Raw genomic sequence first — 144179 nt, 5'->3', positions numbered from 1 at the left:
TTCTGGATATATGCCCAGGAGAGGTATTGCGGGATCCTCCGGTAGTACTATGTCCAATTTTCTGAGGAACCGCCAGACTGATTTCCAGAGTGGTTGTACAAGCCTGCAATCCCACCAACAATGGAGGAGTGTTCCCCTTTCTCCACATCCTCGCCAGCATCTGCTGTCACCTGAGTTTTTGATCTTAGCCATTCTGACTGGAGTGAAGTGGAATCTCAGTGTTGTTTTGATTTGCATTTCCCTGATGGTTAAGGATGTTGAACATTTTTTCAGGTGCTTCTCAGCCATTTGGTATTCCTCAGGTGAGAATTCTTTGTTTAGTTCTGAGCCCCATTTTTTAATGGGGTTATTTGATTTTCTGGAGTCCACCTTCTTGAGTTCTTTATATATATTGGATATTAGTCCCCTATCCGATTTGGGATAGGTAAAGATCCTTTCCCAATCTGTTGGTGGCCTTTTTGTCTTATTGATGGTGTCTTTTGCTTTGCAGAAGCTTTGCAATTTTATGAGGTCCCATTTATCGATTCTTGATCTTACAGCACCAAAGTGTGGACACTTTACCCTTTCTTAGAAATGGGAACAAAACACGCATAGAAGGAGTTACAGAGACAAAATTTGGAGCTGTGACGAAAGGATGGACCATCTAGTGATTGCCATATGCAGGGATCCATCCCATAATCAGCTTCCAAACGCTGACACCATTGCATACACTAGCAAGATTTTGCTGAAAGGACCCAGATATAGCTCTCTCTTGTAAGACTATGCCGGGGCCTAGCAAACACAGAAGTGGATGATCACAGTCAGCTATTGGATGGGTCAAACGGCCCCTAATTGTGGAGCTAGAGAAATTACCCAAGGAGCTAAAGGGAACTGCAACCCTATAGGTGGAACAACAATATGAACTAACGAGTACCCGGGAGCTCTTGTCTTTAGCTGCATATGTATCAAAAGATGGCCTAGTCGGTCATCACTGCAAAGAGAGGCCCATTGAACTTGCAAACTTTATATGCCCCAGTACAGGGGAACGCCAGGGCCAAAAAGGGGGAGTGGGTGGGAAGGGGATTGGGGGGGTGGGTATGGGGGACCTTTGGGATAGCATTGAAAATGTAAACGAGGAAAATACCTAATTAAAAAAAAAAAGAATGACTCCCATAACCCATAGGCTCTGAGATCTGAATGCTTGGTTACCAGGCAGTAGCACTATGTGAAAGCATTAAGAAGTGTGACCTTGTTGGAGGAAGTATGTCACTGGGGGAGACTTCAAGGCTTCAAAAACTCATGCCAAGTCCAGAGTTTCTCTGTCTTCCAGCTGCCAAAGGAGCTGGATGAAGAAGTCTCAGCTACTTCTCCAGCCACGTCTGCCTGTGTGCAGCCATGTTCTCCACCATGGACCAAACCTCTGAAACTGTAAGTAAGCTCCAGTTAAGTACTTTCTTCTGTAAGTGTTACCCATACAAAGAAACTGGGCAACAAGGAGGTCCTAAGGGGGGGGTGCATGAATCTCACTCAGGAGGGGAAATTAAACAGTCATTGGAGGTGGGTGGAGAGAGGGAACTGGGCAGGAGAGAGGAGGGGAATGGGGTGGCAGGCGATCAGGTGGGGGGCATCAAGAGAGGTCTGGGAGTGAGAATGGAAATCAATTCGGGGGTGTGGTGGGGGAATTTCTGGTGACTAGCTGGAGGCTTAGAATAGGAGAGGATACTGGGAGTCTGTGAGGGTGACCCTAGCTGAGATTCCTAGCAGAGTGGGGATATAGAGACTGAAATGGCCACCTCCTGTAGCCAGGCAGGACTTCCGGAAGAGGGGGAGAGGGATATCAATCCACCCACAAAACCCTCAACTCAAATTTTGTCTTGCCTACAAGATGTACAAGGATAAAGATGGGGCAGAGAATGAGGGAATAGTCAACCAATGACTGTCCCAACTTAAGACCCATTCCATGGGAGAAAGCCAACCCCTGACACTATTAATGATACTTTGCTATGCTTGCAGACAGGAACCTAGCAGAACTGCCTCCTGAGAGGCTTCATCCAATAGCTGATAGAAACATATGTAGAGACCCAAAAAGAAACATCAGACGGAGACCAGGGAATCTTGTGGAAGAGTTGGGGATAGAAGTGAGCAAGCTGGAGGGATCAAGGACACCACAAGAAGACCACAGTGTCAACTAACCTGGGCCTCTGGGTACTCACAGGGCTTAGGCCATCAACCAGGGGGCATGCAGGGGCTGTACCTTGGCCCCCTACACATTTGTAGCAAATGAGCAAGTCTGGTTTCCCTAGTAAGTGAAGCAGAGTTTGTCTTGGTCTTTGTTCCCTACCATTTGATCTCCTGGACTGTCTGGTTGGACCTCAATGGCAGAGGATTTGCCTAGTTCTTCTGGGATTAGATGTCCCAGGGTGGGGTGGTACCCAAGGAGGGCTCCCTTTCTCTAGGGAGAAGGGGAAGGAGTAATGGAAGGAGGGATTTGTAAGGGTAGTTCTGGGAAGAGAGGAGGGCTGTGATCAGGATGTAAAGTAAATAATGATGATAATAATGATGATAATAATAATAATAATAATAATAATAATAATAAAGTGTGGCTGTGATCATGGTGTCTCTTCACAGCAACAGAACACTAAGACAGGCCTTAAGTTCAATTCTCAGAAACACACAAAAGTAATTCTCCTCTTATCTTGGGATCAGAGAAATCGCTCAGAAGCTAAGAGTACTTGCTGTACAAGAACCCGGGTTTGGTTCTGAGCACCCAAATTGGGCAGCTCACAACCATATCTACATTCAGTTTCACGGAGCTGACGCTCTCTTTCTGCCTCTTTGGGTACCTGCATGCATGTGGTTCACATATATACAGTAGGCTCATGTGCACACATATACACATAAATAACCTGTAATTAAACAAGGAGACTGAGAGTTTACACAGAATGAACCTGACTTTGAATTCTTTAAACTGTAGAAACTGTTAGAACACAGAAACTGGTCTTATTGTCAAGTTTTGCCATTATATACTTGGTTTTGTAGTATACAAGTATCATCATATTTATAAATGTTTGAGAAGAAGAGACCCTTACACTCAAGGGCAATGATATACAAAGTGCCGCCTAGTATGTTTTGAGGTCTGTTACTTTATGAGCTGTAGAAACGTCACAGCTGATTGTGAAGCCAAGAACTGGACGAGCAATGCTCTCAATGCTGAAGTCTATACAGCATGCTGGTACTTCCTCCCTCTCCTGTGCCCACTTCTAACAAAGAAGAGAAGCTGGGCAGAGTTACAGAGGTGAGAGGAAATACAGCACACAGTGCCAGTGGAACAGCCTGCTGTGGCTTAAAGCTGATCTTATATAATCAAGTCAGTTAACTACAGGTTTTGAGGACTACATTGTTAAACTTATTTTTCAGTTAGAGGAAAGAAAAAAAATACAACCTTTGATCTCTGCACAAATAATTGCCAAGACGAGACAGGTTTAACATTATGTTTGCTGTGCCTCCAGCATCCATCAAAGCGCCTTACATGTGCTGATTTCCTTCATGGCTGTGGCTGGCATGGGATGCTCTCACTGCTGTCTACATCGCCTGGAGCCTGTGAGGCTTTGCTGCTGAGATGGGTGTTGTTCTGCATGGACCACAAAGGTCCTTGTCGGAGAGAGGGTGGCAGAAGGCCATCTCTGACTGTGTAGATAGATAACCCTTGGGGCTGAGAGGAATCAGGGATTGCATGCTCTCCTGTGGATCTCCACAAGGACAGACAAAACCTCAGCTCCAGACTGTGAGAACCTTCTCTATTTCTAACCACCAGAACTGTTGGGCAACAGGGTTGCTGAAGCCACTGCGTTTGTGGTGACTAGTTATACAGTAACTGTAGCGTAGCATAGTGTTATGTTCATGAACATGTATGTTCATGCTGTGACAACAAGCAGTTCTCAAACCTCAGGTCATCAAAAAATAGCTCATATATTTCTACAGAATTTAGCTGGGACCTGGAAGTGTCAGAGTCTGTGAACTGGAAGCATTCACAGTACCAACCTTGTGGGTTTCATAAAATTACAGATTTGTAGACATCTTGCCAGTATTTTCTTCCTTAAGACTGCCCAGATCACCAGAGACATATGCCTAATCCACAGTTCTGCAGGGATTCACTCCTCTGAGTGAATTCAATACTATATTTCCATATTATCATCATCACCATCACCATCATCACCATCATCACCATCATCATCATCATCACCATCATCATCACCATTGTGGTGGATTGCATATGCTTGGCACAGGGGAAGTGTCACTATTAGGAGGTGTGCCCTTGTGGAGGAAGTATGTCATTGTGAGGGCAAGCTCTGAGGAATCCTAGTGCTCAATCTCTCCCTGCCAGTGTTGAAGAGACAGTCTTCTCCTGGATGCCTTCTGATTAAGATGTAGAACTCTCATCTCCTTCTCCTGAACATGTCTGCCTGTATGCTGTTGTGCTTCCTGTCATGATGATAATGGACCAAACCTCTGAAATTGTAAGCCAGCCCCAAGTAAATGTTTGCCTTAATAAGAGTTGCCTTGTTTATGGTGTCTCTTCACAGCAATGAAATCCCTAACTAAGATGATCACCACCACCACCACCACCACCACCACCACTATCACCACCATCCTGGAACTGGGCAGGCAAGCAGTTAGATGTGAGGGAAACAAGACCACTGCAGATCTTGCATCTTGGTAGCAGTGTCTCCTGATGGCTCCTTTCATGTCTAAGCATCTTTGAAGCTGCAGTTAGGTTGTTCTGCTATACCAGGAACTCAGCTACCAGCTGCCACCCCTGTGCACCAGTGAAGGGGCTACATCTCCAGAAGCCCCCAGCGCTACAGCTTCTTCTCTTTCTGAGTAGCCTACATCAGTTTCTTTTGGAGTGTTTGCTTTGCTTTGCTAATGAAACTGCTCTAACTCTGCCTCTCCGTTGAATTCTTCCTTTGAGAAGGTGTGAGCCATGCGACCTATCCGAGACCCCACAGCCATTCTCCTTCAGTGTGACAGTGGAAAGTACATCACTAGACAGTTACCCATGGCAAACCGCTCATGTGACAGGAATGCCTCCTGCTAGTGTACCGGGAAAGAAATTACTAACAGTTCAGGTTAAAGTTTTTATTAAACTTTCCATTTGGAATTTTTCTTAAGATGGAAATTTTTAAAAACTTTATTATTTATTTATGTGGATGTGCGTACGTATGTGTGTGTGTGTGTGTGTGTGTGTGTGTGTGTGTGTGTGTGTGTGTGAATGTGTGTGTTTACAGAAGCAAGAGAGGTGTAGGCTCTCTGAAGCTGGGTTCCAGGCAGTCATGAGCTGTCTTCTGGGAACTGAACTCAGGTCCTCTGTAAGACCAATATGCGCTTTTAACCACTGAACCCTTTCCTGAGTTCAGAGTGGGAATATTTTAAAGAGAGAGAGAGAAAAAGATTAAGTTGGCTCTTATGGAGACAGAGACTAAATTTTTTGAAACTACCAGATAAGCAGTGTTTAAAGGGAACCCTTTATTAGCAGTTAGAATCACCAATAGACACATACCTTAGCTCTCTGCTTGGTACTCAGCAGACAGTGGGACAATTTATTGAAAATAAAAAGGATGAATAAATACATACTTAGCTTATAGCTACTGTGGTGGTTTGAATAGCTATGGCCTCCACAGACTCACAGGTTTGAATGTTTGACCCATGGGGAGTAGCACTATTAGAAGTGTGGCCTTGTTGGAGGAAGTGTGTCACTGTCAGGATCTTATATACTCAAGCCATGTCAAGTGACAGTCTCCTTCTGCTCCTGTGGATCAAGATGCAGAACTCTCAGCTCGTCCTCCAGTACAACGTTGGCCTGGATGCTGCCTTGATTCCCACCATGATGACAATGGATGAAACCTCTGAACTGTAAGACAACCCTAATTAAACGTTTGCTTTTATTAGAGTTGCCTTGGTAATAGTGTCTCTTCAAAACAATGAAACTCAAACTAAGACAACTATTCATAGGAGTTTTAGGCTCCAGTTATGAACAAATACATCCCTGATGTTTCAGTGTCTGCACTTGATTGTTCTGGTAGCTTTAACTTGTAAGGTGCTTCTTGGTTGGCATGGGAAAGGCACCTCTTTTTGTGGCTACAGCTTCCTGGATCTTTGGCACTTTAGAGTCTTACTTTGGAACTGCAGTTTTGATGTTGTCTCATTGACTTACTATGACTCCAATTTTGGACAAGTTATTCAATCCCAGTATTTTCATCTTAAGATAATGTTGTACCATTTCTTGTCAATCTTATAGGGAGGGCTACAAGTCCTAATGCATACACGTGCTGCCTGGTTCATAAAAACCACACTCAAATAGTACTCATTAAAAACAAAACAAAAACTTAGTATAGTGAGATATAAGGTACAAGATGCAAAACACATGAAACTGAAGAAGAACGAAGACCAAAGTGTGGACACTTTGCTCCTTCTTAGAATTGGAAACAATCACCCATGGAAGGAGTTACAGAGACAAAGTTTGGAGCTGAGACAAAAGGATGGACCATCTAGAGACTGCCATATCCAGGGATCCATCCCATAATTAGCCTCCAAACGATGACACCATTGCATACACTAGCAAGCCTTTGTTGCAAGGACCATGATATAGCTGTCCCTTGTGAGACTAGGCCGGGGCCTAGCAAACACAGAAGTGGATGCTCACAGACAGTTATTGGATGGATCACAGGGCCCCCAATGGAGGAGCTAGAGAAAGTATCCAAGGAGCTAAAGAGATCTGCAACCCTATCGGTGGAACAACATTATGAACTAACCAGTACCCCGGAGCTCTTGACTCTAGCTGCATATGTATCAAAAGATGGCCTAATCGGCCATCACTGGAAAGAGAGGCCCATTGGTCAGGCAAACTTTATATGCCCCAGTGCAGGGGAACGCCAGGGCCAAAAACTGGGAATGGGTGGGTAGGGGAGTGGGGGGGGGAGGGTGTGGGGGACTTTTGGGATAGCATTGGAAATGTAATTGAGGAAAATACGTAATAAAAAAAAATTAAAAACAAAACAAAACAAAACAAAACTTCTCCACCAGAATCTTTCCAGAATTATCTTGCTTCTGATGCTGCCTATAAACCACATTGCCAGAATCAAGGGACATCTCCTTTTCCAGAAAAAAAAAGGGGGGGGGGAATGCTGACTATCCAATGTCCATGTGCCATGTTCTTTTCTGAATCTGTTTAAAAAGCACACATTCTTTTTTTTTTGGACAGGGTTTCTCTGTATCGCCCTGGCTGTCCTGGAACTCACTCTGTAGAACAGGCTGGCCTTGAACTCAGAAATCTGCCTGCCTCTGCCTCCTGAGTGCTAGGATTAAAGGCGTGTGCCACCATGCCCGGCTTTACAATTCATCTCTTTAACAACTGTGCTTCTTCAGAACTTGGGAAAAGGAGGAAAGACTTGTTTTCACATTTAGGTGAGAAGATGGAGAGGAGGGATCAGTGAGCCCAAAGCACAGCAGCCTCATTGGAGTAAGCGGTGAGGACTGAGCAGAAACTCTGTGCCAAGTGCTTTCTGTGTGATCTCAACCGGCTGAGGTAGATATGAAGACATCTTTATGTCACTGGCGAATAGATGAGAACGGGGCCAGAAAGCCTTGTTTAAGGTTGCCCAGATGAGTTCACCCTCCAGCTTCTCATACAGGATGACTTTGGAGTAAATTGGTCCTTGAATAATGACTTATGATTTAGGCAAGGAGCACTTGTCCCTTGCTGGGAGTGAGGAATGACCTCTACTGAGAGAGGTTATTGAGTGTCAAGCAGCACACAGACATAATTTCCACTCTTATCCTGACATACTTCAAAATGGCCTTTCTTCTGACCACAGGATTATCCTGTCCCCTGCTGTGCAAAATAAATACCTTCTGTCAACCGTTAACTTCCTGTTTTGTGACTTTGAAGACACAATGGATAGACTCAAGTGCAGCAGAAACCAGCAGCTTTTTAATAAGTTGTCTTCAACGTCAGTAAATCCATTTTCTTCTCCATTTAAGAAGAGTAAAATTCCAGTAATTACACTTCGCATCCATCCAAGAAAATTAAAGAAGATTACACTGGGGGGGGGGGGGGGGAGGGGGAGGGGTGTGGCACTGTTTAACACATGCAAAACATATGCTCCACCACTGTACCCCACCAACCCCCGAGAAATTAAATTCTAATGTTAGAAAACCACAAAATTCACTCTGGAGCTGAAAATGCTGACCAGCTGGAAAGGAGACATTCAATGTTTGTAGGACTGTGAAAGGCAGCCTGGTTCCTGCTTGAACAAAGGCTAGAAACCCCTGTGACCCTGAAGGGACAGAAGGTGTTTTGCCCCACTCCTGGGCACCCGATCCCGCAGCCCTCCATAGATTTGTGGCCACCAGTCATGTAATGGCAATGTTCCAAGCCCCTCTAAATGTAGAGAATGTGACCACAGGTCATGTAGGCTCAAGACAGAATTCCATTTTAATACGGTACCTAAAGGCCTGAAGGGCTTAGCCAATTAAGCTTTCCTACCCAGACACTCCTCCATGCAAAAGGACTTAACCTTAGGCCTGCCCTGAGAAGTGGGGTACAGTTTTGCTCATCCACTTTCAGCCATGACAATAAACGCCTTAAAACCATGGACTGCCTCTTTTCATCGGGATCCGCCGTGGGGAGCCATGGAGAAGACCTTCTTCGCCTAAAGAGCTGCTGCTTAACCTTCCGTATAAGGTCTCTCTATGTTCCCAGCCATGGCCACCAAACCTAGCCCAAGACCACCGCCTCTGACAAGCCAAGGACTATCCCTGAGGGATCCAGCTGGAGCTCTTCTTTTTTCCGCCTGGGCCTGGGCTAGATCCAGCCTGCGGGCCCCGACTCCATTCTCAGCTCTTCTGCGGCTTCCAGACGGTGCCTGGGTGCCTGAGAGAGCCTGAGAACCAGATGGTCTTCTTGCAGGCTCTGGGAATCCCCAAGCCAGCTCCCACTGTCCCCAGGACCTCAGATTGCACTTCCTCACCGCTGGAGTGGTATCCTGAAGTTTCCCTATAGCCTGACACTGGTCCAGCGACAGTGTGGGGTAAGCGCAGTCAAAGCTCCTGTGTCCTGCCTCCCGGAGCTGCTCAAACCCTGTAGCAGAGCTGATGCGAGACTCCATTAACCCCACAGATGTAGTGTCAGTATGATAGACACCACCATAACCTGGGGTTTTAGAATCTCCTAAAGTTAGGATTCAGCTGCCATTAGGATCGTCGTACACATCAGATAGTCAGTTACTGCATCTTCTATCGCAGTCATCAACCCCTGATCACTTTCTCCTCTTAAAAAATGGCCTCTCAACTATTCTCTTTTTGTGTTAAATGTCAGCACTTCTTTGAGAAGATGGAGGAATAAAACGTTTACTTAGTGGAAACATTAGTTTGTCAAGAAGCACCGAGCATCGGATCGCAGTGAAAGCAGAAGAATTCACTGACTGGCATGCTGTGCCACTTTAATGATGGCAGTTGTGTACTGACACTCACTGTGGTGCCTTCCAGGGCCTTGCTAGACTTACCACGGGTTTCAACAGAGAAGTAGAAGGTATCTCTTGTTGCGCGGCCTCTGCCCTTGTTCAGGATGTAGTAGACCCGCATCTCATCAATGTCAGCTTTAAACAAGAACAGACACTGTAGTAAGTCACATGTGCACAACAGGAAAGGGGTGTTGGCAACTTGTGTTCCATATGGTGTGGGAAGGTAACATAACTTAAATATAGGTGGGTTGTTTTAAATTTTTTATTTATGTTTATTTATTTAACGTGTGTATAGTGTATGTGTATGTGTGTGTGTGTGTGTGTGTGTGTGTGTGTGTGTGTGTGAATGTTATGGTATATAAATAGAGGTCTCAGGCCAACTTGCAGGAGTCTGTTTTCCCTTCCTACCATGTGGGTTCTGAGGACTGAATTCAGGTCTTTAGTCTTGGCTGTAAGCACCATTGCCAAATGAGCCACCTTGCTGGCCAATAGGTCTGTTTTTTTAAAACTAGAAAGGCAAAAATAAAAGAACATTTTAAAGTGCTGTTGTTAACATGTGCTCTGGGATACACTATACATCCAGGGGAACATGCTGGCTACACATGTTTTATAGCATCCGGCCACTCTGAAGAGCCAGGTCAATATGATCTTAAGTCTCTGTATGAGCAGAGAGCTTGCCATAATGACTTGGACCTGTTAACTCTTTGTCAAAATTAGTTTAAATAACAGTTAATGTTATATCTTGAGAACAAAGAAAATGAGAATAAAGCTACTGTTTTTTTTCTCATTGTCTATAACCTTTGCTTTAAACAACATGTTGCTTAGATCTGTGGTTCCTTTTTATATTACTAATCATTAGTATTTTAATGACAGTTTGCTATTAGATTTCACCATTTTTAGAAGCAATCTAAAAACACTGTGGTGATTTGAATAAGAACACCTTTCCCCTCATAGGCTCATATATTTGAATGCTTGGTCTGCAGTTGGTGGAACTGTTTGTGAAAGACTAGGAGGTGTGGCCTCCTTGGAGCAGGTGTGCCTGGAGGGGTGAGCATTGAGATCTCAGAAGCCCATGCCAGGCCCAGCTGGCCCTCTCTTTGCTTTGTGCTTATGGGTCAGATGTAAGCTCTCAGCTATGACTCCAGCATTGTAACTCCCTGCTGGTTGTCATGCTCCCTGCATACAGACTCACCCTCTAAGACTGCAAGCCTCAATAAACTCTTTCTTCTATTTCTAAGTTGCCTTGGTGGTCATGGTGTCTCTTCACTGAAAGAGAAAAGTAGCCAGGACAAACCCTCTCCGTGAATGTTACTCTGTGACGACAGCCAGGTACATGTGTGTTGATGGTGGAACACTCCATGCATCTCTTTACGTCTCACGGGCAAACCTACCTAAAGGAATCGTGAAGAACAGCCCCAGGACCTCTGGTGCCACAGAACCTGGAAAAGCAGGGGCTTCTTTCTAGTTCAGCACTAGTATTAACTCAGAATTTAAAAGGGAAATGAGTCCTTTGTACACTTAGGCTAACTGAGTTCTATGAATTTTAATAAATTGATTATATTTCTTTCCTACATTGAGATAGGAACTTACACTGTAGCCCAGTCTAGCCTGGTATTTATTACCGACTGGCCTCAAACTTGCAAGCCCACTGCTTCAGCCTCAGTGCTGGGATTGCAGGAGTGAGCTTTCAGCTTCAGAAATTACTTTTGAATAGTACACTAAAATATACGATGCCATCATTTATATCTCAAGTCTAGATGAGAATTATCCTAAAAATCTAGATTCTACTAACAAACTATGACAATTGCCATTCCTAACTTCAAAACATGCCATCAAAATAAACATAACCTTATCTTATGATATATCAAAAGCTAAGGCGTAATTACAATGTTCATTGGTTTTCTGTTAAGTGGCTCTTCTAATGAATAGTTGAAAAGGACTAGTTTTTTTTCAATGAGTAATTTTACAGTATACTATGATTTCTTTTCTTTCTTTCTTTTTTAAATCAAAATTAGTGTCAGAACCATTTTACAGAGCTCTGAGAGCCCTAACCTACTGAGGGAGATAGACCACAGAGGCACCAGTAGAAAAAAAACCTGACTGACCTTGAGTGAACATGTGGGTGTTCTCATTTCCAAGGCCAGCATTGACGATGTAGCCATGCTCCGGTCCTCTGGTCACTTTATATGTCAGGAGTCTGTGGGGAACGCCCTGATGTGTTGCTTGTAAATACTCGTTGGTAATGAGGAAACCCAAGTGTCCAGTGTGAAGGAGCTTCAAGGCTGTGGCACCCCTGTTGATGCCCATCTGTGGGAGCCTGTCGTCAAAGGGGCTTATCTGGATCCACACTGTCTGAGGCACGTGTGTCTCCAGGGAAGTGTCTGGGAAGACATAGAAGCCTGTGTGGATTCCATCAGTCACAGTGAAGGAGAAACTGTCTTTGCTAGTCTCACTGCCATCGTGACAATAGAGAATCAGGCTCTTTGTCAGGTCCTTCTTGGTGAAAGTGGTCACAGGACGGCTACCATTATATAGAATCCTGCCATGGATGGGGATCTGTGTGATGGTAAAAAGAATAAAATCAGCTGGAGTGTCCTCATCTTCCACTGTCAGCTGAGAAGGAGTGACCACTATGTTGTCCCCTCTTTGCAGGGCTAGTGCTTGGATAGTCAAGGTAGGTTTCTTGTTGTCCTGCTCTGTGACAAATATTCTAAAGATTCTGGACTCAGAGTGGTGTCCTCCAGTCACTCTAAGCTCAAAGTGGTCCAACTTTATTTTATCATTTGAAATATGAACATAGGATATCTTGTTTCTGGCCAGTTGAAGCTGAGTAAAAGAAGCCATGGGCTCCCCAGGCTGGTCAGAGCTTTCCAAGTGGCCTGTGCTAGGAGCTCGTGTGATACTGTAGAGAAGTTGTTCACCAGGGCTGTGGATGTCACTGGTGTTAAGCAGTTCGGTGGTGAGGGTCATTCTGTTACCTTCTGTCAAGGTGACTCTTTTGCTGACTATCTCAGGGACGGCACTGTTTGAGTTGTCAATGGTGATATAGAAATAGCGATCTCTCAAAGTGTTAACACCATCAGTCACATCAAATTTGAGATCAACAGCCTCTCCCTGGCCTGTGTGGATATAATGGATAAGGCCTCTGTCTATTTCATCCTGGGTGAAATTCATTCCCACAGTGAGGTTGTGCTTTGCATCTCCTCCTGGCTTTCTCAGCCGCTGCAGAAGTCCCTGCTGAGGCTCAGAGTGGAGAACAAAACTGAGACTCTTGTTATCAGAGTCGAGATCTATGGCTTTGAGGATATGATTTGTGATGATCTCAGAGTGTCCAGTTTCTATTTCCAGTCCGTCATTGATGGTCAACTGAGGAACCTCATCATCCACCAAAATTACAGCAATGGGCACCGTTGTGTGAGTGGTGTGCCTGCCATCACTCAGCCAGACCTCAAAGCTGTCCTCCGTGCTCTCTGAGTCATCATGTTCATAGGCGATGGAGGAGGGCTCTTGGATCTCCTGCAAGGTAAAGCTGTGGATGGGCTTGCTGCCTGTGGCCAGCTGCTGTGTGATTTGTCCATGCTGGGGGAAGACCGTGAGTCGGAAGTGAAGCTTATCTGATGGGAAGTCAGCATCTACTCCATTGACCAGTGAGGTGTCTATGACCCGGCTCATCCCCTCTAATACCACAAACTCACGGGTGAAAAGTTGAGGCTGCTCATCATTGGTGGGCAAGATGGTTAGAGGGAGGAGGACCTTTGGGGAGAAGTTGATGCCGTCAGAGCAATAAAAGGTGAATTGATCTGCTCCTGGTTCTATTCCTTTGTGGATACTCTGTACATAATTGATGCACCCCACTCGAACATCCTTGACGAAGAAGGCACTGATGGGGTTGCCAGCCCGTGACACTTCTGAACCAGGAGCTGGTGCCAAGTTTTCCAGGTAGCCAGAGGATGGCTGTACAGTCAGAGTGCAAAGGATTTCATCTTTGGAAGTGTCTACATCTTCAATGTTGACATGTTGTGGGGTCAAGAGGTTCTTCCCACCTTCATATACGATGAAGGGCTTTCTTACCAAGACCTTGGGGGCCATGTTATCCACGGGCAGTACTGTTACTTCCACCAGTACCCTCTCCAGTATGTTGTCTCTCATGGCCCGGTGATAAGCATCTTTGGAGAGGATGAAGCTGAAAGTATCATGCACCCTTTGGAAGCCAATTTCACCACTAGTGTGAACATAGCTGACTGCCCCACCAAGGAGGTCCTCTTGGGTGACTTGCTCTGCAGGCCAACCATTCACTAGAATCATGCCCAGTTTAGGCTTGTCCTCCACAATGAAAGATAGCATCAAATCATTTGTGTTCTTTCTGCCATGAGTAACATCCATAGTGATCTCAGAAGCTGCATTTTCAAGGACAGTTAGAGAAGTAGCCAATACTGGAGTCCCTGTGATAGAAATCCCAGGACTTCTGTCAGCCACAGTGGGCTGCACAGAAACCTGGACAGTGATGGGTATATGGTGCACTCCATCACTTACCTCTAGGTAGATGACGTCACTGTCAGTCTGGTCTCTGCTGTTCTGATAAGAGATGCTCCCATTGATAACATCAGCTAGCATAAATGATTCTCCTGGAACCATATATTTTTTAAAGTACTGCAAGTGTCCATGCTGGGGACCCCAAACTAAAATGAAGAAAATTTGATCATCATTGGTGTCAGGGTCTGAAACATTAAGTTCACCTCTGCCAAGAATAAAGCTATCTCCCTCCAAGACAGCGAAGCCTCTATTGATGACTTTTGGTGGCTGATTGTTCAAAGGCTGCAGGAATACTGTGAATGTACCTGACACACTGTTGCCTGCAGTGTCTTCCACCTTATAGGTGAATTGTACAACTCGAGGTACAATGCCAAGATTCCTCTGTGGGGGTCGATAAGCAATTTTTTGATGATTGACCTGGGTTTGGGTAAAATGAACGATGGGTCTACCTGGTGAATCAGTGAGCACGATCTCTCCAGCCTGGACTTGATGGTTGCTGTCAGCGTCTGTTGGTCGCGTCAGTAGAGTGTACCACAGGTTCTGTTCATCTGAGTTCTGGTCAGTGTACTGGAGGTACTTCTGCTGGAAGGGAGTGAGCTGGTATCCTTGCACTGTCATTTCTAGGGTCGTTTCTGGAGATAGCTGAGGCTGCGACGTATCTGCAGGCTGGATGCTGATGGTGAAGAAGTGCTGGTTGGAGAGGTTTGGTGGGTCCTGGTCATCCTGCACATGGAAGGCCAGATGAGCCACTGGAGATGGGCTATGTGGTCCAGGATGGGAGAAGAACAGTCTCCCTTCCATTATGTCTCTCTGCAGCCACTCAGTCACTACCGTCTCATAAAGGCCCTCCTTTTCCACATAGTGCCAGTCACTGTACAGAAGGGACGAAGGGGGCTCAGCCTGCCTCAGCAGCATGTTGCCTGGGTGCTGGCTTGAGCTGTAGGAACCAGGGGCCAGATCTTCATGTGTTTCTTCCTCTTTTCCTTCCAGGTGTTCGTCTTCCAACACAAAGAGGATAGCTGAGTCCTCAGAATCAATATCGGTGGCACATAAGACAAAGGGGGATATCTGGACCACTTGCCCTTCAGTCACGGAGAGTCCCATGTTGGCGGTGAGCACTGGTGCCGCATCATCCACGGGCACGATAGTGATGGGGAAGAGGAAGTCCACCCGGTGGTGCTCACCCTCCATCTTGAGGATGATGTTGTCACTGTAAGAGTCACTGCCATCATGCTGGTACACCACTCTCCCTGCACTTAGGTCTGCCAGTGTGAAATTCTTGCACCCAGCAGGTGCCCCATGCACTACCAGCTGCCCGTGTTGCAAACCTCTGACTGCAACAATTTTTATTTCTTTGGAATTATCTTTATCACTGACCTGAAAGCTTAGGGCATCAGACAAGGGCCTTGCCTGGCCTTCAAACACCACAAGTCCTCCTCTGTAGCTAGCTATTGGAGCCAGCACATTCATAGACTTTACCACCACCATGAAAGCAAAAGGCTCAGAGGTGTCACCATCTTCATCCACCACCTGCAGTTTGAGCTGAAAGACGTGGTCCCCTTCTGAGCTCCCCGTTGGGGGTCGATAGGCTATTTTCAGCTCTCGAAGCTCTTTCTGGGTAAAGAAAGAGACTGGAAGGCCCAGGGGGTCATCTGTGTTCACCACATAACCCTGTCCACCATGGTGTCCAGGTGGGGCCTCGGGTACATTGAGAATGTTGAAGACTAGGTCGTCAGGGTCTGACTCGCTGTCTTCTGCAGCCAGCACATCAGGTGTCAGGGCTGTCAGTAAGGACTGTTCAACCTCCACTATCATTAGAGCCGCGAGACTAGGTATTGGTGCTGTGCTCCTGGCTCGCTTCTGGATTCTGACTTGAATTTGGAAGTACTCCTGGGCCAGCACCTCCACTGACCTAGTACCTTGTGACTCTGGTCCAAGCAGCTCCACTAGCATGGGCACATAGTCCCTGCTGGGTGAGGATGGTGTGGTGGTATGCTGGTAGCGTACGCCAGCCTGGATAAAAGCCTCACAGTCGGCCAGATGGCCCCTGGAGAGAGGGTTCCCAGCGGTGTCCACCAAGAGTCCATACTTGGGGAGTGGTCCGCCAGGGTGAGGAAGCACGGTGAGCCTGCACCTGCTCCTGGAGGCAAAGTTTAGCACTCTCCTGTCGATGGCATGGCTGCAGCCTAGCACTTTAAACACTTTCAGTGGCCTGTTGCGCGCCACCAACTGAAGCTTGGGGAAGACTACATTCACTTGCAGAGTGAAGGGCAGCACCAGCGTGGAATTCCCTGCGTCATAGCGCACCTGCAGCTGTATCCGGGTTCTTGTGGAGCTGGGCGAGCCGAAGTGAGTGTACTTAACCTGTTGGGCCCCGAAATCACAGGGAAATTGGTGCGGGGAGAGCGCGCCTTGGAGCCGCGGGAAGTCCAGCACTGTCACCTTGCACTGATCCCCGCGCTGCACTCGAATCACTAGATCCCGCAGTGGGTTAAGCCAAACCGAGCGGCCCTGTGGCACTTGGAACCCGGAGTTGGCGATCAGAATGCCAGGGTTCTGGTGACTACCACCATTAAGCGCTCCCCAGGGAGGCAGGTAAAGCTCACAGTGGGACACGTTTTCACTCAAGGGTACCCTTTCCCTCAGTGCACAAGTCAGAAGCAGGCAGGTGAGAGTCACTAGCAGCTGCAGGGACATCCCAGGAAGGCTCAGAGAATCTCCAGCCATAGTCCGATGGAATTCTGGAGTTGATATATCTAGAGGATGCCCACTCCAGTGGAAGCAGAGAGACTCTGCGGGAGGGCGGGGATGCTTGGATCCCGCCAGATCCAGGAGCTGCAGCAACTAACAGCAACGGACAAGCTCTCTCTGTCTTTTGCATTCCAAGTCTCCACCTGAGCTGGTGTCAGTGGCCCCCCAGATGTGCCCCAGCACACCGACACATAGCGAGCATGCAGGCACTCCCCGCCGCTTCCCAGTGTCTTTAGCCCAGTTACCTTGATTTGTCACAGCCTTGAGTTGCCTGCCTCCCACTGTCTTCTTTGGATACCCCTTTCTCTGGGAGCCACAAGAGGATTGTTCCTCGGGGCTGGGAAAGTGAGAGTGACTGCGCCTGGGTGAGTTATGTGCGTGGGAGACACCGCTGGCATGGTCTGTTCACCCAGGAGGAATAGTGTCTCTGATTGAGTGCAGAGCCAGTCTCTCTTACCGCTGACAGGAGTGCTTTTTCTCGCCAAAATTGAGTTTCACGTTGGACATTAAAAAAAGCTGGTGGGAGGGATTTTTGCAAAAAAGAATTTCCTGTCTGTCTGTCTGTCTGTCTGTCTGTCTGTCTGATGAAGCAGCTTATTCCAGGTCTGTCAATTCTGCACGTTCACAGCAACCCTGGTAGTTTCTTTGCAGGGTCTTTTTTTTTTTTTTTTTTTTTTTTTTTTTGCGATGAGGGAACAGGATCTCTCTCTCTCTCTCTCTCTCTCTCTCTCTCTCTCTCTCTCTGTGTGTGTGTGTGTGTGTGTGTGTGTGTGTGTCAGGGACGGGGCAGGGGCAGCTTCAGGGTTTGGAGAGTGGGGAAGCAACAATTTCCAGGCTGGCAAACTTGAAGAGCTTTTAATCTGTTCCCAGTGAATGGGTCTCACACAAAGCAATTGGGTGTGGGGGGTCAGCTTCCTGTGGCTTTCTTAGAATGTAGTTTCCATACCTGATCAACACTAGACATTAGCTGTTTCTTTTCTTTCCTGTTACTTTCTTGGTTGGAAAATATACATTAGCCAGGGGAGAGGAGGTAGGAGCAGCAGTGCCCAAGAAAACCCCACAACTAAATCTCTGTGATAATCCATTGCACGCTCGGAACCAGGCTTTCAAATGATGGCCTTTCCTGTCTGTGAGTGACGTGAGTGCCAGGTCTTGACTTGTCTTAATTTCTTAGGGACTAGAAGAATCTGGTCAGTCACTGTTCAAGATAATCCATGTCACCTGATTCCTTTTTTTCATGTCAGGGACATTTTAGTGACTGAAAATAGATGCATGCAAAACTCTTGGTTAAAAAAAAAAGCTTCAATTGGATAATATAAACCTGGGGGTTATATCCACAAATTAATCTTTCGATCTTTCTGCAGTGTTGCAGATGGTTAATTTACTTTAGCAGCAGCAGCCACTGCTGCTGCCATAGCCAGGACCACACCACTGTTTTTTTTTTAAATTTTTTTTAATTAGGTATTTTTCTCGTTTACATTTTCAATGCTATCCCAAAGGTCCCCCATATCCACCCCACCCCCAATCCCCTACCCACCCACTCCCCCTTTTTGGCCCTGGCGTTCCCCTGTACTGGGCATCTAAAGTTGGCAAGTCCAATGGGTCTCTCTTTGCAGTGATGGCCGACTAGGCCATCTTTTGATGCATATGCAGCTAGAGACAAGAGTTCCGGGGTACTGGTTAGTTCATATTGTTGTTCCACCTATACGGTTGCAGTTCCCTTTAGCTCCTTGGGTAATATCTCTAGCTCTTGCATTGGGGGCCGTGTGATCCATCCAATAGCTGACTGTGATCATCCACTTCTGTGTTTACTAGGCCCCGGCATAGTCTCACAAGAGAGAGCTATATCTGGGTCCTTTCAGCAAAATTTTGCTAGTGTGTGCAATGGTGTCAGCGTTTGGAAGCTGATTATGGGATGGATCCCTGCATATGGCAATCACTAGATGGTGCATCTTTTCGTCACAGCTCCAAATTTTGTCTCTGTAGCTCCTTCCATGGGTGTTTTGTTCCCATTTCTAGGAAGGGGTAAAGTGTCCACACTTTGGTCTTCCTTCTTCTTGAATTTCATGCGTTTAGCAAGTTGTATCTTATATCTTGGGTATCCTAAGTTTCTGGGCTAATATCCACTTATCAGTGAGTACATATTGTGTGAGTTCCTTTGTGATTGGGTTACTTCACTCAGGATGATGCCCTCCAGGTCCATCCATTTGCCTAGGAATTTCATAAATTCATTTTTTTAAATAGCTGAGTAGTATTCCATTGTGTAAATGTACCACATTTTCTGTATCCATTCCTCTGTTGAGGGGCATCTGGGTTCTTTCCAGCTTCTGGCTATTATAAATAAGGCTGCTATGAACATAGTGGAGCATGTGTCCTTCTTACCAGTTGGGACATCTTCTGGATATATGCCCAGGAGAGGTATTGCTGGATCCTCCGGTAGTACTATGTCCAATTTTCTGAGGAACCACCAGACTGATTTCCAGAGTGGTTGTACAAGCTTGCAATCCCACCAACAATGGAGGAGTGTTCCTCTTTCTCCACATCCTCGCCAGTATCTGCTGTCACCTGAGCTTTTGATCTTAGCCATTCTGACTGGAGTGAAGTGGAATCTCGGGGTTGTTTTGATTTGCATTTCCCTGATGATTAAGGATGTTGAACATTTTTTCAGGTGCTTCTCAGCCATTCGGTATTCCTCAGGTGAGAATTCTTTGTTCAGCTCTGAGCCCCATTTTTTAATGGGGTTATTTGATTTTCTGGAGTCCACCTTCTTGAGTTCTTTATATATATTGGATATTAGTCCCCTATCCGATTTGGGATAGGTAAAGATTATTTACCAATCTGTTGGTGGCCTTTTTCTCTTATTGACGGTGTCTTTTGCTTTGTAGAAGCTTTGCAAAACCAAGAATACCTTATGAGCTTGAAAGTGTTAATCTCTCAGAACGGCCACGGGTGGTATTTGTGGTCCATTAGAGCTGAATGCTACTCCACCTCATTAGCACAGATCTGTTCATATAGCAGGATTGTAAGAGAAGTACATTTTAAATAATGTATGTTTAAGCTTAATTAAGCCATGTTAACCCAGCACATCCAGAAAACGTTCTTTTAAACATGCATTTTTAAAAATTTAAGCACAGCTATAACTCCATTATGCAAGAACGAAGCATTATATTCCAAAAAGCTGCTAATTGCCTTACATAAAGAATGAGTGTCATAATCAAACATTTCAAATGGTTCTTGTTTGGAGACAGTGTCTCATGTATAGCTCAGGCTTGTCTTGAACTTGTGATTCTCCAGCCTCAACCTGTGACTGCTGGGCTCTAGGCATGCATCACGTTGTTTGATACAACAGAACTCTGTTTTTTAGGCTATGTATATTAACTCTTACCAACTGAGCATTTAAGATGAGTCTTTTGGTTCCTGTCTAAGCATCCCTTCCTCTCAGGCAGTCTCTCCACACTGCAGAAGTGGAGATGGGGAGGTGAGATGATAAATGAATCTTAGGTTTTGCTCTCTGTCCACCTCTGCTCAGCATTCACCTTTCTTATCATTTTTATATCTGGGCGGCCCCCACAGCTTGCCAGCTTATTTCTCCTACCTCTGACTTGCTCTCTCCTTAGGGCACTTTGGTCAGGCTTTAGACACAGAGAACAAACTCTTGCTCCGGTCATCAGTCGTCTTTATCGTTGATGTGGTCACACTTTTCTACTTCCCCTCTTCCTTTCCAGTCACAAGGCTCTGCGAGTCATGTTGCTAAATTTCATATTCATGCATGTAGCTATCAATTGAAGCCTGTCTTCCTGGGTAGTCTTAAAGCTCTATACCAGCAGGGAGAGTGTGGCAGTCACCACAGATGCCTAAGAACAGAGGAAAGGAAGCAACTGTGAGGTAGTAATGACTGATTATAAAATTTAGGCATTCATCAGAAGGAACCAGTACAGCAGGTATAACTTTTCTCCTTTCCCTGAATGCACCACTCCTTTCCCAGAATGCACCAGCTCATTAGAAACTGCTGTCAACTGTGCTTAGACTTCTCAGACTTGTTTTCTAGCCAAATCTTCGTTTCCAAAGAGTAATTTCTTCTATCCATGTTGCATCTCTGTATTTCATCACCTCACATTTATCCTTTGAACCTGAGCTGCATTCCAAATCTATCATTAAGCAGGAGAGAAACAAAACAAAATGATAAAGCATATGCTCTGATCATATCTTATAAGTCCTACATCATGTGACTCCTGCAGAAACCTTGCAAAGTGGCTACATCTTGTCTCTAATTTATATTCAATAAAGAATACCACTTCATCCAGTGGCCACAAGAGCTAAATGGATTACTCCTCATAAAAGGATTCTTCGAATACTGCCAAGCACACAGTAAGCACTCAATAAATGTAAGATATTACTGTAATTACAGATAGGAAATTGAGATTTATAGGCATTAGACAGAAAAATTCTACCTTGTAAATTAATTCCACTGTCACCAAAAGTGTGTCCCACAGGAAAAGACTCCTTATATACCCTTAACATTCTAACAGGACTTTTTGTCATGTACCATTGCATAAGTAATTGGCTGTGCTCTGACGTACATAGAATGAATGACATTCAATAAGGTAAGGGGAGATATCCTGTCCAAATATCCTGCATGTGTTTGGCACAGAGACAAGCTACTTTTAGAACGGTCACGGTCACACTCAGCTTCAAGGAGAATGACTGAGCACAGGTAAGACAGGTTCTGTCCATCCAGCGAGGAGACTACAACAGTGTCTCCTAATTCTACAGGTGATTCCAGTCAAGACTAATTCTACTGACGCGCATCAAAAGTATTTTCCTCTACCAGCTGAGGAAATGAGAGGGCTTAGACCCAGTATATCTGAGGATAAATGCTTGGACTCTGTTAGCCAACTGATTAACAAAATACTTTGGTTCTGTGTACCTGGAGGGTTTGATCTAATTAGCCTGGAACCAAGGAGCTTTAACACATTGGAGGACCTGTAATAGGGACTGTACAAGTAAAAACAAATAAACCCAGAACAAAATAAAACACTCATGTGACAGCCACTGGCCACAGAGGTCATTTGTCACCTGTCAGAACTACAGCTTCAATGGCACTTAGCTGTGTTACACAGACTGCTATGGCCAGGCTGCCCTCTGTACAAGTCTGAGCAGGGTTCTCTGTGCCTTGAGGGACGGGTCTCTTTGCACAGTGCAGGGTGTTGTTGAGGACAGGCTCTGTCCTGTAGCCCTCTTTCTCTCTATGCTAAGTTTCTCCTTTTCCTCAAGACACCAGTGGGCCAAGGCTCACTTTTTTAACCCCTTCTTTAATGTGACCCTCTCTGCAATGGTGGCTATCTCAAAATAAGGGTCACACTGTGAAGCACTTGGTGTTAGGACTTGTGAATTGGAGAGTTTAACCCATACGACCATGCACTAGTTTCTGCCAAAGACACCCGTCACAATCCACTCACTCCCTTCCATTACCTCCAGAGGTCTTAACAACTACAGAGTTCATTGTAAGTACAAACACACCATCCAAACAGCATTCTAACACTGAGGTGAGACTCAATATATGGTTCATCGTGGGACCAAATTCGTCTGCAGCTGTAAACCTGGGTTTTCTGTTTCTAAAATGTAGTGATGAAAATAAAATAGATCCATCATTTTCATTCCAATAGGGTGAAATAAAATTGAATTTTCTTTCTGTCTGTTTTTTGTCGACTTGACACAAGTTAAAGTCATCTGGAAAGGGGAATCTCAATCGAATAATTGCCTCTATCAGATTTTCTGTAGGCAAGTCTGTGGGGGATTTCTAAATTATTGATTGTAATGTGAGGGCCCTGCCCACTGTCATGCTGTCCCTGGGCAGGTACATGGTCCTTGATTGTGTAAGAAAGCAAACCAAGCAAGCCATGATGAGCAAGCCAGTAAGCAGCATGCCTGATTTCATTTCTGACTCAAGCCCCTGTCTAGTGTTTCTGCTCTATTTGAGTTCCAACCTTGGATTCTCTTGGTGAAAAATTGAAACCAAATAAACCCTCTCCCCTCCAAATTGGTTTGGTCAGTGTGTACCCCAGTGTAGAAGAACCCTAACTAGGACAACCATAGAGAAGAGGAGTGTGTCCCAAAGAAATATGCCAGAAACAGTCCGCTGGACCATGAGCTCGGAATAATCTTCTTTGGCTGGATAATCAACTCGCTATGTTCTTCAAGGTTCTCCCGAGGTGGGGAGGCAGCCCTTGGTGAGCACGTGGTGATATTCTAATGGTTTGTTTATTTCTATTGCCAAAATGATATTTCTTATCGATTCCTATTTGAATGATTAGGTGGGAAATCAACTCTAGAAGGTTCTTCATAGAGAGTAATTTTTCAGTTTGTTATTAGGTTCATTCCAGAAACAGTGGCAAGGAAAATTATCAATGAGTTGGTATGTAGTTTATTCTTATATTTATCATGATTAATTTGCATGGAGCCAAATTATTAAGCAACTTCAGACTGACTTATTGTAGACCCTTAGTCATAGCTACCCATATTTTATTTGATTAGGACTAAAAATGATATGAAATTTTCCTATATAAATGACCCTGGAATGATGGTGGGAAGATTGTCATATATAGTCACATGCGTAAAGAAACTGCTGAGAAGTACTAATTATGTTTGAAATATTTCTAGAGCAGTGTGATGGTGAATTTCATGTGTCACTTGACTGACTGCATCATGGATTCCCAGATTAGATGTTATTTCTTGATGGGATGAGACTAGCATGAGAATGAGTAGACTTGGTAGGGGAACCCCTTCCTCAATGCACCAGGGTGTTACCTCATCTGCTGACTTCCTGAAGAGAATAAAAACATAAAGAGGAAGCCATCGTTTCTCATCGGCTTGCTTGCTTGAGCTGAGGCGCCTATCCTGTGCTGCTCTGGCCATTCCTAATTCATCATTCTTCACACTGAGGCTGAAAAGTCCCAGCTTTCTTGGATCCCCTGCTTGCACACTGCAGACTTCCAGCTCGCACGATGCAGGAGCCTTATGATAAACAATCTGTAGCTGCTGGCACCACTTCTTTGGAGAACGGTGATTACTATAAATGGTGGATTAATTAATTTGTTGTAAGGACCTTTCAAATACATTTAATAAACCTAGATAAAGTTTATTAGGCAGTTTAGTTTAATAAGAAAACTGAGTTAATTATTTGTTAAAATTAATGTATCATTGCCACTTCAAAGGCATTTTTAAGAGGGTGATGAATAGTAGTGTGAAGATTGAATGTGTGGAGTTTGTACTTGGATATTGATGGGCATGCACTTGTTCTCAGTGAGGACGGTCTTTGGGGCTTGTCGAGAGTGGTTTCCTTATAGCAGCAGGCAGGGCTTGCTGGACTCTTGGCACAGGGCACACGCTTAATCTTTTCAAGCTCCCTAACCACAGGTGTGGGAACTTTGAGATCACTTTTCAAACGTGGCTTAGAAAAGAAACTCATTTTCAAGTTGAAACTAAATGGCATTGGGAATTTGGAGAGCTACACGTGTTGTAGGTCTATGTATGAACAATTGGAAGTGTCGTTAAATTCAGTTCTTTATAGGACTAGATAGGTAATGTAAGCCATGGTGGCAGAAGAAAATGAAGGAAAGGTAAGTTTCAGATTTTATTAGGTGAGCATAAAGTGAATGCTTTACACCTAAGGCATGATTTTCGTGCATGAAGGGTTGAATGTTGTTTCACAGAACACCTTTTGTCTTCTAAAAGATTTTTTGGAAGATGATGCATATGTGAGGACTATGTAGCCCACTGGGTTGTATGTCATCATGGGCTGAGCGGGGGAAGCCTTCATACACATTTTATTTCATTATTAATGAAAATCATAAATTATCTTTGGTATAAAGCTATGTATATCCCAAAGTAGGGATGGCAGAGAAGTACTTAGTCCCTGTCACTGAGGAGTTGTGATACTGCAGGGATGTTGTGGTGTGGGATAGGCTCTGTATAATGCGGCTTGATCTTAAATGTTATATGCAGGTTGTCTGTCTAGAACGACACAGTGCTGTAGTGCTCTCTTGTAGGGAATTGTGGGTAAAGATGGTAGGGTATTTTAGGGGAAGCAAAGAGGAAGGAAGGGAAATAGATGCATATTTGGAGAGTCAGAAGCAATGGAAAGGAGGAGAAAGCTCATAGGGAGAGAGAGGCTGAAGGGCCTGGAAAGGAGCATCCAGAGAAAGGCATTCAGCCAGTGATACAGGAGGGCCCTGGACCTGGGTCTTCAGGCCATCTGACGTCGGTTGCTACCTTGCCCATTACTTCCATTTAAAAATTTCCATGTTACCTAGGGCCAAATACGTAGTAGGTGCTTATGAGTGGCTTTACTTATTTGTTTTAAAGTAAATCATTCTAAATGTATCTCCTGTATATACTATACATAATTATGCTGTCACATTGCACATAATTATCTGTTTTATTTGTAGGTCTTATCAGGCTCAGTTTTGGTTTTTGTATATTTTCTGGAGGAATATGGTTTTCAACTTGAGGATTTTTACCTATTTAGAAATTTTTTCTTTCCCCCCTATTTTATTTATTTGGTGTGTGCGTGTGTGTGTGTGTGTACGTGTGTGTATGTGTAGCTGCTTGTATTACAAATGCTAATTGAGTTCCTCCCCCCACCCCACCCCCCCGCAAGAAAAAACCCTATTTGCACAGAGGGTTTGAATTTAACTACTGAGACCTTGCTCCCAGTCAGTTCTGATTGGTAAATAAAGATGCCAACAGTTAATAGTTTGGAGGACAGACAGAGGCAGGATTTAAAAATTTCCCAGGCTTGGGACCAGTAAGAGAGAGGAGGGAGGAGGGAGATGCAGGCGGGGTGGGCAGGGAAAGGGCATTGGGGGATGTGGAGGAGAGAAGAGAAGCCATGGATGAGAAGCATGCAGGACAGAGAGGCACGACCAACATGTGAAGAGCCAGATAGCATGGCCCAGAGGGCTGCCTAGCTGAGTCTAGAGCAGGCAAGGTAGAAGATAGAATTAGTACGTAGTGACTTGGGGTTATGGGCAGGAGATAAATTCTAACAGCATGGAGATTAGGCAGTGGCCCAGCTAGTGTGATGATTAAGGCATGATAAAATATAAAAGCTATGTGTGTGTGTTTTTCATTCGGGAACATAAACCATTGAGGCAGGTAGTGACCCCTGTGCCGGGATTTATTAATATTTAATTCAACATGTATGTGTGTGTGTGGTGTGTATGTGTGTATATATGTGTGTGTATGTGTGTATGTGTGCATGTATATGTGTCTGTATGTGTGTATATATGTGTCTGTATGTGTGTATATATGTGTGTGTAGGTGTGCATGTATATGTATGTGTATATATGTATATGTATGTGTGTGTATGTATGTGTACATGTATGTGTGTGTGTATATGTATAAGAACAAGCACTAAAGTGCTATAGTGCTCTTGTGGTGGTCAGAAGACAACTTGCTGGAGTCAGTTTTCTCCTTCCATCATTGCAGGAGGTGGCACAGGATAAAGAGGAACTGAAGATTGAACTGAGGTCTTTATGCCCTTATGCATATGCCCTTACCCACTGGTCTTCATTATGTAGAACAGTCTAGATGGGTTTTATGTCAGCTGCAAATTGTGAATTTTAGTAACCCAAAATAGCTGCAGTGAGAGTGGTGCGAGCCTCCAGCTGTTGTCATTGCTGGATACTGCCACCAAAGCACTGAGTCCGAGTGACCTAGCCTGTTTATTATTCAGTTAAACTGTCTGTTGAAACAAGTTATGAATCGTCACTTTAGTTCTCTCAGTGCACACACTATTTTCAATTACATTTTCTTGATTAACTGTTATCAAGATGTTTATAGAGCTCTGTCCTATTACTTTTGCACGTGCACTTTAAAGTATCAGTTGTAAATTAAGATCTGTTGGTAATTGCATAGTAATTTGAATTTGTGAGCTAAGTTTGTAAATTGAGAAAGAGTTGGATCTCATTCTCAGGTTTGGAGAGCTTCCTATCACATAAAAAGTCCCAGGGGACCCATAATGCACACTGGTGAGCAGCTGCCGAAATGAGTTTGATGAAATAATCTGGTTTGGGAATACAAACATTTTTGTTGTCTTAGAAGCTTGGCCACCATCCCCTCTGAACTGTGACATAACCAAAGACATGTCAGGACTATTTCACGCCTGCCATGGTTAGGTCCCCTTGGGATGAGAACTTTGTACCATTGCCAGGGTTTCTATCCATGCCTGTGGGCTTTAAGCACGGCCAAGCTATCTTCCCAGCTAGGGGTGCTCTGCAGCCCCACACTACAGCTTCAAGCAAAGCCCAGTCTACCCCCCCCCCCACGTACCCATACTCAGCACTGTCAAGAACAGCAGGTACAGGGACTGCGTTCCATTCTTTGATATTGAGGATGCCAATGTCACAGCCTGTGCGTCCAGCTCAAGTCACTTTTGTACAATTATTGAGAAAGTACCTCTCCTGCTATTTTTGTCTCACTGAAATTTTCTTGAAATGCCAAGGGAAACTGTAAAACCATAGTTCTCATTTACAACTGTATTTCTGCCTGAGTCGGAATTCCTATGTCTGTGACATCAACATAGAATGAAGAGGGAAACTGGATTCTGAGCAGGTGTAACATGCTACAACTTAAATGCTAACTGACTTGGCCTCCTGTAGCTGTCCTGGGTGAGGTTTGCTGTCTCTGCTGATGGCCATGGAAGAGATCTGGCCACGTGAGGGCCTGGATTCTGTGTTAGCCATGATCCTGTGGAAAAGAGTCATACTTGTGCCCAAACTTGAGACTGCAAGCCTCTTGCCTCAGTGTTGAGTGCCGGCATCACCAGCATGTGCCACCTGGCCCCACTGAACACATTTTAAGAGGCCTGGATTTGCCAGAATACTTAGTGAAATAATAATATTTTAATGAAATCTAAAATAAAACAAGTCTCCCCATTGGATTTTAAATGTGTGTTACTACTAGAGATGGAGAATACTGAATATTCATACTATAACAGTGAATCTACATTCTAAGAGATACAATTTGCAAAATTCAACAAAGTTCCTTATTTTACATTTAATCTGCAGAAGAGACTGTGAGGTGATTGCCAAACCCATCCCCCATCCCTGGGCACTTCCACTGACCATTTTGCCCAGCTTTCCTGGGTAGTCAGATGTGACTATGTGACTTGACTCATTGAATGAAATGATTCATGATTTCCGCAGGTGAAAGTCACAGAGACCTCTCACATGTGGTGTCCCACTCTCTCACAGAGATCCTTCACATGTGATGTCCCACACTCTCACAGAGGCCCCTCACATGTGGTGTCCCACACTCTCACAGAGACCCCTCACAGGTGGTGTCCCACCCTCTCACATAGACTTCTCACATATGGTGTCCAATGTTCTTAAAGAGACCTCTCACATGTGGTGTCCAATGTTTCACAGAGACCCCTCACATGTGATGCACCACACTCTCACAGAGACCCCTCACATATGGTGTCCAATTCTTTTTTCCACTTTTATGTGGTTGGAATGGGTAGGATCCCACAAAGCCCTTCGAAACCCGGCATGGAAGAATAGAGCCTGTGTCTGAAAGGGATCCATGTCCCTGGCATTGCATAAAGCAAAGCTCAATAGTGAGAAATGTTCAGACTAGACAGCTTCTGCTCTACTCATCTTGACAGAAGTAACAAAAGCTGAATCTTACCCCAGTCAGGTCGGGTTGTGGACAAGACATCTTGCTTTCTTGTTTTGACATGCCCAGAAGTCAGTCTTTTCCTGAGTGAGTTAGTCTGGTTACCCTTCCTGTCTACTCCCCAACCTTGTGAAGAGGAGGACAGAGTCCAGGGCAAACTGATGTTAGTAAAGGACAATCCAGAAGGTCACACAGCCTCTCGTACTTAAGCTCAGCTGGTGACAAAGTCTTGGGCTAAGGACAAGAGATGGAAATCAACCAAGAGATGAGATGGTGTTGGAACTTTCCAAGCAAAATAAACAGCAGGCCAGAATCACAGCAGGAGTCAGGTACAGAGTGGGCAGAGATGTGAGGGAGGTATGTGGGAAATATCAGATCAAGGGACAACTTTTATAAGACCAAGGATTTCAATTGGCTAGTTCTCCTTTGCACGAAGCTTGCCAATCTCCTGGGCAGGCTGATGGAACACTACATTTTCAGTCATTTCCTACTAGGGCCACTGAAATGCTTCTCCACGTTCTTCTCTCTCAATTTAAGGAGTGTGATCACACACCATCAGCTAGGTTCCTCAGAGCAAGCCTTACGCTCCATAGGAAGGTAACCAGAGCACTAAATATTGTGGCTGTACTCTTATATGCTCCCACTGCATTTATGAATTACCTCTTAGAAAAAGCCTAGCACAGGCTTTTGAAACCTCAGTCACCCTGACTGACATACGTCCTTCAACAAGGCCACATCTCCTAATCCTAGCTAAACAGTCCACCAACATGGGACCAGACGTTCAAATGCATTAACCTATAAGGGCCAGTCTCATTCAAACCACCACAAACCTTCTGATTATTTATGTTTGTATTGAGATAAATGCTATGTCCAGCCTTGATCAGAGAAGACCCTCTACACTGAAAGGTGCTAAATGTAGAGTCACATGACTGCTCAAGGCTCTGAAAATGGTGACAGTTGAGTGTGTAGCCATAAACAAAGCATTTATACTACCTCCTTTAAGACTTGGAACATTGCAAAAGAGGGATTGAACAGAATGAAAGGGCCAACAAGAAGGTAGGAAGAGGGGCTATGAGATGCCACAGTCTGAGCATGATCAGCCATTCCAATCACGAGCAGAATGCAACCATGCTTGCCTATTGAGCCTGCACAAGAATGGGCCTGTTAAGGTAATCATGTATGGGAGATGGCTTCAGAGGCCTGCACACAACTGTTAAACGAGTGGCCACTGAGTCTAGGAATTGGAGAGTCACTGCCATCAGTCCTGAAGCCACTGGTGACCTGACAAGGCTCCACACCATGGACACACAGAAGGCTCTGGTTAAACCCACTGAATCTTCAAACAGAACTTGACAAAACCCCATGAATATGAAAAAAGGGGTTTGTTGAGCAGAGAAGGGGATTGATAGAGATAGGACAGAGACCAGGGAGGGTGCAGCAACAATAACCAGAATGCTGGCTATAAGTATACATGGAGAACTATATCATTGAGTTGGCAAAAATAGTCTATGTTCTTAGCGTGGTACATATTTCCCTTTACTTTTCTATTTTTTTTACTAGATATTTTCTTTATTTACATTTCAAATGCTATCTCGAAAGTTCCCTGTACCTTCCCCCAGCCCAGCTCCCCTACCCACCCACTCCCACTTCTTGGCCATGGTGTTCCCCTGTACTGGGGCATATAAAGTTTGCAAGACCAAGGGGCCTCTCTTTCCACTGATGGCCGAATAGGCCATCTTCTGATACGTATGCAGCTAGAGACATGAGCTCTGGGAGTACTGGTTAGTTCATATTGTTGTTCTACCTATAGGGTTGCAGACCCCTTCAGCTCCTTGGGTACTTTCTCTAGCTCCTCCATTGGGGGCTGTGTATTCCATCCAATAGATGACTGTGAGCATCCACTTCTGTATTTGCCAGGCACTGGCATAGCCTCACATGAGACAGCTATATCAGGGACCTTTCAGCGAAATCTTGCTGGCAAATGCAATAGTGTCTGGGTTTGGTGGTTGATTATGGGATGGATCCCCAGGTGGGGTATTCTCTGGATGGTCCATCCTTTCGTCTTAGCTCCAAACTTTGTAACTCCTTCCATAAGTATTTTGTTCCCTATTCTAAGGAGGAATGAAGTATCCACACGTTGGTCTTCCTTCTTCTTGATTTTCTTATGTTTTGCAAATTACATCTTGAGTATTCTAAGTTTCTGGGCTAATATCCACTTATCAGTGAGTGCATATCAATACTTTTCTATTAAAGTTGGTCAGAACAGCAGTCCTAGGAAGAGTCTATTTGTTTATTAGTTTAATAGCCTTAAAAATGATTTACTTTGGGGAAATATTTTATATCCAGTAATGTAATGTATGGGAGATGGGAAGTGTAATTTGAAAGAAAACTTGGCTACCTTCTAAGATGAATTCGCCTATTTTTTTCAGTAATTCTAATACATACATACAATCATATTTGGGTTGTTTGGAATGTCCTTCAAAGCTCTGTGAGGGTGATTTCACTGAGTCATTCTCAATTTGGGACAGTTTTTCCCTGTAGGAGACATTTCTGGCTGTTTCACTGAAAGGGGTGGGGCCCATGGTCTGCTGGGACTTTGTGGCAGATCAATATTCTGCAATGCACAGCATGACTTCCTGTGGTGAAGAAGACTCTAGGTTCAAATGTCAGCAGTGCTGTGGTGGAGAAATTCTGTGTTAGAAAACAGAGTAGATGAAAAAAAGAATTTTCTATCCACATTTCTGAACATCCTTTGTTCCCTTTCAATTCTGCTGTGATGCCATTACTGAAATTCCCAGGAACAACTCACAAAGCACAAGAACAAAGGGAGGGACGAGGAAAGTTCTTCTCCCCTTCATGCTGAATGGTATTTCAGACAGAAATTTTGCTTGGCCTCTTTTCCTGAAGTATCTCTGTTAACTATGAGGGAACAGAGCTGGCAGGACAGCCAAGGTACCTACTGCCTGCTGGAACTGTAGCTGTTGATCTGTAAGATGTTGTTGCAGTGACACCTGCTCAAGGAATGCTGTAATCTAAAAGCCAGGGACTGGGGAGATGGCGCAGAGGTTAAGAGCATGTACTACCACCCAGGAGCACCCTAGTGCAATCCCTGGGACCCCTGTCAGTTAGCTTCCCACCACCTGATACTCCAGCTTTCAGGAGGCTCCAACACCTTTGATCCTTATGGGCATCCATACTCATGTGCACACAGACATATATACCCATGTGCATAATTGAAAATAATGAACATAATTTTAAAATAAAAATAGGTCTCCTATGGTATTTACTCAGAAGAAGTCAAGATCAACCTTTGGTGGAAAGAATTCCCTCACCCTAAGAATCTAGGAAGCATCTATCTTCTATGTGAAGCCTGAGAGCCAGTGTATGATTTTGCCCCCCTGAAGTCAGTGGTGTTTGTGGGTCACAGGTATACAGTATCTGAGAATAGATGTTAGGGGGAGTGCTTTTAGGTTTTCAGTTGTTATTTATGCTCAGGGGTGGAATAAACATCACAATGACCCTCTCTCTGATGATGGTGCTGGTCAACTCTACCATGTGAGAATGCAAGCTCTGATGTTTGAGAAGGACAGGTTCCCGACTGTTCCTGACTTGCTCTCACCTGTTATTCACGTCTTGTCTTCCCAGAAAGCCATTTACTATCCCAAAACTTTGTCTACCTCCAAAAGTAGTTTCTTTGGGTTTGGAGAGATGTCTCTCAATGGTTAAGAGCACTTCCTACTCTTTCTGAGGACCTGAATTCAGTTCCTAGCCTCACCGTCAGAGATGGCTCACAGCCACTTCATCTCCAGGGGGATCTGATGGCCTTTTCTGGCCTCCATGGACCCTGCGCTCATGCTCACAAACCTGTACATAAACATACACGTATAGACGAGACTAAAAACAAAACAAACAAACAAAACCAATTTCAGGCCTGCCTTATTGCTCTTCTTCTTTGCCCTTAATTTTTATGACAGAACACCATCTAGCTGACAGCATATGTTTATATTGTTTATTTTTATTTTTGGTTATTTTAAAATTTTTACTTTTATTTTTATGTTATGCCAATAAGTGTTTTGCATGCATGTATGTCTGTGCACCCCTGTGTGGCTGGTGCCTGTGGAGGCCAGAAGAGGGTGTTGAGTTGTTCAGAACTAGAGTTGCAGATAGTTATGAGCTTGCATGTGGGTGTTAACAATCAAACCTGGGACCTCTGGAAGAGCATCCACTGCTCTTACCCACTGAGTTATCTTTCAAGCCCCAGGTAATGGAGTTTTATTACAACAATAGAATCTCTACTTAAGTCACCCTGGAGAGATGAATTCGTTTCGACTTTATAACAACTTGAAGGCATTGATTTTTTACCTGTATTCTACTTTTTTTCAGATAAATGTGTCTAAAATAAGAAAAAAGTCTAGGTTTCCCTCAGGTTGAATGAGCATTGAATAGCAGAGTCTGGTTTAGCATGAGCCACCCACCATGGTATCTGCCTTTGCCTGTGTTCCCACTGCTGTTGTTCCTGGGACAGAACTGACTCAGATCAGGTGACAATAAAGATTGGCTGTTTGGATAAAATGGTACCATGCACTCCAGACATTTCTAACCATGCCCAATTCCCCCAAAACGACTCTGAGACAATTATTTATGAGTAAATGCCTAGGTCACAGGCTTAGGGTTGTTCCTCAACTAGCTCATCACTTATATAACCTGTTTATGCTATTCTATCTATGTGTGCTACATGGCTGGTTACTTCTCCTGAGTTTCATACTCTGCCTCCTTGGAGTCACCCTGGAGAATTTTCTCATGCTTGACTAACTCCCAGAATTCCTTTCTCCCTACAAGAGCTCCCTCCTTCAGTTTTCTACCTTTTGTTGATAGGCCGTCAGATTTTTATTGACAGGTGATTCTTCCACACAGTGCACAGGGATTCTCTTTATGGCCTCACGAGCACATGGAAACAAAGGGTGGATATTTTTCTGAGCTATTTGGACCAAGCATTTCACTTCTGAACAATCAATTGTATAGATGACAACCTTTTGGAGAAAGTGAATATAACCTCAGTATGTAAGCCAAGCAACTAATTTTCTGTATAAAAGGAAACATAATTTAATATTTGTGGTTCTGCTCCCCAGAAAAACATCTCAAATCTCCAAGAAATAAGTTCAGGAAGGCTGAATCAAGGAGTGTCAGCTCACACTGTATAACACCAACATTCATTAGTTCAACCAGTATTTATTATAGATCACAGAGTTCAATAGTAATTTTTAGGATATCCAATAATCAAATCCAGTTCTCTATTGGAAACAAAATATGAAAATTAAGTTTTAAGAGAATAAATATAGCATATGCAAATTTTTATGGGGAGGCTTTGTAACCTCTGTAATTAATACATCCTCATAAAGGGGGCAGATCCAACCTGGAGGGATGAGTGCTGTGATTGAGTTGAGCACTGTGCTGAGCCCACATGACGATCTGTAGTTCTGATTGGGTGCAAGAGGAAAAGTCTCTGAATATCTCTGCACATGGTTTAGGGAGGAGAAGATGCTTACTTCAGAAGAAAGAGCAGCCTGTGTAAAGAGACACACCTTTCCTAAGCCAAGCAGGACTATTGGATATTAAAAATACTTTTGGTCATTTGAGACAAAGTTTCACCATGTATCTCAGGACCACTTTGCACTCAAGATCTTCTTGCCTCTGCTGGGTTTGTAGACTTGTGTCACCATGCTCAGCTAAGAATTAAAACTTTAACATTGTTTTCTGTAACTCAAATTGAGCGTGTGTGTGTGTGTGTGTGTGTGTGTGTGTGTGTGTGTGTGTGTGTCTGTCCCCATGCACAGCATGCACAAACTGATATTCTGTCCCTCAGATTCTATCAGATAACTAACTCTACATATATCTGAGATCGATTAATAAAGCCTCAGTTCTACTGGATCCCAAAGACAGCTGTTATCAAAATGACAAGGACAACACATTATTTATCTCTATTTTTCTGGGATGCTGTTCCCCACAAAATATACAAGTTAGTGGCAGTCTACCCTACCAAGTACTGTTGAGGTGTCGGAGATAAATGGAGGTGCCTCTTGCAAGCATCAATATGGTAAGTTTGTGGATGACTACGGATCCGAATTGCCATACAGTAACAACACAGTAAAATATTAACAATGAAATGCAAGTAGAAAATTCAAGCAGATTCACAGAAAGTCTCTGAACCATGAAGAGGAAACATCCATGTTGGGTAGGGCTTCGGGTTTAATGAGAAGCTTCAAGGACCTCTACAGGCACAGTGACATGTAAGTGATGGTCCTTACACTCAGAGAGTGATGTACTAGAGCCATATCAGGAAATCAGGGCTCCTCTCAAATGGAACACTCAAGGAGGGTTTTCTACTTTGGAAGTCATGTTGACATGATGGGCAGTGTAAGAGACACCCTCCTCAGCAATACTCAGCAATAGAATCAACAGTGCCCTGGACTCTGCGCAGAACTAGCCCCTGCTCCACAAAGGGCATACGATGTCAGCTGATATAACTCATCTCCGGTCAGAAGTGAGAGTGCACAAAGGCAAGGATGGGTTACGCTTTTTAAAATAACCTTCAGTGAGTGTTACTGACTCGTTGCCAAGGCTTTGGTGTACTTCAGAGCAATGAGGCAGTGTTTTCTACTTTCTGATAGGCTGTGCTGCCTTTTAAAAGCCATGGATTCATTAAAAATGTGGAGAAATTAAATCATTTATACACCCACTGCTAAGGATCAACAATGGTAACATTTGTTTTAGATTAACGACAGTAACCAGAGTAGAAGGCCCCTTGGTTTAATATCCAGCCTTTCTTCCTGTCAGGAGGGAACATGACCTGCAAGCTGGTTTATATCGCTGCGTGAATTTTGTGCTCTCAGCATTCAGGTGACTCAATTTAGCTTCTTCCCAGTAAGTATTTTTCTTTTTCTTGTTTGTTTTCAGACAGTGTTTTACCGTGTGGCTCTGGCTGGCCTGGAAATCACCTTGTGGACCAGGCTGGAATTGAACTCACAGAGATCTGCCTGCCTTTGCCTCACCTGTGTTGGGGTTTAAGGCAGCGGGCACTATGCCTGGCCATTTTTTTCTCATTTTAAAAAGTAATTTCATATAGTATTATAAATAGATCCTATATGAATTTGATACAAGTTGTAATCTAACATATATTCTATGAAATGTGTGCTTTCTCCAACCTTAGTCAGGCATTCTATTTTCCAAGAGGCAAATATCATTTGTTAGGTAATTTCTGGGGGAAAACTTATGTACTTTAATGTAGTCTGAATTCCGTTTTTCTCAGTATGAACAAAGTGGACTATCCTCACTGGTCGTTTGCTATTCTGTTCTGTTAACTGCCTTTTTAATGTATTTTGACCTGTTGGATTGTTGGCATTTCCCCTTCAGGCTTTAGGAACTCTTAAAACAACTCTATATAGCTTTGTTTTCTCAGCTGTTTTTCTCTGTTTATTATTTTTCCACTGTTTTGTCTTTATTGGCTTTCTTTTAAAGATTAGTTTATGTGTATATATGTATACTCTGTGTGAGTGTATGACAGAGGCCAGAAGGGGACTATGGGTGCCTCCTTCCCTCTCTCCACCGATTTCCTTGAGGAAGGGTCTTTCCAGGAGCCTAGGGCTCACCCTTTCTCAGCGAGTCGGAAGCCAGCAAGCCACAGTGCCTTCTGCTTTGTTCCTCTCAGAGCTGGGTTTACAGACATTTGTGGGGTCATTGGGCTTAATGTGTAGGCACTGGGATTCGAACTGTGCTCCTCAGGACTGCTGATCACTCTTAACCGCTGATGGTAGACGACTACTTCTCTCATGCCTCCCTGTATGCTTGGATATCTGTTCAGGCCTGTGTTTCTTTCTGTTTGTCCTGTGTCTGCATCACCATTTCATGCCATACTGCTGTTCTTTCTGCCACATCTTTATAGAATATGTTAATATCTGTGGGGCAGTGGGCTGCTCACAGACAGCCTGGTCTCCAGTCGAGCATAGGTCTGGGAACTCCAGGGACCTGATGGGTGGTGAGTGCCACCTACATGGGACAGAAGGTGTTCGATCATGTTTCCTGTCAAAGTTACCGCCCCCACAGCCCCCACAGGGGAGGTGTGTGGCTATCAGTAATGTAGGAACAGCACTAAGCCTTCCCACATGCAAATAAGGTTTCCCCCAAACTCTCAATCCAAGTCAATGAGAGGTACCTGCTGTTGAACCCTGGATCAACCCCAACACTATCTATAAATCCTATCCAGGGAATTAAAGGTGTGCGAGAACTACTCTGTCGTCTGAGTCCTTTGTTCCAAGAGCTGTAAAACTTGAGAAGAAATCTCTCCTGAAGCACCACCTGAGGTTCTGCTACACTCTTCACTGGTGAAGAGTGTAGCAGAATGATAGTCAGCTTCTCATTGGCCCAGCCCGACCCAACTAAACACAGAGTGGCTCAGAGTTACAGAGCAACATGGAAGGCACGGCAGAGACTTCATCTCCCTGCCTGCACTCGCTTTCCTTGGCCAGAACGCTAGCACCTGGCCTGGCCAGAGATCTTCGTGGAAAACCTCTGGTACCCAGACCCACAAATATCTACAAGTATGACGACACATTCTAATTTGTTTCTTCTTGTTTATGGTTTACATGGATATCATAATTACTTTGCTCGCGTTCCCAATGAATCTTCTTGCTATTTCCTGTTGATTACGTTCAGTTCCTAAACAGAGTTTAAGGTTACTGTGTAGCCCAGGCTAGACTTGAATTTTCAGTCTTTCTACTTCAGCCTCATGAGTGCTAGGGTTGTAGGCGTATGCTGTGTGATAACTATTACTGAATACACAGTATCTTAATATATTGCATCCTTTAACATTAGTTTTGCATGTTAATTTTTCCTTCAGCAGTATGTTGATTTAATAGTTGAGAATTTTCTTAGGTAAATCATTTAAACTTTTCAGTTGTATAATTGTAATTTCTACAAAGTGATAATTTCTCTCCATCTTTTTTGCTGATCACATTTTACTCATTGCATTAGTTCATCAATAATAGTGATGAGCTCCTTGTCTTGTTCTTAATTTTAATTGGATGGTGTGATGCCTAATACTGGCTGTCAACTTGATAGACAAAGTTGAGGTCTAAAGAGAGGTCTAAAAATTCTTTCGGCAGATTGGCTGGTTTCCATGTCTGTGGGGGCACTTTCTTGCTTCATAACTGATGTAGGAGGGTCCAGACCACTGGGATAGTACTGTCCCTAGGCAAGTGGGTCTGAGCTGTATAAGAAATGTAGAATGTGAGTTTGGGAACAAGTCTTTAAGTGATGATCCACCATGGTTTTGCTTCAAGCTCTTACATCGAGTTTATATGGTGTTTTTGCCTGTAAAGTGTAAGAAATAAATCCTGACCTCCACAAGCTGTGTTTGATCACACTGTTTGCTACTGAGACAGAGAAGTGGCTGAGAAGAGATTCTTTCAGCCATTTTCCTATTGTCAGTAGGCTGACCAATGTTGCAATGCTCATTTCAGCCATTTAAAAACCTATATATTTTGGGTTTTTAGATTTATTTATTACATGTATGTGAGTATACTGTCACTGTCTTCAGACACATCAGAAAAGGGCATCAGATCCCCATTACAGATGGTTGTGAGCCACCATGTGGTTGCAGGACCCCTGGAAGAGCAGTCAACACTCTTAACCGCTGAGCCATCTCTCCAGCCTGATATATTTGCTTTTAAAAAAGGCACTATTATTGAATTTATAAAGTCATTCCCTAGTGTCTGTGGAGCTAATGATGTGATTTTTTTTTCCAAGAAGCTACACTACTATGATAAATTATTCAATTTTCTGGAAAGAATTTTCGGTAAATTCTGGATGAGTTATACTTGGTAATATTTTAAGATTTTTGTCTCAAAAGGTAAGTATGGTATTTATTTTTATTATGTCATCTATTTCTGAGACACCATGCCCTTCAGAAACAGGGCCTAGAGACCTCTAAGCCAGAATTGGCCTGAGATTCTAATCCCTGAGAACTAGTTTTCATGGTACCTGAAGGCACAATGCAAGCTTCCAAAGGAGGGAGGCAACCAACACACTTACCCAGCTATGACCTCCATGGTTTAAATCATGTCAATGATCAGCATGACATGATGACTCTAAGGGTGCAGTTGTGCTTGGCACTGGACATACCTTGGCTGTAACTAACAGATATCTAATTGGACTTAAAAGCCACTCAACAGGAGGGAAACTATGCCTTGTACCTGAAACCTTGATAACCACCCAGTGTTAGTGAAGTCACGGATCTTGGAGAAGACCTTACAACCATCACTTTACTACTGTGCGCTAATTATTCCTAACTACATGCTAAACATTTGTCCTTCTATCCACATGTAAGTGTGGTACTCACCCCTCATTGTGGAACTTTTCTTTGCAACAGACACCACTACAGAAAACCACAACCAATCAAAATGCCACATTGCAGAGCTCAGTCTCAATATACACGCATATATACACACACAGAGAGGCACGGACACATGCGTGCGCACACACAAAACATACCCATTGTGGAAGAGGGGGAAGTGAAATTTTAAGAGCCAGACAATCAGGGAGCTTGCTGTAAGATTGTATCTCTTAGTAATTTCAGAAACTACACCCATAAAGTCGTTAACACGACTGCCCAAATGTGAACTGAAGAAGGATGTCACCAATGGACATGCCAAACTGGACAGGAGAAGCCCAAGGTGGTTCAACCCCACACAAAGAGCTGCAAGCAACTAAGGAAAGCTGGGAATGGGAGCGGTGGTCTTCTTCAGAGTAAAGCATATCAACTGGTTGTCCAGTGCCAAATGGTCATCTCTGAAAACATACATCCAAGTAACAGTCACAGACAGAACAGCATATGCATACATATATACATATATATATATATATATATATATATATATATATATATATATTCAGATTATAATAAATAGATTGTGTGCGTGTGTGTGTGTGTGTGCGCAGTAACAACTAGTGATCAAAGGGTCCATGAACTTGGAGAAGGATGGGGAGTGATATTAATCTCAATAAATTCAAAAAGAAAAAAAGTATTTCAACAGGTGGGTATAGTGTTTATTTTTATGATATGAGTTCTGTTATCCTGGTATTATATAAGAATTATCTAAAAGTTCTTTTCATGATTTATAACCATTGATGAATCTTTTTTTTTTTTTTTTGGTTTTTCGAGACAGGGTTTCTCTGTGTAGCCCTGGCTGTCCTGGCACTCACTTTGTAGACCAGGCTGGCCTCGAACTCAGAAATCCGCCTGCCTCTGCCTCCCAAGTGCTGGGATTAAAGGCGTGTGCCACCATGCACGGCCCATTGATGAATCTTGATATTTTTAAATGTCTGGTAGAATTCCATTGTGAAATTATGATCTTTGTCTGAGGAGAGGTGCTTGCTCCTTAGGCGGTTCTCTCTAGAAAAAAGTGTTACATGCATTTAAAATACATTTGAAATATTTTTAATATTTAAAATATTTAAAAATACAATTAAAACTATTTTTAAAATCTTCCACATTATTCTGGCACATGTGTGTGGAGGTCAGAGGACAACGTTCAGAAGTTTGTTTTCATCTTCCCCCAAATGGGGTCCGGGGATGAACAACAGGCCGTCAGTATTGGCAGCAAGTGTCTTTACTCCTGGGCCATTTCACCAACCTTGGTTTAGTCTATTTTATTTTTAAAAATCAGCTTAGAATTTTTTTTTAAATCCTTCTGGCTTAGTCTTGGTAACTTACACGTTTCCAGAAAGTCAGCTAAAACATGTTGGTTTTCAAATGCACTTTCTAAGAATTAATGACACTCTTCAAAGGTTTTACAAAGTTCCTTATACATGTGTGTTTTTTTTTCTTATGTCTTTGTCCTTTTGGTTTTATGTTTTACACGTCTGCTTTTAACCTGAGGTTTACTTCCTCAGGCTACCCAACAGTTCATTTTATGAGCAACATCAGAAGAAATCCATTCTGGAAAGTATTTATTAAGCCTATTCATTTTTGTTGTTGCCTCGTTTGCACATTTTCTAATTCCCGTCTTCTTCTTAAGTTCATCTTCTTTTTCTAAGCTTTTGAGTTTAAAGTCTAGTTTATTTATTTTTACTACTTCTCTATTAATATGACTGTTTAAGTTTAAGGGCTTCCATTTTCAGTAAGGCTTTACTTGCCAAAAATATAGTAGCTACCACTTGTTATGTGCTTAAATGTCTTAGGAACTGTTCTAGCCTTTTCCACACCAGCAAGAAGTAAGTAGATTTATTTTCACTACCAGTTGTCAACAAAGACATTGAGGCTCTTAGGGAATAGCACAAACATGAGGAAAAGGAACAGGGTAACAGAATTCACATCATAAAAATAAAAGGAATTTTCTCAAGTAGGTTAGCAAGGCTCTCTGGGAACACAGGAAGTGGGAGTGTGCTGAGAGGCAGTCAGCACTTCCTGTCCAAGGCTAAAGCTGCCATTAGTCTCTTGGTGTAGGGAGCCAGGTTTAAGACAGAGATTTGCTATGTAGCCTTGGCTTGCCTTGTAACCTACTATGTAGCTCAGGATGGCTTTGACTTTGATTATCCTCCTGTCTCTGCCTCCCGCAGAGTGCTGAGATCACAGGGGTGTGTCTCAATGCCCAGATTCAAATTTGGTTTACGTACACATATCCACACACACTATCATTTCTCTGCTGGTTTGTAAAGAGAGTTTGCCTTTGGTGAATTACAAGAGTTATTAATATCCAGGAGTAACTCTACAAGGAAAGTTTGGAGACAGAAGGGTATCAACCAAAGATATATGTTCTGCATGCCTCACCTTTGACACACTACAGAAACAGTGCATGGAGGAAAGTCATGCAGCTTTGGGGGTCAGCAGATGCCATACAGAGCTCCACACTGTGCTGTGGGAAACCAGGTTTTCCCTGTATTGTATTATAACAATGCAAGGCTACTGGGCTTCCTACCCCAGATTCTTCGTTTAGCTATGGACAGTGTACAAGAGAGACCATGATGGTGGCTTAAGTACAGGTAATAAAATGACATGTACTTCTGCAGGTTCATTTATGCCTTTTTAAAGTAAGATGTTTCTTAAAACCACCAGAGCAACATCTTCCCAGTCAGGGGTGGCCAGCCTGTTGGCTTTTCTGGACTAAGAATTGTCTTGAGCCCATGGATCAAAAGAGCATACATATTTATTTCAAAAAAAGCATTGTGTTATAACACTGTCAAATTACTACATGCATACTCAATAGCTGTGCAATAACAATGGCGAACATAACCTCATGTTTTAAGGAAGTTTCTGACCTTGTGTTTAGCTGCAATCATAGATATCCTGGGCTTTCTGTGACTAGGAATGTGGGCTGGACACTTGTGGTGGATGATCTGCCCACCCATTGTTCTTGTAGGGCATTTGAGTTCACCAGAGTGCTCACAGATGAATGGATTTCAGGTTAGGGAGACAATTTAGATTATCCTGAGAAGTCATGGGCATGCCATCAGAGAAAACAACAAGGCTCTCAGAAAGGGGGGGGGAGAGAGAGAGAGAGAGAGAGAGAGAGAGAGAGAGAGAGAGAGAGAGAGGAAGAGAGAGGGAGAGAGAGAATGATATGGAAAGAGAAACAGACAGACAGAATTTCCTTTATTGACTTCCAGTGGCTTATCCCCTCTTCCTGTGAGACTCGGTAGCAACCCCTGCCCTCTAACTCTGAGTTCCAGGAGAAATCATGCATGTTTCCTTCATCTTCAATACAGTTCAGTGAGTCATGCCCCTGATAGCTGAACAGATCCTTGGCTAATAATATAAATAATGTTGACATCAAACAACCTTAAAGTAGACACACACAACTTGATGCCAAGGTCATCTGCATCTGTGGCTCGAAATAGCACATTAATATCTGTCCTGTATTCCTAGGGCACACAGTTCATGATCAGAACTAAAAGCAAGGATAATGTATGCTAAATGGAATGGAGAACTTTGCATAATCATAGAATTACTGGGCTAGAAGGAGAAGCTGACGGTAATCAGGCCACCTTTATTCCTTCACCTTCTTCCTGTTTCTTGATGGGGATCATGTGGTCACTGTACCACATGTTTAGAGAAGAAATGTCACTTGATGTTAAATTGTTAAAATTTAATATAGCATTTGGCACCTTTTTGCTTTTCAAAACTCTCTAACAGCAGTTATTATTATTTTTAAGTGTTGAATCTCCACTTAGACCAGAAGTTTCAACTCTCTCCTCCCTGTTTGTTGTCAGTTAGTGTGTGTGTGTGTGTGTGTGTGTGTGTGTGTATGTGTGTGTGTGTGTGTGAGTGTGGTATGTATTGTGTGGCATGTGTGTATGTGTATGTGTGTGTGTGTGTGTGAGTGTGGTATGTATTGTGTGGCATGTGTGTGTGTGTGAGTGTGGTATGTATTGTGTGTATGTGTGTGTGTGTGTGTATGTGTGTGTGTGTGTGTGTGTGTGTGTGAGTGTGGTATGTATTGTGTGGCATGTGTGTATGTGTGTGTGTGTGTGAGTGTGGTATGTATTGTGTGGCATGTGTGTGTGTGTATGTGTGTGTGTGTGTGTGTGTGTGAGTGTGGTATGTATTGTGTGGCACGTGTGTATGTGTGTGCTGTGGTTCATGTACAGAGGCTGTGGGATTGATTCTCTCCTTTTATATTGTGGGTCCTGGGGATTGGATTCAGATCACCAGGACTGGTGGTGATGCCCTTATCTGCTGAGACACACTGCTGACCCATTTAGTTTCTTGAGGAAGCCTGGTTAATGTAGCTCTGGTTGACCTGATGGTACATAGCCCAGGCTGGCCTTGAATTCCCAGCCATTCTCCTGACCCAGTCTACTGAACATTGAGTTTATAGGACGTGTGATTGGTTGTCTTGTGGTGTAATTGTTATGTTCCTTCTCTTGCGCACCTGCGTAGTTTCTTCCTACTCTATTGACCATGCTTGGAGTCCAGGTTCCTCTAAGTTTTAATCTTTTCTTAACTTATTAATATTATTTATTGGTGGGCATATTGTTTGTCTACTATAAAAGTGTACTGGCTCCTTATTTTCTGATATGGCAGGAGGAACCTAACTATGGATCCAGGGATTTGACCCACAAAGGGAGAATTTTAACTACCAGAGGCTACAACTATCAAGATGCATCTGTAGTTTCCTTGATTACCACATATCCTGCTCCTTGCCTACTCATCCCAGAGGACCCTAACCATCATAAAAGTGGTGGATGTACACAAGACTCTCCTTTTCTCTGCCCACGTCTACCTCGCTCCCCACTGAAACATGATAATTACCAAATATTGTGTTTGCTGTAACCCAGTACAGAGAAATCCAGTTTACACAGTAGATCCTGGTCACCTTCAGTAGCTTAATAATAATTTCTATCTAACTTTAGACTTGGGTATATTTTATGAGCAGTGAGAGTAAATGCATTCAAAGACTCTGCTGTTCACGTCATAGTCAGTGATGGCAGATAAAAGGCTCAGAACAGGCAGTATAGGAGGGACGAGAGGAGCATTTTGAAACACTCTTTCGAAAGGGTGGTGGGAGGAACTGAGTTAGAAGAAATAGAGAGTGCTGTCTGGGATCCAGCAGCCACCCATTCCACAGCACGAGAGGTACAGAAATTGAGGTGAGGCAATTGGAACTTCTAAAGCAACGTGACACAGTGTCTTGATATGTTTTAACACACTGGAAGAAATACTCGTTCAAAGTAGATCAGAGCTGAAAACCAGGTCCTCATCATCAGTAATTGAGATGCACAAACCAGGTAGTCTTGAACATTTTTACACTGAGAAGCCATTGAACATTCTTACTCTTTATAGTAGTTCGATATAATATAAAATGTCCAAAAGTCAAAGAGATTTCACTATTTTCAAAGCAGTTTGGGTTTGATAGAAAAAGTAAGAGGGAGGAACAAAGTTCCCAGCTCTCCCCTTGTGTCACCAGAGACATGTCATTCGAAATGATGCACCCGCTTACCCTCCCACATTGCTACACTCGAAAGTCATGGTGTACACCCATGCTTGTCTTTATAGCATCCCAGCAGCACTGGTGTAGGGAGAACAGAAGGCATAGGAGAGAGGAGAACACACACTTCAGGAGCCCCCATCGACTCATGCTCATACGCAGAGCGCTTTCTGTAAATGCTGTCACAAATCCTGTCCAAACAGTATAGCTTTGTCATACTTTTCAAATCCTGACCCCCAAATGAAAAACAAAAACAAAAACAAAAAAAAACCCTCAGTGTAAAAATTGTCTCAAAAATCCAATTTATTTTGTAATGCAGTTTATTTAGTTTGTTGTTCAAGCAACGTAAACTCAAATAAAAAAAATGAAAATTATATTTCATTGAAAGAGCAAGCTTCAATGACAAGGAAATATTGATTTAAATAATGCACTGACCAAAGATGTTCAAGCCCATATTAACACTGTGGTCACAGAAGTGGCGTATGGCGGGGGAGGAGATGTGGAGAGGAGGGAGGGGTTCAGTACAACTAATAGTTTCTTTAGAAAAGACACAAGAACTGGTGAGATGGCTCTGTGGATAAAGGTGCTTGCCTCCAATGCCTGATGACCTGAGTTCAATCTCTGGAGCCTACATAAAAAGAGAAGGAAAAAACCAGGTCTACAAAGCTTTTCTCCAATTTACATATACACGCTCAGGCATGCACGCACGTGCACACACACCACAACAAAATGCCCTAATAAGTCTTCAAAGAATTCGAAGATCCAACAAATAAAAGGAGCCTATTTTAAGATCTAATAGACGACAGAAAAGAAGGTGAGGCCAATCCATTTTAAGGTAAAGATAACAGGATTTTCCTGACACTCCCTAGTCCTCTGTGCACTGCTGTTGCAGGATTTTCTCTGTCCAATCGCATTGGGGCAGTGGGAGGCTTGTGATTGGACAGGGAAAGGGAGACAGTGCTAAGAGTTGCAAAAACAGAGAGCATCTCCGGATAGGAGGAGGGAAGATGGCTGCGGACATGTACCCATGTGGCTTTTTCCAGCCATAAGTAGCTATGATTTCAAAGGTTAGAAATATTGGGATAACGCTTTTATCATTATCAATTGGCTCTGAAATTATTGTATTGGCATTTCGTAAATTGTGAAATTGTGATATGATTGCTACATAAGTCTGATTGGTTAATTAAGCTTACGAGGGTTACAGGGTCTTGTGATATGCAACCCGAGGTTGGTGGTTCCATTTAGTTACTGGAAAGTAGGATTGCTGACTGCATGGGTTTACTACTGAGGATGAAGTAGTGGCGTTAGGGACAAATGAATGAGAGTTGGGAACACAGCATTTGGGCGCAGTGGGGACTAGTTCCAGAGAATTGGTGGAGGTGGCAGGAGTGCAGTAGTGTGGTCTGACCCCACCGAGAGTTGGTGGGTTCATTTTTAAATATTTCCCCGCAACACACAGCAATGGTTTCCTGGCACTCCCTAGAGCGCTGGGCACGGCCATGGCTAGCATTTTCTTTCTTTGCTGCAGAGCAGGGCAAGCATCTGTCCCTAACAGATTTCTCAGAGGTTTAACTCTGTGCTCTGAATAACTAGTTGATATTAAAATTCTAGGTCGGCACCACATGGGAATACAGCATCTGAGGGCAGTTTACAACAGAAAATGAAACTGCTAAATAGCCTTTTCATATGTATTTTACAATAAGAAATTCATAACGTGGTCTGGAAGTCTTGGGTCCAATCTCCAAAAAGAAATGTGTGTGTAATTCCAAGAGTTGGGCAGGCTTTAAAGTTTTAGCTGAAGCGTAAGGGAAGATCTTTTTGCTTTAAATCTAGAAGATTTATTAACGTATGGTTTTGAAATTAAAATAAGCTTTTTAGATCAGCAAAATGGAAGTAGTTGCAATTAAAAGAGTATTTATATCCGTCCTCTTTTTAAAATAGCTCCATAGTGAGCAATCTATTCTAAGATAGCAACTGAATAGGCGCTTAGGCTGAATCAAATGCTATTATTTATCATCTCCCTTGTGTGCTGGGTTGAGGTCTACAATAGGGACATATTACGTTACTAAAACTTTTTTTTCTTGTTAAAGTTTGTAAACAGGAAAAGGAATTGTTTCACTTACAATCACACACAAACACACACACACACACACACACACACACACACACACACACACACACACACACTTTGGATAAGATTTATTATACAAAGAATAACGTTTTAGAATATTAAGATAATTTTGCATTAGTTGACCGATTCTAAGACGCCTAATGTCTGGTACTTTTCTGCAGAAGTCCAAGTAGATAAAAGTCTAAGTAAATAAATAAAGGCTGATAGTACTCTACAGGCTAGAGAGGCCTACTTCCACTCCTTATGCAGCTCCACTGTGCAGTCAGAAACGTTGAGTATTTCTGATTTAAAACCGAAGAGCATCATAGACTGAAGTTTTCAGAAAGGAGCTACAACTGCACTAAACATCCCATAGGGCTGATTGTTTGTGGAATGCTGGCATATTATAGCTTGAGAGCCAAAGTTATCTTGGCCTAGCTTTGAGATTCTAGATGACCATTGGTTGTTTATGCAACAATGCTTTTGCTACTCTTAGTCACATACTTTTCAAATGTACAAATAGACCCAAGACTCCACCCACACCCACAGGCTAAGAATGTCATCAGTCAACACCTGAGACCTATAGCAGAGAGTCCCCTGCTTCTCTATCCTGCCTATTTGATATCTCCACCAAATGTACTTTCTAAAGTGTCTTGATTTATGATTCACTTTGTTGTATTACTATAAAAACTTCATGAAGCTATTGCCGCACTAAACAGTGTTTGGGGGTAATCTAAATTTGTGTTCCCGGGCCTTAACCACTCATATTTGGCTTCAAACTAAACTATGTATTTTCTTTAATGTGTGAACTCTGTTTTTGTCAACATTTGAGAATCTCTTTGTAGGCAATTTCCTTGTAGGAAAGGGAAGGCAAAATATAACTGGATTGAAGGATTATTCCACCAAGCCCAACATAAAAGGTGTTTGTTTTTATTTTAAGTGCTTGAATGTTTGTGTGCACACCACATACATGGTCTTGGGATCCAGAAAAGGACATCAGATCTGAAACTAGAGTTCCATGCAACTGTGAACAGGCTCATGTGAGAGCTGGGAAAAGAGCACAGGTCCACTATGAGAACAGCAAGTGCCCTTAGTTGCTTGGCCACTTCTCCAGCCTTCACTCGTTTTATTGCTAAATAGTGTCTCCCTGTATGACTGTATTGTGTTTAGTTATCATAGGTTGAGTGCCATCTTGACTGAATCTAGGTTTTGGTAAATTCTAATGATAGGGGCAGGGTCTAGACAATAACAAAGGGTGGTACAAAACTCAAGAGCTAGTAATCAATACATGAAAGGAAACAACACAGGCTAGAGAATCCTGATAGAGCATGGGGCCTCTCTGAAAGCCCTGGGTAAAAGCTCACTGAAAAGCAGAAAACCCTTGGAGACTCAGAGACCAACTAACCCCTGACTATCTGTCTTCGTTAGGGTTTCTATTGCTGGGAAGAGACACTATGACCAAGGCAACTCTTATGAAGAAAACCATTTAACTGGAGCTGGCTTACAGTTCAGAGGTTTAGTCCATTATCATCATGGTGGAAAACAGGGTAGCATGAAGGTAGACATGGTCCTGGAGAGGTAGCTCAAAGTTTCTACATCTGAATCAGCAGGGTTCAGGAAGAGACAACCACAAAGACCTGGCCTGAGCTTCTGAAACCTCAAAGCCTGTCCCCAGAGACACCCTTTCTTCAAAACACCACACCTACTCCAACAAGGCCATACCTTCTAATAGTGCCACTCCCTATTAGCCCTATGGGGGCCATTTTTTTCAAGCCACCACACTGTGTTAATTACATTTAAGTTGGCCAAGGCAACTTAGGGAAGAAAGAGTTTGTTGGGTTTATGATTTCAGAGGGTAAGTCTATGACCATCATGGCAGAGAGGATGGCAGTATGCAAATAGGTATAGAATCAGAAGCTGAGAGCTTGCATCTGATCCATAAGTGGTAGGAATCTAGGTGGGAATGGTATGGGGCTTTTAATCATCAAAGCTCACTCACAGTGACAAGGCCACATCTCCTCCAACAAGGCCATGCCTCCTCCAGCAAGGTCACACCTCCTTTAACAAGGCCACACCTCCTTCAACAAGGTCACACCTCCTCTGACATGTCTCATCCCAATCCTTTCCAAATTAACTGGGGAACAATAATTCAAATACATACACCCATGGGAACGATTCTCATTCAAACCACCACAATGCCCATGGCTTCCAGTGACTTTATACAGTTCTAGCTAGAGCAGAAGAGGTTCATGGATGCAGTTGATGCTGACCATCTCCCACTGCACAGAGGGTTAGAAAAACTATGAGCATCATTTTGTGGGTAATACTTGGGGGGAGGTGTCTTCTCAGAGGTGAAGGGGAGGGAGTATAGGGAAAGAACTCTGAGAGGGAGGACCAGGAGGGGGGCAACATTTGGGATGTAAGTAAATAAAATAACCAATTAATAATAATGATAAAGAAAGGTCCAGATGGAATGGAGGATACTGGGAAACCAATCCCTTTAGATCAACTGACCAGAGCTCATATGAATTCACAGACTGAAGCAGCAAGTCCAGGGCCTACAGAGGTCTGCACCAGGTGCTCTATGTATATATTATGGCGTTTAAATTAATATTTTATGGGATTCCCGAGTGTGTGAACAAGTGGGTGTCTGATTCTTGTGACTTCTCTTGTGGTCTTTTCCTAATGTTAATTATTAGTCCCTCTTTGTGCATATTTTCAAAATTTGTATTATTAGACCAAAGAGAATGAAAAAGGTGAAGGCTCCTGAAGGACTTGCTCTTGCCACAGAATTACATCTACAATCCTGATTGCTATTCCACTAAGAGCTTGCTGTTTGTTTCAGCATAATTTCTACATGTATATGTTCTTTTGTGTATATACATGTGTATATGTAAAATATATTAATTTTATGCATTTCAATGTGCATTAAGTTCTTTACTTGGCAGTTATTATTAGCACATATATATCATAAGTTAATTTGAAAATAAGACTGCATATGACACAAGAGATTAGGCAAATATTTGAGATACTTAGCATATCTTTAGTTCCTATAGTTTTGTTTCTGAATAAAAAAATTAAACATGTTTGTTAATTTATGTTTTCATCAAAGACAGTACACAGAAATCTGCTTCTAGAAATCTGATAACTTGTCCTCCCCCTTCCTTCCTTCCTTCCTTCCTTCCTTCCTTCCTTCCTTCCTTCCTTCCTTCCTTCCTCCCTCCCTTCCTTCCTTCCTAAGATTTATTTGTGGGGTATGAAGTTACACACCTTTAATCCTAGCACTGAGGAGGCAGAGACAAGTGGACTTCTAAGAACAAGGCCAGCCTGGTGTACATAGTGAGATTCAGGAAAATGCAGGGCTACATAGAGTAACTTTGCCTTGAAAATCAAAACCAACCAACCAACCAACCAACCAACCAACCAACCAACCAACCAACCAACCAACCAAAACCAGAGAAACAAACAAACACTGGATCCAAACCTAAAACCAACCACAAACATCTATTTATTTTTATTTTATGTGCATGGTTGTGTTGCTTGCATGTCTGTCTATTCACCATAAGTGTGCTGTACAGTGGAAGCCAGAAGAGAGTCTCAGATCCCCTGGAGCTGGAGTTACAAATGGTCGTGATCCACTGTGTGGGTGCTGGAAACCATAGCCCTGACAGAGCAGCCAGTGGTCTTATCTGCTGAGCCATTTCTCTGGCCCTCTGTAGATTTCTTAACCATAGAGTTTCTTTACTCGAGGAAAATTCCTGAGTTCATTGAGTGAAGCAATTCAGGAAGAAGCAGAAACCCCTTAATCCTTTAACCCTCTCCTTTATTTAAAATATTCTGCTATTTAGGCCACCAGACAGACTCATCCTGAGGACACGGTGACTCATTGTTTGCTAAATCCACCAGACACTTGAGTGGTCTGACCTCTCAGCACATTTGCCATCTCCAACATGCCTTTTCCGGAAGCTGTCACCCCTTGTCATTCCTGGCCTGTCCTTGTTTTCCACATCTCTGGAGCCAGATTGTCTTGGCACTGTCATTATGAGTCATGTGACCTTGAGTAACTCATGAAGCTTCCTTGGGATCTGGTCTTCTCATAGTAAAATAGACATAAAATAGAACCTGTATCAAAGAGCAGAGGTGAGGCCACATGTGTGAACCTCAGAGCAGGGGTGAGGCCACATGTGTGAACCTCAGAGCAGGGGTGAGACCACATGTGTGAACCACAGAGCAGGGGTGAGGCCACATGTGTGAACCACAGAGCAGGGGTGAGGCCACATGTGTGAACCTCAGAACAAGGGTAAGACCACACATGTGAACGTTAGAGTAGGCAGGAGGCCACATGTATGAACAATCTGACCTCCTTGTATCACAGGCAGAGGAAACTGGCTTCCTGAAAAAACAAAAACAAAAACAAAAACAAAAACAAAACAAAACAAAAAACCCCTGAAAGCTCTATATGTATCGTCTGCAAATTTTCTTAAGATGACCATTGAACAATTCTGTGAACATGTCAACAATGTTGGACAGAGGAGGTTAGTATAGTTAACCCTTCCAGAACCAAGCACTCAGGGTTACTTATGCTTGCCACTGGAAGAGTTATATGTCTCTACACAAGCCATAACCTGCTGCAAAAAAACATTTTCTGGCCAAAGTAGAGAGCAACACACGCCTCCACCTACCATTTACTCACTACCATGCACTCACAAGTGCATGTTTGTCACGTGCTCGTAGACTTCTTCAATGATCACCTCAGGAAATCGTACTGTGTTCATTATTTACAAGGAAACTTGCTCAGTTACAGTCATTTCCATTTCCAACCCCCTTCTTTCCCAGGTCTGGCTGTCAGTCTCCTTTCTGTCTCTATATGTCTGAATATTTTGGACATCTCATGTAAGCGAATCACATAATATATAGTTTTTGTAAATGCCTTTATTTACTTTGTAAAACATTTCCAATGTCTATCATGTTGTAATATGTATCCTACTCCCTTTTAAAACCAAATCTTATTTTATTAATTATTTTGTTCACACACATGAATGTAGGCACATGGGTGTCATGGAGTGTGTGTGTGAGGCCCAAGGACAACTGTGGTGTCAGCCATTGCCTTTCCACTTTGACATGGTGTCTCTCTGTTGTTCTCTGTCATGCACACCAGGCTGGCTGGTTCAGGAGCTTCTGGGGATCCTTCAGTCTTTGCCCCTGGTGTCCCAATGGTAGCACTGGGGATCACAGGTGCTCCAATGACCGCTTGTGTCTTTTGCATGGGATCCAGGGATTTGAACTCGGGTTTTCATGCAGCACAGCAAGACCTCTTACTCACAGGGCCTTGCCCCAGGCTCCTCATTTAATTTGGAACAGTAGTCCAATGTATTGATTTATCACCATTGTTCATCTATTCACCAGTTAATATACCACAGCCCTGGTTATTCTGGAACTCAGAGCTCTGCCTGCCTCTGCCTCCTGAGTGCTGGGATTAAAGGTGTGCGCAACCACTGCTTGCCTAGGCTGTACTCTTGAGTCTCTCTTGAGTATGTATCTAAGAGGTTCTAGGTCACATGCTAGCCCTATCATTTCCAAACTGATTTCCCAAGAGGATGCGAGATGACAGAAGCATTTCTCTTTCCGTATTCTTACCAATGCCTTCTGTCTGTCTTTTGACGATAGTTATTCTAGCGAGTGTGAAATAGCATTTCTCTACTATTTCGTTGTGCATTTTCCTGATGCTTACTGAGCATCTTTCTATGTCCTTTCTGACAACTTGCACTTCATCTTTGGAGAAATGTCTCTGTGTTTGTCTATTGGGTTATTTATTTATTTTATTGAATTATCATTATAATGGCTTCAATATCAGTTTTATTCTTGAGTCTGGAAACAAATATTAGGAGTCCATATTTTTTGTTTGAGTTTCACGGTTGCTCCAGAGCTCCCACAATCCCATAGGCTCCTAAAAAGTCTGTTTATCATTCTGAATTATCTCATTGAACACCCCCCCCCACACACACACCGCTATCCTCTCTGGAGCCCAAATGTCATCTTTGTATAGAGATTTGCTTTTCTGTTACATTTAACCACACATCATCAATTACTATATCCACCTTTTAAAACAAAATTTCCATCTTGGCTGCCATCCTCTTCAGGACCAACATCACTGACTGCATCGCTGTGGTTTCTCTAACCTGCTCTTCACAGACCTTTAGAACGGATTCCCTCTGCATTTGGAAATGGATGTTCGAGAGTATAAATGTGCTCAGGTGCTTTATGTTTCAGCACTCTCCCTGAGGACAGAGCTCAGAGTCATGGATAATGTGCGGGCGGATTCCTAAGAGTGAGAATGGTCAAGGATGCATTATAGCAAGTCTAGATTGGTCATAGGAAACACCCATGGCAGAGTCTGCAAACATCTCTGTGGGGTGATGGGCACAGCCATACTTTAAGTAGATGGGAAAATCTGGACTCCTTAATACTGTAACCAGCAGAGAAGACAACAGCCAAAAGATCTGATGACTGAAAAGACCTCATTGATGTACAAATACACATTAACACATAGTTTTGAATAAATACAGGAAGAGTCATAAATGTACTGTTATAGCTTCTAAAGCGCCCAGCTCAAACACTGCAGGAGTGCTCTAAGTGGATGAGGAATTTGTCCTTGAATTAAGGATAAAAGGGCAGAGTAAATTATAGAACCAGTTAAAATTATGATTCTAGAGAATCACATAAATTTTAGTTGAAAATAAATGGAAATAAAGTTCACTGTTTTTCCAAAAATATCATTATCCTTATGTATATAGAGCATTGGTAATTTTAAAATCTGATAACCTTAAGGGCTCTCTCTGTCAAAAGCTATGCCTTCAGTTTCAAATTTTCAGAGTGTTCATGAGGCTTCTAAGGTCCATCCATGAATATACACTAAAGGAGCCCAGATCTACAGAGTGCAGAGGAAGTGGGATCAGAAATGTTACAAAACAGTGCCACATGCATTTCATTAATGGGTTAGCCTTACCTACTACTAAAGGATTATTTAAACATTACAAGTGCATCAGCAAAAGTAATTAAGTAAATAATATATTCAGCAATGAAATTATAATTTGCACATACATATCATCTTAGAATTCAAGAGGATGAGACAGGAGGATCACAGATTCAAAACCTTCACATACCAGGGCCATGTTACAGGTTCAAAACCTTCACATAGCATGGCTATGTAACAACCCCGCCCCCCAAGAGCCTATTGAAACTTTTACATGGAGGATTATTTTGAATATCTTTTAATTTACTCTGACAATTTCACATGTAGATACAATATATCATATATCACAATCACATTTACTCCTAATTTCACTTTCCCACTCCCCCAGAACCCCAAAACCTCCTCCCACCTTTAGGTTCTCTCTCTTAATGTTTTTAAAATCCACTTCATCCAACAAAGAGCTGCCTGCTGGAATGTGGAACTCTGACTCCTCCAGTACCATGTCTGCTCGCATGCTGCCATGCTTCCCATATGATGATAATGGACTGAACCTTTAAAACTATAAGCCATCCCCATTTAAATGTTGCTTTTTAGAAGAGTTGCCTTGGTCATGGTGTCTCTTCACAGCAATGAAACCTTAACTCAGACAGTAACCATGGCTGCTATGAGTTTATGAGTTTAACAACAGTGCCACGTCCAGAAGACAGCTTTTCATGCATTCCTCCTGGCCTCTGGCTCTTACATCCTTTCCATCCTTTCTTCCTTGGTGTTCCCTGAGCCTTGGACAGTGTGTTGCAGGGTAGGCAGGCAGGAGACAGGGGTGTGTAGATGTCCCATTTAGGGCTGAACACTCAACAGTTACTTGCTCTCTGTACTTTGACCAGCTATGAGTCTGTTCTTTAACTGATGCTCACTGCAGGAAGCACCTTCTCTGGCCAGGGCTGAGAGCAGCACAGATCGATGGGTATAAACAGAACTATTTAGAAGGCAGTTGCACAGCGTGACTGTTTAGCTCAACAAAACTAGCATGTTCCCTGCTAGGCCTCTGACCCCCAGCTATAGACTTTAACCAACTTCACAGTGCTGCTTATGAATTTCGTCTCATTGGACATTTTTAAAAAAATTGATACAGAGATGCAGCTATCTATGCCTTGAGACTTGATTTCAAATTTTTAGAGTGTTATAGCTTACTTGGTTCGCTTCTTTCTTAAATATTATTTCCAAATTAAAATTGATCATGACTGAAATGGCAAGATATACTCCTATGGGCCCTTTTTTACAGGTTTTCAAAATTGAACAATAAGCTGATTTGCTTTCAGAAGAGAGATATGGCTGATGGTCTGCCCTGGCAGACTCAGTACCATGGATAAAAGATGTGACTGAGAACCAGCAAGACATCATTCATTAGCTTTGCCATGGCAGGTTTAAATTACATCCTCAAGTGCTGCCAACTGCTCTAAGTTTGATGTCATTAAGGAACACACCATTAATTTGTCAAACTGCTTTGTCTGAGGGGCATGAAAAATGATTATATTATTCTCCTGGCTTGAAAGAGAGACAGGAGGAGCCAAGAAGGAACAAAAGTCTTTTTTTGCTCCCATTAATCCAAATGAAGATGAATTCTAAGGAATGGAGACATAAACCTTGAGTCACAGAGACAAAGTTTGTTGAACTGAACTCTGGATATATCTGTGCATATATTAGCTGGCTTTCTGTTACTACACTACCCCAGGGGTCGACTTACAAAGACAACAGTTTCTTTGCCTGATGGTTTCAGAGTTTTCAGGCTCTGATTTTGGCTGCTGGTGGTTGTGATGAAGAAAACCCATTTCATGGTCAAGAAGGTGAAGAATGAGGGGCAGACCAAGGGCCTATTCTAGGGTGTGGTCCCAATGGCCCAAACACTTCCCACAGATTCCATATTATCCTCCACAGATAGCTAAGCCTCACTGCTCTCCTTACATTGGATACCCTAACTTCTTGTTTCCAGATTCCTATGCTGAAATCTAACCTCCTGAGGTGATGGTACTTAGAGGCAGGGCCGTTGGGAAGTGAGTAGATTATGAGGATTTTGTCTTTATGAAGGAGACCGTGGAGATCTCTCCCTTTCCACAGTGTGAGGCAGTAGTAAGAAGGTATCACTTATTAATTAGGAAACAGACTCTCATTAGACTGTAAGGTCTAATGAAGGGATCATGATCTGAGACTTCTCCATCCCCAGACTTCTGAAACTTTCCTTTTCCTCTTTCTCCTCTTCTCTTTTTCTCCATCTTCTTCTTTTTCTACACCTCTCCCTCCTCCCCATTTTCTCCCTCCTACTCTCCTTCTCCTTCTTTACCAAGACTCCAAGCTCCTGTCTTTTTCCTTTCTATCTTTCCAAAGAAAAGCTAAAGTTTGTAAAAGCTAAGTATAAGGGGAACAAAACACCCATGGAAGGAGTTACAGAGACAAAGTTTGGAGCTGAGAAGAAAGGATGGACAATCCAGAGACTGCCATACCGTAGATCCATCCCATAATCAGCTTCCAAATGCTGACACCATTGCATACACCAGCAAGATTTTGCTGAAAAGACTCTGATATAGCTGTCTCTTGTGAGGCTATACCTGGGCCTGGCAAACACAGAAGTGGAAGCTCACAGTCAGCTATTGGATGGAACACAGGGCCCCCAATGGAGGAGCTAGAGAAAGTACTCAAGGAGCTAAAGGGGTCTGCAACCCTATAGGTGGAACAACAATATGAACTAACCAGTACCCCCCGGAGCTCGTGTCTCTAGCTGCATATATATCAGAAGATGGCCTAGACGGCCATCATTGGGAAGAGAGGCCCTTTGGTCTTGCAAACTTTATATGCCTCAGTACAGGGGAACGCCAGGGCCAAGAAGTGGGAGTGGGTGGGTAGGGGAGTGGGGGGAGGATCTGGGGGACTTTTGGGATAGCATTTGGAAATTTAAATGAAGAAAATACCTAATAAAAAAGGGGAAAAAACACCAACACCAGTAAACTTTCCTTCTTGGGAGGTCAGCTCCTTTATGAAGCAAGGGAATAAATCTATTTATTGATGTTTTCCTACAAAACTCTTCTTTTTCTTAAATGAAAAATCAATCCTCTCTGGCATCCAGATTAATTGTACAACTCCATGAAATGGTTTTAAAAATACAATATTTCTTTCCATCTACTCAGATAATTGCCTGTCAGGGTGATAAAGGTTACCACAATGGCAGGTGCTGAGCAAAGGCTGTTCAAGTTGGAACAGGGAGCCCCTGATCATGATAGGCAGTGGAAGTGGGTGGCCTGGGAGGACATTTTGGATGATGTGGTGTGAATATCTGATGGACTGACAAATGTGCAAGTTGACAAGTGTGAAGAGAAGAGCAAAAGGAAGGAAGGAACACACATAGTGACTAGACTTCTTGTGTGCTGCGCGTGAGAGATGCTCAAGTGAGTGAAAATCTAAATGCTGATGGTAACAAGCTGTGAGAAAGAATCAGTTCATTCAGAGGGAGAGGAAACTTGAGCTGGAAACCTCACTGGAAGAGTGGGCATAGGGGAAGGAGACTGGCCATAAAGAGAACGATGGGTTGGTGCTGGAAATAGGAGGAACGGTAGAGGAATAAAGGAGGAGGGCACCAGGATTCATGAGGGCCACAGACTTTAGGCACTGCATCAGGAAGAAGCTAGTAGAATCAAATTTCATTGGAAGGATTTCCCACCAATCATGCCATACTGTGTTTCTGAGGTATACTCTGAAGCTAGTCACCTGTCAGTAGATGAGCCATGTCTTTGTGGAGTTTCTGGATACTGATTGCCAAGTGTCAGTGTGGAGTGATTGCAACTGTGCCTGCTATCTCTCCATCACTAGAAGTTTTCTCAAGGAGGAACTCTCCTAGCCAGATTAGTCCACAGTTCTTTTCCTTGTCCCTCCATGAGGAATGTAATGAGAACAGACTAGTCAGAAGTGCAAACAAACAAACAAACAAACAAGTCTCCATTGGAGACTTGTTAAAAATATGTTGCTAGCTGTGATGGCTTGTATATGGTTGGCCCAGGGAGTGGCACTATTTGGAGGTGAGACCTTACTGGAGTATGTGTGGCTTTGTTGGAGTAGGTGTGTCACTGTGAACATGGGCTTTAAGACCCTACTCCTAGCTGCCTGGAAGTCAGTCTTCCACTAGCAGCCTTCAGATGAAGATGTAGAACTCTCAGCTCTGCTTGCACCATTCCTGCCTGGATACTTCTTGCTCCCACCTTGATGATAATGGACTGAACCTCTGAACCTGTAAGGCAGCCCCAACGAAATGTTGTCCTTTATAAGACTTGCATTGGTCATGGTCTTGTTCACAGCAGTAAAACCCTAACTAAGATATTAGGTATGGAGGCATCCCCTCTACATCTCAGCACTTGAAAGACTGAGATGGGTGAATCACAAGTTGATGTCAACCTGGGCTACATGAGAGCCTGTCTTAGCAATGGAAAACAGAATACACAATACAGTGACTATTTGATCAGACCCCTCTAATGCCTGACCATCTTTTAAAGAGAGCAGCCAAAATGGGCTATGTGGTTACTCTCTACCTTTAACCTTTCCTTCAAATCTTCTCATTTGAACTCATGTTACTCATAATGCCAGACCTCAGGTCCTTTGTACTTTTATGCCCCCTCTTCCCTGGAATGCCCCTTTCCTACCAGAGGCAACCGCCTCTTTCTTAGAAATGTGTTCTCTGCCCAACCTAGCTTTAATTTCAGCCAAGTGCCAAGAGTCCCTGCTCACCTCTCAGCTTTGTTTTTCTCTTGCATGAATGAAGACCTAACACAGCATACGTTGTCTGCTTCAATGGACATACGCTCTGGGAAAACCCTTTCATTTCTACCTGTTTCATTTCTAGGTCCTTGGAATCTGTGACAGTCCTTCAAGCAAAATAGAATAAAAGTAAATGTTTGTAGATAAACAAATTAATATATTGGTTACTGCTCTTCACCTTAAGAAAGGAGGCCTGCTGGTGTTGGGTCTATATATTTGATTTTTCTAAGATCATCTGATGAGCAGGGAGTGGGATAGTGGGACGTGGGGGATGTGGAAGATGGAGGTCTAGGAAGACCCAAGAGTAATTTAGGAGTTAGGAGAGAGGCTGGAGGGCTTAGAAGCCCAGTTCCCACGAAGTCAAGATAAATAGGATTGAATGGCAGGTGCTATGGGCTATGTAATTGAATTTCAAAGCCATCAGCCAAATATGTATACAATCATGCCTTTGTTTCTGAAGATACTGTGGTTTGAAGTCTTGAAGGCCCAGGCCTGATGAAGTATCCCCTGCAATTCGTTATTTTCTTGCAAATTCCAGACTTCTCTTTAAAATGTCACTGGTTTACGTAGGTGATATCTGTTACTACCTGATAAAGCAAGCAAGCAAGCAAGCAAACAAGCAAGCAAGCAAGCAAGCAAGCAAGCAAGCAAGCAAGCAAGCGGACAGGTCACAGGCAGACCTGAGCAAGCCAGATGCTGTAATGCGCTCACCTACACCATGCTTGTGAGAAGTCTGGGGTACATTTCCTTTCCTGGAGCCAAGGCAGGAATTTGGGTGGGCGACAAACTACCTTAGCTATTTTTATTCCTTTTTCTTTCTTCTCTGAAAGCAGACATTGAGAATGAACCTAGACTCAGTCCCCAGTGGTTGAAAAAAAAGAAAAAAAGTGTGCCAAAAAAAGACAAGCTGCCTGTTGAAAGTGAGAATTCTTCAGGCAGGCATTTCAAGGAAGTTTCCTCCCAAAGCTGGGTGTTTGATTTAAAGATGAAAACAAACTCACAGTGGCAGACACGATTTGAGCTGTCTGGGTGTAAATGATGGAAATAACCCACATGCCCTTGTGTTCACTTCCTCCAGGCATCTAAGAAGCAGGGGGTGGTCAGCCCTGGGAGGCTCAGTGCTTGCTCTTTGAAGAGAGGCAGGGACACTTAATGAGGCAATGTGCTACTTTCCCAATCCATGTGTTTTATAGGATGTGCTTAACTCTTTCATTCCCCAGAAGATGAGGAAAATGAGGCGGAATTACTGCTTGAAGCTTGAGGTTTTTTTTTTTTTTACCTCAACAAAAGAATGAAACCCATTTTTTTTTCTAGAGCCACAGAAGCAGAAACTGAGTTTATGCTCTCACCAAAAACTGTAAGGTTCGTTTGTTTCAGAACTCAGTAGAGGATACAGGGAGGGCCATGGGGAGAGGCAAGGAAGAAGAGTGTCCTGCAGTGGAAACAGAGATTCATGAGTTTTGAGAGTGATCACATGACTACTGCAAAGCATTTTATGGAAGGTTAGAAGCATGGTGCAAGACTGCTCTCTGTATTTATGTCAATCTCAAATGGTGATTTAGAACTTCAGATCCTAACCAGAGATGTGCTATTGGCAGTCGTTATGATACATATGGGAAATACTTAGCCTTGGGTGAAAAAGGTTCTGTGCATATGTCTATGTACATATAGAGCCAATAATCCCAACAACTTATGGTATGTGTTCATATTTACTTAAAATTCTGCAAAGAGCCATTCTTTTACATACATGGCTTATTGAGCCTCACAATCTACTTATGAGCAGGGCATTTATTATTTATCTTTTGGAGCAGAAGGAGCCGAGTTCTGATATTAGTGCCCCACATTACTGGAGCCAACTCATTTGACAGAAGTCATCCTCTCATTGTCCTGTCAGTCACATCTTATCACCACCCACCAACCCACCTACCCACCCTTGATCAAGTTCTTCTCATGTTAGGAATCATTTACAATTTTAAGTGCCAGCTATAACTAAAGTTATCTGTAGAACTAATTTAAGGGAAATAACCTTTTCTTTTCCTATTCCAACTTCCAAATAATTGACACAGAGACTTATTAAATTTATTAAATAGTCTGAAGCACTGTGACTGGGCAGATACTCATCTATTCTAACCCCGTATCTTAGCTGTTTTCCAGTCACAGGTCCCATGCAGTCTCATGTAAGTCCTCATGCAAATCCCTCTGCGACCTGCTCATTCTGACTTCTCCTCGACCCCCGCCTCATGGCCTCCTTATTATCTCCTTTTCTTCCACCTTGGGACCCTCATGTGGGCTCAGAAGTCTGGCCTTCTCTGCCCAGTCATAGGCTGATCAGCTATTAACCAATCAGAGAGGATGGAGAACAATTTTACACAACAGTGAGATTGGAGATGCTTGAGAATGCCGATGTTCAAACTGCAACTGGATCTCTGGGCATAGAAATCAGCATCTGAACACACAAACCATTTCCCACCCTCTCCCCTTTTTACTTCAACAAAAGCCTCTTTCTCTTATATTAATAATCTATAAACAATAAGAACAATTGTGAAAAATATCAGATAAGAATTACATTTATAATGTCCAGTCCATTTGCACTGGGCAACTTTGGAGAAAGTACTTTATTATCTATCCTATCTAGGTGAGTTGAGTTCTGTACTAATAATTTTCTATTATAACTTAAATTTATCAACCTAAAACATCTTAGACCTAAAAACATTTTCTTAAATTCTAATCAATTTAAGCTTATATGTGAAACTATAACTATCTAGTCTTTAACCCCATCAGAGACCCGAGAAGGTATAAATATTACTGAGTATTCAGGAAGTTTAGGCAAGCAGCTTCCAAAACTATAGAAATGACAGAGACAGATGGTTTCTTATACAGTCACCTAAAATTTCTCTGTGTCATTAGAACATCATCATTAGCCTTCTGGTTCCAATATCTGACAGACTTTTCTGTAAAGCAGCAATTATGAAGGACTGCTTACCCTGTCTTGGCAAAGCTCAGCAGTCTACTTCCCTGTGTCTCATTTGTACAGTTTGGACAGCATTCAGTCATTAGTTGAGACAAGGGCAGTTTCTTGCCCAATGCCTAGTTTGCCACTTTTGAAGCAATCTCCATATGGAAGTTCTTTGATGCTCATCATCTTCTTTGGAGTAGAATGGGGCTACTGCCAGAAGCAGAACCATCTCATTGTCAAGAAAGCCTTTTATTAATAAAACAGCTTTAAATGCCATATCCTGTAGATATTTGTGGTTTTTGAAGACCATCTATCTATCTATAGTATATTTGAATTGTCTGTTTATAGCTATTTACTATCTGTCCAACCTAGGAAGCATATTTCTGTAATTAATTAAACTAGTACCTAACATGATCATAAGTTTTATTGATTAATTACTAACTTGCATTTCTTATTTATCCTAAACAGTTTGCAATAGTAGCTTTTAAAAGGACTAGAATGTAACATTGCATTTTTAAGAATTACATAGGTACAATGCCTTGAACAAGAATTGAGGTTCTAAGTGGATCTAAAGCTGGATTTTCATGTTTAAAAACTACACAGGCATTTCAAACATGGTACTCTTGGCAGTGGAACATTGACAATCTTTTTCAAACATGGTAAGGAAGCTTTCATTTTGCATTTTAAGAGAGTCAGCCAGGTGTAATTGTTATTGTAACAAAATACAATAAAAACTTAACAAGCTGCTTAGCTATTCTCCGTCTACAGCCAGCTGAGCAGTCATTCAAAAGCAATTCTTCATACAACCAACAAATTTGGCTTCTTCCTTGGGAAAACCCCCACGTTTTCTAAACTTGCCTGCATTTCTGCCATAATATCTTCAAAAGGTTGAAATTATTTTGTTGCCTTGACTGGGTTTTCCTATTTGATGATGGGGTCTTGATTTTTCTACCTTGATATCAATCACTTTGAAACTCTTCCATTTTGGCTTGAAGTTTGTGCATTGTTGGTTGCAGTGTTTCCTCTAGATTTCTTCAAGCTATTCTCTAGTCTCTTCCTCCTTCTCCTTCTTAAGCCCTCCTCCTCCTCTTTCTACACCATCTTCTCCTTCAGCATCACCAAGGTCATGTTTACCTTTATCATCAGCAAGTATAAGTTTTTCCTATGGAAGTTTGCTACCATTTTCAAAACAGGCCTCATATGAGTTTTCTGTTTTCTTCCTCTTCATTCCCCGACCTCGTCTACAGCTCTTAGTGTTTCTCACTATTAATCACAGGTCCTGAGCCACACTTCTACCTTTTGACCAGAGATGATATTACTTAAAAGGGTCTCAGGGAAATTGTTATCTACACAAACATTTTCAAAGTTTCAGTGTTACTTCAGCTGGACCACCTTCCTAAGTCATTACCTGTAGTATTAATTTTAATAAATCCCAGTGTGGGGTTGCTTTCTGCCTCAATGAATTATGTTCCCAAATGAAAGACACACAGAGAGCCTTTACATTTTAATGTGCCTTAAGCAACACAATAGCTGGGCAACTGCCTAGCCTCCATGCTGCTAGAATCTACCTCCCAATGATAATTCCGGGTTATTACTTACTAATTTCTACATTCCATCTTGTTTGCTCTTGACCCAATTGTAGCAGCCTTCTAGGCTGCTGTCTCTCAGTCCCTTTACACGGTGGCTCTGCCTCTCTGTCCTGCACTCTTGTCAGGCATGGTGTCTTCTCCTTCATGCCTTGTGGTACCAAGCCCAGGAAACCTAAAACCCCATTTCTTTCTCTTCTCCCCAGCCATTGGCTGCTGGCATATTTATTTACCAGTCAGAATTAACTGGAGGCAGGTTCCCAGAAGCTACCAGCAGACCCTCTCATGCAAACAGTTTGAGGGGGGCAATTAGCATTAGAATACAAGCAGCTACAGTTGGCTAGGCTCCAACAATGTGCAGTTTGTTCTTGGCACCTGTTCTTAAAGACACCGCTCACTTTGTCATTTACCAGCATCATAGTCAGCTTCAGCTGTTCACCTGACACACAAAGTCACACGGGAAGAGGACACCTCAACTGAAGAATTATCTTGAACAGGTTGGCCTGTGCCATATCTGTGAGGCAGTTTCTTCATTACTCATTAATGGGGAGGGCCCAGCTCTTAGTCTGAAGGAGTTAAGCAAGTGGGCCTAGTCTGTATAAGAAGGGTAGCTGAGCATGCCAGACAGAGAAGCCAGTGAGCAATATTCCTTTGTGCTCTCTGCTTCAGTTCCTGTCTCCAGATTCTGTCTTGGTGATAGACCTGTAGGTCAAGCAAACCCTTTTCTCCCCGCAAGTTGGTTTTTATTGATTTTTTAATTTCAATCACTGGAAAGCAAACTACTATTCTGACCTTAAAGAGATAATGTTTATTCGCCTTGAGTTCTCAACTAAAAATACAGTTCTGTTGCCTCATTCGGCTCATGTAAGTCTGTATTGAACCTTTCAGTCAGTAGCTGTATACAGGTAGGCGAGAAAGCAGATAGAGACATAAAATTCCCACCCTAGTGAGCAGCCACAGGGGATGGAATTGCATCGTAGTGTGTTGTTTTGAGAGTGTCTTATATGGTTTAAATATGTCTCTTTCCAGTTTTATGAACTCATTTCCCATTGCAGTGGCATTAAGAGGAAAAGCCTTTTGGGAAGTGACTAAGTCATGAGCTCCAGTTTTCCCAGGGGATAAGAGCCTTCTCAAAGGCTCAAGAAAACTAGTTGAAACCCTTTTGCCCTTGTCCCTTCTGCGTTGTTGGGATGTAGCAAGAAAAGTGTCACCAGGAACCAAAAGCTGACTTCTTGTTAGTTAACTTCTGCTGGGGCATTATAAAAAGTACATGTGGGCCGGAGAGATGACTCAGCCATTAAAGGCTAGGTTCATAACCAAAATTATAAAAAGTCTTTTCTTTACAAAATGCCCAGTCACGGGTACTCTGTCGTAGCCAGTATCTTCTTATGGCTTTAATTTGCATTTTCTCCTGATTAGTGATATCAAACATAATTTTGTAGTTTATATTCTATATATTAACCTCTTATTTGGCAGAAAATTTAAAGGATATTTTCTCCAATTTTATGTAAAAATTTGTTTTTTAAATATAACAATAAAATATAATATGATAAAACAAATTATCACATCAAAAGATGTGATATCACTGGAAAGGAATATATTTAAACTGTATAAACCACTGTCAAAATAGCATGCTATGGTGCAATTTCACCCTACATTCTGTTCACTAGGATGGGAATTTTAGGTCTCTGTCTGCCCTGCCACCTCCATCAGTGTGGACACAGAGGACCCAGTACAGATGTGTGCAGGCTCTGGGCATACTGCTTCAGCCTCTGTGAGTTCATATGAGCTTTGCTTATGTTGTTTTAAAAGGTCTTGTTTTCTTGATGCCTGTGGTCCCCTCTGGCTCTTGCACACTTTCTACTTCCTCTACTGTTGGGTTCCCTGGGCTCTAAGGGGAAGGATTTGATGGACAGATCCAATTTAGGGCTGAGGGTTTCAAGGTCTCTCACTTTCTGCATATTGTATGGCTGTGGGTCTCTGTATCTGTCCCTATCTGCTGCAGGAGGAAGCTTCTCTGATGATGGTTGAGCAAGGCACTGAGGAGTGTAGTAGAATGCCATTAAGAGTTGTTTTATTACTGTTTTTTCCTTTTCTTTCTTTTTTTAAGACCAGTAGTAGTATTTATTTGGATTTATCCTAGGTTCTTGGGCAGTCTAGTCTCTGGTTCAAGGTCACCTAAGCAGTGCTGACTGAGTATGGGTTCCACCTCATTGAATAAGACTTGAGTCAAATCAGATATTGGTTGGTTACCTCAACAAGCTTTGTGCCACCATTGTCCTAGCATAGTTTGCATGCAGGACACCATTGTAGATCAAAGATTTGTGGCTCTATTGGTGTTTATGTTTCTTTTGGTAGCCTGAAGATTACCTTACTAAACCAGAGATGCTAGAGCATAGAAATGAATGTTCTATGTAGGCTTGACTTCTCCATGTTCAATGAGTTGTATAGGTGTTATCTCTAGCAATGGGACCTTGCTACCAGTTTGTGAGGAGCAAACTATCATCTTGGTAACAGTCTGGGATGCTTGATTAGATGTGACCAAATCACTAGACAAGAGATGTCTAGTTGGGACTCTCTCTCCCCCATCTTCATTTAGATTATCATTTCATATATATATATATATATATATATATATATATATATATATATATATATATATATATATATAAAGTTATATATTTCTGCTACTATGAGTAGAGTACTAATGAGCATGGTGGGGTGTAGCTGAGAGTAGCTACATGAACCAGGTTCCTAAAAGGGAGGCTGGGGATGCATGGGAGAAAATGCAAGAGAAATAATGAGACCAAGACAAAGATACTGATCAAGGCCCAAAGTTTACTTAAGAGTCTGAGCTTATATGGTGGTGGGGAGGGCTTACCCCACCATGCCAGGATCTCATTTCCTCAGGATAGAGTCAAGAGAACAGGTTCAGCCTCTCAGCAGGTAGTGGTGGCTTGGAGGATACTGCAGAGGTAGCAGAACAATAGACCTATCTAGGTCAGAAGACTCCACTCTTTGTGGGCTTGCTCACAGTGGCAAAACAGTCTGAGCCAGCCTGCTCAAGGCTGGGGGAGGCTACAGTGAAGTGACTGTCTTTATGGTAGGATGAAATGTCCTTTTGCTATAGTTCCAAGAGTGATATAGCTGGAACTTGAGGTAGATCAATTCCAGCTTCCTGAGGAACCACCACATTGATTTCCATGGTTTCTGTACAGGTTTGTACAGCAATAGGTGAATGGCCCCCCTTACTCAGCATCCTTGACAGCCTGAGCTGTCACTTGTGTTATTGATCTTAGTCATTCTGACAGGTATAAGATAAAATCTCAAAAGTAGTTTTCATTTGCATTTCCCTGATGGCTAAGGATAGTGAACATTTGACTTTTGTCTTTTGAGAATTCTCTGTTTAAATCCATACCTAAGTTTTCAGTTGGGTTATTTGTTTTCTCGATGTCTATTTTTGAACTCTATATATTTTTAATATTAGCCCTTTATGAAATATATAGTTGGTAAAAGTCTTTTCCCATTCTGTAGGCTGCTACTTTGTGTGATTGTCAGTGTCCTTTATCATATGAAAGCCTCTCAGTTTCATGAGGTCCCATTTTTTTAAATGATGCACTAATTTTTATTAAATTATATACATATACTTGTACATGTACTGTCCATGTCTGTCTTCAGACACACCAGAAAAGGGAATCAAATCCCATTACAGATGATTGTGAGCCACCAGGTGGTTGCTGGCACTTGAACTCAGGACCTGTGGAAGAATAGTCAGTGCCCTTAACCACTGAGCCATCTCTCCAGCTTGACTCGCTATTCTCTTAGACTTAAGGTATAAACTTCTGAAAATGGTGGGTAGAGTCTTTCCCAACTCATACCAACTATAATTCCACTCCTATCTGTCATAGTGATATAAAATCCAACCAAGATAGTCTCTCCTCATTTTCCAGAATGCACTTGTCCTATGGCAAGTGATGTAATTCCGAGGTAACTTGCTCCCTGAAACCTTGGAACTCTCCTGTGTTGAGTACTTTTTGAATCACCAAAGCAATGTGAAGCTTCTATTCATCCCCACCCCGGATTTAGGGATAGCTGAGCTATGGCTGTAGAATTTCTCTCCATATTAAAATGTGGTATTAAGTAGTAGTTGATGATTCATCCTTTTGCATATTCTATATAGTACTTTACAGTCTTGTTAGGCCTTCTTTTTTTTGGATATTTTCTTTATTTACATTTCAAATGTTTTCCCCTTTCCAGGTTTCCCCCTCAGAAATCCCCATCCCATCTTCCCTCCCCTGCCTCTGTGAGGGTGCTGCCCCACCCACCTACCCATTCCCATCTTCCCACATTGGCATTCCCTTACACTGGGGCATCCAATACCTTCAGGCCCAAGGGCCTCTCCTCCCACTGATGTCCAACAAGGTCAACTTCTGCGACACATGTAGTCAGTGCCATGGGTTCCTCCATTTGTATTCTTTGGTTGTTGGTCCAGTCCCCAGGAACTCTGGGAGGTCTGGCTGGTTGACACTGTTGCTCCCTCTATGGGGCTGCAAACCCCTCAGCTCCTTCAGTCCCTTCTCCAACTCCTCCATCATGACCCCCTGTGATCAGATCGATGGTTGGCTGTGAGCATTTGCTTCTGTATTTGTCAGGCTCTTGCAGAGCCTCTCAGGAGACAGCCATGTCAGGCTTCCATCAGCCATCACTTTCCAGCATTCACAATAACGTCTGAGTTTGGTGGCTATATGTTTCTACCAGTCTCTGCTCCATACTTGTCTCCATATTTCCTCCTGTATTTTGTTCACCCTTCTAAGAAGCACTGAACCATCCACATTTTAGTCTTTCTTCTTCCATGGGTCTTGCCTCACCATGTGTCTTGCCCCAGCATGTGAGTCTGTCTTAGCAAAACTCCACGTGAATCTTTATCAGCTGACATTACTCTGCCAATTGGCTTGAATACTTGGAAGTGGAAAGAAGCCACCAGCATACTACCACAACTTTTTGTGTACTTTTCTCTATGGAATTCTAACAAATGGAGCTCAAAAATGCATGTAAGGTGAACCAATACATGCATGCCATTAGCAAAGAATCCTACATCACGTGTCCTTTCACATGCTTGCTTTAGCAAAACACCTTTTCACTTCTAGTTTTCTTAAGTTGAATATTCTCACTCTGCTTTTTAGTTAATTTGAAAACTTAGTTACTTATTTGGATAAACTAATGAATAAATATTACTGGCTTTGTCAAAGAGTAAACTCTTTGTTTCATTAATTAATTCTTCATATTGTTTTTGTTGTTGTTTCTATTTTATTGATTTCTGCCCTGACTTTGACTATTTCTTGCTTTCTACTATTCTTGAGTGTGATTTCTTTTCTTTATTCTAGAGCTTTCAAGTGTGCTGTTTAATTGCTAGTATGAGATCTCTCCAATTATTTTTAATGTAGAACTTCATGCTATGAACTTCTTAACCCTGCTTTCATTGTGTCCTCTAAGTTTGGGAATGCTATGTATTCATTTTCATTGAATTCCAGAAATATCTTTCTTTATTTTGCCTGGATCCATTTTTCATTTAGTAGAGAGTTGTTCAGTTTCCATAAATTTGTAAGCATACTGTCTACTTTGTTTTTGTTGTTATCTAGCTTTAATCTGTGGTGGGTCTACTAGGATTCAGGGAATTAGTTTAATATTCTTGTATGTTGAAACTTGCTTTGTCTTCTAGTATGTGGTCAATTTTGGTGAAAATTTCATGAGGTTCGGAGCAGAAGGTATATTCTTTTGCATTTGGGAGAAATGTTCTATAAATATCTCATAGGTCCATTTGTTTTATAATGCTTGTTAGCTCCAGTATTCTGTTTAGTTTTTGTCTAGATGAGCTGACCATTGGTGGGCATGGGGCATTGAACTTTTCCATTATCAGTGTTTATTTAAGATTTAGTAGTGTTTCTTTTATGAATGTGGGTGCCTTCATTTTTTTTGTGCATAGATGTTACAAATTGCAATGTCCTCTTGGTGGGTTTTTCCTCTGATGAGTAGGTAGTGTCCTTCTCTAACTTTTTTGATTAGTTTTGGTTTAAAGTTTATTTCATTAGGTATTAACATGGCCAAACCTGCTTGCTCCTTAGATATGTTTGCTTAGAATATCTTTTCCAACCTTATCCTGAGTTAATGTCCATCCTTGATGTTGAGGTATGTTTCTTGGACACAACAGAAGGATGGATCCTGTTTTCACATCTATTATGTTATTCTATGCCTATTTATTTGGGAATTGAGATAATTGATATTGAGAGATATCAATGACCAATAATTATTGAGTCCTGTTATTTTGTTGTTGTTGGTAGTGGTGGTGATGGTGATAGTGGTGTGTTTAATTGTGTGTGTTAATGTTGTTGGTTGTAAAATTATTTATTCCTTGTATTTTTCTTCTAACAGTTTTTGTAGGGCTATATTTGTAAATAAGTATTGTTTAAATTTGATTTTATCATGGAGTATCTTATTTTCTCCATCTATGGTGATAGAAAGTTTTGCTGAATACAGGAATCTGGTGTGGCATCTGTGGTCGCTTGACGTTTGCAGCATGTCTGTCCAGGCTCTTCTGACTGTTAGAGTCTCCATTGGGAAGTCAGGTATAGTTAAAATAGGTCTGCCTTTATGTTTCTTGTTCTTTTTACCTTGAAGCTTTTAATATAATTTCTTTTCTTTTGTATATTTAGTATTTTAATTATTATGTTTCAAGGTTACATTTTTCCATCTTTATTTATACTTCTTTCATATATTACATCCCAATTGTAGTTTCCACTCCCTCTGCTCTTAACCACTCTCCTTTCCCCTAGAGCTACTCTTGCCTCCAAAAAGGCAGGTTTCCCAGAGACATCAACCAAACATGGCATAAAAGTTACAAGAAAACCAGGCACATCCTGTCTAGTCCTGCAGAGACTTGATGTGCCAGGGTGGGTTGATAACCAGGGTGGGCCTCTCCCTTCTTAGAGGAGAAGAGGAGGGGGAAAGAGGAGCGGCCATGTGAAGGAGATACTGGGGAGAAAGAAAGCTGTGATTGGGCTGTAACATAAACAAATTAATAAATTAATGAAAAAAGAGCTAGGCATATTTCTTCCTATTAAGTCTTGATGAAACAATCTAGTAGAAAGAAAAGAGTCCTAAATGCAGCAGAAGATTCAGAGATAATCCTACTCCTACTGTTAGGAGTCCCACAAGAACACCGAGCTATACAACTATAACATGGTCGGGGGGGCCTAGTCAGACACATGCAGGCTTCCTGACTGTCAGTTCCATCTCTGTAAGCCCCTGAGTGTTAATTGTTTCTGTGGGCTGTATTCCTGTGATATCCTTTGCTGTGAGGGGACTTTCTTTTCTGGTCCAATCTGCTTGGTATTCTATGTGCTTCGAGCACCTTTATAGTTATCTTTTTCTTTAGGTCAGGAAATTTTCTTTTTGGTTTTGTTGAAACATTTTTTGGGCCTTTGAGTTGGGCTTCTTCTTCCTCGATCCCTATCATTCTCAGGGTGACTCTTTTTGTAGTGTCTCACATTACTTGGGTGCTTTGTGCCAGGACAGTTTTTAGATTTAACATTTTCTTTGATGGATGTATCAGTTTCTTCTATTGTATTGTCAATGCTTAAGATTATCTCTTCTGTTACTTGTATTTTGTTGGTGAAGCTTGTCTCTGTAGTTCTTGTTCAAATCCCTAATTTTTCGTAGTTCCAGAACTCCTTCAGTTTGTGTTTTCTTTATTGCATCTATTTCCACTTTCAGGTTCTGAACAGTTTTACTCTTTCTTTTCCTTCAACTATTTGTGTGTGTGTGTGTGTGGGGGGGTGTTGGGGGGAGCTTTCTTTAAGGCATTTATTAATTTCCTTCAAATGTTTGCTTTTTCCTGGATTTCTTTAAGGGATATCTTTATTAATTTCCTGGATTTCTTCATGCACTTCCTCTTTAAGTGTTTGTTTTTGGACCCCAGGACATGCAACTGAGGTGCATATTTTACATATCAAAGCAGACCTGACCTCCAGTATCCCTCAGTCCCTACCTGGCCCCAGCATTGAACTCTCCAGCCCTGGAGTTGGGCTACCCTTCCCCCAGAGACTCTTCCTTACATAATCCAGACATCTTGGTTTCTTGTTCTCTTGTTCTCTCTTCTCTTTGCAGATGCACTCTTTCTCTCCCCCTACCCCTCCTTTTTTCCTCATGGTGACTACCTGGTCTCAATCCTTTGGACCAGTGGACTCAACCGAGAGCAGCTTCCCAATAAACTTGCCTATAATGTAATCTGACGTGAATTAGCTCATTTTACTGGCAACAAAGAAATTGCCTATTATTAAGAACTTCTATTATCAGATAGTTGGCTTTAAGGTCTTTTTTTCTAGTGCTTCAGATATATTGAAACATTCCGGACCTGCTGCGGTAGGATAGCTGGGCTCTAGTGGAGCCATATTGCTCTGGCTGCTGTCGATTGTGTTTTAATGTTGGCATCCTGGCATTTGGATTTGGGATGATTAAGATCTGGGTGCTTATTTCTGGTTTTGTCTTCGCTAAGTGGGTGATTTGCTCCTTGGTTCTGTTTCTTCTCTGGATGTTCAGAGACTATAATGGCTGAGTGTTGCCCATTGAGCTGCTATAATCACAGGAATTCTTGCAGGTGTTGGAGGCTGGGTAACTAGGATGAGTTGGGGGGAAGGAAGACTGGAGGAGAAGTCTTTGCAATCTCTTGTGGGTGGAGTCAGAGTGAAAAGGGAGACAATAGCAGATTTCCAGGTATAGAGCTGGGGATGAGACTGGGAGTGGTGGTGGTTGGATCTCAGGGCCATGAAAGGCGGCCTGTTTTCTGGCTGAGCCAGGTTTAAAAGCCCAGTGACCCCACAGGAATAATCCTGCAAGGGATGGTAGGCATTTTGCTAGGGTCCTGACATGAGGCCATACATCTCCACTCCATAGGTATGTGGCCATCAATCACATAAGGGCAACACCCCAAGCCCTGTCACAGGTAGAGGACATGTCCACAAATCACATAGCATCAAGACAGATCTCCATTTCAATGAAGCACCTAAAGGCCTGAAGGGTTTAGCCAATTAAGCTGTCCTTCCCAGACACCCCTCCTTGAAAAAGGTATTTAATCTCAGGCCCACCCTGAGAAAGTGGGGTGCTGCTTTTGCTCATCAACTTCCTGCCACGACAATAAATGTCTTAAAACCTTGGACTGTCTCTTCTCATTGGGATCTACTGTGGGGAGCAAAGGAGCAGGTCTTCTTCTAAAAAGCCACATCTTGTCTCCCAAAGAAAGCCTCTCAGCCCTCCCAGATATGGCCTCCACCAAGCCTACTTTTAATGATGGTTCTTAAACGCTTTAATATCCTTTCTAGCCTACCACTCACCAGAGGTAGTAGAAAAGAAAGGAAATGGACCTGTTGAGAAATGGTTCTTTGGAGCCAATCCTATCTGCTTTGTCAAGAAATCAGCAGTTCGCCGGGCAGTGGTGGCGCACGCCTTTAATCCCAGCACTTGGGAGGCAGAGGCAGGCGGATTTCTGAGTTCGAGGCCAGCCTGGTCTACAGAGTGAGTTCCAGGACAGAGAAACTCTGTCTTGAAAAACCAAAAACCAAAAAACAAAAAAAAAAAAGAAATCAGCAGTTCAGTTCACAGGTTAACAGTGGCAGCTCAATCCACTCACAAACACTTCCTGGGTTTGCCAGCAGTCCAGTTTGGTAGAGCCAGGATAGCAAAGATTAATTAGCAGCAGTGGCACTACCTAGCAGAGACAGTCAGGCCTCAGCTGAATAGGTATGAGTCAGCAGGAGAGACCAGGGACAACAGGGATGACTGGAGAAGTTTCTTGCTATGCCTCTTTCAGTGAATTTAAGATCAGCAAAGACCAAGAAGCATTGCAGACCTAGCTCTACAAGCAAGCCCCTCTCACAGTTCGCCAAGTCCTATTTATACCCCCCCAAACATCACGTGTCCTCCACAGATTTTGCCTCACCATGTGTCTTGCCTCAGCATGTGAGTCTGTCTTAGCAAAACTACACATGAGTCTGTCTCAGATCACATCACCCTGCCAATCAGCCCAAGTGCATGGAAGTGGCAAGAAACTGCAGTACACCACCAGAAGGTTTTTGGTTCATTTCTGTGTATGGAGTCCAGACAAATAGAGCTCAGCTATTCATTGTAAGGTGGACCAATACATATGTGTGCTTAGTGAAGAATCCTTCATCATGTGTCCTTTCACATGTTTGCTTTAGCAAAACATCCTTTCACCTGTGTTCACTTCAGGAAAATATTCCTTCACGTGTTTGCCCCAGCAAAACACCATCCAACATAATTGACTTTCCAAAGAGTTTTAAGTTTCCACTTCTAGTCTCAACTAAGGCATGGAGCTCAGTGTGCTACCTTACCAAAAACCTCCCTCACAGCGCTGAATTCGTGGCTTCAAGCTGTACTGGGTACACTTGCAGACGTGAGGGATGAATAGGGGGCCACTGCTATTCTCTGTTAACCTGGGTCACTACTGTGCAGTGGTGTGACTTCTGTATGTATTTATGGAGAATTTGTAGGGTGAATGTCAGTGAGATGTTTGACTATAAAAACAGTCAATCCACATGCATTTTTTTTTTCAGGTCAGTTGCCATTTTAAAATCACATTTATATTTTTAAGAATGAAGAATGTATTTTGGGTATCTAAGACTTCATTTTTTTTAAACAGGATGGCCATTGTGAGAAACAGGTAGAAGTTTGAAAATTCAAGTATACAGAAAATGAATAAATAAATAAATGGAAAGAAAAATTAGTGTTATCTATCTTCCACTACTGTCATGGGCCCTTTCCCCCAACCTCTCTGTCAGGTGTAGCATGGTTACAAAGCATGGATTTGTACTTAAATGTAATTCTGGTAAAAATTTCTCAGAAAGGGATCGAGGGTGTAACTAGAGAGGAAATGGCTCTGATGTCTATTGGGAACAAACTGCTCTGGCCCTGGCCATTCAAGCAGTGAAACCAGGCACATTGGAACCAGGCACATTGGAACAAAGGGTTTTGAATATGGGTGCTGATTGCCGTCATTGTTTTCTGGGAAATTTTAGCCAACTCATGATGATGAGTTACCAGGAAATATTTGAAGCAGGAAATGTTTTTGAGAAACCTTAGGTTTTAGTAGTTAAGAGAGTTGAAGAACCCAAAAGAAGGAACTCTGGGCCTGGGTCACTAAGGACACAGATGTCCATAGAAGTACAGGGAAAAGATGGAGGAAGAAAGAGATGGTTCTATTGGACTAGTGAGCAATGGTGAGAGCCCCCATGAGGGAAGACCTCTAATAATAGGAAGTTTGATTCAGAAATATTGTTGGGGAAAATAGAAAGACATATGTATAATATAAAAGGTAAAACGATGGATATGAATTTGGACCCTGCGAGGGGGCCATTGGATAAGTGAACTGACCATTCTAGAAAGGCTGGAACATGCTGATCTGACCCCCTGGCATTGCCTGCCTAAGGAAATTAGGGTACAAATTTCGAGAGATAGAATTTGGGCTTGTGAAGAAGTCCTGGGGACAGCTGCAAGAGGAATTAATGTGACATGGAGAGTTTGAACCATAGTATAAAATAGATATTTGGATGAGCTAAATAAAGAGATCTTGCAAATTTTAGAAAAATTAAAGATATTCATATTACTCTAAGCTGTTTAGCACCTTCCTGGTCCATGCTAATGCTGTGACTGCACGTGTGACTGCACGTGTATGCCCAGATGGCCTGTGATGGGAGGTTTTTCTGAGAGTTACAAGTTAGTGTATAACCTGCTAAAGCAGACACTGAACTGTGACTTTGTGTGTGCATTGTGCTTTCTGGAGGCACAGTTCCTTGGGGTTTTTCAGGAAAACTAATGGGTTTGAGGGAAATAATGAAAAAGACTTTTGATTATATATGGAGTCCAGACAGAATACTAACAGTAAACTCCCATGTTATACTTATGAATTTACATTTGAAAGACTAACAAATCTGATTGGTGGAAATAAGAAGGTATCTTGGCCTCCAAAAACTCCAGAGTCCTTTGGAGGCCATGGGTCATATATAAATCATACCTGTGGCTAAGTAGCTCAAGGGCCTTAATGAACCTCTCTGAATCTTAGCATCCTTACAGTTCAGAGGACTCCACACTTAAAAGCTGTTTGCTAGGATCAGCTTGCGGGGATGCTTGTGGTGTTCCTGTCACCTGCTGGGACACTAATGAAGGCGAAGGATTATCTCATTAAGTCATGGAATGTGACAAGCACTCAAAGGGTCGGGCACCTCTCAGTCCCTGGAAACTTGTGGTCCTGAGGGAGGCAGATTTCGGGAGGCCAGGGTTGGTCGCATCAGCGTGTTTAAATGGGCGTGGTCTCTTCTAAAATCAATTTCAGGAACTGCTTTACATTTTCAAGACTTTTTTTTTTTTTAAACTAAAAGCTCTAAAAGTCGATTGTCTACCTTCACCAAGTTTTGTTAGGTGAGAGAATGGAAATGAAGTGTATTAGAGATTGGAAAATGGTGCCATCTGTAGTTACTGTTATTAGCACGGAAATGCCCTTGGAACCTCCGAATTGACCCCGGAAAACCTAACTGAACAGCTGGTGTAGCAGTGCCTCCCCACAACCCATACACACATAGAACAGCAAGTCACAACCCCTAAGAGCCCTCTGAGGTCAAGCTGAGGAAGGGAAAGAGAAAGGCTCCTGGTCAGGACGGACTCAGGGAGAACCTCTGAACCTCCCTCACCGCAAGCCTTGCTGTTAAAAGTCTGCTGTTTAGGGGCAGACAGAGACGACTGAAGGGGGACACTCCATGGCTTCTGCCAGCTACATTCCCTCACGTCCACCATCTCGTCCACATGTAATGCTCTGTCTCTCTACCTCAACCCCAACGCACCATGTTTGTCTGACTGCCATTTTTTTTTTCACTGAAAATATCAGTTCAGTTGGAGCAGGGACCCTCCCAACTCCTGTGGGAGTTTATCTTCACTATATCTGTCAGGACCCTATTTAAAAGTTCACATTTGGAGACAATAGGACTATAATTTTAGCGTAAGAATACTGTGTGGGTCTAACCCATCCCAACCTCCCAAATACAATTTGAGACTTTTTTCAGTTTTATTAGAAAGGGAGAATAATAAAGAAATCTTCTAAATGGTCTATATTCCATTCATAACTAGAGTATCCAAGACAGATATGAGGCCATTCCAGATGGCCTTTAAAGGCTACATGCCCAAATCACATAAGCACCACAGTGGCCTCTTATGACAGGACTCTCCTGTCTTATGACAGGAGCCTCGTTTATTACAGACTCCTAGGGTCTGAGTACAGCTGACCAAGCAGGAGCCTAACTCATTCTGTCCCTTTGTCGCTCACTGGAGTTCTCAGAATTTAATATGGTGTAGTCAGCTTTCCTGTGTTGTGACTATCAGGCCATGGCAGATATGTGCTGTGTGGGGGAGGGACCTGGCTTAGTTCTTCAAGTTTTCAGTGGATAAAACCAGACTGCTAATCTTCCCTTACCACTTCACTAATTGACCAAATTCCTGGTTTTGCTACTTTGGTGATGGCTAGTTAGCAACACAGTCATATTTTTGCATACTCAACAGTTTCGCTGTCTTTCTCTGTGTCTCCACAAGTGCAGAAGTGCTTTTAAAACCTTGTTATTAATTGTTAATTCTTTAAAAAAATCTCACCTAATATTTTAAGGCATTTCATGATTGATTATTTTCAGTTATGAAACTCTCATTTGAAACAAGAAGAGAGCAGACAAAGGCAAAAAATAATACAAGTAAAAGGAACATTTTGATCTTACAAACTTTTGAGTCTACAAAGAAGGATGCAAGTTGAATGAGATTCTTTAGTGTGTAAATTTTCCTAGAGAGCAGGGGAGCTGTACAACAGATCACAGCAGGGACCCAGCAGGAGTGCTGGCACCAGCAGCTGGCTCAGGAGTGGCAGTACCTGTGGCTCAGTCTCCTGTGGATGTTTGTGCCCCCCAAACTGTGGGCTCCATCACTATGCTGCCTCTTGCTTTTTTCCTTTGAATCTTTTCAGGAAGAAGAATACAGTCATGAAGAACAAGAAGAAAATTAAACTTGTTAGTCGATGTGTAGGTATGAACCCTATTCAAAATAGTGTAATTTTAACTATTCAATTTAAAATAATCACAAATATCCACTTTCAATAAAGAAAAAAAAATAGATGCCCCCAAAGCATGGTGGGAGCAAGCTGTGAGCCACAGGGAGAATTGCTGTTTAAAATGATTCATTTGTAAGAAGAAAGCTGGGCAGGTCACCAGAAACCTCCCACAGTACAAAATGTGGCTGGGAGATGCATAGCTTAGAGCTGTTTCAGGTCATTGGAATTCAAGAACAAATGAAATAATCAAAGCATCTTTTTTTCCAGAAGTACAGTATCTTCCAGGGGGCCTGGAGAGATGCTCAGACTCATAGCAGCCTCTGAAAAGAAAGTTCTTTTGTGTGGGTGGCCAGGGTGATTGCTTGGCATCATTATATTCTCAAGGTGCTCAGAAGAGTAATTCATTTACAGAAGCTGGTATAATTATTGTTGTATTTCAGTAATCATTACTTTGTGCTAATCACAGACTATTGTAGTTGCCGATACAAGGAATGAGCTACATACTTTCAAAACAGCCATTTTCAGAAAGAAGTGCAAATGAGAATTAGTGATGAGAAATGCATTTTGTTGCTTATTCTTGTTTAATCTGAGCATAAGAAATCTCCCTATCAAACTGCCCTCTAAATATTTATGCTTACACCTATAAATTAGTACTGTACTCAGCTTTGATAAGAGTAGGTTCCTTTTGCTTAGGGAAGTTACTACAGAGACTCATAACTGGTCTAAATGCTAAGAATAAGTGGCTGTTGAATGCTGAATTCTGAATGCAACTTCCATGTCTATTTCATTTCTCCAAGGGCTCAGGGAGCAGTGAAGAAGAGGCTGAAAGGATTTCTGAACTGGAGGAAGGGGAACGAACTACAGAATGTATCTTCCTGCTGTGGTGAGGCTACTTATACTCAGCAGCATGACCACTTCCATTAGATGTGTGCAAGATCAGGCCTGTCAACAATCTGTCATGGGTGGGAGGGGGCTCGCAAGAGCCAACCCCACGTTCAGGAGCTATTTGCAGTTAGTGTTGTGGGGTAGAGAGACATTTTCTTCCATGGTGTAGCTTCTGGTAAGTCACCCATTTTTCTATAAATAACTCAACCCCCATACTCATGTTTGCAGCCCTAATTGAACTAAAAAAGACAACTTCTGCTAACAGTCTAGATTTGCTTCTTTAACATCTGCGGGTACCAGCTTCATTTCCTAGTTCTTTGTAGAATGAGTTCAATGACCAGACCTACCCCTTTTCTAGATTGCTCAGTATGTATGAGATTTTCATTCCAACCGTGCTTCTCCAGAATTACAAGACAGGGTTTTGTGTTGCTCTGTGTACAATCTAGGATTTTCATTTTATCATTTCATCCTAAGATCATTTACAAGGAAAAGATAGAATTCTTCTAACTAATTTCATGCTTTTATCCTTTACTATGCCCCAACTGTGTCATCATGAGAAAGCTCATGTCATGGACCAGTGGCCCATGAACTTTCTTCCCTGGCTACATACCGCTGATGTATGAATGCAGCCATCTTGTAGGGCAAAGGAAATAATATTGTCTGGAGTCACAGGTGTTTAGTGGGCTTTGCACCCCTCTTCCACGCATTCTTTAACCCGCTTTAAGGAATGAGTAGCATGTGCTTTCAGATGAACTGCCATTGAGCACTTGCATTTGGAAGAATTTTATACTCTTATTGTGTAGCAAATAGGTTAGATGTTAGAGTGGGGTTTTCAAATTTGTTTTTGAGCCACAAAAAATTCAAAGCAAGCTGACTCTTGGTGTTTCAGTTAACTGTAAGTAAACTATTTGAAAGATAAAAAAAGGCCTGAATTTTGAGAGATGTGAAATCATCCATGTGAACTCCAATTCCTCCTGCAATTTAGGGACCTTTGTTTGAAATAATGATTCTTTGTAAAGGGCCATTGTGACAAACTGTACAGAAAATGACAGGGTATATACTATTCTGATAGGAAGAAGCATGAAATAATCTCTGCCCTATTTTTTTTTTGTAGATAGTTTGAACAGCTGTGTGTAGCCACTTGCAAGTCAATGTGTGTGTGTGTGTGTGTGTGTGTGTGTGTGTGTGTGTGTGTGTGTGTGTGTGTGTGTTTTGAGGCTGGGTCCTGTTGCTCACAGCTTGATTTTAGGTCAGTGGGTCCACAGAGCAAAGGAACTTCAGTGGGTGACTAAAATTCACAGTACTCTCTGGTTTGATGCATATAAATTCTCTTTGGTATCTGTCCACCATTCTAGAGGTGGTGGCACCTAGCAGAATGGAGCCTAAAATTGAGGCAGACTAAAGTTTCATGCAATAGCCAGCTTGATTCAGAGGATCATACAATATATACTCTGAGGAGTCACATGAGTAAAGTGTCCAGCCACACGGGCATGTCGCGTGTGGCAAAACCATGTTTTTCCATAGAGGCATATAAACAAGTAACTATGTCCAGTGATAATAAGTAATCTGAAATAAACTCCAGACTGTCTGCTACACCTGGGAGGGGCACAAAAACACAATCCAAGAGCAATTCTGTCTTTGGAAAAAACCGAGCTCACACAACTCTTGTCTTGGCTCCTTGGAGTTTTCTCACAAGCATTCAGAAATCCCCTCATACACCTTTATTCTTGGACTGTGTTCCGACATGTATCTAGACAAGAAGGGGGGACAGCTGCCTCAACACGGGGAGCACATCTTTTCCTAAGATTAGCAGCTGCTGTCACTGTTACCACAAGGGTTATGAGGACATTATTCGCAGATCTTCTGACATTTTAAACCAAGCAAAGCATTCCACATGAACTTTATAGTTAGAAAAGCACCATCGATGAACTGACTTTAAACAAGCATTGTGCAGGCTAAATAAGCCAGACCTGATCTGGCTTGAAGTACCTAATAAAAAAGTAAATGACCTTCATCTGCACTATCAAAGACATTCAAGGACTATCAAGCGTTCGTACATTTAGTCTGATTTTAGTCAGTTAATTACCAAAGTATATTTAACTTAATATGAATGTAACTGATTCAATTGTCAATTGCATTAGACTTAGAAGTGCATTCAAGTATGATGTCACACTGAATACCCTTTTGTAGTATGTGTTTTGTAAAAAGTCAAAACTTTAATTTTGAACAAATTCATTGGATCTTAATAATGAAAAAATTACTTTGAGTAAAACTTGCCTTTATGGTAGCTAACATTTCCATTTTAGTAAAGTTCAGGGGGTGTGTGAGAAGGCATGAGTAGTCTTCATAACAGACCAATGTAACTGTTTTATTACAAAATATTACTGCAGTTTTCATGAAATGTTTTTTTTAATATTCTGAGACAGAAATGTAACTAGTTTTATTATAAACATTTTATACTCATTTTGGTCTGATAGTTCCTGTTTCAAGTGAGAAAGAAAAGTGATATTTCTTTGAGTCTTGTCCTTTTCAAAACTCAAGTAAGTCTGTTACCTCTGGCTACAGACATCAAAAAGGAGTTTTCCAAGCCAGTTCAGAAAGTCAGTCTGTCTTTCTGGTCTTCAGTGTTACCAATAATTGTAAACCAGGTGTTGCTATTGGGAAATGAAGGTACTGATTATTAAGAGTTTGACTTGGAGAGCCAACAGCAAGGCTCTGAGCTGTTTGCATGGGAGCAGACTACAGCTCACGTCACTTATCTTTACAAATGATGCTTTGAGCCTTTAACCGTCAGCTCCTAAAACCGTGGTTTTGAAAAGCACATCATTGGAGAGCTATTTTTTTTTTTAAATTAACTTTTCACATCTGAAATTCCAGTTTACTGACTGATTGAATCGCTTTTCCTTACATTGAATTCTTAGGACATCTGAGCTTGCTACTGTTGGTTTGTTAGCTACTAGATATTGATCTCTTTTGATTTGAAAGAACAAAATAATCAGAAATTAAGCCTCTTACTAACAGCATGACAAAGGCAATCTGTCAACACATTATGTTAATTTGCTTCTAAGAGACTCTAACAGTAATAATAAAAGACATAAAATTCCTCATTCCTTGATGTGGGGATATAAACCTCAGGGAGAGAAAATATATGAGGAGGGGAAAATCAGAGACAGAGACAGAAAAAGCTTTTGATTGTTAATCTCCACTGTCAAGTTGATTAAGAACAACCTTGTAGATTGACTAGGCATAACCCTGCCTGTATTTCTGAGAGACTTTCGAGAAATGATTAATTAAAGAAGAAGGACCCACCACAATATGTGTGAGGAAATGACATGGACTTGAGTATTGGACCAAACCAAAACAGAAGAAGGAGAGAGGCAGCTTAGCAGCAATATTTTCTTCTCTTTGCTTCCTGTCTTCCACGAGGAATGTCCTTTGCCACATTTTCCTGACATTATAGTAGCTAATGATCATAAAGCCAAGCCCTAAGTTTTGAGTCCTCTGTAATATGGTCATTAGTTCTTCCAGTGTGTCAGGTATTTTGGTCATAGCAACAATACGAAGAATGTAGAGCCCAGTTGAATCCACCATGCCTTAGTCTTTCATGTCTGTTCTGTCAGAACTTTTCTTTATATTAGAAATTAAAGGACCATATTAGTCTTGTTTCCTGTTGCTGTGGTAAAACACTGACAAAAGCAACTTAGGGTGAAAACATATGCTAGTGCTCAGACTGCTTCCTTCACTCTTACATAGTCTAGGGTCCTCTGCCTAGGAAATAGTGCTGCCTATAGTGGACAGGTTTTCCTATTTTAGTTAGCATAATGAAGATATTTCCCACAGACATACCCTCAGGTCAACATGATCCAGACAGTCCCCCTTTTCCTAAGTGACTCTTGATTGTGTAAAGTTGACAATTAAAACTATCATAGGGACAATACTCTAAATGTTCCTAAAAGTTCTTTCCAGTTCAGAGCATCTACTAGGCACTGAATTAATTCTTCAGATACACCAATAAAACTGCCATGGCCATACCCTTAATTTTGCCTTTATGTTACAATCATGACTGAGCACCCCCCCCCCCCCACCAATGGCTGCAAAGGGTAGGGGCAACAACCAGTTTTCCATTCTGGAGAGCTCTAGCCTCTCCATCCTTCAAGATTCTCACTGTAAACTGAATGTCTGACTTTTTCTAACGGTAAGTTCTTATAGTAGTTTTAATATAATAATTACCTACTGTTTTCAACATTTTACCTAAAGATCAATTCCAAGACTTCATAAATGTACCGTGCCTATATGCAATGGGTTACTACCTTTTTGTTTAACCAGTTTACTTGCCATAACACTCTCTGGTCTGTTTTTCTAGCATGTCTCTTCTATCCTCATCTAAAGTCAATTGTACCTATGTTTGGTTTATGCTTGAACCCCTCCTGTTTCTACTTCCTGAATGCTGGGACATATATGTTTAACCATGCCTGGGTTATGTACTAATTATCTATGACTATAATAATGGTGTGTAACAAACAACTACAATTTATTTGCTTAGAACAACAATAATTTATTTAGCTTTTGACTCTGTGAACACATCAGCTGGATGCTTTGCTCTTGCATGGTCAGATAATGACTGGATGTTGGCCAGTCTAGCAAGATTCATCTGGGATTGTTGGGAATGCCTTCCAATGCTCTGTCTTTAATCATTCTTCAGTAGATCAACTAGGTGTTCCTCAGGACAAAGTTGAATGACGAAAAGGATAGATGTACAAATGCATTTTTCCAATGATATAAAAATATATGTTAGAAAAGTAGGCAACCATTTGGAAGGACACTAGAGTGAGAGGGAAGGGGGAACAAAAGTAGGTACTGCAGGAATAAAAGCAAAGATAAACATGACATTTTTCTACATGTGTGAGATCTAGAATGATGTATATATGACGTGCATATATGTATAAATATGTATATGAAAGTAGAAGAGGAAGGAAGCCAAAAGGAGGGGGAAGAGGAACAAGAGAAGATAATAGTGAGAACATAACCAAAGTGCAGTGATGTGTAGGTGTGACAGTGTCCCAGTAGAACATACTGTTTTATATATTACTGTCCTAGTTAGCCTTAGTTGTCAACTTGACACATCCTATAGTCATCTGAGAGATGAATTGAGGGATTGCCCAGATTAGATTGTCTTTGGTCATGCCCGTAAGGCACTCTGTTGATATTTTAATTCATGGAGGAGGCCCAATCCACTGTGAGCAGTACCAGTCCCTTGGAAGGTGAGCATGGGCTATATAAAAAAGCTAGCTAAGCATGGGCCTCAGAATGAGTGAGCCAGTAAGCAGGGTTCCTTGATGGTTTCTGCTTTAAGCACCTGCTTGAGTTCTTGTCCTGATTTCCTTAAATAATGAATTCTGACTTTAAAGAATAAGCTAAGCAAACCCTTTCTTTCCCTAAGTTGCTTTATTGGTCATGGTGTTTATCATAGCAATGGGAAGCAAATTCAAACATTATCTAAAATACATCAATAAAAAAATAAAAGGAAAAATGGAAAAGAAATTTCACTTTCAAACCTCTTCATGCATTGGTTTATGTCCCATTGCCACAGCAAGAAGTATGTCAAAGCTCAGAATCAGAGAGTGAGGAGGTATACTTCTCATCTATATTGAGAGGCCCTGTATACTAATGTGGCAAAGGGGTAGGTACAGCCAGGGGTGGGAATCTGGGCCTGCAGTATCATCACCCACAACATCATCTCATGAACCCTCCATCCCTGCCTGGATCTGGTGGCACAACCACCGTCTCTGGACTTCAGTCCATTTCCCTGTGGGAAGCATTATTTGTTCCCTTTGCTGAGTAGAAGTCCTGGAGCACAAACCTACTCCTTTCATTCAAAGTCTAGGATGGAAGTTCTAGCAAGTTACTATTTTGTCCTCTAGTGAAAGCTCTGAAATAGGCCCCATGCTCAGTAGTAGATGGCCAACAGAAAACAAACTCAGAATGTGGTGACAGGGCACTTTTCTTTTTAAAATTTTATTTATTAATTTAGTTAATTTATTTTTACAATAACAGCCTTTCTGTATATAGGCTTCCGGCTTTGTGTCTTTATGGAATGAATGTGTGAACAAGTGGGTTTTGTATCTTATCTGTTTCTTGTGCCTTTTAATTGGCTCTTTTTCTTTGGCCTATTTGCTTTGTCCCATTCTGATATGTTTTACCTTATTATATTTTATTATTATCCTCTAGATGCCTATTTGTTTTCTAGTGACAATCAGAGAGGGGGTGGATCCAGGTGGGATGGGAGGTGGGGAGGAACTGGGAGGAAAAAAAGAATGTGATGGGGACGTAGGAAAAATGATGTCCCAGTGACTTCTAACCGATGACAACAACGTAAGAGAGTGTGCTGCTCAGCAGTATTTAGAGTGTGCAGTAACAGGAAAGAATTGCTGTGGTTTGGTGGATGATAGAGTACCACAGCCTCCTTTGGCTTGATCCTGAGGGTTTTAACATGATGTGCTGGTGGGACTTTCAAGAGTCCACGCCCAGCAAGCGCTGGTTCCGATCTATGGGAGTGCTGTACCACAAAGCATTAATGCAGTTCTTCTGATATCCTAATCAGTTCTTGGTCTAATTAGGTTCTAAGATACGGTCCACCAGTTACCCCTCTGTTTTCTTCTCTTACTGTGTGATATTTCCTAGACTCATTTATTTCCACATCGTTTGCTATGATGTGGGCACCAAAGCTGAGCTGATATCGTCTGAGTCCTTGAACCTCTAGCATTGGGGCAGGAGCGGGGATGATCAAGACAAAAGCCCTCTTTTCTTTATATTTAGCCACCTTACATGTTTCATTACACACACACACACACACACACACACACACACACACACACACAGAGTGACTAACACAGTAGTCATACCATGTGAGCCAACAATTTCAGGTCTAGATGTGGATGCAGGGCTGCTGAGGTGATTTAGAGGGTAAAGCTTCTTCCTGCAAAGCCTGATGACCTGACTTTGATGACCCAGCCCCACATTCAGAAGGAGAGAACTGACTCCCCAAGTCTGTCTTTGTCTCCTTTCCTCCACAGGCCCTGTTTCTAGCTATTCAAGTTGCTAAGTTCTCTTGACTCTGTGTCTCAACTGTTAAATACTCAATTAAAATGTTTCAGGGAGAATGAAGTTTCCGGGTTCCCAAGGCCGCAGGATCATTGGCATCAGTTCAGTGGAGGATGTGTCATATGGCTACCTGGAGTCAGAGTCTCTTAGGTACTTCAGACTGTCTAGCATCTTGAGATGCAGCCAAGATTGGCTGCAAATTGTCTCCTACATTACATATTGCCTTTTGGAAATCAGCTGACCACTTTGGAACATAAAGAGTATAGTAAGCACAAAGGCAAAGGTCTCAGGGAAGAGGACTTGAACAGAGCCAAAGATGTGGTGGATTGGTTTCCAATTGCAACAGAGTATAGGTAGAAAGAAGCCACAGAAGGACAAGTATTAATTCGATTGCTAAGTTTAATAAGTTGTTGGTTATAAGTAAATTTATTTTGATTTGATTCAGAAGAGGAAGCACATATCATAAGATGTCTTTAAACAATTCTTCCTACTTGAATGCATTTTAGATAAATTGACGCCGATAAACAGATGGAATAGATACAATGTGGCCTTAATACTAGCCACGGGAAAATTGACTTTAATGTTATGTACAGCCAGAATCACAATATCAGTGCAAACTAGGTTTGAGTTTGGTACCAGCTTTATCTCTTCACATGACTTCGCATAACTCACATATGTGGTGTCTTCTGCAATTTAGTCTTGCCATCAAGGTCTGGAGGGTAGACAGGTGCAATGATGTCCCGACCCACAGGACAGTCAAACAGGGTCTGAGGAACCACCTGTTGAGAGAATGGGGGACAAGAAACACAAAGATTGGACAGCAAGTCTGATTGATCAAGCTGACAAATTTTATTTTTTATACCCTTAGAAGTAGGATATGGGGAGGGAGATGATGCAGAATCGCTTTGTTTCTGGGGGAATATACCTGTTCCCAAAAGCAGGATATTGGCTAGGTAAAAAGTTCAGCAGGAGGAACAGAACAGAGTGGGTTGCTAGGTACCTGTCCACAAGATCTATAGCTATTTGTTCTTAACTGGGGGTAGTATTTTCCTACAGAGGCCTCAACTTTTCCTTCAGAAGTCTCAACTAAGCTAGTACTTTTACACTAAGGCCAAGAATTTGTAAATAAGCACTTATGGCTGACAAGGGAGTTAATATTCAAACAGGGTCGCTCCCAACACAATGACTTTACTGTTAGAGCTCTATGGGACATTGCTGTCAAAAGCTCCAAAAAGTAACCAATTCTTAGCATTTGGCTTTTTATTTTTTAGTCTGTGGTGTCTAATACTGTCCTGATACAGGGTAACTCCATTTTTATCCATCCTCATTCCTCTCTCTCTTTCTCTCTCTCTCATCTATCTCTCTGTAGAGAGAATCTTTTGTGCAATGTTCTGTGTGGAAGCATCACCTGTCAATAAAAAGCCTATAGCTAATGAACTGAAGGAGGATCAGAAGGTGGGACATCTGTCAGCAAGAGATAGGATTCTGAGAAATAGTCAGATGTAGATATTTACGCAGAACACTGATGGAGACAGACGCATGAACCTGAGGTGAGGTAACTAACCATGTGGCAAGTCATTGTAGATTAGTTTAAATAAGATAATTGAGTTATGAGCAGGTGGAAATGAGTCAAAGTTATTGGCCTAGGCATTTATTCATAAATAAGAAATCTCACAGTCATTATTTTGGGGAACAAGGAAGCTGGGTGGAGAAGTTCACAGTTACATCTATCTGTCTAACCAAAGAAATTGTTACAGTAGTAGATTCCCATGACCATCTTGAAAGGTCTTTAGCATTAATCATCCCATATTCCCCCCTCTACCCTTTCCTGGTATCTCCCACTTCATTTAAATCTTCCTGTTCCATTTTTGCCTTTTAGCCCTTTATAACACTGCATTTTTCTGATTTTTTTTAACCAAGATGGAATTAAAAATTTATATGCTTAGGTCTGTAAAATGCCTAAGAGATACAAATTTTAATTGTAAGTTCTGAGTAGCTAATCATGGTGACAATGGTGTTCTTCTCTGTACTGTACATTCCAGTCTATCTGAGAGAGGGACTCTTGCATATTCTCATCACACATATGTTTGTGTACACACACACACACACACACACACACACACACACACACACATGCATACATACATACATTTCCTTGAGGTGATAGTGTGTTAACTAACTTGGTTATGGTTATAATCTCACAATGCCTATGCATATCATAGCTTTAGTTTATATACTTTGAATATATACAGTTTCAGTTTTCAATTATACCTCAATTAAGGAAGAAAAAAGTGGCTGTACTCAAAATGATATATAATCCTGTTAAATTTCCTATTCTAATATTAATATATTAATATATTTATTTCATAAAAATGCCTCTAAGATAAGTTTCAGTAAATTAGAATATTCCGTTTTATTGATGTTACAGAACTTGACAAATTTTTACTTAATTAAAATGCAGTTGTATCATTTTCTTTTCCTTTTCTTCCCTCTACCCCTCTTGAGTACTCTCCCCAAATTCATCTTCTTTAATCATCCTTAACAAACTTTTACTTATTCATTTGAACATGGGTAGACTCTAGTTATGGTTAAATTTCAGAGCATTTTCTTTTTTCTTCTTTTATTGATTTATTCTGTTCTTTGATGATTTTATATGTGTGTATTACATATTCTGATTACTTGCTTTCCCCTCTCCTTCCTCCCAGTTATTGTCCATCTCTTTCCCAGATTCACAACTTTCGGTTATTCTCTGTGACCCATGCAGTTTAACCAGGATTGCAACTATCCATTGGCCTGGTGTGGTCACTAGTGTGTGTGTGTGTGACTGAAGGCAATGACTCCCATGCTCCCTGAATCTATCAGTGGCAAGTAGCCCAGGAGTGAGGGGTGTTGTCCCCTGAGCCCCTCCTCCATCCATGGGGCCATTCTTGTGTACAGACAGCACAGGCACCCTCAACTCTTATGCCTTGGTGACAGTGATGAGTATGTCTTGCCCAGACGGTGGCATTTTGCAACTCCTCTGTCAGGACACAATCTTAATTTTCAGGTCTGAAATAACTGGTTCAGGTAGACCTTGCAGCTCACTGCTCTTCAGGTTTGTACTTGCTTAAGGTGAAGTTGACTATTCTTTTCATGTCACAGGCTTTCACCGAATTCCTTCTTTATTCTTGTGATTGTTCCGTTAATAGTCTCACCCCTTTTATTGAACTCCCACTGCCTTCAAATAACTCGTTGTGGTACCATCTGATGTGAGAAATCTTATGATGGGCAACTGGATGGTGGGAAAGTATCCTGGTTTCTCCTTCTGTAGCTTCTTACCTACATCACAGGGTGGCTGGGCTAGTTTATATCTTTATACTGTCTTTGTGCTGTTCCCAACAATGTCACCAGCTTTTCTTAATCTCAGTGTAGCTTATTTCATTTTGGTTTTAACCCTTATCCTGAGATATTGCTAAATTTTACAATGTAATTCTTGCTTTTAAAGTAGCATTTATGATACCACGGTATTAAATATTGGAAATCTTTCCCTTATTCTTGCTGTGCTGCTCCCCATAACTTGGAGGTGATACCCAGTCATTTGGAAAATGCACATCTGATGGTGTGTGAGAGATGTCCTCCATGGACACAGTGACACCCGTGTCTACCCAACGAAGCAGTGTCTAGCCATGCTGCCACACTGAGGTCCAGTCCTATGCTGTAAAATACGTGCCTCTTAGTTTTTGTGAATCATAAAAGGCTCAGAAAGTTGGACAGATTTCTGAAGCTTAGTTTCATGATTTTAGAGAAAATGACTCCTTAATCTTGGCTTTGTTTTCCGTAGGATGTAGAACACAGTTATCTTCTTTGTAGTGCAGGCTCTGTATCTCATGCCGTTTAAATAGCACTCTATCCAAGAGTTAGTGCATTGTATTTAGAAGACAGAGTAGAATTGAAAACTATCCCCTGTGTAGATGTTGGTGATAGACTACTACAATTAATGTATGTTATTTAAAATTGAGGGTCTGGCTGGGCAATGGTGGCGCATGCCTTTAATCCCAGCACTTGGGAGGCAGAGGCAGGCAGATCTCTGAGTTCAAGGTCAGCCTGGTGTACAGAGCAAGTTCCAGGACAGCCAGAGCTACACAGAGAAACCCTGTCTCAGAATAACATAAAATAGAATAGAATAAAATAAAATAAAATAAAATAAGGGGCCCTAGGATACTAGGATATTACTGTTTCTTTAAGAGCTTGGAAACATGGCTCAGTGGGGGATCTTTGGCATCCTCAAAAAAAGGCCAAGCATGGTAATATACACCTGTAATCCTAGTTTGGGGAGGTGGAGATGGGAAGATTCCAGTGGCTTGATGGGCAGCCAGTGTAGCCAATCAGTGAGGGACAGCTTTGATGAGAGACCTTGTTTCAAAAACAAAACAAAACAAAACTAAAACTAAAACTAAAAACCCAAAACCAAAAATCCCAAGGTGGGTAGAGACAGAGGAACATCAGACATTGACCTCTGACCTCCACATAGGAATACACATGATCACATACATCAACACACACATGCACACTCTTGTGCACTGTAGAGATGTTTTCCTTTAAATATTCATTTCTATGTTCTAGCTTGTATACACAGAAGTTCTAAAGATTTGAAGGGATGTAAAAGATACCGCTGTATAGCCAGTCATTACTCTTCTATGAACTGGGTCTTTCAGCTTCTACTTCAGTCTCTGTTTACTATGGGCAGATAGTGGAACCATTGAAGTCTGACTTTCCATTTAAATCCTTATCAATAAAATATGCAACCAAGCCTACCTGTTAGAAAAGCTTCGTTTTATAATGCAAAGTCTGTAGTGTTACATTGGTAGCTTGAGGCACAAACTGAAGAGATGCTCAAGGAGATAACGCAGGTCAGGTCGTATCCTTGCCACACAAAAGTCTGTGCCCTACCCAGCAGCCTGATGCAATCTCATCACTATGCTTAATTACTTGGCATTTACACAGACCTTTTACTTTGTGTTCCTGTTATTTCAGCAGTGAATAAATGTCACTGGCAGAAGTAAATTACATAAGTCCCCACTCAAACTGTTCACTGAGGTCCTGTTCTCCTTCTGATTAAAAGATGGGCTGACAGCTACTGGGCATTGACTTAGCTGTTTATTTACAATAGGGCATCTATTTGGCATGAGATCTGTGAGTGTTATGAGAAGAATTTAATGATTTATAAATATATGCAAAATAATTATCTTACCCATTGCCTTAGGATTTGAAAGTTTAAAAAAAAACAGTAAGACATGGCAATTCTTTTAAATTTTTTTCTTTCATTCTTCTCTTAGACATTACATCCTCCTCCCTTCATTCTTCCCTCCCTCTTCCTACAGATCTAGTTCTCCTCCATTTCTCTTAAAAAAACCAAAAAGAACAGAGGTCTCCCAGGCATGTCAGCTGACTACAGCATAATAAGCTCCAACAAGATTAGGTACAAACCCTCATATCAAGGCTGGAGGAGGCAACCCACTAATAGGAAAAGGGTCCCATGATCAGGCCAAGTAGTCAGATATACACTCCTCTCCCACTGTTAGGAGTCCCATAAGAAAATCAAACCACATAATCGTAGTGCACAGTAAGGGGTCCGGAGAGTTGGCTCAGTGGTTAAGAGCACTGGCTGCTCTTCTAGAAGATCTGGATTCAATTCCCAGACAATTTACAACTGTAGGTAGTTTCAGTTCCAAGGGATCATCACCATTTCCTGATCTCTGTGAGCACTGCATGGATTCACAGACATACATGCAGGCAAAACACCTACACACTGACAGTTGGAAATAGAGCTACCTGAAGACCCTGCTATACCACTCCTGGGCATATACCCAAAAGACACTCCGCCATGCCACAAGGGTACATGTTCCTTTATGTTCACAGCAGACTTATTTGTGATAGCCAGAAGCTGGAAACAGCCCAGATGTTCCACAATGGAAGAATGGATACAGAAACTGTGTTTCATTTACACAATAGAATACTATTCAGCTATTAAGAATGAGGGCATCATGAGTTTTGCAGGCAAATGGATGGAACTAGAAAATATCATCCTGAGTGAGAAATTGGAGATTCAAAAGGACATGCATGGTATGTACTCACTAATTAGTGGATACTAGCCAAAAAAAAGCACAGAATATCCAGGATACAATCCACAGAATACAAAAAAAAAAAAAAAAAAAAAAAAAAAAAAAAAGTTAACAAGCCCAAGTGAGGAAATTTTAATCCCACTAGGGAGGGAGAAGAAACCAGAAGGCAGAGGGAGGGAAGGAACTGGGTAGGAGAGGAGAGGGGGAGGAGTGGGGAGCTAGGGGAACATGATTAGGTATTGAGGGGGCAGGAGTGAAGCCCCAAGAGCCAGCAGAATAAATGGAAATATATAACCTCAGGAGGTGGGAAGTTGAGGGACCCTCTAGAATGTACCGGAGACCTGGGAGGTGAGAGAATCTCAAGACTCAATGGGAGGGACCTTAGATGAAATGCCCAACAGTGGGGAGAGGGAACTTATAAAATTCACCTCCAGTAGAAAGACAGGGCATCAAGTCGAGGGATGGGGTTACCATCCCACAGTCAAAAACTCTGAATCATAATGGTCCCTGTATGAAAGAACTGCAGGGACAATAATGGAGAAGAGACTGAGGGAAAGGAGGTCTAGTGACTGGTCCAAATTGGGACTCATCATGAGGGGAGACTCCAAAGCCTGACACTATTACTGATGCCATCATGTGCTTACAGATAGGAGCCTAGGATGGCAGCCCTCTGAGAGGCCCAACAAGCAACTGACTGGAACAGAAGCAGATACTTACATCCAACCAACAAACAAAGTTGGGGACCCCTGTGGTTGAATTAGGGAAAGGTTGGGAGGTACTAAGGAGGAGGGTGACCCCATAGGAAGACCAGCAGTCTCAACTAACTGGGACCCCTGAGATCTCTCAGACACTGAGCTATCATCCAGGCATTATACACTAGCTGGTCTGAGGCCCCTGGACACATACACAGCAGAGGACTGCCTGGTCTGGCCTCAATGAGAGGAGATGCACCTAACCCTTGAGAGATTTAAGGCCCCAGGGAGTGGGGAGGGTGTAGGGATATGCGGACATCCTCTTGGAGATGAGGGAGGGAGAGATGGGATGAGGAACTCTCAGGGGGCTGAACAGGACAGTGATAACGACTGGACTGTAAAAAGAAAGATTAATAATAATAAAAAAAAGGAAAATTATTTAGTTGCAAGAAATTGATGAAACTGGAGATTGGCATTAAATGAAAAAAATATATTTGGAAAGACAAATAATCACACTCATTTACACACAGACTCTTGGTTAAAAAACAAGATACAAGAAACTAAAAGGAGGGCCTCCCACGGCACTCTGGTCGAGTCAGCTTGTCAGGCAGGGATGCCTAAAAGCTGCTCATGAGGCAAAAAGAATTTCAAGGAAGCTCTCCTCCTGGAGTCTGGCTTTCTCTCTAACCCATACATTAATTTTCCATTCCTGCGTTAGTCTAGTGTATGGATCCACATGCTCTCCTTTAGTATTACCCTATTATAAGTGCCTTTTAAGACTGAATTCTGACATAGCTAAAGCCAGTGTTCCAACAGTCCTAGAACGTCCTTGAGCAAGACCTTGGGCTTGGAATTCAGCACTGCCCCTGGTATTACACTATCACTTTGAGTAAAAGTTAGGTCACTGCCCTTCACAGGAATCTACCATCACCAAGGAAGAAAGAAGTTTCTGACCGTAGGAGAAACCAGAATAGATACTTAGAACTATAGCTGAGTTACACCCATATACAGGAATTTACAATGGTTTAGGAAGTAGATCAGGCTGTGGTTTTAGAGTATTGCATTTTTCATGAGATGGTTAGCTAGAACGGAACTCCCTAGTTAGAACCATGACTTGGGTGTGAAAGCCCTTGCCCTAGGAGTGAAAAGATCTCACACCTGGCTTCTAAGACTATAGCTGACCTTAGATAGGGCTGACTTTGTCTCAGTTATTTTATTGCCCAGTTCCTGCCAGTCTTTACGTTTTCATTCCTCTGTTCTGTGTAATAGTCATTAAGCATCCGGTTACCTCATTTGTACCTTGCGGGTATGGCATCCAACTTCCTTATTGTCTTCTGTATAAAAAGTCTGATGACTTGACATTACATTCAGATCCAACACAACCTCTCCTGTGTGCATCTGTCTGTCAATTCATCCTACGCTTTGCCCACCGGCAACTAGAGACTCATTCCACGCAGACAAAGGGGCCCAGAGGGTCTGCGGCAAGGGCCCATAAGGGAAGAGAAAGGAAAGGAGAAGGTCAGAGAACAGGGATAACCATGGACCAAATACATTGTATACACGTTTGAAAATGTCGTAATAAAACCCATGCTACAAACATTTTAAAAGTTCAGTTCACAGTGTGCAAGCTAACCAGAGCTAGAGATTCCATTGAGAAGAAACACTCAGTTCAGCGGGACTTTGTGCGACACTAATTTTAAATGTCTAAAAATGGCTAAGGAAAAGTAGATAAACAGACTCTGGTTATAACTGCAGCCTAAAGGGAGCGAGTTCCCCAGCCTTCTGTGTTTCTAGTAGAGACAGGAGTAAGCCCTGGCACCTACTGACAGTGCCTTGCTATATCAGGACATTGAGTATAAACTGGAAAGAAGACGGCCAAGAGGAAAGCAAAGAGGGGCACTTTGTTTCCTATATTCCAACGAATGACTCTGAACTGTGCTTTAAATCTTGCTCAGTCATGTTGATGCACACATCCTTAATTTCATTCAAGATGATCATGCCTAGCTAGTCAACACTTGACATGTGTGAAAGTCTATTGGTTTTAATGTACCCATCATTACAAGACCTAAGGATCTTAAGATGGATTTGAAGGACATAAAGTGGGGCCTAGGAGAGAAAAATTCAATGAATTTTTATGTTTTGGAACCTTAATTTTAAAGCCACTTTCTTGGAGCAGGTGCCATTGATATATCTGAATGTATTTCTTTCAGGTAAGATATGTTATGTCCACTTGGGGATCAGAGGTGCAGAAGCCTGGGAGGGTCACCAAGAGGGGGCAGTGGTAGTCATCAGTTTGGATGGGGCTCTGGAAGGGAAGCTGATCTATTTAAAATTCTGTGGTTAGAGGAAGATGTACAATACATAGAAATTGTACTTCTTCCAAGAAATAATCTCCCAATCCTGCTACCTTAGGAAAATCTACATGAAAAATACCAGATCTATGACTGAATGGTGCCTAAATACTAGATTGGAAAACCTGACCACTCTTACCGGCATTAGTATTATTTCAGCACAGGACTTTAAATAGGATATATATTAACAAAAACTTATTTTTCCTTTACCTTTTTCCCATAGTCACTTATTTTACACCTTTGAAAAACTTAAGCTCTTGAGAAAATGTATGAAGCTTTTACATCATAGAGCAGCAAACACCCTGTTTTCCACTGTTGGGGGTTGATTTTACAATGGCTGCACACCACACCCAAATGGATTTGATTGAGCACAAAGAATCTTTTCAGAAAATTTAGAAAATGTATCAAAAGTCATGAGAACAAGAGGAGCCTTGAAGTCTTTGAAAAATATGAGATTCACCCAGCCCCTGGCCAGCCCCAAGGAAAAAGGTGAACGGAGGAGTTATTCTACCCTACTGGGATTTTAAAAGTGGGTTTTGTCACACTGAAACCCATTGCTAAGTTCTATATGGGCATGAACAGAAACACATGAACAGAGAACAATTCAGCCATGTGTAGGAGGCACCCTCCTATGCAAACAAGGTTCAATATCAATTTCATCTCCAAGTGCAAATGAATAACACTGAAAACTTGATTACTCTCTTTTTATTTCACACTTGTCTGCAATTGCTATTTTATGGAATCCTGTGCTCCAATATGAGGTTGGGATGGTGAATCCTGTCCTAGCCGTAAGCATATTGAAAGTTAAGTAAAAACTCCCTTTGCTAGGAATCTGGAATTATAAGTAACATTGCTTGTCCCTGCCTCCCTCCACTGAGCACTGAACCCAGGACTCCAAGCATGCTAGGCCAGCACTGTAGTAACAAACTACACCTTCCATGCATCTTACTTTTTGTTTTGAATCAGGGCCTCTCTAAACTGCCCAGATTGCACTTGAACTCATTCTATGGTCCCAGTTGGCCTTGAACTCATTCTATGGTCCCAGCTGGTCTTGAACTCACTCTGTGATCCCAGCTGGCCTTGAACTCACTCTATGGTCCCAGCTGGCCTTGAACTTGTGATTCTCTCATCTCAGCTCTAGTAGCTAAGATTACAGTCCTACAACAGATGAGCCAATGCTTACTAATTTTAGGTTGCTTACCCTTTACCCTAAGGGCAGCCTGATGAAGGCTTTTGCTTTTGCTTTGGAAGGTTTTTGTTTGAAATCTACCTGCTGACCACTGGAATGTTAACTTCTCCAGGTTTCTGCTGGATATTCGCCCTTTTTGGTCTCCGAGAGAGTGAGAATCATAAATATATCCCACTCTTACAGAGCGGCACAGTTTATGGCATAGTCTAGTAGTGAATCTAGCCCAGGTTTTGTTACCTGGGAAAGCACTTAATGGAAAACCACTCTTTGGGTATGAGGTTGCTGGCCAAGCAGTAAAGGATGGTTTTAAGTCCATCAAAGCTTTTGTAGCTCCCTTTCTGAGGCAGGTGAGCATCTAATTAGAGGAATCTGAGAGTTGGTAGCTTTAGTACTCAGGTGTGGTCTGTGTTGAGTTTGACAATTGTCAGCTTCAGTTATAGTCTCCCTCCTGTTCGGTAGAAGGCAGTTTATTTCTCTGATGTATCTCCAATTTAGTGCCCCGTGACCAACCTGCCTTTCCTATATCTTCCTCCCCCTACCCTCATAACTGGCTTTTAGGTGATCTGGAACAATTTTTATTTTTATGTGATCTGGAACAATTTATTTATTTTACTATTATTTATTAATTTTATTTGAAAATCTCTAATTTTGGTACATCTCAAAAACAGGAAACTGAGATTAATTAAATTTACAAATTTTTACTTGAGCACGAAAACGTATTCTAGAACCAGACAGCATTTCAGACTGAAGGTGATTCAGAGTGCCCACAGCAGCAGGTCATATTTGTAGCCCAAGAAAAAGTGCAACACACAGAAACAGCTTACTGCTTGGGAGTCTAACAATCAAGGGATACTTGAACTCAGGAGTTCAAAACTGACCTGGGCACTATAGTAAGACCTAGATCCTCCCCCACCCCACAAAACAAAGGGGACACCCACAAACAAATAAAGAACCCAGGGAAAAAAACAATTATTACACTATACAAACATGATTTGAACAAGTAGCCTGCGATTCGCTTCTTTGGCCCAAGTGTATAATATCAAATGAGATTGTGATTTGTTTATACATGTAACTAGGGTGCCATTTGCTATGTACAAAGGCTCTTTGGGGTCAAATTTATTGTTCAAGTGCAGAGACTTCTTTATCCTAAATTTACTTTGATTCAACACACTCCTACCATCATTTTATTGGATTCGCACATGTTTCCCTTGATGAAATTACTCATATTTTTCAGGTAAGGAAGCCAAGAGCAGCTAGGTTCTCTGCATTGTGAGGAGTGGGTCATACCTTAACAGCAGTGTCAGTAAAGACATGCCTTGGCTAGCATGGCTTTGTGCTATTGAAACATAAGATTTTCCCCTGAGATTCTCCTTTGGGAGCATACTATTCAAAATTATTCTTCCTATGCTTAAACCTGTTATAGACTGAATTCTGTGTCCTCGAAAAATTCATATGGCGAAGCTTTAATCCCAAATGTGGCTGGATTTGAAGCCTGGCCCTCTAAAGAAGTAATTAAGATGAAAACAGGTAATCCATGTAGAATTCTGATCCAGAGGAATGTCTTTCTAAGAAGAGATTCAGAGCAAGACTCCCCCCCTCCCCCCGCAAATCCCTTTCTCCCCACACTGAATAGGGAACAGTGAGAAGGCAAGTACGTAGCTAAGAAAATGGTCCCTCACTGCAAACTAAATCTAATTTGCGAACTTTCATAAGAAAATGTGTTTGTTGCTTGTTGTGGCATCTGGCAGACTAGACAGGTGACCACAGGAATGCATATATTGGTATTCTCTTTTTCTTTTTTTTTCAATTTTTTATTAGATATTTTCTTCATTTACATTTCAAATGCTATCTCAAAAGTCCGCTATACCCTCCCCCAGCCCTGCTCCCCTACCCACCCACTCCCACGTCTTGGCCCTGGCATTCCCCTGTACTGGGGCATATAACATTTGCAAGACCAAGGGGGGGGGCGGCTCTTCCCAATGATGGCCATCTAGGCTATCTTCTGCTATATATGCAGCTAGAGACATGAGCTCTGGGGGCACTGGTTAGTTCATATTGTTGTTTCTCCTATAGGGTTGCAGACCTCTTCAGCTCCTTGGGTTCTTTCTCTAGCTCCTCCATTGGGGGCCCCATGTTCCATCCAATAGATGACTGTGAGCATCCACTTCTCTATTTGCCAGGCACTGGCATACACGAGACAGCTATATCAGGGTCTTTTCAGCAAATTCTTGCTGGCGTATGCAATAGTGTCTCCGTTTGGTGGCTGATTAGGGGATGGATCCCCAGGGTGGGGTAGTCTCTGGATGGTCCATCCTTTCGTCTTAACTCCAAACTTTGTCTCTGTAACTCCTTCCATGGGTGTTTTGTTCCCTATTCTAAGGAGGAATGAAGTATCCACGCGTTGGTCTTCCTTCTTCTTGATTTTCCTGTGTTTTGCAAATTGTATCTTGGGTATTCTAAGTTTCTGGGCTAATATCCACTTATCAGTGAGTGCATATCAAGTGACTTCTTTTGTGATGAGGTTACCTCACTCAGGATGATGCCCTCCAGATAAATCCATTTGCCCAAGAATTTCATAAATTCATTGTTTTTAATAGCTGAGTAGTACTCCATGTGTAAATGTACCACATTTTCTGTATCCATTCCTCTGTTGAGGGGCATCTGGGTTCTTTGCAGCTTCTGGCTATTAGGTATTCTCTTGTATACTCAGTGGTCATACTGATAAAGAGATATCGTGTCTGTAGGAAAAAGGGGAGTTTTGGCTATTACTTATGTGATGTGGACCATCACATTAATTATATATATATGTGTGTGTATATATATATATCACCCGTTTAAAATGCTCTTAAAATCCTAGTTGATTTCAAGATGTTCAAATGATAAGATACAATTTCCTTGTAAAATAGCCCATAAGAGAAATTTGTAACATGACATATATTGGACCAAGGAGATGGCTCAGTGGATAAAGGTGTTGGTTCCAAATGCTGATGACCTGAGTTTAGTTTCCAAGACCTACATTGGGCAAAGAGAAAATTGGCTTCTATAAGTTCTCTGAATTTCATATGTGCATGTACACATGCACACATATACATACACACACAAGTAAATAAATAAATGTTTAAGAAGAGCATGAAAGCTCTGTGGGGTGGCATAACCCTTCAGGGAGGCAGAGGTAGGTGGATCTCTGTGAGTTCAAGGTTAGCCTGGTCTATACATTCCAGATCATCTGGGGCTAAACAGTTGAACCTGTTTCAACAAACAAACAAACAAACAAACACCAAACTAAACACACAAAAACTCAAAATTCTAAAACTAAAAAAACAAAAATCACCCCTCAAAACATTCATTGATGATGTGTGTGATGTTTATATAATGGGTGTTCATATACACAAACAAACAGACACATACTTGTAGTAGTAATTTATGGGGGGTTTGCACCCCACACTAGCCTATGTAGCTCCTGAATAAACAGGATGGAGACTATATGATTTATTTAATCAAGCTTTACTTCACAATACCTGAGCAGTTATTAATTTATTCTATAGTACAAGCTAATCTAGCTGCCTCCCAGCCAAAACCCCCGAGATACCTGCATTTTAGTATTGGTCTGGCTCTCTCTGCTCCAGTGAGTTCCCAAGGTGTCTCCTTGATCCTTTCCTCCTCCCTCTCTACCCCTCCCCTGGCTGGGATCAGAAGTCCAGCTTGATTCTCTCCTCTGCTCGGCCATCAGCTGATCATCTTTTATTGACACATCATAGAAGGAATGGGGAGCAACGTTTACGCAACATTGAGAAAGGAGATACTTGGAATAAACATCACAGTTTCAGGTCCAGATTGCAACCAGATATGGGGGGCAGAGAAATCAGCATTTGAATAATACAAGGGTAATCTTTACACAGAGCACAATAACATTATGCCTACACACACTAGAGAGTGAGGAATGTGTGTGTGTGAGTGTGTGTGTATACTAGAGATTTACACAAATAGTCCTGTGATAATGTGATCTTTGTGGGGATGTACTATGTAATTTTCTTGATTTTGGTTACATACATTTTTTATGGTTTTATAATTATATGTAAAATGTGTAAAATAATAAAAGTTACCACATAACCAGAAGATTGTTGGAGATGTGTGCTATGTTTGTCTTCTCTGTAGGGAGATAGAGGATTTAGGTGAGTGTTTAGGTGAATTCAATAGATTGGAAGTGGGCTTTTTTTTTCCCAGAAAATCTCTGACAATAATAAGAGGGAACATTGAAAAACAACACCCCAGAATTTCCATAAACTATTTTTAGGTAAATACACTATTTGGAGTTGTAAAAGCTTCACGTAGGCTCCTTTAGGTGGGCTAGTGAAGTGGCTGCACTCTCCTCTTCAGACAGCTGTGCTCTGGGGAATGATTAGTGTGTGACACGGATAGAAAGAGCGAGCGTGGGTTGGGAGTGCATACATACATCTGGGCTCAACTCAGCTCCGGGATCTGCTGGGTCTGGGGATCTGCCAAGGCTTTGTCTTTTACTATTTATTGTAATGTAAAGAGCTGCCCTCTAAGATTTGGAGTCTGCATGTAGCATGAGGGACCCCGGCCTCAGTTAATTCTGATTGGTAAATAAAAATGGCAGCATCCAATAGCTGGGGAGAAGAGACATAGGCAGGGTTTAAGTTTCCTGGGCAAAGCAAAGCAAAACAAAACAAATAAACAAAAAAACCAAAGCAGCATTGGAAGGGTAAGAACATTCAGGGGGTGAGAGAAAGAAGTCATCATGGGGTAGAATGTACAGGAAGGAGAAGGAGAGCGGCCATAAAAAAGGGCCAAAACAATGTGGCCCAGAGGGCTGCTCAGTTGTGTCAAGAGCAGCCAAGTTGGAACATAGGAATTAGTAAGTGGTTACTGGGAGTTGTCGGTAGGAAAGTAGATTCTACAGCATGGAGATTAGGCAGTTGCTCGGCTACTGTGATGCATAAGGCATATTAAAAAATATAAAGGCTATGTGCGTGTCTATGTGCGTATCTGGGAACATAAATAGTCTAAGGGAAGGAACCCCTGAGACAGGTTTTTCTTTTTACTGTTTTATGACAACATAGAGCTGCCATTGAAAAAGTCACTTCAATGTTCAAACCTTTGGTGTCTTCATTAGTAAAATTGGGATAACAATTCTGTGTCATTTACATAGTTTTCATCCGCATTGATCAGGCTGAAATAATATTTGCAAAGCTCTGTGACCTGGTGTGAATGCTACCTATTATTCTGAAGGTGACTATTATAAAGTTAGACAAAATTAGAAAAATGCAAGAATGCCCTAAGAGTGTTAGGGCCAGATAATTCTGCTGGGGCACCTCCCTTCATGTAGCCAACATTTCTGTCATGCTCAATAAGTGGCCACTAGTCCATACATATTGGATTGCTGGTAGACCGTAAAATCTGGGGTTCAGGCACACTGCCAATCAATAGCCATGCAAACAGAACATAAAATTGCAAGTTTTAACTTTCCTTTGTTCAATATTGATCATAGAAATCTATTTAGTATTTCCAGTGCTCCAAGTTTTGCTGTTACAGCAGCAGTTGAAACAAAATATCTGCCCATTGGGGCAGTTGATCCAATGGGAGGGAGAGCTGGCTAATAATGCTGTAGAAAATGAGTGTCACAGGTCAGAAATTAATTGAGTAGAACACTGCATTTAATGAGGGCTGTGAAGAAAAATAAAGCAGAGTCAGGGCAGAGGGCTTTAGGTCAGGTGTGTGAGCAACAGGATCTGAGACTTAGGTGAGAATGTGCATAGATTTTGAAATGCTCTTGAGAAGGAAGCAGGATTATGTGGGGAAAATACTGGACCATGAAAGAGTTGCACTTTGACCTTGCTGACTCTCTGGGAGTTGGACCTTCAGAGATGTCTTGAGTTGGGCAGAAGGGCTAGCATGTTGGATTCTTGCAATGACTAGAAACTGAGGATAAGCTGTCCCCTAGGCACTCGGCTGTGACCTTGAAGTGGTTCCTGAGGGCAAGTCCTAGAACTGATGACAGCAGTGGACTTCCTGCCTGTAGCACTGTGGGAAGCTGTTGGGAGAAGCAAGGATTGCTTGTTCGTATAGAGAGATCAAGGGAATCGAATATACTTGAAGGGCAAGAAGGAAAATAATATTTCAGAATGAGACTTTTACCTTCATTGAGAAGTTTCTCATGTGATGATGTATGTGAAACTTTGTGTGACCATCCTCTGGTCTCTCACTCATATTCATGATGGCTAGGCACATAAATAACAATGGGAGCATCCTTTCTGCCATGTGATTACAAATTTGTCTTTTAGAAGTAAATGTCAACACCTTTCACGAGATGTGCTATTCAACTAGTCGCTGTTGAGTTGGCTGATACTGGCTCATAAAAGTCTAGAGTCATCATCCTGCAAAAGAAGCACACATGCCAATGGTAAATAAGTTTTGTGAGATGTTGTTTTGAAGGATCCCACTCACATACACACACTCAAATACATACTCACATACACACACTCACACACATACTTGCATACACAAACTCACACACATTCACACACACACTTTCACACACTCACACACATACTTGCATACACAAACTCCCCCCCACACACACACATACACACATTCACACACACTCTCACACACACTTTCACACATACTCACACACATACTCTCACACACATTGAGCTCTTAATGGGAAACTCATTGTCATCTTTCACATATCATTGAGTTTATTAATACCCTTTCTTATTTTTAGGACTTGCACGTTGCTTCATGATGTCATCATGTCCTGAGGTTTCCAAAGAACCTTATATTTGTACATATCCAAAGGGGTCTCCTTGGAGGCTGTGATGTGCATCTATGCAAAGGCTGAGGCTGAGCAGAACAGATCTCCAATAGTCATCTTACTGACCCTCAAGGGACAAGATGCAGCACATGACCAGGGCCTGCTTTGCCCCCATTTTAGGGCAGAAGAGACAAAGCATGGAGACCTGTGGGCAAACCAGAACACGTCAGTGTATGAGAGGGAGGAGAGGGTGCTATACATGGGAACACTGGATTCTTTGCAATTGCCTTTCCTTTGCAGGGCCTTGGATCTCCTAGAATCCTTCAGAGACTTCTGACCCAAGAGCACTCCAAAATGATCTGTTTGTTAAACTCTCAGTGACCTACATGTTTGGAGAGAAAGCCCTTCTTGGAATGCTCTACTCTGTGCTGCCAGCAGAAGACATACTTAGTTCTAGAATCTCAAAGTGAGTGTGGCCACCAGCATGTGCCTGCCAATGGAGCAGAGCTGGGGACATGGACACTTTTAGGCCTGGCTTGACACAGGCCCACTCATGCTGTGGGGTAGAATTTTTTAAATTTCTTTTTATTTGAATACCATCTGTATTTCATGACTCTTTTGTGAAAATAACTACTGAAGGAATAAATATTTAAAATACACGAGTAAGCAATGGCTGTGTCGCTGCCTATTAATCTTAAAAGGCACTTATAAAAGGGTAATACTAATAGAGAGCACGTGGATCCATACACTAGACTAATGCGGGAATGGAAAATTAATGTATGGGTTAGAGAGAATGCCAGACTCCAGGAGGAGAGCTTCCTTGAAACTCTTTTTTCCTCATGAGCAGCTTCCAAGCCTCCGCCTGTCAAACTGACTCGACTGGAGAGCGTGGCAGAGGGCCTCTAATTTCCCAGATAAGGCTTGGCCAACCTTTTCTGGTGACTAAGGGGTTGGCATTTTACAGTCATGCCTCTCCCTGACACATGAGTTAAGACATCGACTGTTTAGGTGACTCCTGCCCTCCTCCCCCAAAGTCCCCTACCTCTCCGCTTGAAATGATCCAGGGTAGAGCACTTTCTACAGTAAGCCCGGGGCTTACTGGGTGGCCACTAAAAGCCCTCATGACGACTTGGGCATCTAGCCTGGCTGATTTCCTTTTTGGTTTCTGGATTGTTCTCTGGACGCTGGTAGGAATAATCCAGTAACCCCCCAAATGGGTAATATGATGTCTTCGAATGTACCCCCAGGCACCCTACTGGGATGTCTCCTGGAAAATCTCAAATCTTTGAAGCTAATACCTCCTTTGAAGGCATCAAAATTAATGTACCTCTGCAATAAGGTCTGGATTCAGTACCCACTAGATGATGGTTCCAAATGGCTACCTGATGGTACCCTAGATCCAATTATTTTAAGCGATCTTAATACATATGGTCAGAGAACTGGAAAATGGAAAGAGGTTATCTATACTAAAGCCTTCACCTATCTTCACTCTAATCCTTCTATGTGTTCTCCTTGCTCTCCAATCCAACTCCTCTTGGATGAAACCTATACAACCTCTGCTAGATGACACCACAATGTTAGATCCAGCTAATGAACAACCTTCTTTCCACTGCAGACCTGTCTCCAAGCCACCGAAAACCCAAACTTCTGCCTCAGTTTCTCCTCACCGAGATACCCCAGAGCCTGCTACCTCTAACTCTTCTTCTGTGCCAGCCGTAGGTCCCTTCAAACATTCTAAATTGGCACCTACCTTCACCCCGCCTATCACTCTCTCTAAGGCCACAGTTAAACCCCCAAGTCCTTCCCCCCAGGGACACCTGACCCAGCAACGGCTCTTCCTCTAAGAGAAGTTACAGGGGTAGATGGCCTTGTCAGAGTACATGTTCCTTTCTCACTCAGTGAACTTTCTCACATAGAAAAGAGGCTGGGTTCTTATACCTCTAACTCCTCTGCCTTTATTAAAGAGTTTCAGTACAGTACTCAATCTTACAGCTTGACTTTCCAGGATATACATATGATACTTACTAATAACTTACTTTCCGAGGAATGCGGGCAAATTTGGGAGCAAGCGAGAGCACATGCAGATGAAATTCATCAAACATGTAGTATCCAATCAGATCAGAGACAGTGCCTGAACAGAATCCTCAATGAACAGAATCCTCAATGGGATTATAACTCTGCAGGTGGTATTTTAGCCAGAGGGATACTTGTGTTATCCTTCCCAAGACATTCTTACACTAAAACCTACATCTCCACCTTCACCCCCTGACACCCTCCAAATTCTGTCCTATCTTCACCAACTCTTTCATCCTAACAGCCAAGCATTGTCTTCTTTTGTTAAGACTCACCTACAGACTACTCTTGAAGACTTTTAAAGATCTATCACTGCTTCTTGCAAAAATCTGTCAGATGTCTGACTCCAACTCAAGGTATCGTAGCACCCCTTTTCCTACCCATCAGGCTAGAGGTTCCCTTCCTGGAACTGATTGGCAACTTGACTTTACTCACATTCCCACCATCAGATGTGCCAAGTACCTCCTGGTCTTGGTGGACACCTTCTTGGGGTGGGTAGAGGCATTTTTCACAACTAACAAAAGGGCTCAGACAGTCTCTGACCTCCTCCTCCAAGAGATCATCCCCTAGTTTGGTGTCCCAGCCTCTCTCCAATCAGACAATGGTCCCGAATTTACTTCCCAAGTTTTTGAAATTCTAAGCCCCTAGATGTCCCCTGGCATTTTCATATGTCCTACCACCCTCAATCTTCAGGCAAGGTAGAAAGACCTAACCACTCTTTTAAAAACCACTCTTATTAAGCTGTCACAAGAACTTCACATTGTTTGGGCAAAACTCCTTCACTCTGGCTTTTTTCAGGGTACAAGCTCGTTCCAAGCAACCTCTCTTCATCTCGCCCTTTGAACTCATGTATGGATGTCCAGTCCTAACTCCTGGTCTTTCACCTAAGTACTCTCCCCTCCCAGACCCTTTACTTACTCCATTACTTTCCCATCTGCGTTCTCCCCTATGGAACTTTGCTGATCACCACATACCTCAGGCACACTGTCTCCTGTCCACTGCCTGTCAACATTGGAGACCAAGTCCTTCTATCTCCTCCAGATCATCAGTCCTCACCCCTCTCTCCTAAATGGCAGGGCTATTTATTTATTTATTTATTTATTTGATATTTTCTTCATTTACATTTCCAATGCTATCTCAAAAGTCCCCCATACCCTCCCCACCACTCCCCTACCCACCCACTCCCACTTCTTGGCCCTGGTGTTCCCCTGTACTGAGGCATATAAAGTTTGCAAGACCAATGGGCCTCTCTTTCCAATGATGGCCGACTAGGCCATCTTCTGATACATATGCAGCTAGAGACACGAGCTCCGGGGGAGGTACTGGTTAGTTCATATTGTTGTTCCACCTATAGGATTGCAGTTCCCTTTAGCTCCTTGGGTACTTCCTCCAACTCCTCCATTGGGGGCCCTGTGATCCATCCAATAGCTGACTGTGAGCATCCACTTCTGTGTTTGCTAGGCCCAGGCATTGCCTCACAAGAGACAGCTATATCTGGGTCCTTTCAGCAAAATCTTACTAGTGTATGCAATGGTGTCAGCGTTTGGAAGCTGATTATGGGATGGATCCCTGGATATGGCAGTCTCTAGATGGTCCATCCTTTCATCTCAGCTCCAAACTTTATCTCTAACTCCTTCCATGGGTGTTTTGTTCCCAATTCTAAGAAGGGGCAAAGTGTCCACACTTTGGTCTTTGTTCTTCTTGAGTTTCATGTGTTTTGCAAATTGTATCTTGTATCTTGGGAATTCTAAGTATCTGGGCTAATATCCACTTATCAGTGAGTACATATCATGTGAGTTCTTTTGTGATTGTGAAAGAACCAATTGGGGAAACCTGCATTCAACTCCCGATTCGGCTTGCACCCAAGAATCACGAACAGACCATCTTGATGTAAATACACGAGGTAGTTTAATGGCAGAGCTCCAGGTCGTATCTCACGCAGGAGACAGTGGATTTGACCACGAGGCTTGAAAGCTAGAGGTTTTTATAGAAAAGGGTCTGGGGCTGGGGGAGGAATTGGCGTGGTTTCACATGATTGGTCCATTTAAACATCAGCAGACTGTAAATGCAGATCAAGGTAACAACAGAGCATCTGATTAACATTTAACTTAGGTCTGAAGGGCAGGAGATAGGGAGGCGCCGGGCCAGTCCAGACATTCTTGTATGCCTTCCCTATCTTTATGGCTAGTTGGTTCCTGGGATGACTTTACAACCTTTGTTCTTTGCTCTAAGCCCAAAAAGCCCTCCTAGGAAGCCGCATGAGTCATGGACCTTGAATAAACTTTCTGGCTAGGGCTTTGAAGTCTTGAATTTAGTTTTCTTTCTTTCAATTGGGTTACTTCACTCAGAATGATGCCCTCCAGATCCATCCATTTGCCTAGGAATTTCATAAATTCATTCTTTTTAATAATTGAGTAGTAATCAATTGTGTAAATTTACTACATTTTCTGTATCCATTCCTCTGTTGAGGGACATCTGGGTTCTTTCCAGGTTCTGGCTATTATAAATAAGGCTGCTATGAACATAGTGGAGCACGTGTCCTTTTTACCAGTTGGAACATCTTCTGGATATATGCCCAGGAGAGGTATTGCGGGACCCTCCTGTAGTACTATGTCCATTTTTCTGAGGAATCATCAGACTGATTTCCAGAGTGGTTGTACAAGCTTGCAATCCCACCAACAATGGAGGAGCGTTCCTCTTTCTCCACATCCTTGCCAGCATCTGCTGTTACCTGAATTTTTTATCTTAGCCATTCTGACTGGTGTGAGGTGGAATCTCAGGGTTGCTTTGATATACATTTCCCTGATGATTAAGGATGTTGAACATTTTTTCAGGTGCTTCTCAGCCATTCGGTATTCCTCAAGTGAGAATTCTTTGTTTAGCTCTGAGCCCCATTTTTTAATGGGGTTATTTGATTTTCTGGAGTCCACCTTCTTGAGTTCTTTATATATGTTGGATATTAGTCCACTATCTGATTTAGGATAGGTAAAGATCTTTTCCCAATCTGTTGGTGGCCTTTTTGTCTTATTGGCAGTATCTTTTGCCTTACAGAAGCTTTGGAGTTTTATGAATTCCCATTTGTCGATTCTTGATCTTACAGCAGAAGCCATTGCTGTTCTAATTAGGAATTTTTCCCCTGCGCCCATATCTTCGAGGCTTTTCCCCAATTTCTCCTCTATAAGTTTCAGTGTCTCTGGTTTCAAGTGGAGTTCCTTGATCCACTTAGACTTGACCTTAGTACAAGGAGATAGGAATGGATCAATTCACATTCTTCTACATGATAATCGCTAGTTGTGCCAGCACCATTTGTTGAAAATGCTGTCTTTTTTCCACTTGATGGTTTTAGCTCCCTTGTCAAAGATCAAGTGATCAAAGGTGTGTGGGTTCATTTATGGGTCTTCAATTCTATTCCATTGGTCTATTTGTCTGTTGCTATACCAGTACCATGAGGTTTTTTTTTTTTTTGGTTTTGTTTTGTTTTTGTTTTTTGTTTTTTAATCACAATTGCTCTGTAGTACAGCTTTAGGTCAGGCATGGTGATTCCACCGGAGGTTTTTTTATCCTTGAGCAGAGTTTTTGCTATCCTAGGTTTTTTGTTATTCCAGATGAATTTGCAAATTGCCCTTTCTAATTCATGGAAGAATTGAGTTGGAATTTTGATGGGGATTGCATTGAATCTGTACATTGCTTTTGGCAAGATAGCCATTTTTACTATATTGATCCTGCCAATCCATGAGCATGGGAGATCTTTCCATCTTCTGAGATCTTCTTTAATTTCTTTCTTCAGAGACTTAAAATTCTTATCATACAGATCGTTCACTTCCTTAGTTAGAGTCACGCCAAGGTATTTTATATTATTTGTGACTATTGAGAAGGGTGTTGTTTCCCTAATTTCTTTCTCAGCCTGTTTATTCTTTGTATAGAGAAAGGCCATTGTCTTGTTTGAGTTAATTTTATATCCAGCTACTTCACTGAAGCTGTTTATCAGGTTTAGAAGTTCTCAGGTGGAATTTTTAGGGTCACTTATATATACTATCATATCATCTGCACAAAGTGATATTTTGACTTCTTCCTTTCCAATTTGTATCCCCTTGATCTCCTTTTGTTGTCCAATTGCTCTGGCTAGGACTTCAAATACTATGCAGAATAGGTATCGAGAAAGTGGACAGCCTTGTCTAGTCCCTAATTTTAGTGGGACTGCTTCCAGCTTCTCACCATTTACTTTGATGTTGGCTACTGGTTTTCTGTAGATAGCTTTTATCATGTTTAGTTATGGGCCTCGAATTCCTGATCTTTCCAAGACTTTTATCATGAAATGATGTTGGATTTTGTCAAAAGCTTTCTCCAGATCTAATGAGATGATCATGTAGTTTTTGTCTTTGAGTTTGTTTATATAGTAGATTACATTGATGGATTCCCATATATTAAACCATCCCTGCACCCCTGGAATGAAACCTACTTGGTCAGGATGGATGATTGTTTTGATGTGTTCTTGGATTCGGTTAGTGAGAATTTTATTGAGTATTTTTGCAATTATATTCATATGGGAAATTGGTCTGAGGTTCTCTATCTTTGTTGGGTCTTTCTGTGGTTTAGGTATCAGAGTAATTGTGGCTTCATAGAATGAACTGGGTAGAGTACCTTCTTCTACTATTTTGTGGAATAGTTTGTGAAGAACTGGAATTAGATCTTCTTTGAAGGTCTGATAGAACTCTGCACTAAACCCATTTGGTCCTGGGCTTCTTTTGGGGGAGACTATTAATGACTGTTTCTATTTCTTTAGGGGATATAAAGACTATTTAGATCATTAACCTGATACTAATTTAACTTTGGTACCTGGTATCTGTCTATAAATTTGACCATTTCATCCAGGTTTTCCAGTTTTGTCAAGTATAGCCTTTTGTAGAAGGATATGATGGTGTTTTGAATTTCTTCAGGAACTGTTGCTATGTCTCTCTTTTCATTTCTGATTTTGTTAATTAGGATGCTGTCCCTGTGCCCTCTAGTGAGTCTGGCTAAGGGTTTATCTATCTTGTTGATTTTCTCAAAGAACCAGCTCCTCGTTTGGCTGATTCTTTGAATAGTTTTTCTTGTTTCCACTTGGTTGATTTTGCCCCTGAGTTTGATTATTTTCTGCCTTCTACTCCTCTTGGGTGAATTTGCTTCCTTTTGTTCTAGAGCTTTTAGGTGTGTTGTCAAGCTGCTAGTGTGTGCTCTCTCTAGTTTCTTTTTGAAGGCACTCAGAGCTATGAGTTTTCCTCTTAGAAATGCTTTCATTGTGTCCTATAAGTTTGAGTATGTTGTGGCTTCATTTCATTAAACTCTAAAAAGTCTTTAATTTCTTTATTCCTTTTTTGACCAAGGTATCATTGAGAAGAGTGTTGTTCATTTTCCATGTGAATGTTGGCTTTCTATTATTTATGTTGTTATTGAAGATCAGCCTTAGGCCATGGTGATCTGATAGAATGCATGGGACAATTTCAATATTTTTGTATCTGTTGAGGCCTTTTTGTGACCAATTATATAGTCAGTTTTGAAGAAGGTACCTGAGGTGCTGAGAAGAGGGTATATCCTTTTGTTTTCAGATAAAATGTTCTGTAGATATTTGTTAAATCCATTTGTTTCATAACTTCTGATACTTTCATTGTATCCCTGTTTAGTTTCTGTTTCTACGATCTGTCCATTGATGAAAGTGGTGTGTTGAATTATCCCACTATTATTGTGTGAGGTGCAATGTATGCTTTGAGCTTTACTAAAGTGTCTTTAATGAATGTGGCTGCCCTTGCATTTGAAGCATAGTTATTCAGAATTGAGAGTTTCTCTTGGAAGATTTTAACTTTTATAAGTATGAAGTTTCCCTCCTTGTCTTTTTTGATAACTTTGGGTTGGAAGTCGATTTTATTCGATATTAGAATGGCTACTCCAGCTTGTTTCTTCAGACCATTTGCTTGGAAAATTGTTTTCCAGCCTTTCATTCTGAGGTAGGGTCTTTCTTTTTCTGTGAGATGGGTTTCCTGTAAGCAACAAAATTTTGGATGCTGTTTGTGTAGCCAGTTTGTTAGTCTATGTCTTTTTATTGGGGAATTGAGTCCATTGATATTAAGAGATATTATGGAAAAGTTATTGTTGCTTCCTATTATTTCATTGTTAGAATTGCCATTCTGTTCTTGTCGCTGTTTTCTTTTAGGTTTGTTGAAGGATTACTTTCTTGCTCTTTTGAGGGTGTGGTTTCCATCCTTGTAATGGTTTTTTCTGTTATTATCCTTTGAAGGGCTGGATTCGTGGAAAGATATTGTGTGAATTTGTTTTTGTCGGTGAATAATTTGGTTTCTCCATCTTTGGTAATTGAAAGTTTGGCTGGGTATAGTAGCCTGGGCTGGCATTTGTGTTCTCTTAGTGTCTGTATAACATCTGTCCAGGATCTTCTGGCTTTCATAGTCTTTGGTGAAAAGTCTGGTGTAATTCTAATAGGCCTGCCTTTATATGTTACTTGACCTTTTTCCCTTACTGCTTTTAATATTCTATCTTTATTTAGTGCATTTGTTGTTCTGATTATGTGCCGGGAGGAATTTCTTTTCTGGTCCAGTCTATTTGGAGTTCTGTAGGCTTCCTGTATGTTCATGGGCATCTCTTTCTTTAGGATTGGGAAGTTTTCTTTTATTATTTTGTTGAAGATATTTGCTGGCCCTTTAAGTTGAAAATCTTCATTCTTGTCTAGTCCTATTATCTGTAGGTTTGGTCTTCTCATTGTGTCCTGGATTTCCTGGATGTTTTTTGTTAGGATCTTTTTGCATTTTGCATTTTCTTTGATTGTTGTGCCGATGTTCTCTATGAAATCTTCTGCACCTGAGATTTTCTCTTCCATCTCTTGTATTGTGTTGCTGATGCTCACATCTATATTTCCAGATTTCTTTCCTAGTGTTTCTATCTTTAGTTTTGCTTCACTTTGGGTTTTCTTTATTCTGTCTACTTCCCTTTTTAGTTCTAGTATGGTTTTGTTCATTTCCATCACCTGTTTGGATGTGTTTTCCTGTTTTTCTTTAAGGACTTGTACTCTTTAGCAGTGTTCTCCTGTATTTCTTTAATTGAGTTATTAAAGTCCTTCTTGATGTCCTCTACAATCATTATGAGATATGTTTTTAAATCCGGGTCTAGGTTTTTGGGTGTGTTGGTGTGCCCAGGACTGGTTGAGTTGGGAGTGCTACGTTTTGATGATGGTGAGTGGTCTTGGTTTCTGTTAGTAAGATTCTTACGTTTGCCTTTCACCATCTGGTAATCTCTGGAGTTAGTTGTTATAGTTGTCTCTGGTTAGAGCTTGTTCCTCTTATGATTGTTAGCCTTTATCAGCAGACCTGGGAGACTAGCTCTCTCCTGAGTTTCAGTGGTCCGAGCATTCTCTTCAGGCAAGCTCTCCTTAGGTGCACAAATATCTGGCATTCAGACATGCCTCCTGGCAGAAGATGAAGGCCTGAAACAGGGCCTGACCCAGAAGCTGTGTCACTTCGGCCTGTCCCAGAAGATGTTAGCTTCTGTAGTCCACACTCTCACCTGTGCAGACTAGTCTCAGAGGGATCCAGGAACCAAGATGGCTCCCCCAAGTGCTCCGGCAAAGCCCTCTCCTCTGTCAGGAAGGTGCCTCTATGCTGGAGCCCGAAACAGGGTCTGCCTCAGCAGCTGTCCTCCAGGGACCTTGGGGAGTCTGCCGACTCTGCGCCCAAGGTTAGCTGGTGCTTGTGCCGACCAGAAATGACTTGTGTGACCCTGGTCAGGCCGGGTTTTCTGCTTCCTTAATGCTGTCGCAGGCACTGTGCGATTGGAATGGAACAAAAGTTGTGTTCCACACACCAGTGGTCCTAAGATCCTGTGGAGAGTCCTCTAGGGACCTTGGGGGTGTCCACCAAGGCTGCACCCAAGGTGACCTAGTGCTGTGGCTGACCGGAAGGAATTTGTGATCCTGGTCAGGCCAGGTTTTCTGCTTTCTTAATGCTGTCGCAGGCACTGTGCGATTGGAATGGAACAAAAGTTGTGTTCCACACACCAGTGGTCCTAAGATCGTGTGGAGAGTCCTCTAGGGACCTTGGGGGTGTCCGCCAAGGCTGCACCCAAGGTGATCTGGTGCTTTCGCTGACTGCAAGGGCCTTGTGACCCTGGTCAGGCCGGGTTTTCTGCTTCCTTAATACTGTCTCAGTTCTCGTGCAATTGGAATGAAACAGAAGTTGTGTTCCACTCACCAGAGGTCATAAGATCACTTGAAGAGTCCTCTTGGGACCTTGGGGGTGTCCATTGACACCTCACCCAAGGTTACCCAGTGCTGGCACTGACTGGAAGGGACTTGTGACCCTGGTCAGGCCGGGTTTTCTGCTTCCTTAATGCTGCCTAAAGGAATGGAACATAAGTTGTGTTCCACTCACTGGTGGTCCTAAGATCGTGTGGAGAGGAGTCCTCTAGGGACCTTGGGGTTGTCCGCTGACTCTGCGCCCAAGGTGACCTGGTGCTGTGGCTGACCGGAAGGGCCTTGTGACCATGGTCAGGCCGGGTTTTCTGCTTCCTTAATACTGTCTCATGTCCTGCGCGATTGGAATGGAACAAAAGTTGTGTTCCTCTCACCGGTACTCCTAAGATCGAGTGGAGAGTCCTCTAGGGATCTTGGGGGTGTCTGCCAACTCCATTCCCGAGGTGACCCGGTGCTGGTGCTGACCGGAAGGGGTTTGTGACCCTGGTCAGGGCAGGTTTTCTGCTTCCTTAATACACTCTATTGGAATGGAACAGAAGTTTTCTTCCACTCACTGGTGGTCCTAAGTTTGCATGGAGAGTCCTCAAGAAACCTCTGGGGTGTCTACTGACTCTGTGCCCAGGGTGACCCTGTGCTGGTACCAACCAGAAGAAATTTGTGACCTTGGTCTAGCCGGGTTTTCTGCTTTCTTAATGCTGTCTCAAGTCCCGTGTGATTGGAATGGAACAGAAGTTTTGTTCCACTCATCGGTGGTCCTATGATCGAGTGGAATGTCCTCTAGGCACCTTGGGGAGTCCGCCAACTCCACACCCAAAGTGACCTGGTGCTGGCGCTGAGCAGAAGGGATTTGTGACCCTGGTCAGACCAGGTTTTCTGCTTTCCTAATGCTGTCTCAGTTCCTGCGCGATTGGATTGGAACAGAAGTTGTGTTCCATTCACCAGAGGTTCTAAGATCGAGTGGAGAGTACTCTAGGGAACTTGTAGCTGTCCACCGACTTCTTGCCCAAGGTGACCCGATGCTGGTGCCGACCAGAAGGTACTTGTGACCCAGGTCGGGCCAGGTTTTGTGCTTCCCTAATGTTGTCTATTGGAATGGAACAGAAGTTGTGTTCCACTCACGTGTGGTCTTAAGATCACGTGGAGAGTCCTCTAGGGACCTTGGGGGTGTCCTCTGACTCTGTTTCCGAGGTGATCTGGTGCTGGTGCAGACCAGAAGGGATTTGTTACCCTGTTCCAGCCGAGTTTTCTGCTTTCCTAATGCTGTCTTAGGTCCTGCGCGATTGGATTGGAACAGATGTTGTGTTCCATTCACCAGAGGTCCTAAGATCGCATGGACAGTCCTCTAGGGACCTTGGAGGTGTCCACGACTCCTTGCCCAAGGTTACCTGGTGCTGGCACTGACCAGAAGAGACTTGTGACTCTGGTCAGGCCGGGTTTTCTGCTTCCCTAATGCTGTCTATTGGAACAGAAGTTGTGTTCCACTCACCGTTGGTCCTAAGATCGGGTGGAGAGTCCTCTAGGGACCTTGTGTGGAGAGTCTTCTAGGGACATTGGGGGTGTTCGCTGACTACGAGCCCAAGTTGACCCAGTGCTGGCGCCGACCAGAAGGGAATTGTGACCCTGGGCAGGCCGGGTTTTCTACTTCCTAAATGCTGTCTCAGGTCCCGCGTGATTGGAATGGAACAGAATTTCTGTTCCACTCACCAGTGGTCCTAAGATCGCATGGATAGTCAGTCCTCTAGGGACCTTGTGGGTGTCCGTTGACTCCGCGCCCAAAGTCTGGCAGGGCCCTTTTAAGGTAATCCTCGTGACCCCTACAGCTGCTAAACCAGAGGGACTCTCTCATTGGGTCCATTTGTCTCACCTTAAACCTTTCATTCCTCCACCTAAAGTTGACCTTTTTTCATATACATCGACCCTAACAGGATAGTGCTCTCTTAAGTTCCAGTTGATGTCAAGACCACCTGTCCTATCTGCAATCCCAGAAAATGAGCCTCCACTCTGGCAGGTGAGCTCAACCTCACTGGATTAGACATGGGTTTCTCATCTTCCCAAAAAAGCCCCGCAGATAACAGTCTTTCCAAATAGGGTCAGCAAACTGCTCTATAGCTGGATGTCAGGAACCGATATAGGAATAGTAGGAGAGATAATCAAACACTCCTCTGAGGTCTTTACCTCTTTGACATCTCCCCTCATAAATGGCACTAACTTGTCATTTCACCTTTTGCTTGACCTCGGCATCTCAACATCTTACTCTCACGAGGCCTGGATGCTTTAAAGATTTCTGGTTATGTGTATCCTTGGAACTAACTCACAATTGTCACTTACAGCATCTCTGGTGGTACTGCCAAGCAACCTTACCTCACCCTTTGTCAGCTGCCCTGACTCTGATGTTGCCATGACTCCATACCTTACCTCTATCCCTCTCTTTGGCATGGCAAACTGTTTTAAGACCTCTGGGACTTATCCTGTAGCACCGCTAAGCTCCCTAGACTGCAACAGAACCATAACCCTCAATATATCATCTTTGCCGCAATGTCCTGCAGTCCAGAACACATCAATTCTTTGTGGCACTCAGGTATATCATCACCTACCCGCCATCTGGTCAGGAGTTTGCATGTTGGTACTCCTTTTCCCTGAACTGGGAGTAATCCAGGGAAACGAGCCCCTGCCAATCCCAGTTGTAGATATGATAGCTGCTCAACATAAGAGGGCAGTTCAAATCACACCGCTCTTGGTTGCTATGGGAATAGCCATAGGTGCTGGTACTGGAATTGCAGGGAAAATGACTTCTATGACCCAATATAATATATTCTCTTCCCAGTTTAAAAGCAATCTTCAAGAAATGACTGAAACTGTGCTTACTATCCAGAAACAGATCGATTCTTTGGCAGCCGTGGTACTTCAGAACCGACAGGGGCTAGATGTCCTGTCAGCTAAAGAAGGTGGTCTCTGCCTGTTCCTCCAAGAAGAATGCTGTTTCTACATCAACCAATCTGGGAGGATAGTGAGAAATAAAATCCAGGAGCTATAGTCAGACATCAAGAACTTCAGAGACTGTGATACCTCCAACTCTGGGATTTTTGAAAATCCTATATGTGGATACTGCCTTTTGTAACACCTTTCCTAGTCATCTTCCTGGCGTTATTTGCTCCCTGCCTCATTAATCTTGTTTCTACATTCCTTCAAGGAGAAATATTAATCAGCTCCTTTTACAGGATTACCAGCTACTGCCCACAGAAGATCCTCTGTCCACAGAGGAACCTGAAGCGACCATTTATCAAGTGGATCCTGATGGTGATAGCCAGCTATACCCCAAAATTGACGGTTGCCCCTAGACAGCAGGAAGCAGCTTAAGAGACACGACACCTTCGTTCCCTTTTCACCATTGGCTTCCCTCTCCCCTTTTCTTCCCTTCTCTTTATAATAAGAAGGGAGGTCGTTGGCATCAGGACATTCCAAACCTATGACATCACATAGGTGACAATGGGATCTGTTGCTGTTGAGATGCGACCCTTCATTCTAACACATCAGTATGTACTCATTTTCCAGGATCAACAGTTAATAAATGATATGAATGCATGACGTTTCTTTCATCAAGAACCAGCATGGAGAACATGGAGAAAGCCTTTGTCTACAGAGCCACACTACATAAGTATCCTCCAGAAGGCTCCATGTTCCCAGACTTGCTGCTGCTGGGTTAAGCTGGAGTTCCCCATCCTCCCCACCCCCCCACCCCCCCGGCTCAACATCCTCAGTCCGAGGGCCCCCTCTGTCCCCAACTTCCATTGACTTCCAGTGGTTTCAGGATGTCCAGAATATTGGGAACCCTCGGCCCTGGACTCCTCCTCGCAGGCCTGTGGGTCCTTTCCATTCCAGGCTCTACTCAGTTTCCAGCCCCGACTGGATGCCCAGGAGTCAGGAATCCTCAGCTTCAGCCTCAGCCTATGTCGTTTTTTTTTTGTTTGTTTGTTTGTTTGTTTTTGTTTTTCCACTCGATCTGAGGCCCTCAGCCCAGGCTGCATTCTCCTACCCCTTTGCCACAAGCCCAGCAGCGTAGGATAAATGTAGTCTAGTGTAGTCTCCCTATTCTCCTGCCCAAGCATCTTTCTCACACCCCAGCGGAGAGGTGCAAACGTGGGACCACAGTGCAGCATCAGAGAAACCGTTTTCTAACTACACCACCCTTGCTTGCCTCAATATCCAATTTTAAGAACTTCAACTAGAGTCAAACATGGAGTCGATGATGATGTTCACAGGAGAGAATTCTTTCTTTCTTCTTTTTCTGCTGATTTAATTGTAAAAAAATACGAAGAGGATAAAAGTTACCCTTCTTACAAACACTAAATTTCACTCGGAAAGACAGTAGAGAAGTCCATAGAAACCACCAGAACAGTTCAAGGAGGTGAAGGCAACTTGCACCTTAATTATCCTTTGCATTCTGGAGCTGAGGCAGCAGCATCACTCTAATCATTTGACCAGTAAATTGCTTTAGAGACAAGGTTAGACTCACAGCCTCTCTTAGTCTAATGTTTTATACTTATTGAAATAAGTACACTTAAAATTACTGTGGCACTCGGGTCATCATTGAATTAAATTAACTTAATGATATTCTTAAACCTACTTAAAATATATCTCAACAAATATTCTCTTTTTATTGCCATTCTTTTATTTTAAATAGGTGGCAAATATAAAACATTCTCTGAACATACAGGCAGATTTTTTAAAAAAAGAAAACATATTAAAAATAGATTTGTTTCCAAGACTAGATATGTACATATATGTTATTTACTTAGTTATCATAAAGCAAGGGAAGCCACATGGACTCTTGTCAACTTGGAAATAGACAGTCACAGGTTTTATTTTATATTGATTTTTTTAAAATATATTTTTTATTCTTGAGAATTTCATACAATGTATTTTGAACATTTTCATCCCTTACTCTCTTCCTTTGCCAGTCCCAGCTCCACCCCCTACCTCCCACCCCTCCTAAAGTCATGTCCTCTTAAAAATCATTTAGTATCTTAAGTTTTTCTACAAAGGAACGGCAGCAGTATAGCCACAAAGCCTCTGAGTTCAAAGTTTTATTAAGAAGGGAAGCTTCCACTGGATGGGTTCCAGTTTGTTGAAAACCCAGTTACTAACGCTTTCACCCATGCCTCTCACTTGCAGTTACAGTAGTTACTGTCTGATTTCCACTGCAAGGAAAGGGCCTTAATTATTTTTATATTTTATATTTTATCCTTAGGGGGTACTCTGAGTGGTTCCAGAAACTTCTCTTTTCAACATGACACACTGGTCCATACTCTGAAGGAGTCAATGTGCCATTGTCAAATTATTTTGAATTATTCAAGAAAGCAACTTCCTGTTTAAAATAATAAATACTTTTTGTATTGACTTACACACTGAATGAGGGCTGTGAGTGTCCTTACATACATTTATGTTTGTGGCATTTCTGAGTGTTGGCAAAGCATCCTTCCCAGTAAGAGAGCTGTGTGCTGCCTGCCTGGCAAGGAAGAACACGGGAAGACTTACTGGTCTTTTAATTTACTTAAATTAAATAAAAATGGGCTCTGGGGTTGAAGCGATGAGGAATCTTGGATTTCATGGAGACAGTAAAAGCCCTTCTGTGATGTCACCAGGAACAAACCATAACAGAGTTGAATACATCAGCCTTAAAGGACGGCACACAAACTCAATTGAAATTTTTGAGTAAAATATCTAGTCAAGCAGTTACAAAAATTTCTGCGAGCAAAATCAAGCATACAAGGAAGCTCTTGTTCATCATCAGTTATTAATTAACAGAGTTTCCCCATCCCCATAGTGAATCACAGACTCCAAAGGTGGCATTTTCTTCTTACAATGGTGTAGCTCAGGAAGGTACATAATTTACTGACACAGCCGATTATTTTTCCCATTGATTGAAGTCTTGTTTTCCTTGAGGTCTTTCAAACATTGGAGGACTCTTCATTAGGAGTCTGTAGAAGGATGGGATTGAGGGGGGTTACAAAGCAGTCACATAAGACACAGTTATACTTAAAATAACACGAAATCATTGCACCAAATATATACCTGGATTCTACACTCTTGGAGTAGACTGAATATAATTGTAAAATATCTTTCATTTATCTCTACTTGAGGATTTCCATTTGTTTGTTTTAGAAAGGCACAGATTTTTTTCCTTTAGAAAATTTATTCTAGAAATCTTGGGTGAGAAACAAGCACACTTCTCCTGCTCCTTTCTCTAGAGATGAGAAACTCATAGGAAGGTAGAGGCAGAGCCTAGTGCTAAGGCAGTAATGAAGTAAGTTGATTTAGATACATGTATTCAAATTGAAGGTAGGCTGTCAAGTCTGTGATGCCACTCTTAGGAATAATGGTTTCTTGTGCCTGCTGAGAAGCTGAGTTTGGTGCCACAAGACGGTCTCCCAGACATCCCCAGTGAACCATGGACTGGTGGGGCACACAAGGACGCTACAGTGGCTCCTGACTCAGTTCACTCATTTTAATTCCCCACCAAGCCCAAGTTACAGCCAAGAACCCCAAAGCCACAGCTCTCTGCCTTGATCATTCTTGCCGATTGATGCCTGGTTCTTATAGAGGCCACAGAGCCATCCTGGCCTCAGGACTTCACCTTCAGCATCACTGTGGTACAATATTACATAAAGTAACCAACCATCAGACTGAGCACATGACTCCAATGGAGGAGTTAGGGGAAGGGCTGAAGGAGCTGAAGGGCCTTATCTGGCATCAATGGGAGGGGAGACCCTTGGTTCTATGAAGGCTTGATGTCCCAGTGTAGAGGAATGCTAGGGTGATGAGGTAGGAGTGCATGGATGGGTGGGGGAGCACCCTCATAGAAGCAGGGTAAGGGGGATGGGGTAGAGGGTTTGCAGAGGGGAAACCTGGAAAGGGGATAACATTTGAAATGTAAATAAATAAAATTAAAAAAATAACTAAAGCATTTTTAAACAATTTTGTGTTTTCTCACATCTCTTATGGGATGCCTTTGAACTCTGTAACTCATTTCACTTCACTCACAAACAGACTCTCAATTATTTAATCTACACAAATATGGGGAAAGAATGAAGCTGAAATTTGGTTCACTTGTTATGAATTTTAATAATAATGGGAAAATTTCAATTGATATTGAACATTCTAACTCATTGTTCTGGGCTGACTTCTCTCCCAGCACTTAGGCTGATGCTTCAGGCAGTTTCCTGAGAACTGCACTAATGGTGGGAAACAAGGCCATAATGGAGCAAATAAACTATATCTGCAGTGTGTAGCCAAACTACAGAGGTGTCATTCAGTCCTCAGATACACTGAATTGTTTTCAAACTAGTATGGAGGCCCCCAGTGTTGTTAAAGTCTACAGTCTTTCCTACAAAGGGTCTTTCCTTTCCTTTCCTTTCCTTTCCTTTCCTTTCCTTTCCTTTCCTTTCCTTTCCTTTCCTTTCCTTTCCTTTCCTTTCCTTTCCTTTCCTTTCCTTTCCTTTCCTTTCCTTTTTCCTTTCTTCTCCTCCCTCCCTCCCTTCCTCCCTTCCTCCCCTTCCTTCCTTCCTCCCCTCCCTCTCCTTCCTTCCTTCCTTCCTTCCTTCTCCCCTCCCCTCCCCTCCCCTCCCCTCCCCTCCCCTCCCCTCCCCTCTTTTCTTCCCCCCTTCCGTCTTCCTTTTTTGGCTTTTCCAGACAAGGTTTATCTGTGTAGCCCTGACTTGTGTAGCCCTGTGTAGCCTTGAACTCACTCTTAAGACCATGCTGGCCTTGAACTCACAGAGATTCCCTGCATCTGCCTTCAGAGTAGTGGGATTAAAGGTAATGTGCCACCTTCACTGGGCCTGACACTTTGTTTTTAAGATGTAAAATCTCACACTTTTCTTTTTTTCTTTGTGATAGGATCTCTCTACACACACTGGCCGTACTGCAACTCACTATGTAGACTAGCCCAGCCTTAAATTTGCAGAAATTCACCTGCCATTGCTTCACAAGTGCTGGGATTAAAGGTGTGTGGCACCACACCTGACTTATTCCCCATCTTTAAGGTTGGTAATAAATTCTCTTTAAACAGACAATGACCCTGGGGCAATATTCTTCTAGATGAACAAATGTCCCTGCCATCTTCCATGTGTGTACCAAGTTAGCACCTGCATAACGAAGTGGGAGCAGTAGTCCAGCCTTGCTACAGGGTGTAAGGAGCTCACTTAGGAATGAGGTCTAAAGTGCTGATAACACCTAACAGGCATGTGTGCACCTTGTAGCTCCCACACCATAGCCCAGGCCATCTAGCCTCCAGTCCACAATCTTCCTTCCTCCAATCAGCAGCCTCCTATGTGCTGGGAAAAGAAGGGCAACTTTTACAAGGTTTTACAGCTATGGAGTGGGGTGGAAGTTTGGAAGCTGGCTGTCTCCACAGCTGGAGCATCATATCCTAATCACTGTTGGGTCTCTTACGTGGATCCTTTGCAGGCTGGGAACTAAGAAGTAACTAGGAGAGACTCTTTAAGCCACAAGCAATTCTCACATTAAAAAATAAAACCAGGCTTATAAAAGTAGCACTGGCAAATGCAGGTACTTTTCTACCCTATAACTCCGAAAGACAGAATCTACTAATCCCTTTCTGTTCCCCCATGCAAACGTCAATACAGACACCAATACCAACCTGCTCAATAGAACTCAAAGGCACACTGTTGTCACCACCCTCAGGAGATTGGATGTCAACTGAACTTTTCTAGAAATAAAAGACAAAAAACTATCACCACTGTGTTTTAAGTTAAAGATACCCTGAAAATAAAAATGTCTCAAATGAAACATTTTTTTCTAAAATCCTTTACTTTTGGTTAAACATTGTATAGTTTAATTATATTGGGAAAGTCCCTGCTTCGTAGACACATATGAACACTGGTTTAAATTCTGTTATGTATTTGTTGTCACTAAGTAGCCCAGACTATTTTAGAGCCTTCTCTCTAGTCCAGGATGGCCTCAAACTTATAGAGATCCATCTGCCTCTGCGTCTCAAGTGTTGGGATTAAAGGCATGTACCACCATGTCCAACTCACTGATTTAAATTTATATCTGCATTTTTAAATAGTATTTCAATTCAACAAGGGTCATATTATCCTATAGACTGACTTTTCCATAGTCTCTGCTCAATAAATACTGAAAATGGAAATAAAATAAAAAATGAATGAAGTATGATTCCTGAGTCATGTTGGCCAGATCCAAATTCTTTTGTATACAAAGAGAGCCTATTCTATGAGTTTTTCCAGCTAGGAATTTCAGGGTTTGAATATCAGCTAAGAGAGAATTTCATTTTCACATGTTTTCTCAGAAAGTAACTTTTTTACAGTGAATAGACTTCAGACAAAAGACTCATCTCATACCCAGGATATCTCATACCACGGGGAGGGGGGGATGAGAGAGAGAGAGAGAGAGAGAGAGAGAGAGAGAGAGAGAGAGAGAGAGAGAGAGAGAGAGAGAATAGAAGATGCAAAGTGCGCAGCTGTCAACCTTATGTGACTTGGTGCCCAGGACATAGGACCTAGCATTACAGATCCAGTGGCAGCATCAGGAATACACACAAACACACACACACACACACACACACACACACACACACACACACACACACACACAGGTTTTGGGTCTTAAATGTCTTAGGTAGATGTTTATGTGCTTTAGAAAGCTGTGTAGTATGTATTTAACAAATTATAGAAATAACCCCTGAAAGTATAGTCTTATAGTATGTATTTTAAAATAGCTTTAATTATTAAAAACTCACACAGTGAAAAATCATGGATGAATTTTTAATAACTTATTTAAGAAACAATGGGAATAGAAATAAGAGGAGGTGTGGCTGAAAAGACTATTCAGTGGTTTGGATCAGTTAACTGCTCTTGTAAAGGACCAAGATTCAGTTTCCAGCACCCATATTGGACTGCTTACAACCAGTTCTAGGGATTTGATGATTTCTGGCCTCTGAAGGCAACTGCATAAACATGGTACACATAAACTCATACACACACACACACACACACACACAGACACACATGCAAACACATGCATAAATTCCTGAAATACATACATAACTCACGCAAACACACATATAAACTCATGCACACAGACACATAAACTAATGCAAGCACACGCACATGTGCACACGCACACAATTAAAATATAAATCTTAAAAATGAAATAAGTAAAAGTTCTAAATGTATCTTAAGCATGACATATTGTCTTAAATATTTTATACACAAATTAAAGTAGAAATCTGACTGGCTCCTCTCTAGCCATCAAAATATACTAAACCATATTAGGCAAGAACTTTGTGGAACCTTACATTGAAGGCATGGAGAATAAATTTACAGGCAAGAGTTATCTTAAATTTGGCAAATGCAAAACAGTTCAGTGAAGGATTCCATGTCTTTCTGTGTCCAGTTTAAGAGGATGGAGTTTTATAAGATTCTCTTCCTCTGTGTGTTCAGTTATATGCAGAAGAACATGCCACCCAAGCTTGTTCACACTGGTACTTGAGGTGCAACATGTAACTCTTACCTTTGTCATTCGGCTGATACAGTAAGAGATAAGAAGGATAGTTCCGATAATCCCTGCCATCACGCCCAAAATTATGAGTATCATCACTATGGAAGACAAAAAGCAAAGAAAACGCAAAATGAACTGTGTTATTTGAAAAACTAAACAGGGTGATATAATCTTACCTGTTTATAGAAAATGCATTAATATTTCATGATTTTGTGTACATTTAATCTTCAAAAATGTTGGATTTTGACAGTATCCTTGTGGGATTCTGGAACTTTCTGTTTCTGAGTCACACAGTGAGTTAACTTCTGACCAGGACCTCAGAGTTCTGATGCCAAAGTTCAATGTTTGCAGGCATTAATCACAGACAAGAGTCTGTGGGTATTCTGCACTGGTGTATCAAATGGTATCAAAGGGTATGAAATGTATCAAAGGGTATGAAATGGGTCATAGAATCACAGGTTTGGAAGAGAAGTTACACGAATAGCTTACGAATGAGTAAATTAAGTCTACAGATGCTGAGCTACACAGTCAGCAACAGTTAAAAGCACCGTTTTCTGAGCTTTTCACGTGTTACGGCACATTTCTTGTACAATCGCTGATATAATGACAAATACGTAGGCAAGCTTTGGCATATTGGGAATAAAGTGTTTTAAAATAAGTAAGTTGGAGGGACTTCCTATTTTTGTAGTATATTTATAGTGCAGATCAATGAAGTAAACAGACTGCAGGCTAGACATGCCAGTAAATCGGCACATTCATCTGGCAAATTATGTCTTTAATACAGACTATTGACTTTAAGAGCAAAAGTAGCTTTTAAAGGTGTATTGTCCCAGTGAAGCTAGAGAAAGTACCCAAGGAGCTAAAGGGAACTGCAACCCTATAGGTGGAACAACATTATGAACTAACCAGTACCCCTGAGCTCTTGACTTTAGCTGCATATGTATCAAAAGATGGCCTGGTCGGCCATCACTGGAAAGAGAGGCCCATTGGACTTGCAAACTTTATATGCCCCAGTACAGGGGAATGCCAGAGCCAAAAAGTGGGAGTGGGTGGGTAGGGGAGTGGGTGGGAGGATATGGGGGACTTTTGGGATAGCATTGGAAATGTAAATGAGGAAAATACCTAATAAAAATATTTTTAAAAAAACCAAACAAAAAACAAACAAACAAACAACAACAACAACAAAAAAAGGTGTAGCGTCCCTACCCACTTGTGTTACGTAGCCTTTTCCATGAATCAGATGTTTCTAGTGAGATTGTGGTGAAGTTCTACAATCCGTCTTTCTCCCAAATTAAATGTGAACACTGGTCAAGTAGTAGGACAGAGTTGAAAGTTGCAGGGTAATGACATAGCGCACAGTGAAGTCCTCAGCACCTTCAAAGGGCAGCAGGCATGATGCTACTCGTAGTGGAGGTTTTAAAGACGTGGCTGAAGGTGAATCAGGACTGATGATGCCAACTAATTAGCGGAAAAAGGAAGACTCCGTTTTGTTTGTTTGTTTGTTTGTTTTTTAATAAATGAAGAGACTTTTCTCAGATGTTTATAGTTGATTTTAAAAATTACAAAAATATAACTTAGGAAAAAATAGATCAAATTATCTATTCCTATATCCAAGGTTAAAAAAATTATTCCTTCAAAATCAGGAACATTTGCTTTTCTTACTAATGTTAATGACATATATCCTCTTTTAAACATGAACCTTTGTCAATTATTACATATTTGAAACTGAAACCCTACAACTTAAAAGTGTGATGGTTGACATTTCATTAACACATATCAACATACCTAGTGCAGGAAAATCGTGTTGAATTGGTGACGGCATTCCTGAAAAATCAAGTTTTCAAAGTAAGTCAGAATTAGTGGGGTATGCCTTTGCAACAAAACAAAACAAAGCAAAACAAAACAAAAACCTTTTGGTAGGACAGGGTTTTGTATTTTCTTTTTTATTGGATATTTTCTTTATTTATATTTCAAATGTTATCCCCTTTCTCAGTTTCCCCCTCCCATCCCCTGCTTTGTCTTTTCCTTTTGAGATTGAAATTTAATTACATTTCTCCCTTCCATTTCTTCTCTCTCAAATCTCCCATGAACCCCTCCCCACTGCCTTCAAATTTATGGTCTTGTTATTTAAAAAAAAACTGTTATTGCATACACATATGTATTTGTATATACATATATACATATATATTCCTAAATATAACTTGTTCAGGCCATACGACGTTGACTCTGTTTTGAGAGAACTATAGGAAATTGAGGAATGCTGGGGATGGGGGAACGGCCTTCTCCAGGGAAGAGCACGCCAGCTTGGCTGTTCAGTGCCAAAAGGATCTGTTTTTCTTGTCCATTTTTTGGTTTAGATGAGTGTTTGAACACTTGCTTCTTGGTGGTGGAACTCTTTGATGAGCCTAGCTGGAGGGAGTTCAGTGTTGGTGACAGGCTTTGGTAGTCACAGCCTTGTGTCACGTCTTAATGGCTCCCTCTGCTTTGTATTTGCAGCTGTGGATGTGATATCTCCATGCCTCTCACTGCACAGACTCTCCCCTGGAATAATTGTTTCATATAACATGGTATCACACAGCCAAGACATTGAATGCATTTTGCTACTTTCCAGGACTGAGAATTCTGGAAGGTGGTAAAATATATCCAAAACCTAAAGGTTCATCAAAGCTTCTCTCTTCATTCTTTGGTGCTGAGCCTGTTGGCCTGGGATTGAATCAGGGATGCCTTCCACTCATGTAAGTTCTTAAGCACATTGCTCAACTTCTCTGTTGCAGGTTGTGGTTTGTTTGTTTGGTTTTTTTTTTTTCAGAGAAAATAAGAATTATAACTTTTATGTCTCTGAGTTGTTGCTAGACTCTATTAACTAATGTATGAAAATGAACAGTGCCTGTCCCCGTGTCAGCTATCATTTATAGAATTTATGTCATGTAGCACTGTGTGTCCACATAGGATCTAACTGTGTCCCAGCTGACATTGTCATATTGTCTTCATGCTGAGGTTGAGAGTGTTAATCACAGCCATGAGTGAGATAATTAGTTCTACACACTTGGCCTTATTTTCCTCCCTTGACTTTTGAAAGTCATTGCTTCCATTCATCTCAGGAGACCCTTCCTAATAATGCCATCTTACTTAGGATCCTGCAGCTACACTGAGTCTTTCTCAGGCTCTACTGTAAATGTGCCTTCCCTAAACACCACCCACAAAAGACCACTAACCTCCTTACTTTGAACCAGATTTTGTGAAATTGTGTTCTTCCTTCTATAAAATTAGACAAGCGGGAGAGGTAGGAAGGGAGGGAGAGAGATCGCTCAAGCGAATGTACTACAGGCCCACCCCTTATCTCATCACCCAACTGGCTTATAGGCTATCATTTTGCAGGCAGTGGGATCTGTCTGCCACTGGGCCCGCCCTCTTGCCTACCCCTAAGTAATCTGTGGAGAAACACTGTGGGGGACTGGCTTCCTTTTAAGATCAATGGCATGGAGGCCCCATTAGTAATCATTCGAGGTCTGTAGGGGAGCAGGGTCAGCTCAGGTGAGCTCATTTGGTTTTCTCCAGACTCTTTATGGCCTTCGGGCTCACTCCTGGCTCCCTTTATTTTTCACCCCACTCCCCATTTTATGGTCACATTTATCATTTGGGTATGTTGCCAGGCTTTTTGTTTGGTTTGGTTTGGTTTTTGATTCACAGTAATTTCTCTGATCCAGAGTTATTTCTGTGCACTATTCCAAGTCAAGAGCCCCCTGCACAGCAGGAACCTGTGCACTTAGCTTGCATTTCTCAGTGTTAGTCAGTTTCCCTACAGTCATCAGGTCATCAGTCTGATCCTATCTCCATCACAACAGACTCCAGTGCAACTAATGATATATAACAAACCTCCAATGTGTGGTGAGACAGGCTGTTCTTCAAACGCAGCAGACACTTCAGTAGGGGCCGTGTGATAAGTTGAGACATGAATAGCTGTGCAAAACAGAAGTTGAGAGATAATAAACATGGAGTAACTGGGTGCATCAGAAAGAACTCAGCAGAAGCCAACTTCACCCAACACCTATTGCCCCCAGCTTCAGACATCCAGACAGCAGAGACACAGAGTCAGACGGCATGATTGTATTTCACCAGACTTAGACTGCATGGAGGTTTAGGTATAGAATCAATAGTATCACAGATGCTCTAGAATTCAAGACACCATTACAAGTTGTGGACGCTACAGGTGCCCACATAGTTCCTTCATAGTTCAGGAGAGGAAAGGGATAGAGCAGTGGAGGGATAGGCTACAGGGATAGGCAGGCTCCACACAGTGTGGACTTTATCCTACATTACAGGCTCAGTGGATGAAAAACCACTATCAACAGCATGCAGGGAGAGGGTGGATACAGAGCTTTGAGAGGGAACCCATCCTTGTAGCTGAGAATGTTCTGGATAAGCAGCCCTCTTACCAACAAGCCAGCCCTCCTTACAGAGTCCTTATCACTGACGAACATTGCCTTTAGTGAAGAACTGTCAATTTAGATTGTTCTTGTGCAAAAGCAGGCAGACAGGGTGTAAGGAGAGGATTTGGCTGTGCTCCAGTCAGGACAGATGGACAGAAAAGGCCGAGCTCACAGAACATTCACATACTGTCAAATGTTCTTTTATTGTTGTCTTTTTTTATTTTATTGTTGTCTTAAGCACTTAAAAAAAATAAAGGCCACTCTTAAGTTGCAGGTTGTTCAAAGCCCACAGGCTATGTATAGCTCCTTGTACCCCATATTTCTCTAATGAGCCTCTTTGGCCATGTTATCAGGGTTCTTAGATCGTTTGAGACAATTCCATTACGCAATCAAGATATGGCATGCCTACACTAGTGAGCCATGAACTTCCCATTATGTTTTGAGATGGCTCTGCCTAGCTGTCTCGTCTATGAATACTTCACCGTCACAGAACTGAGGGCATCTATAGCTCATGAGACACTGGAAGTTTACTCAAGGCACGTATAAGCCACTGGCCATTTGGTTCATGTACAACTTTATCTGTCTCCTATATGATCAATTAAGACATAAAGATGCCCAGTGTAACAATGAATAGGTTAAATGGCTTTTCATATGTAAGAGGGGGTAAGAGCAAATAAATGTGAATATACTTCATACTTCTAACATATTGTACATTTACTTTATTTATGTACACTGTGTGGATTCTGGGGATCAATTTTAGGGTGTTAAGCTTGGTAGCAAGCACCTGTACTTGAAAAGGATTAGGAGAGTCTGCATAAAGGGCACATTGAAAATGATGCTTATGTAAATATGGGGCATTATAGCTTCTGAACCCTGAGCATGGACTGGGAACAGCAGGGGAAACCTGACAGAAATACGGTAGGACATTTTAACAGGTTTCTTCAATTGTGACAGGTCCAGAAAAATATGCAGTCCATCTGACTTGCAATCACAAATGAATACATTTACTTCTAATTCTCCCATAAATAAATGAGCATCTGCTTTGTCGTTATGCCTGCTCCCATTTCCTTGCAAAGTAGGAACACTCTTTCATTGCCTGACAGAAGGATTTTGAATTTCTGCTCAGGAAGGAAGACAAAGAGTGAACTTGTACAATATATTTTTTTCTAGTAAACTACAAACCTCAGCATCACCATCCATTGTCCAGGTGACCCCAAATAGATTGCTGTATTTGTCTTGTTTTGTATTTTTAATTTAACTTCTTTCATATTGAATAGTGAGTATAATCACAATGTGACTGGCCGCATCAAAGAGTTGCTCTTAGATTAAAAAATGTAATCCGAGTTACAAAGGAGTAAAATGTTAACGGGGTTGTCTTATGGGTTTAGAGACAGCTTAATAGCTGTACTCACAAGGAAGACAATCAACCTTCACTAATGGCTTCAGTTAGCGGGAAAAAAAGAAGCAGAACACATTCACATCGTAAGAGGAAGGAGGACCCAAGCCTGGAATACGGTTGAGTGTGAGAAAGAAAACCATCACAGCATATTCATCGAGCTCCTTGGCTGGGGTGTAATTACCTAAATGCAAATAACTCCACACCAGGCCACTTTGACCAATTGTCTCTGTATCTTTCACCGCTGTTTAGTGAGAATATGAATAGTGTATACATTGTATCAATGCTGACCACATTAAATGAGCACGTTCAGTGTTTTAACAGAATAGGAAAACTGATCCTGAAATACCCATGGAATTAAGAGGTCCAAACAGCTAAAACAGCACTCAAGAACACAGTCTGGAGATTCAAACTTCCTAAGTTCAAAACTCACGACAAAAACAAACAAACAAACAAACAAACAAACAAAAAGAAAAATTGCAGTGTTTACATAGAGTTTGCCCTAGTGGACAGACACAAAGATCAGTGGCACAGGGTTTACATCCAGAAGGGAAAGTCATATTTTCAATCACCTGGACAGGCACACTGCAAAGTACATTTTCTTCATATCAGAAAGAAAATTAGTAGTTACTATGGTGCTGCGGGCATGGGAGTGGGAAGTGACTGAAAATGAGCCTGACTGCTTTTTGGAATAATGAAATGTTCTGAAGCCAGACCATGGTGATAAATACACATCACTATGTGTGGAGCAAACACCTAAGAAGGAATCATGGTGAACGTTATCTCAGGCACATCTCATGCTGATAAAAAAAAATTAAGTGACTGCTTTTTGGGGGAGGTGGTGGTAGGACATTGGTTAATTGTGAGGATACTGTATTGAAACTGTCCAGATTTGCACTGCATTGTGTCTGCTCACTGGCTTCAGATAAATTTTCAAAACATTTCAAATTCCCAGTTTGATTTTCATCTGCAAATGGAATACTGACTGCACAGAACTGGTAGAAAAATTGATTGGGGCTTGGGTCAGGATTCAGTAAAAACTCCTTACAAAGTCTCATTTTCTTTGAACAAATACACAGTGTTTAAATATACATGGCAACCCTATCCAACAAAAACCAATAGAAGGCAATTCTCTTTGGAGATAGTTTCTGTGAAGTAGGACACCTGCCTTTGTAGCCTTGGATGGAGAGGGCCAACGGATTGGTAATAGCACTGAGCATGTATGCTTGCTACCTGCATGGGAACTGCTTGGAAATGTTGACAAAGTGATGCTAAGGCTAGTGCTGCTCAACGAAGATTTCTCTTTTCACCTTTACTGGAAGAAAGACAGCAAACCCCCTTTTACTTATATCCACACACATTACCAGGCACTAAATTATTCTTCCCTGAATTGAGTGGGCTGGTTTCCTGAATTCTGTCAAGTTCATTGTTTAAATTGCCCAGTGTCTTTGTTCTATACACCTTAGAGGAAGTTCAGGCCAGCTGCTGAACTTGAGCCTGATCTAAAACATCTCAGGACATGTCTGAGTAGGAGATAAGGGCTAGATCTCCTCTCACAGACCTTTGCTGAGGTGCCCATGGGGCAAGGAAACGGGGGGGGGGGGGGAAGCTAGGTAATACTTGGGGCGAGGGACATTCACGGCTACGAATTAGGCATTGGCCCAAACACCACCTCATTATGTTATGGTTCAAGCAGAGGGGTGGCCTGAGGTTTTATTACAGCCATTTTTGATACTTTTAGTTAACAGAAGGTGTGAGGATGAATATCTACCTCACAGTAGAGACAAACTCACTGAAACACTAAAAGGAGAGAGTGCCACCAAGCCCTGCCTGACATGACCACTGTGACTCCTTGCTCTGTCCTCTGCTGCTTCACCAGGAACCTCTAAGCTGATTCTAACGACCACAGCACAGTGAGCATCGTCATGTGTCTTCTCCACTGTAATGCAAGCTCTGCTCGGGATAGGCTTCCTAAGACACAGCGGTTGTGTTCGTTCATTTTGATTTTCTAAATCTTTTAAATGTTTCTTCAGTGTACAATGTGACTGATTCTCTTTGCAGAAAAATTTCTGCTTAGGAAAAATCCTCAGGGACAAGAGATTCAGGAACCTACCCCCAGAGACAACCATTGGAGTGTCTGTTTGATTTGTTTTTTTTAATGTCAGTTCATTAACCCCAGAAGACATTGCATATACATCTTACTAGGGATTCAGATAAAATACTAATGGCTACAAACCTATTATGCAAAAATGCAGAACCTACCTGGTGTTGACATTGTTGCTGAATGCTGATTTGGGTTACCTACAGTTGAAGCCACCACAGGAGTGGTTATTTGAAGAAGAGAATCTGTACAGAAAAGAGAGAAGTTAGATAAAATGCTTCCCACAGCCCACAGGGGACTGCCATCTCACCTCCAGTTACGATGGTTACTTTTTAAAAACACATTTATTGATTTTTATTTTATGGGGATGAGTGTTTGCTTCTGTGTGTGTGTGTGTACCCCTTTATGTACCTGGTGCCTGTGGGAGGCAGCAGTGGCAGGAGATCCTCTAGAGCTAGAGTTACAGACAGCTGTGAGCTGCTATGTGGGTTCTGGAAACGCTAGTTTTCAAGAGCAACAAGTGCTCCTCACTATGGAAATGTGTAATATGCACCTATGTTTTATAGCTCCTACCTGATCCTGACAATGATGGTGAATGCTCTTCTTGGTAATGTTGACTTGAAGGTATATGGAAGGTGGTTGTAAGAGAATGACCTGTAAAGAAAAATCAGGAAAGTTATTCTAAATATGCTTCCCACAGCCTGCAGAGTGGCATAAGATTAGTCAACTATTTGTCTGGCAGAAGGTCACAATGCTGGTGGAGTCCCAAAGAGGCATCAGACACCTTAAGACTGGAGCTGCAATGGTTGTAAGCTGCTCTGGAGGATCTGGGAACAGAACTCAGGGCCTCAGCAAGAGAACAAGGACTCTGAGTTATAAAGCTATCTCGCTAACTTTTTGCTTTGACACAGGTCATGCTATGTAGACCAGACACACAGAGATCCTCCTGCCTCTGCCTCTGAGTGCTGGGATCACAGCATGCTCCCCAGCTGCAACAGGTATTCTTTAAAAAAAGAAAAAAAGTTCTGAGGATGTGGAATAAAAGTAAACTTTATAAAGAAGTCACTGTCGCAACATTGTGGAGACCCCAAACATATTACACAGTCAGTCATTCTATCCGTGGCTATATATTGAAAGGGTGTGAAATGAGCACCCAAAGATACCTGATATCCACATGTTCTGCTGATCACAGCTCTAGTCGGGTGGACTGAAATACAAAGGCAGCCAGGGACCTCACATGATACAGAGACATCATGGTGTACTACTATGGCTAGTCATGGCTACCATAGCGAGCACCTATTTTAATGGTACTTAGCTCAGCCCTTATGCGGTTATTACGAGATCAGTATCAGCATTGCCTGCATTTTATAGATGAGGCCAAGATAGGGCCAATGATTTGCCTCAGGTATACCAGACTTAGATTTGAATTCACTTCTGTTTCTTGTGCCCGTGTTCCTTTTTTTTTTTTTTAGCAATCTCTTTTTTTCTTCTTCTTTTTTTAATTAGGTATTTTCCTCGTTTACATTTTCAATGCTATCCCAAAGGTCCCCCATACCCACCCCCCCAATCCCCTACCCACCCACTCCCCCTTTTTGGCCCTGGCGTTCCCCTGTACTGGGGCATATAAAGTTTGCAAGTCCAATGGGCCTCTCTTTGCAGTGATGGCCGACTAGGCCATCTTTTGATACATATGCAGCTAAAGACAAGAGCTCCCGGGTACTGGTTAGTTCATATTGTTGTTCCACCTATAGGGTTGCAGTTCCCTTTAGCTCCTTGGGTAATTTCTCTAGCTCCTCCACTGGGGGCCGTGTGACCCATCCAATAGCTGACTGTGATCATCCACTTCTGTGTTTACTAGGCCCCACATTGTGCCCGTGTTCCTAACGCTTGCCTCATACCCTCTGCCAGGGAGACTGAATCTCACCCAGTGTCCTACAGAGAGCTCAGCACTTCTCTGCTGTCCACCCTGACTCAGGCCGTAGCTGTGCCATGGATGAAATATGCTCCCCCCCCCCTCGCCTGGGCTATGTGTTTCTAACACAGAGTCACTCACTGTGTTTGAGAGAACATGGCTTAAAATATCCTCAGGAGGCCAAAAGTAAGGCTACTTTAAAATATTTTATTTTATATTATATTATATTTATTTTATTTTATATTATATTTATTTTATTATATCAATTTATCTTAATAATTTTTAAAATTTAAATTTCGATTAAAATTTTAAAAATATTAAATTAAAATTTTAATTATTTTAATAAATTAAATTATTTTAATAAATTAAATTAAATTATATTAATTTATTTTAAAAACATATTACTTTGGATTCAGCCCAGCCATAGAGCAATTAGAAAGGTTTTTGTGGTTATTGTTGTTTTTGTTGTTGTTTTCTTAGTAACAGTAGTAACAGTTCCACAAAGAGAAACCCCTCAGTTTCATGCTGACAGCTTGTCTCCTCTCAGCAGGAGAAACTGGTTATACTAGTTTTGAAAAAGAAAGGGCATAAGTCTACCCTAACCTTCACCAGTTAACCTTAGCTTAGAAATAAGTCTCTTCATAGCCCCAAGCGAAGTAACATGGTTATTTATGTAACGATATTACTTACACTTGATACAAGTTTACTGCTATCTAGGGTTAGAATCAAAGGCATTTCTTAGACTGGGGAACTGCTATTCAGGCACAAATGGTTGTGGGCTGCAGTGTGCCACTCCTGTCCCTAGCTGAATCCTATTTAAACACACCCTCCAGACTGAAACTGAATGTACTACTCAGTCATTGGTTCAGTTAAGTAAGAAAACCAGCATTGGGGCAATTCATAGTTTAAATAAGTCATCGAGAATAAAATATCATCAAGCTGAAAATATTCACTCACCTGATGTTGTCACAGCAGCTGTGCTCTCGGTCATACTGGGAGTGTCTGTCAGCCTTAGGAAGGCCTTGCCTACCTCCTGGTATCTCTCAGGCCCACCTTCCCGGGGCCTCTATCCGTTGACACACATTGGCTAGCATTTAAATGATGCAACATTATTTAGTGTCTGTTAATAAAGATAACTAGAGGTCTGCATAACTGCGAGGACCAGAGTGGAATTAAAATCTTTGTTCCAAAGAATTGCCTGCTGTGTTAAATTTACTTCATGTAAACGAAGTGAGCACCACAAGGCAGCACCAAGGACCACTCAACTGGACATAGAGACTGCAGAGGTCAGGGCAGGCGCTGGACTTGGAGAGTAGGAGTGTTTCTAATGCGGGGGTCCCTATGATCCCTTAAGAAAGTGGCTTCTTGTGTACGAACTGCATGCATTGAAAACTTTACACAATGTTTGCGAACTCTGAGGTTTGAAAGGCTGTCAAGCTCGTGACAGCTCAAAGAGTAATGAAAGAAACGTGAGTCGGGAGAAATCTTCCAGGAAAGTGGAATTCGAACTGAACTGCAGTGTCCGTGTGGCTATAAAAGCAGTTACGTGCTTTACAATGCTTTAAAATGCTCTGTTGCTCAGTGACCGTGAGGCAATCCCCAAATAACAAAAGTAAACGCTAGAAAACAAGACCAGGCAAACCCCAGTCACCCTGAAAGCATAAAGGGAGTGTGTGTAGCGCTGAGCAGAAGCAGGAAGCCCGACCACAGCGGAGACAAACTCCAGGCAGATACCGGCTTGGGCTCAGGACATAGGAGAAGAGTAGCTTTGATTCGAAAGTCTTTGGAAATCAGCCCTTATTAAGCTGCGGAGCGGGAGCTGACCACCAGCTAATAGAGAATTGCGGTTCTTTCTGGTGTCCTTGATGCGTCCTCCCCTCCCCCCCCGCCCCCGAATTTAAAGAAATGCAAAAGCTGGTGGCTTCTCAGGTTGAAAATTCGAGTGTGTGGAAATGGAGACACGTGGCGACCTCTAGTGGCTGTTCTGCATAATAGAAACGAAATGTGGAAACAAAACAAAACAAGAAAACACAACTGGAGAAAACATCAAGTCTTTCCCTTCCTCTTCGTTGTCCAGGAGTATCATCAGGTCGTATCTATGACTTACATCCCACAAATGTGTCAGGCAAGCACAACTGTGTTTTGAGAATTTTGAGCCAGCGTCTGAAGATTAAACAATTGTGTTTGAGACATGCAATCTGACAGAGATCTCATCAGGTTGGTTCTGTATGTGCTTGGCTACTTTTCTCTAAGTAGTATTGGGCCAGTCACTGCAGCGCCATGCAGAAACACAAGCTACGATGTTGGAGAGGAGGAAAATAGTTTGGATCCTTGAGCTCTGTCCGACGTCTATCGTCCTTGTTTTAGCCGTTCATTTCTGCCTACGAGTATCTGCCAGCTACCTCTGCTTCAGATGATTGCTACAGGTGATTCCTGCCGATCTCAACAGGAGGGCGAGACTTTTATGGTTTTTTTTTTCCCACGGGAGTTCGCACCTTGTCTCTGTGTTCCTATAGAATGTTCAAACTACTTCCTGTTTTATTTTCTTCATCCAAATGCTTTTTTAAACTTAAGGAAACGCAAGATTATACACATATGACACTCAAAATGACCCACTTGGGGAGGAAGGGGGCAGACGCAAGAGCCAAGGAGTGGACAAGTTTGCAACATAGCCCATGCTTATTCCCATAGGAAGCTGTGAGATTTCTTTAAGGATGAATTTATTCATCATTGATCAAAAGGAGGTATACTTCAATTAAAAAACAGGGTATTAAATGGAAAAAAAACAAGATTATTCTTTGTTTTGTTTTGTGTGTGTGGTTTTGACAGGATAGTAAATGGAGACAAAAAAACAGATTAGTCTTTGCTTCTTTGTGGTTCTGACAGGCTTCAACTCAGGGATGAAAATGGAGGATGGATTGGGAAGAACGGAGGGAGGGGTCAGGATCCACAGCCAGCCTACCTGCTTTCTTGGCTTGAGTGGTCTGTGGGTTCCCAGGAAATGCCTGCTGGGGCTAGGGCATCAGATAATGCCATGAGTCCAGGGAGAGAGTTCTGGATGGAAAGATTTGTGTGATCCAATGAGGGCCATGGCAGGTGGTCTCTGCAGCATTAGAGATGAGACTGGGGATTAGATTTAGGACAGAGGTTGGCTAGATGAATGTCTGCAGTGAGTCTACTTGCTTCTCTGGTTATAGTTGTATATTGGAGTTTGGTGTTGGGATAAGATAGCCAGAGGAGATCTTTGAAATTCATTAGAGGAGGCAGAGATGAAAGAGGGACCTCTGCTGGTGGTCTCCTGTAGAAGTTAGAAGGAGAATGTCCAGTTGGAGTTGAGAGTGGAGGAAGAGGGAAAGGTCTACCTCCTTCTTTCTCCAGAGTCCCAACATTATATTTTAAGAAAGGTTTTCTGATAACATCCCAGAGAAGAATTTATTCAGTTTCTGGATTTAAATGCTTTTCGTTTTTCTTTAGTTTTTGAAGGATACTCTAACTTTGTACAGATTTGTAAGTGTCTATGATTTTCTTTTGTTACTTTAAAAGTGCATTCTTTGTTGAAGTCAAAGACACCTCTCTCACCTCAAAGGGAATAGGAGATTATTTCAGACCTAAATATGAGTGACTGTAGCCTGGGAGCATATATGTAGGTTACCTACAAATACCACATTCCAGTGTGGAAACAATCTCATGAAGTGTTTGTAGTAAAAAAAGAAAGTCTTAAGCCATGGCCTTTGTACAATGTGTTGGTGGAAGCACGAGGTAGGTGGGGTCTAGCCGAGTGGGGAACCTGCTGTAGTCCTCAGTTGCATTTATTCTAAGCCTTTGGGCCAGTGGAAGCTGGGTGCTTGCTTACACATTCCCAAAGGGTTTACCCAATACAAGAGCGTCATATCACACATAGAGGTGGGCATACAGGGCTTCTTTGAGAGATAAACAGTTTGGGGTAACTACTCTCCAGCATCTAACATTCCAGCCCTGCATCTTAATCAGTTTTATAAGATGCTTGACACATTCATGTCTTTTTTTAGGTAATGTCAGTTCATACCTTACCTTGTGGCCTCTATAATTTCTGCTGAAAACTTGGTCCTTGGCCTTGCTGTTCCTTCACCAAAGATACTGCGTGTTTTTACTTTCACTGCATTTCTTACTTTAGGTGTATATTTGTGGGTCTGTGCTGGTTAGGACGTTATTACCTTGACACATGTTATGGTCATCTGGGGAGAGGGAACCTCTATTGGGAATGTGCTTCCATTGAATTGGCCTGTAGTTAAGTTTGTGGGAGCATTCCCTTGATTAATGATTGATGTGGGAGGGCTCAGCCCACTTCAGGTGGTGTCACCCCTGGGCAAGTAGTTCTAGGTTGTATGAAAGCAAGCGGGCAAACCATAGAGTGGAAGGCAGTAGGCAGATTTCCTCCATAGCTCCATAGATCCAGGCTCTGCTCCTGTTTGAGTTTATGCCCCCACTTCTCTCAAAAATAGACTATGATTGGGATGGGTCAGCCAAATTAATCCACTTTTACCTGTCCCACCCCGAAGTTGCCTTTGTTCATAGTGTTTAGGATAGCAGTAGGAAGCAAACTTTGGCAGGGCCTGGATATACAAGTAGGTATCCTTGGAGGCCACAAGGCATAGAAACCTCTGGGACGAAAGTTACAGGGAGTTATGAACCACCAGATGTGGGTTCTGCAAACCAAACCTGGGTCTTCTGCAAAAGGGAAAGTGCTCTATATCACTGAGCAATCCCTCCAGCTCCCATACTATGTGGCTTTGATGTCTGTTTTCAAGACTTGGTTTTGCTTTAGATTGTGATGTGCCTGAAGGTAATTTCCTTGGAGATCTGTTAGCTTCATAAATGTGTATGCTGATAACTTTTAGCCATTTAAAAAACTGACTTTTTAAAATATTTTCGAGTATTGTCTTTCTCCCCTCTCCCCCAGGTATGCCAGTTATGAGCAGCAGACTTTTAACTGTGCTGAGGTGTTTTTTTCCCCCACATTATTATATTTTTCCTTGTTATTATGTTTCATTTGCTATTAATGACCACTAGTAAGCATACTTACTGTGTCAAGACTGCTAGAAACCTATGGAATGAGTACTGGATTTTTCAACTCAGAAACACACACACACACACACACACACACACACTGTGGCTATGGTGCCAGTGTGAGACACTTCTAGAGGATAATTATTCCCTCCACTCTTACAATTTGCCAATTCCAGAGAAGTAGTTTTATTAGGTGTCAGAATTATCAATGGCAAATAGCTGATAGTCACTTTGAATGACAAATTTTCTTAAAAATGAGCCCCAAAGGGTCAGTCACATTTCATTAAATACTCAAACTATAGATCCTAATGCTTTCTGATTTACCTTTCTTACGGTAGTTTGTGTGTGTGTGTGTGTTGGGGGTGGGTGGGGAGGGGGACAGAAACTGTTGGGTTAGTATAACAACAGATGTAAGCCTATCCTTAGGTCCTGAGATTCAGATAAGCTCAAGAAAGTGAGTTTCCTCTCTAATTATGTGTGTGTGTTTTACTCATTATCTTGCTTTCTGTTGACTCTATCACTCTTGCTTCTGACAAGGGCATTACATTCGTGAAAAGGCATTGGTTCCTTACCATGCTTACTTATTCTCGTGGGTGAATATTCATTCCTCATCATGGTTTCATGTACTATTACCACAGAATATGGTAGGGCTAAGATCTGAACCCAGGCAGCCTGTCAGTAGGGCTGTTACACACATAACCAAAAAAAAATTTCAAATTCTCTGTAGCTGCAGGAAAAGGACAAACTGATGAGAACTGGACCTTTGTTCATGAAAGCACAGGACAAGGGGCTTTGTGTAGGTGCCTTATCTTGGAGCCCAGGGCAACTATGTACCATTTAGAAGAGTGAAAGTGACTCACTTTGGCTGGGACAGATGGAGAAGTGCATAGTGATAAGAGACACAGGTAAAGGCTGTGATCTGTGTCACCTTAAACCATGTTTGGATGTGGACTGCATCTCACAGCAATTGGCAAGTCATGCAAACTGTGGGGCAGGCTCGAACCACACAAGAGGGAAGAGACATATTATTAGAAGTGACACTTGATGAGTGTAAAAAGTGTAAAAAGACTTTATTGGAAACTGAGAGGAGAGTGGAGTCCAATGTTTCAATTAAAGGAGCCATTGTAGAAGTGACTGCACCGATCAAGCAACTTCATATCAGATGTTTAGTTGGGTAAGGGAGAGCGAGAAAAGCTAGGCGCAAGTTTTCCAGGTTGCATGACTGGTCCTGACTATAGAGCTAGGAATTCAGGAAGCAATTGCACTTGTAGAGAAAGACCATGAGTTTCCTTCAGACATGTTGAATTTGAAGTTTCTTTGAAGCACACCAATGAAGGATGAAGAATGAAGATGGATTTGGTACTTAGAAGACTAATCTAGACTGGGGTAGACATGTGACCATTACCCATCATCCACATGTGGCATGTACAAGGGTGCCTGCTACTCTCATGAACAAGTTATCTTCTCAGTGATGAACAAAGCTTAGTAGATCTCTATGCCTCACCATAGGAACTGAAGTCATGGGATGGCCTTGGTAATAGCAACAAAGAAGTCCTTGGTTTCTCTAGCTTCCAGTTGCAGCCTTCTGAAGGATGTTCTGTGCTCAGCATCTGTCTCCTATTTGGGAGTACTTTTCCTCAGGCTCAGTGATGGATCCCAAGGAGTTATATACTTTATTATGTGACAAATACTTCTGGGTTTGGCTGCTTGGCACATCTACAGGCATCCCATACAACCCAAGCTTGTCTGTTTTCCTTTGAAGAAACAAAGAAGGGGAAGTCAGAAGCCACACTATAATGATGATGGGGCTCTCAGATGCATTGCCACAACCTCCAGCAATAAACCTGCAACCTCTGGCCTTCCTGCTGCCTGTTAGTAGCCTGGTGTTCTTAGAAGCTTCTGTGAAGTGGGTTTGGGATGCTTGATACCAAAAGTATCTTCATTAGGACAAGATTGTGTCTAATTAGAGAACCGTAGCATAGTGAGTCTGGGGTAAACTGGTTTGGGGTCAAGAAAACTGACAGTGTCAGACTCCAGGACATACATGAAGAATGTAGAGATGGCATTGGCCGAAGCCACAGAAGATAATTTGGCTTCACATGACAAGAGAAGCCTTTTGCATGTGGCTATCATGTGGAGATGTTGAGCAAAATCCTAAATTTACTCCTCAGGCTTGCCACACACCCCGACCCCCAAGCAAGCTGCAAGACTGTACTGCCTCTGTGGGGTACACTCCACTCCTTGTATATTTATGTTTGTTTTTCTCTTATTGTTGAGTGTAGAAGGGTTTCAATTACTTATCACTCTCAAAGATATATCAAGGGGTAGCTTAAGATTCTTTGGCCTGGTGCAGTCTCATTATAGAAATGTGCGGCTCAGCCAGAGTACCAGGGCTGTTGGATTTTTCCCCTCATAGAAAAATGACATTTCAGAAAGTCGATGACCTGGATATAGCGAGTAGAGAGAAGAGATTAAAGTGAGTTTATGCTTTTCTTTAGAAGACAAAGATGTCAGAATGAGAAATACTGAAAGAAGCCATTTCTAAATAACTGATTTTCTTGTTACTAGTCTCATATCTCATTAGATGATATAATCTAATAAAATCTAATAGATTATTATCTATAATAATCATGAGGAATGCTGCAGGTCTGAGGCTAGTCTGGGCTACAAATCCCCCCCCCCCAATTAAGCTGTACAAATAGAGTTTCTAATGTACTGTTGTTTTTCTTTTCCCTTTCTTTCTTTCTTTCTTTCTTTCTTTCTTTCTTTCTTTCTTTCTTTCTTTCTTTCTTTCTTTCTTTCTTTCTTTCCTTTTTAAATATATAAGTCATGGCCAGTATGAAGAATTAACTAAGACACTACACCATAAGAAGACAATCTCAGTAGTATGATGTCAGTGTCATATTTATCTATTTATATTTTGTTTATTTGTTTAATGACTCTGAAAAATGCCCTGCTTCAACCACAAAATTAATATCTTCAACTGGCCATGTGTATCATTCAGCAAATAAAGTCTACCTTGGCTGGGTAGAGTTTTTCTTGAGTAATTAGGGTTAAAAGGGAAATCCGTGGGTTGTTCACATGGCATGTGGAGTGAGGGATTCAAACACATAACATATCCTTATGGGTTGAGCTGTTTCTTCCTATCCAGGCACTAAGCAGACAACTCTTACTGTCTTCTTGGATCCTCCAAGCTCCTCTTGCTGTTCAAGATGTTTTTGATGTCTCTTAGCCGACACTGATTTATTTTGCATGTCACCATAAGGTCCTAACTAAACATAACTGAAGGTACCCTGCATCTCTTATGAGCATCTTAGAGGTGAGGCATACCTGGCTGTGGATAGTACAGACACAGCCTAGATCTTGGCCAGGACGAGGCATCTCTGTGGCATCTGGATCGTCTTCAGGCTGTGGGGAGGAGGCTGAAGAGACAGATTAAGTAGTTCTTCACTCTGTGTGGAGATCTGGTGCACACTGTTGCTATTCCATCTTGGGAAAATGTCCAGGAAGTGACTGTTTGTAGCTTTTGGGAGGCCAGGAGTACCTTGATGAAAAGGGCAGGTTGGCCTGACCCATGCTCTTCTCTTTCACCAAATGAGTTTGTACTGAGGACATAACACATGAACTGCTCCAAGGCACTGCCTCGCAAGCTTTTTGCCCTTTCTACCTGTTTAAACCAAAAGCCTGATTGGTTTTTCACTTTCTGCAATTGGCATTAAAGAAACTAAGCATATGTAAATAAGTTTCTTAAAAACCACTCAATTCCTGTGGTACATCAATATGTGCTCTGGGAAGTTGCAGCTCAGAGTGTTCTTAAATACAACGCAATACAACAATGAAATCTAATTCATTCCATTATACCCAGATTTATACATACACAGCACTTCAGAGTGCATTACAAAGTTTCCACCCTGCCACCTTTCTGCCCATCACCCCTGTTTTGTAAGCTTTACCCGGGTATTATTTGTCTTATAATGCAAGAAAAGGGCAACTGTATTTCTCCTATAAATTCCCAAACAGTGGAAAACTAAGCCTTCAGCAAACACGCTTATTATGAAACCTTCAGTTGATAGCTACTGGGTGGGGACTTAATGTATCAAAAGAGGATTTAGGTGGGATGCTGGTACATGCCTGTAGCTACAATACTTAAAAGGAAGGGGAGGTAGAGTGGTGAGTTCGAACTCAGCCTGGGCTCCATAGTGAAATCCTAGCTTCTAAAACAACACATCAAAAATTTCTTTTTTCTCTTTTTCTGATGTAGGAACTATATTTTACATGTTAAAGATTCCCTGGGGTCTGATAACTCTGTAGTGACTCCCTCCATCAAGCAACATACCTTGAATTAACACACAGGGGTACTACGTAGCTTACCTACTTCCCTATTTTAAAAATATATTTATTTTATTTTAAAATATGTGTCCACATCTCAGTCTGTGTACATAATGCAGATGTTCTCAGAGGCCAGAGGTCTTGGATCCTCTGTAGCTGGAGTTATGAGCAGTTGTAAATCTTTCTACCCCTGGCAGGGCATGGGTGCTAGGAACTAAACTCCAGTCCTCTGCAAGAGCAGCAAGAGCTCGCAAATGTTGAGCCAGCTCTCCAGCCATCTTTATTTACTTTCTTACATTTTTATTTTGTGCATGTGTGTGTGTGTGTGTGTGTGTGTGTGTGTGTGTGTGTGTGTGTGAGAGAGAGAGAGAGAGAGAGAGAGAGAGAGAGAGAGAGAGAGACATACATGAGTGAGGGTATGTGTGTATGTATGCATAAGTGTGTGTACTTGCATGTGCCACAAAGCATGTTTGCAGGTCAGAGGACAACGTGCAGAATTCAGTTCTCTCCTACCATGTGGATCTTGGGGATCAGACTTACGTCATTAGGCTTGGTAACAGGTGCCTTTACCCACTGAGCCTCTCAACAGCCTCTATTTCAGCACTATCATCACCATCATCATCACCATCACCATCACCATCACCATCACCATCATCATCATCATCATCAATTATGTGGGAAGTGAGGTGTTGGATCCAGACCCTCACTCATGTCAGGCAAGCATCCCATGATTGGAGTTCCAGTTCCAGTCTTTTTGTTGGCTATATTTGCTTCCTTTGGCCACTGGCAAGGAATGTTTGGTTGTAGCTGGGCTCTGTTTATGTTCTCCCATAGACTGCAGAGTACCATACATCCTCTTGGTAAGGACACTGTAATCTCATCCATGTAAACATTTCTCTCTCAGTTATTTGGAAATATGATAATATGTACTGAAAATATTTGTATTCTCCATGGATGTGCTTTTTAAATTTTCATTTATTTTTGAGATAGGGCCCCTCTTGTGTAGTAATGGTTGGCCTTAAAGTTGTTTTCCTTCAGCCTCAGCCTCCTGAGTGATGGAATTACAGGTGTGTACTATTCCATGTAGCTCATAATTTTAACAAGAAATTTTATTTTTTAAATTATTTTTTTTCAGTTACAGAGGTAGTCCATTTTATCATCTGAGGCAGGTTAATGTGGCAGCTATGTGTTCCTAGGCACAGTTTCCTTTCTGCTTATTACATTTATTTTTAAATGGATATATAAAAGCATAAGAACTGCACAGTGATGTTTTGACATATACATACGGTGTGAGGAAATTTTATTTCCAAGTCAGCACCTTGAAGCCACAATGCTGGAAGAGATTTAGCTCCCAAAATAATGGAAACAATTGGATCCTAAATAATTGATAGATATGAATAACTTGTGATGAAATACTAAGCAGCTAGGGTGAGGAACATGGCAGAAGGCAAGATAATGACATCATCAGCCAGACGTGGTGGCGCATCATCATCAGGCTAGGTAATGACACAGGAAGATACTGAAAATCCATCACTAACGCAGTGTGATTTGGCAACTAGCCTGCTGTGGAGAACCCCCTGCTGTTGTGAACTATTGTAAGTCTGAATGTAAACTCGCAGAAACAGGGTTGGAAGCAATGGAGACTTGGCTGGGAAGGTTATGTTCCCCTTTTCTTTATGATTTTATCACTAGAGAGAAATTTCAGTAGTGCTGCTTTGTTAGGAGAAAGAACAGTAGAGACTGGAAAATGGCTCAGTGGATGGGGGTGCTTGATGTGTTAGCACGAGGACCTGAGTTCTAATCCCCAGCACCAGTGAAAAAAGCCAGACATGACTCAGTGCATTTGTAACCCCAGCACTTGGGGGAGAAGGTGGGGAAACAGAGACAGGAGGATCATGGGAATTGACCAACAGCTACCCTAATTCCAGGCTCAGGAAGAGATTCTATCTCAAGTGAATAAGGTGAGGAGTAGTAGAGTGGCCTCCAAAGTCCTCTGATTTTTGTACATG

General features: G+C 42.1%; 2 protein-coding genes and 3 long non-coding RNA genes across 5 annotated transcripts in view, besides 7 other annotated features; 2 read left to right on the top strand and 3 right to left on the bottom strand.

The window, feature by feature from the left end:
* Positions 1–16801, bottom strand: part of Frem3 (Fras1 related extracellular matrix protein 3) — an 84519-nt gene extending 67718 nt beyond the window's left edge. The window contains exons 1-2 of the mRNA NM_001167898.1: positions 11606–16801; positions 9543–9635 (exon numbers count right to left, since the gene is read on the bottom strand). Of these exons, the coding sequence (NP_001161370.1) occupies positions 9543–9635; positions 11606–16760 (5248 nt within the window). The 5' untranslated portion in view covers positions 16761–16801. The remainder of the gene's footprint in view (positions 1–9542; positions 9636–11605) is intronic.
* Positions 16802–35302: 18501 nt separating this feature from the next.
* Positions 35303–102779, top strand: Gm46044. Its single transcript, XR_001778595.2, has 3 exons — positions 35303–35384; positions 77812–77897; positions 102082–102779. It is a non-coding gene; the product is annotated as a predicted gene, 46044 (long non-coding RNA).
* Gm39209 lies at positions 101499–115311 on the bottom strand. Its single transcript, XR_878965.2, has 3 exons — positions 114639–115311; positions 102066–102316; positions 101499–101731 (listed from the first exon to the last, which is right to left on the bottom strand). It is a non-coding gene; the product is annotated as a predicted gene, 39209 (long non-coding RNA).
* 4930505O20Rik lies at positions 113359–115351 on the top strand. The gene is made up of 3 exons (XR_878966.2): positions 113359–113453; positions 114343–114425; positions 115290–115351. It is a non-coding gene; the product is annotated as an RIKEN cDNA 4930505O20 gene (long non-coding RNA).
* A 1703-nt stretch (positions 115352–117054) lies between these two features.
* On the bottom strand, positions 117055–133795 carry Gypa (glycophorin A). The gene is made up of 8 exons (NM_010369.3): positions 133753–133795; positions 131457–131537; positions 131045–131128; positions 126833–126916; positions 124742–124780; positions 122969–123054; positions 121077–121145; positions 117055–118395 (listed from the first exon to the last, which is right to left on the bottom strand). Exons 1-8 carry the CDS (start codon positions 133784–133786, stop codon positions 118366–118368), a joined length of 507 nt encoding a protein of 168 aa, NP_034499.3. The 5' UTR covers positions 133787–133795; the 3' UTR covers positions 117055–118365.
* Positions 133784–135134: a biological region, named in NCBI's record as "glycophorin locus control region-like region". NCBI's record gives its function as "regulatory_interactions: Gypa".
* Positions 133891–134073: a transcriptional cis regulatory region, noted in NCBI's record as "-271 to -91 region". NCBI's record gives its function as "required for induced expression of promoter" and the evidence as "EXISTENCE:reporter gene assay evidence [ECO:0000049][PMID:8690723]".
* Positions 133917–133934: a protein binding site, noted in NCBI's record as "TG oligonucleotide sequence including M6, M7 sites". NCBI's record gives its function as "contributes to promoter activity" and the evidence as "EXISTENCE:protein binding evidence [ECO:0000024][PMID:8690723]".
* Positions 134741–134779: a protein binding site, noted in NCBI's record as "DNase I footprint region V; includes binding sites for YY1 and an E-box binding protein". NCBI's record gives its function as "promotes gene expression" and the evidence as "EXISTENCE:protein binding evidence [ECO:0000024][PMID:8662744, PMID:9747880]".
* Positions 134747–135134: a locus control region. NCBI's record gives its function as "promotes gene expression and required for copy number dependant activity when present in the context of the native promoter" and the evidence as "EXISTENCE:reporter gene assay evidence [ECO:0000049][PMID:8690723, PMID:8662744]".
* Positions 134842–134865: a protein binding site, noted in NCBI's record as "DNase I footprint region III; includes LP sequence". NCBI's record gives the evidence for it as "EXISTENCE:protein binding evidence [ECO:0000024][PMID:8662744]".
* Positions 134868–134926: a protein binding site, noted in NCBI's record as "DNase I footprint region II; includes LG sequence". NCBI's record gives the evidence for it as "EXISTENCE:protein binding evidence [ECO:0000024][PMID:8662744]".

This window comes from Mus musculus, chromosome 8 (genome assembly GCF_000001635.26).
Source record: "Mus musculus strain C57BL/6J chromosome 8, GRCm38.p6 C57BL/6J".
NCBI classification, from domain to species: domain Eukaryota; kingdom Metazoa; phylum Chordata; class Mammalia; order Rodentia; family Muridae; genus Mus; species Mus musculus.
Note: the sequence above shows the minus strand (reverse complement) of the source record. Positions and strands in the feature narration are given on the sequence as shown.

Coding starts and splice junctions, on each gene's coding strand:
- Gypa (NM_010369.3), bottom strand. CDS start 133,786: ATGACCGAGAGCACAGCTGCTGTGACAACATCAG. Junction 126,917..131,044: donor AGCAACAATGTCAACACCAG/GTAGGTTCTGCA, acceptor TGTTTTGCACAG/CTATTCATGTCTCAACTTAT. Junction 124,781..126,832: donor TGTCTCACCACACATTGGAG/GTTTGTTATATA, acceptor TTGATTTTTCAG/GAATGCCGTCACCAATTCAA.